The sequence below is a fragment of the Lytechinus variegatus genome, chromosome 5 (genome assembly GCF_018143015.1).
Source record: "Lytechinus variegatus isolate NC3 chromosome 5, Lvar_3.0, whole genome shotgun sequence".
Classification (NCBI taxonomy): domain Eukaryota; kingdom Metazoa; phylum Echinodermata; class Echinoidea; order Temnopleuroida; family Toxopneustidae; genus Lytechinus; species Lytechinus variegatus.
In genome coordinates this window covers 35,856,583-36,000,761 of record NC_054744.1, presented here as the reverse complement: position 1 = coordinate 36,000,761, position 144,179 = coordinate 35,856,583, and the positions used below count along the sequence as shown (strand labels likewise).

The 144,179-nt window shown below is 36.2% G+C and overlaps 3 protein-coding genes and 1 pseudogene across 4 annotated transcripts; 2 read left to right on the top strand and 2 right to left on the bottom strand.

Moving 5' to 3' along the window:
* Positions 1–1,863: 1,863 nt before the first annotated feature.
* LOC121416022 (glycine-rich cell wall structural protein 1-like) lies at positions 1,864–7,063 on the bottom strand. The gene is made up of 2 exons (XM_041609451.1): positions 6,854–7,063; positions 1,864–3,234 (listed from the first exon to the last, which is right to left on the bottom strand). Exons 1-2 carry the CDS (start codon positions 6,885–6,887, stop codon positions 2,624–2,626), a joined length of 645 nt encoding a protein of 214 aa, XP_041465385.1. The 5' UTR covers positions 6,888–7,063; the 3' UTR covers positions 1,864–2,623.
* A 41,394-nt stretch (positions 7,064–48,457) lies between these two features.
* On the bottom strand, positions 48,458–54,449 carry LOC121416020 (annotated as a pseudogene).
* A 91-nt stretch (positions 54,450–54,540) lies between these two features.
* Positions 54,541–74,398, top strand: LOC121416019 (DNA-directed RNA polymerase III subunit RPC3-like). 2 transcript variants are annotated; one of them, XR_005970088.1, is made up of 11 exons: positions 54,541–54,746; positions 56,723–56,978; positions 57,711–57,890; positions 59,776–59,861; positions 61,520–61,624; positions 62,223–62,390; positions 63,170–63,349; positions 71,034–71,269; positions 72,104–72,253; positions 73,086–74,036; positions 74,191–74,398. XR_005970088.1 is itself a non-coding variant. In XM_041609450.1 (10 exons), the coding sequence occupies exons 1-10, from the start codon at positions 54,600–54,602 to the stop codon at positions 73,168–73,170; spliced, it is 1,593 nt and encodes a 530-aa protein (XP_041465384.1). In that variant the 5' UTR covers positions 54,541–54,599; the 3' UTR covers positions 73,171–74,108. The 2 variants fall into 2 exon arrangements, 1 of the variants encoding a protein (XP_041465384.1); XM_041609450.1 differs by lacking the exon at positions 74,191–74,398 and having other exon boundaries at positions 73,086–74,108.
* A 3,979-nt stretch (positions 74,399–78,377) lies between these two features.
* On the top strand, positions 78,378–116,484 carry LOC121416018 (translation elongation factor 2-like). Its single transcript, XM_041609449.1, has 15 exons — positions 78,378–78,655; positions 91,424–91,638; positions 92,922–93,109; positions 94,206–94,414; positions 96,571–96,804; positions 97,873–97,986; positions 99,343–99,481; positions 100,200–100,395; positions 103,868–104,006; positions 104,718–104,945; positions 108,388–108,531; positions 108,788–109,000; positions 110,282–110,464; positions 113,873–114,005; positions 114,948–116,484. Exons 1-15 carry the CDS (start codon positions 78,653–78,655, stop codon positions 115,139–115,141), a joined length of 2,532 nt encoding a protein of 843 aa, XP_041465383.1. The 5' UTR covers positions 78,378–78,652; the 3' UTR covers positions 115,142–116,484.
* The last annotated feature ends 27,695 nt before the right edge of the window (positions 116,485–144,179 follow it).

Sequence of the window (144,179 nt, the reverse complement as noted above, 5' to 3'; positions counted from 1 at the left end):
TAGTAACGGTGAGTGTTGATGATGACTATGATAAGGAAGATTGTTAGGGTGGTAGTGTTGCTGTCGATATATTTGATGTTGACATTGACGTCGATGATGATGATGATGACGACGACGGCGATGACGATAATAACGACGACGATAATGATGATTTTGATGATGATGATGAGGATATTGATGATGATGATGATAATGATGTTGATGATGGTGGTGATGATGATGATTGTGATAAGCATGATAAAGATGGTGATAATGACCAGGCGTAGGAGGTATAAAAGTAGGAGGAGAAAAAGTGGGAGAAGGGATAAACTAGAAGATTATAATGAACATTTGAATATCTATCATTATTTCACTAAAATTTTACATTTACTTTTACGAGAATAATGTTGTGATGTTAAAGGAAGAACATCGCTGCTCAAACAAAATGGCGCATAGATTTGTTATCAGAATTCAGCATGCTCTTCTAAAGTTTGGAAGGGTGAAGTGGCGCGGGGGGGGGGGCACACCCGTATGTTTTTAATACACATTACGCCTCTTTCCAAAACAATACAAGGAATCCAAACGTTCCAAAACTTAATATCATCTCCAGCTAATGGAACGTGATGACACGAGGAGACTTTGTTTCATCATCACTGGTGTTTAAAGACGATCCACTGAGCGGCCGATCATCAGTGCCGTTTTGTTTACACTGATATTCATCTACTCAAGATAGCAGAAATGGCTATTATTGATAAAGGGGAAGTGATTTGAGTGAATGGGATGGTATAATACAATAGTTGAAAGAGAAATACAGGTGCGGTGAGAGGTTTCAAGTACTTTGGGGGTGAAAATCCACCAAGGAACTATGACGTATACACTCATCAATTATTGAAAAGTGTTCGTGGCTATTGCGATTCTATCAAACATTGTGTAATACTTTTTTTAATAGGTTTTTTAAACTCATCTTGGTTGATATTCTGACTTTTACTTGTAAGGGCTAATTAGCTGGGGCGTCGATCCATTTTTAAAATTGGGAGGGGGGGGGGGCAAAATCTTGAATCAACGTTCCAAAGGCACTCGATCACACAAAACAACAAACTCGCCCACACACACCCTCACATAGGCCTATATCATATTTTCAATCTTTCAAATTGAATCTGTTGTAATTAACATTTGTAATAGATATCAACTTGGATTGATTTTTAAGTGATTTTACCGCACTGTAAAGTGTTTTACCAAAATTTCTATTAAGTTTTCAGGTACCCAACAATTGGATAGGAAAATAAGGAGGAGAAATGAATTTGAAAGAAGTGGCGAATGACAGTTTTTATTTTGATTCCTTTCATTTTCCCCCATTCCCCCCTTTCTTTTGTTTTCCGATCCCTTTATTCCATTTAATTTTATTGTCTTGTTACTCTCCCCTTTCTTTATCTCTTCCCCTAATCTAACCCATTAATGTTCCGCTCTCATTTTGCTGCAAATGATGCTTTTTTAATTTTTATTCTAGTTGTCATCCACCTTTTTACGATTAAATTGAGCCAGTAGTAATAAGAGACATGATAATAGACATGATAAATGCACAAGGTTGTGAAATGCCGTCCGTCTTTCAAACTTCTGAAAATGTCCCAATCCAATCCTGGTACGATTTTGTACAGTGTGAAGTTTATGATTAACCCAAATGAACACCAAATTAATTTAGGAATGCATTTGTAAAAATTGAATGTAGATCGTATATTCTTCGTTATGTATCATTTACCAAATATTTCTAAGAGCGTTTGTTTTCTAATCAGGCAATGATCAAATCGAAAAAATCTGTAAAAATACAACAAGAAGTCGGAAATGACAAAATAAGTTCGCAGACACATATGTATTTTCTTAAGAAAGAATGATTGGGTTCATGGCGTCACTTGCTTACACAATAACAAAAATTCACCCAATATGGATTTATTCAAATCATACATCAGATTATATTTCAAAATATACAAAAAAGGTCATACCATTTGACCAATGAATACACATTTATAGATTGTGTCATCGTGATAACACACAATGATTGTTGAAAGGGAAATTAAAAAAAAAATAAGTGATTGTTGGATTGATGAAAGCTATATATCCTAAAAGTAATGCGCTGGTGACTTTTGATATTTGAGCGGTTAATGATTATAATGAGTTACTTAATTTCAGACGATAAATAGAAAGTAAGAAGAATGTCCATCGACTATCGTCTAAATTCCGGTCTCTCAAAGTTCGTAGCACGATCAGAGGCGTGTAGAAAGATGAGATGGGCTTTACTACTTTGTAATAATCGAGGAAGTCAAAGGACTAGAATGATAGCCGACCAGCAGACAGGGATGGTTAAATACTAATTTCCTTGGTATTTAGCAGATTAGAGTTCATTCCCTATACTTTCTTTTAAGTTGATACATTCACTTCTTCTCATTCATCAATTCCTCCTCTTGGAAAGAAGTTTTGCATATTTCGTAAAAATGAATATTTGATTGTTTGTAGCAGGTTTACAAGACAGTTGCGATGACGATATAACTTTCAGGCTATCTATAACATGTATAATAATATGTTCGTACAAAAATAAAGAGTCAGTATTGTCCGATGTGTGTAACACACACACACTGCAAGTCTATATCACTTATAAACTCTGCATGTTATTCTGCCTCTGTTTTCGGATGATGACGATGGCGATGGTGGCTGCCCCGACGACCAAGCCGATGGTGGCGATTGCAATTCCAACACCACGTCCCTTGGATGAGCGTCGAGCGTTGAGCATACCGGGGTCGTTCTCGAACATGTCGTTGTGGTCATAACCGTAGGCTGGGTTGCCGATGAAACCGCCCATGCCACCCATGCCGTTGTAGTTTGCGCCACCGCCGAGCCCGACACCGTTGCCGCCGCCGCCCATACCAGCACCCATGCCGCCGTAGTTTCCGTAGCCCAAACCGCCACCACCCATGCCGTTATATGCCGCCTCACCGCTGTCGTAATCGCCCGAGTCGCCACCGGCTGCTTGTTGACCGGCCGCCTGGCCAGCAGCGGCGGCAGCCATGGCAAAGATATCGAAGTCAGCTGCATCCGGGGTATCGACCATGTCGGGTGTGTCAGGGGTGTCTCCGAACTCGTTGATATCGCCTCCATATGCGTTGCCCATCGCATCGGGTGTGTCCATTTGGTCGTTCATGTCTCCGTAGGCACCAAAGTTACCAAAGTTATCGAAAGGGGATGCCTGGAAACAGGCAAGGCATGCTGTAGGATGAATAATAGAAAATAGGACAAAATCATGTGTTAGAAAGACAGAACTTATACATGAAAGTTCGGATCATTAATGTCATTATGATGCAGAATAGGAATTTCCTATATTATATAAAAGTATAATCTGACAGAACGAGAACTGATATTTATATCGTATTAAAGGGCACACGTCGAGGAAGAACATAATGAAAATCATCGAAAGAGTAAATGAAATAGATGAAATTGTGTAAATTCTGGAACACACTATTCAGGCCCTGCGAACGATTTTTTTTTAGTGGGGGATGCTGATGTAAATTTGACAAGAAAAAACAGTTTCCCAGAGACAAACTATTGTATAAAGGCAGTCGAAGTCTAGAAAATCGACAATAAGAACAAGAACGAGAAATAATGTTCGAGAAAAAATACTACTAAGTTTGGTAATATACAGGACTTCTTGTTTATTTTGCCTCAGGACATACATAATGTCAGCGAATAGAAACAAACGAGTGAGCGGAGCGACTGACATTAATTTTAGGACTTTTTGTCTATTTAGATTAATTTGAAATGATTTAGGTGTAATTTTGATTGCATAAGGAAAGAAGAATAAAAACTTGTTGATTTTTTTATTTTTATTTTTATTTTTATTTTATTTTTTTTTTTTTTTTTTTTGGGGGGATTACCCTTAACACTATCCACCCCTGCATTCAGACATGATAGTATACATTAAAATAAAACAGGACAGCACTAATCAATATCTTCAAACTGCGATGTGCCTCCTCTTTCAGTTTAGATGCAAGAACATGTCGCTAGCTGGCGTAAGTCTACATTTGCAAAGTTCGAAATTGATTATATCGTTCCATGAAGTTAGCCTTGGAAATACATCACTGGGAAGCCTTTTGGATTTTGGGATACAACTGTGAGCTCTGAGGAAATTTATGCAGCTGTATGGTGTAGTCAGCTTTAATTTGCACCCTTAAGGATGCAGAGATTTACCCTTTTGGGAAGGTGCAAATTTGCTATTTTTAACGAAAAAAAAATCACCACCCAAAAAGATGCAAAGTTGCACCTTTCATACACCACAAAAGTTAATGAGGAAAAATTACTTTTATTAATCGAAGAGATGAATATGAAGATTTATGAAACAGTCATATCTCGCAGAAGTGATGAATTGGTATTACAAATTGAATAAATCCGTTGGAATCGAAATCATATAAAATCCCTCTCTTTCAACTCGTGCGTCATAATTATGACGTTACCGGTCTTTTTCTGTCAGGAATACCCTTGAAATGAAACGCATCCGCACCTTGACATGGTGATGACATGTATATGAATATGAACTCTTTGGTTTTATTCAGGCATGGATTATCTGTGCTTCCATTTAGAATCTATCAGGTCACGTTCACTTAATAGAAAAAAATTACCACTTTCATATGGCAACTCTTACATAGATGACATTCAGAAAAAAGAAAAATTATGTCAATATAACCCACGCAACCTACAAGTCTTAACGATATCTAAATTCTGGGAAACATAAGCTAAATTAGACATGATGACGACAGGTGAATGTCTATACATTTACGTTATACAGCCTGCTTTTATACCAGTATTGTAGTTAATGATCATGGGGCTACAGCAATGTATACGATTTTATAAGTGAATAAGATAAAAAAGTCCTTATTTCCAAACTTCTTTTTCTTATTCTAAAAAATCCGAAGGTTAGAAATACTGAGAGAATCGTTAAGATGCAGGTAAAGAAAAATAACCTATTACTTCTTTCGCGATTTCAATTTCTTCCTTCCTCGCATGACAATATCTTTATCACATTAAAACAAAAATTATACACAATAAACAAAATTATCACTGTCGCGGAATTATAATCAGGGAGAAACTCTCTTTCACGACAATATTATATCATTTACAAAAAAAGGATTTTAACTTCCAAAATAAACCATAACGATGGTATATAACAACGCGATAACTTGTAATCCTTCCAATTATATCATATCTTTTCTTGCGTATTATCATAAATGGAAAAGACTAAGAAAATAAAGGATTTCTCGATCTGTAAAATATTTTTTGATAATCACAAAGTACCAGAATTAATTATATAGATTATGCGTTCTGAAAATGTTTTGTTTTTTAATTGTCTACTTTGTCCGCCTTCAAAGTCATATCATCCATTGGATTTTCCGGGCAGACTTCCCGTGGCTAATCAACTGCGAGACATAGGAATAAATTCACTTTCCTTCTTTAATCAAGCCTGCATTTAGTCTGCTCTGACAAATCGGTCACCCATGCATGCCTGACTTCCTAGGGATATCTTTATGAACGGCCTTCCTATAAGATTCAAGAATTCTGTTATCACCCACCCTCAGAAATTAACAGCTCGGTTAATTAACATGATACGTCCGTAACATTAATGTCGGTGAATTAGTTTCGGTTGGGCTTGGGAGATTCGAAGCAAGACTGTCTTTGAAGAGTTATCATCGGGTTGCCTTAATCTGAGACTTTAAGATTAACTTATATCACCACGCCCGAAGTTTCGATATGGCGAGCGAATTCATCCGAATAATTTCTGTGCTTCCATTACATTCTTCTATCGTTAAATTTCCTTGCTTCAGAAGATAATAGCATGACATTACCAATTTCTTCATGAAAGAGTACGTTTATTTAAGCTCGATTTATTTTTAAAATATTTAAAATCATGTAATAAAAATGGGAAAAATACGATAAGCATGATAAGAAAAGTAGGGGATTTCATCAGAGAGACCAATCAGAGTATCGATGATGGTTTAAATTCACCGTTCCTTTTTATTTTGCAATTTGTTCATTAATTAACACCATTACATGTCTAGTTAAGGAATCGAGACCAATATGAGAAATTACTTTTTTACTGAAACGCCATGAAAAATATATCACTAGCTATACGTTAATAACACAATTCAGTATATTTACGTGTGGGAAAAAGATTTCAAGTAGTATTAATACATTAATAATAGTCGTGTAAAATTTACTCTGGAGTTGCTTATATGCAACTTCAATCGTTCAATTTGAATGTCAAGCAACTATTAAACAACCTGTCCATTTCTTATCAGGTGTTACAAAATATTGGTAACTTGACTTTAAATAACAGAGGGTAACAAAAATCAAAAGATATATTTTTTTAATTTTTCCGACACTACTCATAATTATGTCAATATAACTAAAAGTTTTATTTGCAAAATTACGTCTCTACTACAGGCAGACATAGCTAACTGAGTCAAGTTGCCCTGCTTTACAAAGAAAACAAAAAACTTCCACAACAAACACGTCAAAATAAAAGACATTTCACAATCGAAAAGTGGAAAAGGGAAACATCTCATACAAAACGAATTTTCTAAAACTGAGCCCAAATCCAGCAATTATGTCTGCAGAAAAACCAACGAGCACCATCTTTCCCATGTACACGTATAGTCGAAACTTTTAAAGATGATTAGAAGTTGACAAGACACCCGATTCCGAGATTTCCTAGGACGTGAACACTTAGGATAATTCACATTTTAGTTAAAATCACATGATGTTAGAATGAAAAAAAAAGAAAAAAATGATGATAATTTAAAACAGTAATGAACAGGTTTAAAACAATTAAACTTACCCATAAAGACACACGAGAACAAGAATGTCTGCATTTTGTTCTGATTTGTAGTTTCCAAATTGGAAGAAAATATCAAGAAATGGTTTACACCTAAGTCCAGAAGGGATAGGACACAAAAAAAGTTTCCCAACTCTTGAAGAACAAGATATGAGAGGACGAGTTCGGGAATCAACCAAGGCACAAACTGATTCGTTTGACTGGGGATTAAGGTTTATATACCGCCTCAAAACTGTTCACCTCAACTCTATGACCAAGCCCCCATCTCCGAAATATTTGCCCCCTCCTTTCTACCCCCTCTCTCATTCACTCTTACTTTCTCCATCTATCCCTCTCCTACTTCTCTCTCTGTCTCTTGTGATTAGTCATCGTGTGTTGAAGGGAATCAGTGTCATATCCGTTGCTATAGGAGGCCTTCTGTGAGAGGGGTAAAACGGTTAGTTTTACTTATCAGTTTTACCCTTCCCCATTACAGTTGTTTTCAACAGAAGCTGGATCAAAGTGCGCCATCTGTTGGTGATTACATGCAACTTTGGAATTTGGGAGGAACGGAGAGGAAAAATCGAGCTGCAAAACCGCTTATGATAATGCAATTTATCTATTTTTTTAGAAGGGAACTACGGTGTGCATTCATAAGACTTTAAATTTTTATATTATGAATCGATTGCAATTTGCATCCACGATTCTTTTAATAGAAAGAAGAGTGAACTTTATAGCTTGCAGTTATACACATACTAGGATTCAAGAACGATCTCCCAAACTTGTGTATTGTCACTTTTACAATTTTTCTTAAAACACAATGAAAGTAGAAGGCCGATTTCGAACAAAGCTAAACTTCTCTTAAATTTCCATATTTATCCATAAACTTTTAAAACAATTTATATTCAATGTCTTTATCTTCAACACCTTTCGCATTTTCCCTTGTTAATTGTCTGATGGTTTACATCATGTTACACATAAAAAAAAATCATATCAGTTATTGACCATGGTTAAGGGGGGGGGGGGGATCAAACCATAAAAAGGGAAGACATTAGACATTTGGAAATGATTCCACATTCTATTCTAACGAATTTTCATGATTAACATTTTTAGAAAATCATTGCCATGTTTACTCAGAATCGTTCAGAAGAAAACCCATCCTTCGAATAAATTCATTTATACAAAAGTAATGTACATTGCCTTAATACCAGATTAATTTCCATTTCAATATTGACGTTTCAAATGTATGATTAATTACCTTGAAAAATTTTACCACTTAATTCATAAATCTTTACAATGAAGGTATAAAACATAGGAGGAATCTATACTCATATGCATCTGGTGTATACTGATATGGCTAATCTGTAATGCCAGTAGTTCTTTATTCTAATTCCTGAGATTATATATTCCGTTGTCCCCCTGACCTGAACATTACACATAGATAGATGAGGAATCCAAAACCGTCATCGGCGGATCAGCGAAATCATTCCAAGCCTTTATTTCCAGTGAATTTAAATCCAGACGAAATTCTGTCATCGTTCAGATCTCGGATCGTTGCCTTGGCGACATAGGAAGTTGTAGATAATACAGGTAGATTAGGGGATTTACTGAACACGATCCCTCTAATGCTTTTCAATATTATTTGAATAATACTTACTAGGATTAATAAGAAGCTATGCATCATCTAGAAACCCTTTATGGAGGCCGGTATTCGGGTACTTGGTATTAAGACTTTAACAGAGATCAAATTGACCTTCCGTGTATAGAGTCTTTTTTTATTTGGTGACAAAAAGATATAAACATATTAATAATTCCGAGAGATTTTATCTGTTTAGCCCTTTTAAGTTTCTGCACCTTTGACATAGGTGAAATTTATACCACTTGATATTTTTGTAGTCAAATGTAATTTTAATGTAGTCTATTTTTTTAAACGAATCCAGAAATAATTAATTTATCATATCACTTGGAGGCGTTTTTATGCCTTGTTCTTGGTGTTCTTAATTTTATTAAAAGGATAAATGTATGGAGGATCAAATGATATAAAATACATTGCCCATTTCTTAAAAAAAAATATGTCTTATATCATCCTTATTTCACATGAAAACGAATAAAGATGCTATTATATATTATGCGTGTTTTGTGGATGTAATTTTCATGCAAATTCCTTTAATAATCATGCATGATTGTAAGTTTTTAGTTATATTGATTCGCAGTAGTTTCACTCAAAATATGAAAACTAAATATCTTGGACTTTGACGTACAACAAAGTGCATTAGTTGAACATAATGATTGTTGATATTGGTTTGAATAATGCAATGATTTAGTTTCATTGTTTTGTATTAATGTATTGTATTACAGCATGTGTATAACATACCATGTTGTGAAACTGAACGTGTATATAATCGATAATCTTATTTTCTTTTTACTACAGGAGAGGGAGGGGGTGGATTGAATAATGAACTTTATAGAAGAGTGAAGTGCTCTAAATCACTGACTTTTATAAATGAATTTCCCACCTGCATTTATCAATAAATGTTTATGTTTATAAATGTTTATTGTTTATAAATGTTTTGTTGCTATAAGTTTTTTTTATTTGTATCATTATTGGTAAGCTAAGAAGCAGTTAACTTCCCATATAGATCAGAAAAAAAGAGAGATATGGTCGCATTAGTTGGCACACTTTTTACATCATGACATCTGCGGTCCTGAGTACGATCCATGATTAAATCAAGCCGAACTTTTATCGAAATGGAAATATAATTGAATTTCCTTTCGGAATGGGTCGATTCAATTCCATCCAAAGAAGGGCGAACTAAAATAACCCAGTTATTCATGGGATGGTTAATTCAGATGATATCAAAATATCACCACAGCATGTAGCTACATAAGGTTTGTTGGTGATAAACAGATAAAAACTTGAATTCGCAATTCTTTTCTAATTTTAGGGGCCTGTCGCAGTGACAAGTTTTTGAAGTGTATTGGGGAAGGCCTCGTAAAGTAGAGAATGTATGGCCCGATACATGTCCTTGGACGAGTAAGATACTCTGTCGGATGAAACGTTTTTATTTTTTTCTGTAGAGAGAGGCTTCACCCAATAATGACTAAAAGAATCTATAATGTCTTGTTCTTCCGTTAATGACAATCACTATATTAATCATTATGGGAATTGAACGTCAGATTGACTTGTCCTGAAGATTTTTGGCGCGACCGGCAGGTGCAATACACCGGGTGAACACCCTATTCTTTGACGAATAGTGTATTGGTTTTAACGTGCATAGGCTGTGACTCTCCTATACACGGGACCAACATTTGCGTCCTTTCCGATGGACGTAGTGTTTTCCAACTGCATTCACACCTGCACTGAATACAGTGGTGAGACACGCTTACACAAACGCTATTTAATAGCATCCGATTTTTGCTCGACGTGTTTTGGCGTGAGCGGGACTCGAACCCCTCACATTGATATCTATACGATCTTATCTCAAACAAGAGCTCTAACCATGGACCTACATTTACTACAAATGTTCTAACCGACTGAGCTACGCTGTCTGTCGCACAACGTGACACACTATCTTATAAAATATGCATTCCTACCCGAAAAAGGGATCGATCAAAATAATAAATAATAAATCTGTTATTGATATTGTGTCTCACCAAAATAATAGTCAAATTAATAAATGTGAGTAGATTCTAACGAATGAATAGTTTCACTGTGACATTCTTGATTGGACACATGCATGTTAACCAACAGATAAGTTATTTGTCCAATCCTTTTTGGGAGTGATTATTATGACCCAAAGTTCCCCTACAATCATATTTTTGGCATGCATGTTTAAAATAAATAGCTGAAAATGTTTCGTGACAGGGGCCTGGAGACGATTTTCTACAAGGATGTGATGGATTGTTAAGAAAAAAAAATGACAAGCCACCCCTTCCAAGTTTTTCTAAGAAGAAAATACATACTTGACAAACATTTCTTGACTAAAATCAATTTCACTCCAACGTGAAGGTGACGTTAGTCAAGAAATATTTGACAATTAAAACAAAACAAAAACAAACATAAGAAATCAATGCCTCTTGGAAAAAGCATCTAAATATCATAATTGTATACCAACCACATTTTAGGGGGCCATGTTCTGAGAGTGAAGAGGCGCGCGGGAGGGGGGGGGGCTTATAATCGGACTTTTGTAAAGAGGGAGAGTGGGAGATAGATTGGATGAAAGCGAGGGTGAAAGAATAACATTTTGAAAACTTTATAATAAAGAGAAAAAGTCAAAGGAAAATGTTTGACCTTTCTTGAGCCAAATCAGGCCCAGGAAAGCATCACCACCGTCCGGGTCTCTTTCTGCACTAATCACGGTGTATAGATTGATTTAGGAACGGTTCCTAGATCTATATCGGCTCCTATCAAATTTCCTCAGGGTAATTTCGTAGGGTGAGTCACATTGCTTCTATTGGCCCATACACCTGTTTGATGATGGCACTGGTCCAGTAAAGCACGGAGGACCACTGTGCTTCGAGGGCGGTGGAGATCGGCCCGTATCCATCCTCTGACAAGGGTCGACTTATTGAAAAGCAATTTTGGTAACAAAATCATGTGGCAATTTAATTCATTGTGATTTGTTTTCTCAATTTTGGTATAGATCTGTTGTAACAAAAACATTGTTGTCTAAGAATGTATTGTGTTGTTTAAAAATATACAAACTACATATAAGTACACTGACATATATAGGCCTAAGTAACTGTTTTGAGTGTTGTCATGGTTGTGAGCAATATCATTTTTGCCCATATTACTGAAAAGGGTAAATATGCGCCTTTCATAAGTTAGAAAATTTCGTTATTTTCTAATATTCTAGAATCTAAAACACATGGATGTCTCATACAAATAATGTGATGAGTGTAGTTTCCAAAAATGCACTTAGTACATTTTTTAATGAAAATTGGTCCATTCAAACTTTTACCTCTGATTTTCTTGTAGCTCATAAATATTCTTTTAACACGCCGTCTGTCTTAATTTTGAGCATATGTGCCGGCCTGTATTTTGAGAGAAAAAGTAATAACATGGACCCTTTGATATCACCTTTTGAATTAAAGACCGATAAAAAGGCTGCTACATGCACAAACGTATCTGAAATTATGAATATGGAATTACAAAAGACATTTAAAAAATAATAAAAAATACGCCCCCTTTTATAGAATAATGATAACTGCATTTATTTTCAGGACTCTATGTTGAGCTCTATCCGACACGCACCTGTCATTCAACTTCAGATTTGAAATCTCTTTCAATTAATTTGGGGATATTATTGACATTTTTATTTTTTTTAAAAGTACAATAATCGTCGGGGTAAAAATAGAACTTACATGAACAGCAAAACTGACTGTTGTTTGGTGTTCTTTGTAAATTTCCTCCAATCATCGATTATCTCGTGTTTGATTAATCTTTTTAGTCCATTCCATGTGGTATCAATGCAGTAGTTTAATATTTATTAATACAATGTCTGTGATAGCAACTAATACTGTTTTTCTTTTTATTCTAGGTTTGGTATAGAAGTAATAGAACTGAAATTAACAGCAAAAAGTGACTGTTATTTGGCATTCTTAATAAATCGTTTTCCATGATCGTTGATCCACTCGTTTTTCATATTTTTTATGTCCATATCGTGTAGTATATACAATCTAAAGAAGATTGACTAAAAAGTACTCAATATTGTGTAAAAAAGGTACTCTGCATGTTTGTTGGATAAGAATTTTTTCCCATAGTAGGCAAGATGCATGTTTTATGGGTAAATTTAAACAAAACATTGTGTAAAATTTACACAATATTTGGTATCATTTTGCCCAACAAACATGCTTGTTCCTTGTTTACCCAATTATGGGTAAACTCATTTTTAGAGTGTAATACAATATCATAACATATTGATGCAATCTTCTATAACATGTAATACTGCATTTTATCTTGAAATATTATAATACTTTCTTTAACAATGATAAATATTTTATGCAATTTGGGTGGCGGACCGGTCGTGCAGCGATCGATTTTCTAGGAACAGCTTGGTGAAACAAACAGTAAATAAATAAGAGAAACAAGTTGAAAGAATATTAATGGGACCCTTTTTCATTATCCCTTCTTGAAACTACAAATTAATACTGTTTTCAATTGTTACCTTGCCACAATAAAATTTTAAAATTCTCATTCCTCCTCCTCCCTCTATAGTGATTCTATTTTTTAATTTTGATATTATTTTGAAATAATCATCATGCTATGTAGATCGGAGTGTATATCAGTAATCTCCGCCAGAAAAAGTAGATCTTTATTATGATGGTAGTTATTGTACAACGCCTACTTAGCTTGTTGTACGCGATCAAATGGGAGGCTGAATGTCACACATTCGTACCGTTGCACACAAGACGTACCATCCAAAATGTACCGTCCAAAATGTACCATTGCACGGCTTTAGGAGGTGACGTCACAATGCGATTTCATTGAATAAGGTAACAATGCGCGTACAGCCCGCTGGCTAAATGCGCAATGTTGTCCAAGATCATGTGCGCTTGTGGGCCCGGCTTGTGGGATTTTGCTTTTTGCTTTCAATATTTTTGCTCCCTTTTCATGGATTACTGCAGGGAAAAACTCTTGTGTTTTTTCATATTTTCGCTAGATTCCGAGGCGTTGTACAACACAAATAGCGAATATTCTTATTCGTGCAATGGTGCGAGATTTCGCATTCGGTGAAAGAAAGAAACGCTCTATTCAACTCGGCTAACGCCTCGTTGAATAGAGCATCTTTCTTTCACCTCATGCGAAATCTCGCACCATCGCACTCATGCCTATTCGCTATTTGTATATTAATAGCTTATCATATAAATGCCTAGGTGAATGATATACCAAGGATCCGCCTTAAAGTGTATGCATGGGGTCATGAACGAATCAATTAATCTGCTGCAAACTTCTTATTACTTGCTGTCCATCTTCTTTTCCAATTTTAAAATCTTTTATTTGCCATAACCGTTTCATACAGTGTAAAATATTATTTAATAACATAATCAAGTCCAGCGCCATGTACAGTAGGGACAAACTACCTTTTCTGATCAAAGAACATTGGACAAAAAAGAGAATTAAAAAAAACCCCATAACGGCCACAGTTACAGAGCAGTACAAGTTATTGTGTTTTATTACCAAGATTGCAATAAATCTAATATATTCCATTTTGTGGCAAACCAATGCATAATCGTGTCTCTATATAAGAGATACATATTCCCTTTCAATTTATCGTGTCTATATTCATCAATACCATGGCCATGATGACCACACGTAATTCTCGATCTTGAAGGGCAAAGCATTGGTAAAGCTTTTGAAAACATTTATGAACGAGGGAGAGAAGCCATCGAATATGCTACAAATGTGTTTATTGTATTGTAAAGTTTAGGAAAAAGGTCTGGTGCAAAATTTACTGTTTCTTTTTAAATGAGAATTCGCAATAAAAAAGTTGGTTTAACGATAACTATGGAGGGGGAGAAGGAACTGCCTCTTACTCCTGCTTCTCATAATATCTTTTATATTTCTTTTCTATCAAATGGGAAGAGGAAACATGAACTTAACTATATACACACACATTAACATGCAGACAAAAGCGTGAAATGGAAGTTTCTTCTAGGTGAGAAGCGAAATGAGAGAGACACTTCTAGTGTGTCAATAGGCACGCCACATTGCGAAAGCTGGGTATTTTTTTTTGGTGAGATTATCTAACCATGTTCAAGTTTTTTTTTCCGGGCCGCCATTCTTGTCCGAGTTCTTGTCTGAGCTGGAATTACAGGATTAAAAGCAATTTTCATATGTGACCAATTACAATATGATTTAAAAAACATAAGTGTTGGGGCCTGTGTTACAGCAATCTATTTTACTTGTTTAACCTTATACTTTCCTGCGTGCATGACTTGATAATGATGAATCAGTGATTTCATATTTTGAGCACGCTATTGGCATGATGGGCGCAGCTGGCAAGACGTGATTCCATCTCTTGACTGTACATTGCATTAGAGGAGGCGGAATTACGTCATTGAAAGGCACATATCAAACCAATAAATCAACCTGTTCCGCCAGTTATATCCATTTTTATTTATTTTTTCTTTGTTTAATATCATATCTGATTTGGAAGGGGCGTTATAAGAAGAATGGAATAGAAGTTACATAGGCCTGCATAAAGGGTTTAAAGATTCAGAATGGTAAAAATGCATGCCTATAATGTCAGAATTGTATATAGAACGAAATATTTTTTGAGATATTAAAGGTATGATTAACACTCTGATTGATGTCGCTGATGATACCGTTGATGATAATGACATCGTTGAATTTGATGACGGAACTGATTCCGGTGACTTTGGATGGTTACCGGTGATAAATCCCGAAGACGTCGTTATACGTCCGTTGTTGCTTCTGCTGCTGCTGCTATTCTTTTAACTCGATGTTGATGATGGTGATGGCGATATTCTTGCGTCAGTTATTGCAGAACCGATATTAGTATTGATGATGGGTTGACGAAAATGATGACTGACAATGACGGCAATGACAGTGTCTAAGATTACAATGGTGATCTTGATGCTGACGTAGATGATGACGTTGTGATAGTAAAGGCTAAACGAAGCAGAGGATGTAAATGATACCGATGGCGTTGCTTGTTGACAAATGTTGTTGACAAAAGGTGTTGATATCCTGATGATAATGTGATGACCATGGTGACCAAGATGATCATGATGTTATTTGTGACGTTGCTGATGGAAACAAGTATGCAATAATGTTACAAAGGAAAATGTGCGACAGGCAGGAGGTAGTTTAGGAGTGATTTTGGTTTGGTTTTAATCACCGAACAAACAATATGCAAACCTGAAAACTACAATTGGAAATGATAACATTTTTAAAGGTCTAGTTTATCAAACATAAGTTGGTTTTAAGGAGAAAGGTTGTACCCAAATCACTGAAAAGTTTGTCAACAGCCAAAATAGTGTGTAAAATAAGAAATTTATGATATTTTCAAATCTCGCTTAATTTCATAAAACAGTTACGTTTATATACATATTAATCTGATGACAAAAAGAGAGCTTAGTGGTGATAATAATTTACAATATGATATATGTATAGTCAAAATAATGTTTGCATTAAAGGAAATTTTAAAACATTTTATGAATTAACGTGGGATGTCAATTCTCTTATTTGAAAACAACGACCTTTTTTTTTAACAAGCGAATTTAACATGCTATCATTTTACCATGTTTTGTAATGACATTCTGAGAAGGATACCACTTTGGATTTTTCCTTTTTATTCAAATCAAGTTGTCGGGGTAAACTTCACCTTTGAAAATGAACACTTTACAAAGTGATGCAATGAAAGGGTCCTGTTAACCAATTAATTATTATATATCATGATATGTCTTTGTTTGATTTTCTTTCTTTATTTAATCAATACTTTGATGGATTCCTAGTTATTCATTATATTCTGTATAACGTGAACACAAAAAGGAAGCTATTCTGATGTTCAGGTACTTTCCTGTCAGTCCCCTAGTCAATGTGCAAATCGAAAAGTCCTCCTACTGGTGTTGAACCGGATAATGAATTCCCATTGTGTCCTCTGCAACTTGTAGTCGTCATATTATAGTTCTACGGCTTTGAGTTCTACCACTTTGGGGAAATAAACCTGCACTCGGGATAATTTAATATTTTTGTACACATAATCCAGTATATTGTACAATAGATATTGTATGTATTACATTTATGTTATATTGTTATGTGTGAGAAAAAATAACAATTAAAATAAAAAAATATTCTGTCAATTACATGCTGCAGACAAAAGAGAAAAAAAAGATAGAAGGAGTGGACAACTTGTCACATTAAACCATCATCAGATCATGAACACTTGGCATTTCATCAGTCCGTGATTTAGTTAAGAAGCTAAATGAAATAGAGATAATGTCACGTCTTATAAGCTCATCTTTCATCTTCACATTAGTCAAAGGAAACTATTCCTGATCATCTTGTCTGATAACCATGGATATTTGGGAACGATCATTGCTGCTTTCGTGTGCCAGTAAATGTTTTCTCCCCATATTAATTAAAGTTTGTCATTGAATAAGGTAAAGATCAATAGGTTCAAGGCATCGGGGGTGTTAGACTTGTCCGTTTGAATTTCATTTTTGCTTCATGAAACACATGATACCCATTGTTTCATATAACAATGAAGTTCAAGTTGGCATGAATGTTGCTGTACTTGGCCGTCTTGGCTTAATGACGTTCCTAAAAAGGGACAAAGTCCTTGATGTATAAAATCCTTGAACTATCCGATAAGAATTCCCTAAACATATGGCTTAACCCTACCCCACGTCAGGATTGTATATGTATACCTTTTCGTGCTATATTGAAAAAAAGGTTTTACTCTTTGTTTGCTTGGAAGGATGTCGCTACCCAGTTATTGCAAATGTACTCCAGCTAGGAGGGGACATCATTCAGGTTCCACATTTTTGACACTTCTTCAACTGGAACATGGGCAGGAATGTAAAGTCATGTCTCGTATATATACTTTAGATATTTCAGTATGGGCTTGCAAACCCTTGGAACTGTACTTGACTTCTTTTTATAAACATGATACAGATTCTCGATCTCCACGGCTTTAATTTGGAACCCCCGGTCGTGCTATGGCTAGCCCTGAACGGCTGTGAAAGGGCCTCATCATACTAACATGGAAAGCGAAGAAAAGTCTTTATTACTCATCGAATTGGCCTCTTTTGATTCCCAGGGCATTTAAAAATGATTAGAGGACATGATTCCATGCGTCATACCTGTCAACATCATGATTGATCAAATGACGTCTCAATATTATGTAGTTCATTGTTCGAGACATGCACAGGTTGGTTACTTTGCATAGGGAGAAATATCGGTGTGAACTTAATCATGTTAATAACAGGTACTTCCAAGACCAAGGAGGTACACTTCAGAGTAGAGTTAGCAGGTTAGAGTCTGAATTCTTTTATGTGGCGAATCTCAAGTTGTAGAGGATTGGATCCCTTTGAGGCTACAGCTGAGATGATCTAATAATGAATACATATAATTTAGGACCACCCTAGCTGCCTTTTCAGAAAGTATTTTTGGCTCAACGACTTGCCTTTTCAAAATTTTAAGAACTAAATCTCCCAAACCATACGACCATAACTCTTTTTACATTCAGCTAATGCAGACTTGTATGCATTATGCAGCCTAACCGTATGTTCACGTTCAAAGTGGTTTTGCAATGCCATTATGAGGGTAATTTGGATCAAGGTGTATGCTGCCGATAATTGCCTTTTCCATGTCTCAGCTGTTTCTTTCAGCACAATCCCCGAATGAACACAGTGTCCCACTGTGGAACATGTGCCACAGTGTGTTCACAGAGTGGAACACAATGTGAAATCACCTTCACACTGTTAAATTTGAGCATTTTAACAGTGTGAATCACATCTTCACATAACTTGATCATGTGAACGCATTGTGGACACACTGTGAACAGTCATGCAGTCGAGGTGCCCACGGTGAAAATATTTTCACACTGTTCAATTTGAACATAAAGCCCAGCGCACACTATGTGATCCGATGCGAAGCGAATTTTTTTATAAATCGCACTTTACATATCAAATGTGCAAATTTCAAGAAGAACAAATTGTTTCATGTTAGGAATAATAAAATCATTATTTTGCTTTGAGGTAATCCCTTTGCTCGGAGTAAAGTAAAAATCGGCTTCAAGTCGCGGCCGATGATGACGTCATTACGATTTAGATTTGTTTTATTTCTACAGGGAGGATCGACCTGGACCGGATTTCGATTTAAGTAGCTCTACCACTAGCCACTGAACTCTAATCGCTAAGATTTTATTGATTGGAATGTTCATATAAAAATAATTTTATTACAATTTCTTTGAAAATGGGATCGCAACGAATTGCATGGTGTGCGCCGGTCTTAAACAGTATGAACAATACCTTCACATAGTCCATACATTGTGTGACACTGTTATTTACAGTTGGGAATGACTGTCTTCGAATCCTGTGAGAAGCTTTGCTGAACTATTCATAATTTTGACAATTCAAACTTCATCTCACCGCATAAACTATATACCCTACTTGGTCCCCAACTCTTGTCCGGAGGATTTAATCAAACGCTTCAGGGTGTCGTTTCCTCCAGCCTCTGAGGCTTTCCGCAGTTCCTGATGGCTACCCGGTCAAGGGACGTTCTATAGCAACTGTATATTCTGGACGCAATTACTCTGAAGAATGAGGGTTGTAGTCAAGATGACAAGACTTGGGAGGACTAATAGATATAGATGAATGGAAACAATTCTTATTTCTTTGATCGATAGAATATAGATCTTATAAATTAAGTTTGCCACTTTATTCGAGAAGACTCATGATGGCAGCTTAAATTTGACTTTGATGGAAATCAGTGTTTTAGTCATGGGTAACCTGATAAACTTCACCCTTCAGCATGTCCTCCATCGTATACCCTCGATCACCCCTCTCCGCTTTCCTGAGGGAGAAATTAAACACTTAGGATGTTGCCTCGAGCCAATGAAGCTACGTCTGTAGTTCCTGATAGCTGCCTCCTGTCAAGGGACGTCCGAGCGGAGAGAACCTTTTGACAATGCCTCAAGCATTCTTCAATACTAATAATAAACTACTACTTCTACTACTATTACTTCTACTACTACTACTACTACTACTACTACTACTACTACTACTACTACTACTACTACTACTACTACTACTACTACTACTACTACTACTACTACTACTTCTACTACTACTACTACTACTACTACTACTACTACTACTACTACTACTACTACTACTACTAATAATAATAATGATAATAACAACAACAATAATAATAATAATAATAACAATAATGATAAAAATAATAAAATAATAATAATAATAACTCTTATTTACAATGGGTAGTCACTCTCAGCTTTAAGCGGTTCTTCCAGCGGGCCCTGCATAATAATTCCAATCTCATACTTCGAGCACCTAACATAAAGGAAGAAGGTCCATTTGTGAAATCTTTGTTATTATGACTCGGCCGGGCATCGAACCCACGACCTCCCGTTCATGAAGCCTGCGCTCTACCACTGAGCCACGTATATCAAGTAGCAGATATAGAAGCTGTTTGGTCCCAGGATAAGGATTCATTGTCTCAGGGGTTGTGCATTCTGGATACGTGTAGTTTTGACAAGGAGATGTAGGGCAACGATGGTAGTCTCCATGTCTTATAAGGCTATACGGCACTCATGGGAGGGGGAGTAATGACCCGAAGAAGGTACAAATTAGATCATGAGGAACTCTTGCAATGCGTCTCCAGTGTAATGTAAAAAATGTGTGTGTGTGTGGGGGGGGGGGAGAGGGGGGGGGGCACAGTCAGTGCTAATACTCAAGTCGTGCTAGTATTTTGTTTGCTTCACCTCTTTTTAACGTTTTTAATCTCTTGAAAATTATGGTGGTGATGGTTGTGATCCTGAATCCACGTATTGTGGTAATCATGCGATAATGTTAATCACTCTACAGGTGTTATGACTCTCATAAGAAACCTTACGTGATGGAATTTCAGCGTCCCGCACGTAGTCAACGGTTACACATCAAGTATTGAGGACAGTGGCGTACCGTGGGTCATGGCATTGGTGGGGGGGGGGGGCACCAGCAAAAATTTTGAGTCACTTAGTGAGCGCGCGTAGTAATCACGGACAGGAAATGTTTTATATTAAGACTTTAACATGGGGCAATCATTTTAAAGAAGGAGCATATGTCACTACATAAAACAATGATAAATTTGGTGTATATTGACTTGAAACGGGAGTTTTTCGTACAACAAATTTATATATCTCTTTAAACAGACAATGCAAGCACCAAGAACAATGACAACATAGGCCCTGAGCAAATTATGTTTCATAAAATTATGATAAAAATGTTTCCTGTGTAATATAACATAACATGATTATAATGTAATATACCATTATAATGAATAATGTCTTACTCTTCCCCACTATGTTCCTCTTCCTTTCTCCCTCTTTTTCTCCTTTTACCCGTTTTTTCCCCAGCCGATTGGGGATGGGGGGCATGTGCCCCCCATGTCCCCGTAGTTACACCACTGATTGAGGATATTAAACATTAACAGCCGCAAAGAAAAAGAGTAGTCCAAACAGTTAGGGGCGCGTCGTAACCCACGTATGGTTTTTCAAATTGTAAATAAGAGTAAAAAAAAGGTGGAAATAACAAAAATAGAAGAAGGAGAGGAATGGGTCGTGAAATGCTGTTATACCCCTATCATTATAATAATGAAAAAATATCAAACGTTATCTTGAAGTTGTCTTGCCCCTCCCCCCACCCAATCAAAACACGGAGGGAGTAGTATAAGCATGGAGCTATGGTATAAGTGTGTAGTTGTGACAGAAATAAAATACGCAAAACGAAAGGAAATGAGATTTCAATTATCATCCCGATCCCGGGGGGGGGGGGCACTTAGATTGACGAGTGGATACCATGCGCGACCAAAAAAACACGTAAAAAGGATGTCTTTTTCACGACAGGGCACGTTACGTACGTAACGTGAAAAGGGTGTCAAAAACACAAAAATAATGAAAAAAGGGTATCTAATTCGCTAGGAAGATTACGTGTTTAGGGTCGAATTTGCGGGAATGATAAAACAAAATTAAAATGTTTTATAAAGGATGTCCTTTTTGCCCCAACCAGGGTGACCAGATTTCACAAAATGAAATACGGGACAATTGACAAACGAAGATCAACAAAGAAGCCCACACAAAGTGTTAGACTTGTGAAAAAATATAAAGAATTGGAAGGGAAGGTGAACGAAAGAATGAAGGAGAGAAAGAAAAGAGATGATTGAGAAGGAAAGAAAATAAAGGAAAACAGAAAAAATAACAGAAATTTAGAATAAAAGAAGGATGAAAGAAATAATAAAAGAGATAGAGAAAGGTTTCCGTCATTCTTTGAAATGAATATAGAAAGAAAGATAGAAAGGAAGAAAGGAAGAAAGAAAGAAAGAAAGAAAAGAAAAGAAAAGAAAAGAAAGAAAGAAAAGAAAGAAAGAAAGGAAGGGGAGATTAATAAATGTCTGAAAGACAAAATAAATGAGAGAATTAAAGGGGGAAAAGGGTAAGAAAAAGAAGGAGGAAAGAAATAATGAATGAAATGAATATAGAAAGAAAGATAGAAAGGAAGAAATGAAGAAAGAAAGAAAAGAAAAGAAAGAAAGAAAGAAAAGAAAGAAAGGAAGGGGAGATTAATAAATGTCTGAAAGACAAAATAAAGGAGAGAATTAAAAGGGGAACAGGGTAAGAAAAAGAAGGAGGAAAGAAATAATGAAGGAAATAAACATATTTCCTTCATTCTTTGAAAGAAAGGAAAAAGAAAACTGGAAGGAAGGGAAAGATAGAAACAAAAGAAAGAAAGAATAATGGAAAAGAATAAGAAGGGGAAAAAATAAAGAATGGAAGAAAGAGTGGAAGGGAAGAATGAAGGGAGGAGAGAACGAAAAAAGAGAGAAAATATTGGAAGGAGAGAGAAAGAACGAAAAGAAACAGGAGACGAAGAGAGAAGGAAGCCAAGATAAATATAAGGAAAGAAAGAATGAAGGAAATAAAAAAGGATATTTGACAAAGAAGGAAAGTAAGAGAAAGAAGGAAAGAAAGAAAAATGAACAGAGAGATAAGAAAATATCTAGGAAAGAAATATAGGAAATAGATAGATAAATGGTTTATTCATAAAAATCAAGACATCATCGGGGCTAAAGCCGAAGTGCGATGTATTCATAATTAATAAAGACACAAAAAATATTCAAACAATAACACAGATAATTACAAAATAAATAATACGGATAAAGTATGGTATTGGAAATAAAGATAGATGGAACAAAAAAGGGCAAGCAGAAAGGATAGGGTATATATAAAAGAAAGAAAAAGGGAAAAGTTCAAACTTCAAGTAAACAAGAAAATCCAATCATCTAATAAAAATCATAATTTCATTTGGTGTTTTTTAAATGTATTTTTAAAATTTAAAAAATAAAATGTTTTAGAAATGAATAAAATTTCAAAGTGAAACATATTGTTAAACTTAAAACTACATCGCGGCATCGTGCACACCAATTAGACTCAAAACGAAAGCTGAAACAACTAGATCTATAAAAAGTAAATAACTTGTTCCTCCGATTACATCTCCAAATCATTAATCTGAGAATCCATAGTATAATTATAAGAATTTTGTGATTATTTTGGTGGAAAACTGTTTATCATGTGAGATTGTTGAGAATTTGCTTCTATCCTAGATGCCTAGCTATAGTAGCCTGCCACACACAGGCAGGAGGCCAGTTCGTTTGCAATGTATGGGTTAGCAAGAAATCACCGCAGAAGGGCGCAGAACTTGCAAAAGTTTACAGTAAATATCGATTTAATTGTTGTTCCTGATTCGTCAGCTGTTGGTTATTTAATGAAAGTTCGTCACTTTTATGTATTAACTACATATTGTTCAATATTCTGAAAAAAGGGACAAATAGGCGTCCCGGGAAGGGTTTGTCGGGACGCCGGGACACAGGAGCAAATACGGGACAATCCCGGGAAATACGGGACGTCTGGTCACCCTGGCCCCAACACTTCGTGTTTAGAGTCCGATTTGCGCGAGGTGTAGAAGATGGGGTCGTACTAAACCAAATAAGGTAAGGCAGACGACCGAAGGACCCGTAACAATAAAACATTCCTGTACTTGTTTAGGGGTTCATTTCAGGGAATATTTGCCAAGAGTATCGTTTTGTTTCTAATACTTGTTAAGGGTAGGGTTTCACACGGCAATACTTGTTAAGGGGTGCATTTTTAGAATATGGAAATTACGTGTTTAGGGTGCTTTTCGAGACCCCATGGTCGCGCATGGTATCCACTCGTGAATGGAAGTGGCCCCCGCCGCCCCCGGGATCCCGATACGTATATGGAAAGCCTAATCCTTGTAAAAGGGTCTGAAATATGAACTAGTTATACTTCTATCATCATCCTTGTTTGCTTCAAAGCGTTATGAAAAATCCAAATGGTTTTGAAAATGTTCCTTTAAGAATGTTTCCCAAAAGTGAATTTTGCAGGTGATGAATAATGCCTAAAGCTCGGCGCACACTATGCGATTCGTTGCGATCCGAACATTCCAACCTATTAATATTGGCGATCACATTTTAGAATAGTGGTAGGACTACGGAAATAAAGATCCAATCTAGTTTCGAGCCTCTCTGTATGAAATAAAAGCAAATCCAAATCGTAATGACGTCATCATCGGCTGCGACTTGAAGCCGATTTGGACTTTACTCCAACTACCATGACCACAGGACTTGCCGCAAAGCAAAATTATGATTTTTTTAATTCATGACATTATGCCGAACTTCAAATGAAATCATTTTGATTCTTAAAACTTTCACATTAAATGCAAAGTGCGATTTATTTAAAAATCGCGTCGCATAGGATCGAATATACATGTAGTGCGCTGGGCTTTTAAAAGCCCCCTCACACCTGACCGAATGTAGGCGGACGAAGGGTGACGAATTGGAAAAATGCACGAAATTTACGCAATTTCAACGAATTCAAAGAAGATTTCCGTCAAATCATGCGATAAGCAAAAATACTATTGTCAAATTCTACCAATGAACGGTAAGCGAATGATAAATAAGACATGCGAAGGATATCGATTTCTCGGTTCACCTCTTTGAGTAAACTCAAAGGCGAGCGAAGGGTTGATATATACATGTATAAGGAAAACGAACAGTGAGCAATGGTTTGATATGGCGTGCGATTAGAAACGAAGACGAGGGAATAGATCGGGCGTTCTTGTGCGTTTGTGTCATTGTGTTGCTTCGGTATAAGGGTTCTTTTGAGATCGGTCCACTTTGGCAAAAGCGCGATGAGGGACTATGCGCGACAATAAAACACGAACAATAAACGAACGATTACCGCACACTAAATAAGAGATGCGAATTCAAACAGATGACCACGATTTTTCAATTCGTCGTGAAATTTTAAACATGTGCAAAATTTCCGCGCGAATTTGAATAATCGCAGCTGTTAGTTCAGAAGGTGTACGAACCCAAACACTAAGGTAAATATGATTTACTATAAGTTACCATTGAAAACGAAAAAAACATGCTTTTGGCCAGCCATCGCAAGCCATATTTCAGGCAATTCGGTTAGGTGAGAGGGGACCTTTAAGTGACGTGGGGCGGGCGCTACCCTCATATCAGCATGCACGATCCAGGTGTTCCACATTAATGCATCATTTGCTTATGAGATGCAGTCATCCTGTGGTCACTATGGGTACATTTAGGAAGCCCCCTGGGAAAAATGTAAAATGATTTAACTATATTTTAATGTAAAGGTAAAAGAAGTATACTCGGCAACCACAGTTGTGACACGACAGTTGATCCTACGACAATCGCTCTGCAGGCTTAATTTCGTCCAAGATGTAGGGGTAGGGTTGCAAAATGGTTTTATGTTAAGTCTAGAATAGGGTATCGTGTTAAAACCAGGGTTGAAGTTGGTCATTCGATCAGCGTGTGGAATTTAGAGCAGAGCAATTGCGCCCTCGATACCTATGCAACTCTATTGGCTTGAACGACGTGGCATAGTTCCTTTGGTAGCGGGCAACCACCCCGGAAATTCTATAGGCAACCATTTTGTAATCAATTCACTCTTCACCCCGGGAACCATGAGACCGTAGCATCTATCAATGTCCATCTCCATCCCAAGATGCTACCCACACTGACTTGGTGACAGAGCAAAACTTCGTTGATGCTGCTGCTTCTTGAAATCTGACGTAGTGTCCTGGAACACCCCACACCCCCACACACTCACACATCCCTGACACCTGGGATAACCGATGCAGAGGAAGTCCATCTACCTGCCTGGTGTGTCATATTCTGCTTGTCTGTCATGTCGATGGACACACGTCAAGACATAAACGCAAAAGTCACTTTGGGTGAGTGAAAGGAAGTATGATCATAGAAGCAAAATTGTCCAAGTCATGTTCACAGGGGAAGGGCAGCAATGAAGAACAAGACTTGTCTCAGGCTCGACCACGAAACATGAAATTTAAGGTGACAAAGCATTTATAGTGTATTTATGTCAATGACTTTCATATAAAATCTAAAGTAAAGGAGAATGAAAGTGAGATAATAAACGTAAATTGCAAAGATAGATTCCATTAAGCTGAAATATGGGAGCAGCAGTCAAGGAGTACTCTGTTTCCGAGTATGGGAAGCATCTTGAAGGTTCGGTCCAATGCCTTGCCAATGGATTGGATGATAGCTAGAGAGAGCCCATGCATTTTGAAATATGTGCGGAAGTATTTTCCTGCAAACCGGAAATCTGATTGGTCTCATGATATAGTCACACCAACGAGACCGACTCCAGACCGATCAATATAGGTACATTGTGTTATTTCGAATGGCATATCATCAAGTTGAGATTGAGCTGAGTTGAGTTTTATTTTTAATCTTGCTCAACGCCTTCATAAAGCAGGCCCCTGACGTAGGCCTGTCCTAACCGGCGTGATACATCTTAACCTTGTACAAGGTTTAATCTACGTATAGATACCTATAATTTTTTTCACGAGGATTGTATTTGTTTGATAATTACTATTAACCAGGAATGAAAAATCGACTTAATAGCTGCAATTTGTTTAATCTTTGATGGCTTGCTTTAATGATTATATAGACCATTCAAAAGTGGCCAACAAGGACGGAAGGATAAGTGATCGGCATTGAGAAGTTATGGGGATTGCGTAGGATATGCTGTCCTTAGGGATGCATCGAAGGGGCATTTTATTAGGGTATAATTCCATGTTGCAAAATATTATCTGAGGAGGTTTGATAGCAGAACACACTATAGTTTTTACATGTAGACAATGTTGTTACCAATACCGCTGCTACCAAAACTACTTCTTCTGCAGGTGGGTCGGAAGCAATTCTTAATGAAGGAGCTCGGGAGCAAACATTAACCTTTTGAGGGCTTGGCATGGGCGAATATATTATGCATTTTCGGCAGCATCTAGGCCTGTACCCAAGTACTCCCTGGTGTATGGTAGATATTTAACATTTTTCGAAGTAATGAGTCGATCGAGCTCATCACCGCGGACTTGGGCTGGGCGCATCTCCTTGGGTCATCATCAGACATTGCTATTTTTGTTTCGTTATTTTCAACAAACCTTTCTATTTTGCTCCGATATCACCTCATGCTGTCTATCTCTCCCATCGTACTCGCAGATAAACATCTTTTTGAAATTCTCAAGATCGAATGTTATTATACAGTGTTCAAAAATATTTTTTAGGTTAAGGTACTGTAAGAATGCAAAATTGGCGTACGAATTTCTCTCATAATGCCAACCTTTTTCACAGCTTCTCGCATGTCATCCCTTTGCCCTGCCAAGAAATGCCCGCCCAGATAACGTAATCATATCACTCACAATACCCCAATCTACCATGATAATAACACCGTCATCATGAGCCATTGTCATGACTGTAATCATGGTCGCGATCATGAACTTGATATTGGTATATAGGGGAATCCAAAGAGTTGGAAAGGGCAAAGATAATGAACCGCTGACACAATCCTTACACATTTTCTTCATCCTTCTCCTGTCTCTCTCGGCAGTCATCCCCTCATCGCATCGCCCAATATCTCATTCGGCGGTTTCCGGAAACCCCCGGAGATCCCCCGATGATTCATCGGATTTGAAGATGCTATTGTCTCTGTCCTGTCCCCCGAGAGGTCGACCTGCGTCAAAAATCTGCCACTTGATATCAATTTCCTTTCTTCTTTATTTGACATCAATCTTAGGGGTTGCCTTTTGCTTGTCAAAATGCAAGGAGATCAACGATTACTTGGCCGGGGGAGGGGTATTTACCATCATCATCATCATCGTCATCATCATAATTATCATCATCATTATCAATATCATCATAATCATCATCGTCACCATTGTTCAGTGAATGCATTTAAGAATAGACTTGATAAGCATTGGGAGAAGATTGCTCATGATTTCGAGTGATTTTCGATTTTCGAGTGTTTTCATGGACATTTTTGCTGTCCTCGATATCCCTGCCACTCCTCCCTGTCAGCACAAGTAGTGCATCTGTGTAATTTTGTCTGAAGGAGAGCAGCAATGGACATCTCCACATTGATTTATGAATAGGCTCAGTCCTACAGAATCTCTGGAGTAAATAAAGTATCATTATCATCATCAAGATCTCAATCATAATTGTCATAGATAATATCAACAACATTAACAAAACATCATTAGCAATAAGAACAGTAAATTATCATTAATTTAATTATTTTGCCTCTAAGATTGGAAAGCATAAATACTTGACCAATCACCGAAGAAATCACCGTGACCGAAGAAATTTGGTCCTCTCACTCCTCTCCTCCTAATCAAGCCACAAGCGAGTTCCTTCCTTGCCCGTATTCTGAAGATAGACCACGGTCTTTATGGGTACAGCCTGGGAGAAAATCTCGAAAAGGTGATTAAAATAGGGGGTCTTTCAGCATTTTCCAGCAATATTTTCAATCAGGAGGTAAATTACACATTTTCCGTGAACAATCCTGAAATTAAAGCGGTTAATATTGCTAACTTTCCTTTTAAGAACATGTGATAAGGGGTATGATTATTGAACTTTCCTTCCAAAAGCCCATGATAGGGGGTCAAAACCCTAACCCATTTCCATCCTAAAGAGGGTATCTCAAAGAATCTAGAACAAGCTTAATAGGTGAAGGATTGACCTTCTGAATAGCGCCGCAGTCATTTTTTTATTACATTGTTTCTTGGGCATAGCGACTGTTGGAAATGCACGAATACTTCGTATACATTTTTTCTTATATATTTTTATACCTGTGATGATAAAGTACTTTTTTGTGGTGGAGGGGGAATGCCCGTATATACCCCGATCCCGAAGAAAGATTATCCATTTTGAAAGAAATAATATATCATTTTCATAAGTCCTGCTTTTCAATTATTGTATAACATGATTCCCTAAATTTACCTTTCTCATAAAGCTCAATAAATATTAGTGATACTACAGAAGCTGTCACATGTTAATGAAATAATCATAATGCAATTTTATTGGCCGAGAGCTCTACTCTAAACTCGTAGGAAATTATTTAATAGGCCCTACGTCAAAACAGAGGACCCAGACTTGAGTCTGGGAGTGTGTATTTTGTTAGAAAGGTGTTTTAGAATTTTGAACATGTAAAGTCATCAACGATGATACATGATTGATCGAGACCTTGAGGAGACATCAGGCATGCCAGCTCGAGGATATAATGGTTTAAAATGCGGCCACAGGATCGAGAATGACAATCACATGGATTAAGAGATTTCCTTCCTTTTACAATTACCTATTGTCATGATTATACAAACAAAGAACATGGGAAACAGGGAATGCACCTCTACCCCCCCACACTCCCTCTTGGCTTATTCTCTGTATTATAAAAGAAGTGGATTCGCCGCAATAATGGGAGCATATTAAAATTGTCGTGTAGGTGTGTGTGAGTGTGGGGGGGGGGGGGCTGGGACACTTTCCCCCTTTTCAAAGTCTCAAGATCCTGAACAAAAGAAAAGGAAATGATAGAATATAAAATCATTTTGGGGATATTATGTTAGATTCTGTTACAATTTAAATGCTAACTTCTAAAGTAATTTAGAAGTAAGTTCTCCCATATTCTGTCCCTTAATTACACCACTGTGCACGATAATACCATAAAGTTATTAATTGACAGTGGCGTTATGAGCTTAGAAATTAAAGGGGACAAGACAGAGCATATGGGAAAAAGTCCTAAGAAAACCGCGAGTGAGCGGAGCGATCGAACAATTTTTTTTTGACCATAATACAACAATATAATTTTGTGACTTTGTTTCAAATGATAGTCAGAAGATAATATCATATTTATTTTTTCTCTCTCCCTTTTCTTTCTCATTCTCTTTTGTTTAGTGGTGAAAAAGGGGACTTCCAAGTCTCTGTATATAGTTGCCCATCTGTACGCCCGTGTTCACTGGCCCTCTTTACTTCTTTTGCTGTTGTTCATGATTCATGAGGAACCTGGAGATTGTGGTTTTGAGACTATTGAAAGTTGCTATACAAGTATATGGAGTGACATATACCATTAGTCTCTACTCATCCGTACATGTGTACACATGATTGTGGGTGCGTCATAATGACGTACATGACCTGTACAAGGGATGTACACATTTTCGCTTGTATTGCCCCCACTCCAAATCTTGCTACAATACAGTCAGGGCCGAAATTAAAAATAAATAAATATGCACCCAACCCCGAATCCACGCGAAATTGGACGGATTGTTTAAAGGATCCAAATTTGCTTTGGATGAAATTGTCAAGAAACATTTATTTGCAAGCTTTTACATCTGTGATTACAAAGAATGTAATAAATTAGACTTCAAAACAGTATCCCATCTTTAATATTGACACAATTACACCATATTAATGATATTGTGAATGCATCCCTAGAATGCATTTAATATACTCTTAGAAAACGCAAAACAGAGAAGTTTATGTTCTTTGCTATCAAAATGTTAATTGGTTTATTTGTATCGCTGTATTTCATGGAATTCGAGGGAAAACAAACAAAATATTTTCAGGAAGGATTATTTTCAAAATGGTAAATGCATTCAGTCAAATCAAATATCCATGATTTCTTTCATTGTGATCGTGCCCGTGCACTTTTCTTTGCAAACCGCCCGCTTGAGCATGACGTCATCATACTGTTAAATAGGGACAGAAGTCAGAAGTGAAAGTGATCTGATCAAGAACATTTTTTTAAACAGTCACGTGATGGATCTTGTGATTAACTCTTTTAGGTCAAATGAAATGTGAGAAAGGGAAGATTGTACATCATATGTATGCAGCTTGCGACCTCCAGCATCATCCTCCGTGACGCAAAGTGAACTTTGACGATAGATTACCCGCCTCTTGCCAATCTAGGTAAGATTTGAAAGTACAATGATTGCACTCGTGATTTTTGCCATAAATAAAAACGAGTGAGAAAAATCACTTCTGCGAATATTAAGGCATGGTGTTATATACTTTTGTCTTATTTTTGTTCTTTTTTAAAGTGGGGTGTAATGTTCTGTAATATGAATTCTTATTCATTTTGCTGATCAGAGGAGATATAGATAAAAGATCACGTTAATTAACAAACGTTAACTGATCATCTCCCATTAGGCCTACCTATATGATTTGTTAAGTTATACATTAATCTTGAATCCCCTTGAATTTTTCCAGATAAGTTCAAATTTTGAAGATTGATTCGTTGTGACAATAATGAAAAGAAAAAGACCCCCCAAAAAAGAATATGACAATATTAAAACATCTTTCGCAAGAAAAAAATTTAATGCATAAACAATAATGATAAATGGGGCTGGGGGAGGACATGTGAGGCATGCTAGGAAAAAAAGGGACGACGCAGACTAAGCTCTGCAAGTTAAATATTAGAAGAGGAAATGGAACAAAACTAAATTTGAAATGTAGAACAAACTTTATGGATTTCGAAACACCCCCGCCAGATTATTAACGGATCATGATGTCACTTCGCCACGTAATTCTACAAAACACAAGTAACATTTGAAAGATAAGGGCGGCTTTGAGGTCTCTAACTGCAGTTTCGCCCCTAGTTGAGAACACCATAGTTCCTTCCTCAACTCTCCTTTCGGCACGTGACTCATGATGCCTGATCACGTGGTTAAAGTTAGGATACAGTTCTGGGAAGATAAAGACATCTCAGGACTAATGCTGCTGAAAGTTTACCCCAAAATGAGGGCAGTGATTTACGAAGGGGCTCATGAACCATGGTAATGTAGTGCACTGGCGTACAGATCCCAAAACTTTTCACGATTAAGAATTAAAAAAAGGGGAAAAAAGAAAACAGAAAGGGAAAGGAAAAGGTGCAAAATAGGGGGCCTACGATCTAGGTCTCTGAAAATTATGTCAAAATCTATCAAAAATTGAATTTTTGTATTTCAAAAGTCATATTCATTTTTGCTGGCATGCTTCGCTCTCTTGCAGATTTAAAAGTAAGTTTTGCCCCATAAGCTATGTTTGGCCCGCTCAAATTTTTTGTCTCATTACTTTACTGATGAAGTGATTTAGAAGAATTGGGGGTAAAAATTGTAAAATATATGAAAATAGCAGCAGATTAATGAACTAAAATTCTTAGCAGTGTTCTTTCTTGCTGCTTTTCATGGCAAGCTATTATTCAGCACTAGCTCAAGCAAACTTGAGATTTGAGGTTTGCTCGCTCCCCATATATTTCCCCATCATTTTCCATTATTTCATAATCATGTAGTTTATCTAACTCCTTTCGATTATTTTCGGAGTCTGCACTGATTCTGATCATACTCATGCACACGCTTAATAAAACGTTGATGATATCGAAATCCCATATCACACATGCATAGTTCATTCTCCTTAACCATTGTTACAGTCACATCAACGATACCGACTCAAAACCGACCGATAATACGCCATTTTGAAATAACACAATGCATTTCGATCGGTCTGTAGTGGATTCGTTGGTGTGAAAGTAGCACTATATACGTCAATCAAAGGGAAATTGAATATTTTATCCCCATAAACATTTCCATTTTCGGTATCACATATCCGTTCAATCTCATAAGATGAGCCTCTCCCCGTTTTTCCGGAATCTATTTTAAACTGTCTCAGAAAATGCAGCTCATTCTTTTGGTTTGCATATCAACTCTATGTTTCAATTCTCATACTCAAATGTATTATGCAAGGGATGATATTTTGAAAACGTTCCCCATCATTTACCATTTTTCAAGGCAATGTCATGCGATAAAAAAAGTTACTATTGTTTACAATGCCAAATAGAGAAAAAGATATAGTTAGCTTTCATGAGTTTTCAAATCTAAATTGAAAAAATACTGGATTACATTAATATCTCCTTAAATTTCATTTAATTCTGAGCAGTATCTATGAGAAGAAATGAACAGAACCCCTTAACGTTTGCACTATAACGTTTGATATAGATCCCAAAATTCATTAGTTCGTTTATCGGTATATAGGGCCCGTTAACATAAAGTTTAAGAATTGATCGTGGGGCTAATATACAATAACCTTAATTATTATGTGAAATCAATCGTAAATATTCGTCCCAAGAAGGGACCCTGGGTCCCAAAGTCGACTCTGATTCAGACTTAAATTAGTTCATGCTAATGCCAAGAAACATAAGCTGTCAATATCGGCCATATGGTGTTGTCAAAGAGATAACTCATCAGCAAAAAGTAAGAGAATCAGATGAAACAAAAAGCTGTCTATTTCTGTAGTCCGCTCTGCATCGTCTATTAACTTTCATTTATATCAAATTGAGTTAATGGAACAGTCAGTGGTACGGAAACAGTCAATTTAGACTGTAAGTTCGGCAGACCAACTCTCCAATTGATCGAAAGCATTGAGAATAGGTAAACAGTCATGAGACGTTTCTTTGCTGATGAATAAATGCAATCAGACAATTTTGTTATCTGGTCATTATCTAACAAGTGACATGACAATGCGACGAGGTCAATATGGAAAATGTTGGATATTTCACCACTGATATATGAATGGTAGGGAGAGTGTGGGATAGGATAGGTCCAGATTTTATTGAAATCTTTTAATAGTTTTCAACGTTATGTCATATTTTGTTGTTCCCGTAAAGATGGAAATTAATTTGATTTCAGGTGAAACTCGCTTAGATCCTGATTAACATGCATTAAAAATATTTTGCAAAAAATAATATGAGAGGAACGTTTTTAACATTAAATTAATTTCGGGCTAATTTCTAAATGAACTTAGAATATGTATTTAAACTAAGAATGATAAATATGGCGAAACAAGTAATGAGAGATGTTTACATGGCAAGTGGAGCAGGTAATTTTTTTTTGAAAAGTATCTTGTGATTCGTTGTGGAAATCATTATGTTTTAACGGTGTTTTGTTTCAATAAGCCAAATTGATGCAGATTTTGAAATTACCCATGATCTATTTTTGAATGGAACCTAGATCACGTGGTGGATATTTCCCGTAATCTGTTAAAAATCAGAATCACTGATATCCCTAAATTCCTTAAATCAAATTTATCCTGTTCACGCTCGGTAAATGTCAAACTAGAGCTTTTCTAATCAATTTCGACATTACTTTCATGGGCTGCGGGACGATTTTGATCGTGGGGGGGGGGGCATGGAAAATTGGTTAATGGCGATTTCCACTTTTTTCATTACTTTTATTACTGCTGAAAAAGTCAGGGGGCTACAATGGGTATTGTTATTCAACACAGGTACATTTACAAATTGGAACAACATCTATTTTGTGTAGAATATGATATGTTGTATAAAGTATTGAGCCAAACATTTTTTTTTTTGGGGGGGGACATGGCGTATTTGGCAAAAATTTTTAAGAGCTCCGAGCGAAAATTTTGGTGGATCCATGACCCCCCATCTGTTCGCCAGTAGTTGTGTAAATGATTACTAACATTGTCCACAACACCATCAATAACACCTCCAACGTTAACAGGGGGGGGGGGAGACAGAGCGTATGGGACGAACTAAAAATCAAAATAGTGAACGAGCGAAGCAAGCAAAACTTTTGAACTTTTCATTACCAGATCTTATTTAGTAATAGATTTTGACATATAAATATTCAGAAAAACATCATATTTCACCCTTTTCCTTTTCCTTTTTTCCCTTTCTCTTGTTTTTTCTGGGTCGTGAAATGTTTTTGGGGGTCCATGGCCCCAAACAACCCATCTGTACGTTAGAGCATGTAATTTATTTTTTTACTGGAAATTTGTAAACTGTCTTCCATGAAAATAGTATTGTTAAGTTACCCCCTGAAAAATCTCAAACTTTACATATAATGGAAAACTGTCATGCGGCCCTTGAAGGGATAGCGATCCTCTCAGAGCGGAAGGTTTATAATGAAATTGGGAAGGCGTTTGAAGGGTCTTTCGCGAGCAGACTTCCGAAGTACCGGGAGGGTTAAGGATATTGTGGGTTATTTTAAGGTTTAGCTGACGTTATGATGTACACCGCAGTAGACAGTACACTGAAGAAACTTCAAAACTATAACTTCTTAAAGATGTTATCATTCCACCCAACCCAAATTCCTTTTTGTTACTTGTTTAGTATACATGACGGATTATGTACGAATTTGATTGTATCATTCAACGTTAAACCTAAATTTAACTGTTTTCTATTTCCACGACTGTACGCTTATTAATTGAACATCTGCAGGCGTCATCTGGTTTATTACGTTTGCCTTTAGTTTGGTCACTTTAAAAACATTCTCTTACACAACAGTATCACTTCTTATTGCAAAGATGATGTGTGTTTAACAAGTTTCTTTTATTCACTTTCATTTTTTACAGACCTCCCACTTCCCCACTTTATGATGTCCTCACAGTGTGGTATTTTGCTGACAAAGAATTTGTGGTGGCTGTTTATGTCGCATTTAATTTCTTTGGAAAGAGGGAAATAAATCTGTATTTTCTTGAATCTTGAATAAGCTAATTTGATAACCTACAAACAAATTCAAGAAATGATAAGTATGTGACGTCATTGGTACCTTATCTAGTGTTTTACTGTAAAATGCAATTTTTTAATATTTTACATCCAATTTCGTTGAAATTTTCAGTTTGTAGGCTTATTTGATTTTTCTCTGTTTATTCAAGTCAACTTGTTGTTGGGATGGACCTGGCCTTGAATTTCTCCCCTCTTACCTTCCCCGAGAGCACATATAGTTTAGCAATTTAGTTTGCCTGAATCTAGATGATAAATGACGGATATGCAAGTCGACATATGCAGGGGTGTGTCTTATCAATCTATATAGGAACAATCTGATATCGTATACCCCGCGATAGTTTTCTATTTTATTACACCCATGTGCTTTAATAATCAGGTTATCGTTAATGGTTATCTTCAAGGAACTTATATTCCACCGTTTCATCTTTTCATGTTGGACGTTGATGATCCACAATACATACAGTGTGTAAATTTGAAGTTTGAAATGTAAATCCAAACATTGATAAAAGTTTAAATTCCTTGAATATTCATAATCATAATTAAATCGATAGATTTTGTTGTCATGTGTTGTTAATTGGAAAACTGTTTGTAGACAAGTTCTGTATTGCATATTTTACATTATAACATTTATATTCAGGGTTACTAGCTGGATGTTAAAAACAATTTAATTTGTTACATGTTGGATGTTAGAAACAATAACACTTGTTACTCGTTTGATGTTAAAAATAGTATTAACCAGGGGCCGCGGAACGGTTTTCAAAGAGGGGGGTGAGCCAAAAGTGGGGGGGGGGGGGCTGACCATGCAAAAAATCACAATCCTATGGTAATTTTTACATTTTTGTACACGGTTTTGGAAAAAAGTTGGGGGGGGGGGGGCTTTAGCCCCCCAGCTCCCCCCTTCCGCGGCCCCTGTTAACTGTTACCATGGACAGTACACCTATCTATTTTCATTGTGTAAGTAACGTGTAAGTAACATGCAGTTACTTACTATGGCATGATTGATTCTATTCGTCAAGAATATCACAAGTTATATATATCATGTATATAAGATACAACAAATGGGAAAAATACATTGACAATAACTCATGAAAGTCTTAAGGTTTACTTCCAATGGGGTCCTACATTGTAAAAAATATTGGGTAATTTTAACCAGCACGAGTGTAATTATGTTGTGTCCAACCTATTTGGGGCAGTATTTTACCCAATGCGGGAAGCATAGTCCAGTTTAAAAAATAAGCAGCATATACTTTTGAATGGGCAAAATTTTCATCTCAATGGATAAATGAAAATGCCCAAAAGAAAAGACCAATTTTGATTGGACACATAATTACCCTCATGGAGCATTTTACCAATTTATTAGAGTGTATTATTGTAATATATATTTACTACGAAAAGTACAAGAACATGGAAAAAATGACAAATCCATCGATCAAATAATTTTCGAAAACCAGAAGCAAACAATAATTACCTACATTATGTCAAACAAGATTATATTCTAACTTACCCCATGTTAATTAGAATAAAGAAATCAACTGTACAAAATGTGTGCATTTTACGAGTATACAATGCTGATCTCTATAGTAGATTTCAGTTAGCGTGAGGACAATTTTAACAGCTTGATTAGGAAGAGAGTTCCAATATTGGATGTCATTAAAATTAAAAAGGGTTCCCTATATGATCTTCACGTTTTGGTAATACAAAAATTGAAATTACTATGAGCAAACAAAAAAGCTCACAATGTCAAACAGACATATTCATGTTGTGCCAAAGTGAGCTCTGAATAGTGATGCAAAAAGTGACGAAATGACACCTTTTAATTTATTTCAAATTTAACCTTGATTTAAATCAGATAGAAGACCAAGTAATTTATTCTCACAAAGTAAAAAAAAATAACAAAATTCATATGCATTTCTTTTTGCAGTGTCAAACAAGTGGGGGGGGGGGGGGGTCAGACATATTCTGGTATATAGGAGTAAATGTGTAATTGTTAAATTACTCATTGAGTTAATCCACAGATTACACAACAGTTTATAGGATAAATTTGCATTTGTTAGAGGCCAATGAAATTTATCCAGGCATAATTTTCTCACGCGCACCCGTCTAATAATGTCTTCTTTTGACCCATTCACTGCATGCAAGGTTAATTGCCGAAATTTGATTAGGATATTAATAATCAGGCTACCCTGTATCAAAGTTTTAGAGTTGATGATAATGGAAATTCTATTTTCAGTCACTTCATAAGGTTTGAAAAGGTGTTAAAGGTATTCCAACCTGCCAACGTAATGTTTTTCTTTAATGGTTCCATATGCACTGGGAAGTTAGGCCTAATTTATAACACATATTCTATGACCATGATAACATGTATACACATATATATTTGTTTTGAATGAAATCATTTCCTAAAGTGACGTTTCCCCCAAAATATTATACTTTTGGTTAATTTTCAGTAAAAAAAATTAAGTCTAAAATGTCTAACCACTGCCCCCCCCCCCCGCTAGATACGGCCATGTTTGAATTTGACTTAAAAAAACAAGTATACAAAGAACTAAAAAAAATACGAACAAACTCGTGAAGTTATTTTCTTCACGGTATATAGCAGGCACTAGACAGACCCTGATTAAACATTACATAATATCAATTTCCCAGGGTATGAGCTGAGTTGAATATAACTGTCAATAATTATGACATAACTGTGAAGTGAAAGATGAAGGGGATTAAGACAATAGCTCTTAAACAATATACCAACGGGAAGATATTAATTATTTGCACAAACAATTGCACGAATACTGGAGAGTACAGTGACATATAGGCTGTCGACAAGTGAAAACACATCCAGTCTCGGATTATGGCGCAAAAGTGCGTGTCGAACTATGTTGTATCTGGACATATTTTCTTTTAATTATTTTGAGATCGAGAAGTAGATTTTATCTCCTATCAGTATACACCCTTTTATCGACCAACGTAACTTTTTTAAAACCAAATTTGGTTTACAAATATTTGAATATGGATCAGACATGTCAAAGGGGGCAGGATAAGACTTTATTTTAGTGGAAGAGTAAGACCCTAGTCATTTAAAATAGAATTTTTAAAAAAGACATTCGACTTAAAAATAGTCATAAACATAAAATGCACAAAAAGCCCCTTTATGTAGGGTTCTTTTCAAACATGTCAAATGCAACTAGATTATTTCTGAACTCGGAGTGCAATATTGCATCTGCCATCAGAGGTTAAAAATATACAAAATTGCACTCTTGTATACCTTTTGAGCCAGGAAAAGATTCTCATTTAAAAGAGGATTAGGTGCCGATGTTCAGGCATTTAAAGGTTGCAGGTTTAAAGTTATTGTTATAATAACATCGTCATTAATATTATTTATATCGAAGGGCAGACAAAATGACGCATTATCTGCAGTTTCATGAAATAGTTTGATGTTAACAGGGTGCGATGTATATAATTTTACGAATGATTAATGCCAAAGAGCAGTGTCCCATAATGGCCTACTTGAATAACAATTCGAGTTATGTTTTCCCCGAGACGATTGGGATAAAGTTGAAGTTGATTTAAATAGATATTAATAATTACCAAAAATAATGGACCATTAATAGAATTACATAAAATATGCTCTTGTTAAAATATTTATCCATGATCAATAAGTCAAACTAATGGTAAAACGTAATATTTGACACGAATTTATCACATGACATTTTCATTGAGAGACTTTAATCTCACTGGTATCCAGCTTTGGGGAAGGATATCTCATTCTTTCATAGGAAATGTAATTTAAAAGTTGCTATTTTTATCCAACCCCCACTGACAAAAAAAAAATCCATGAATGACATGTGGGCAGTAGCATATTTCATGACACAATGCACACACAATCATAAACAAATGTGATTAAAAATTTACATCTTAAGCTGTGTTCCTGTATGGGAAAACTTATCCTAACTTGTTATATAAAAACGCTACATGTCTAAATCATTATATTCTAGCATTGTCTAGTAATATCTTTATTAAATTTCATTTTAGACTATGGTTTATAATCTGTCAAATGTTTATACGTTTCTCTCGTTGAAATGGCGATATAAGATCGTGATTTGTTCTGTTTCCGATTCTGTTCTCCTGCTTTATTCTGAAACTAGGTTTAGGTCAGTCCAGATAGAGGCCTATAGCATTTTCTAATCGTGTTGAAAGAATCGAGGAAATTGGTCGATAGAAGTACATCAACAAGTCTACTGCTTGCACGTTTCAATTCATTATTATGCAATGGTCTACCGGCCTTCAATATTATATCATAGTCTGATTGAAAATGAATCATTATTAGTTTTACGGAGTCGTTGTTATATTCTGGAAAGCGCGGATAGTGTGGACTGATAATGGTCCATTATCCAAAAGGTTAATAAAAAGATTCAGGATTCGAGCCCTTACCTGAGTGAAATTAATTGTTACATTTAATGTGTAGATAATTTTTTTTACCACAACCAAATTGAGCATACTTAAACATATGTTTAAGTTCATTATATCATTTCAATGAAACATTTAGGATTTAAGACGTAATTATAACAAGTCACTGGGGTAAAGAACTAAACATTTTGAAGAGGACAAACAATTTTGGCACTCTTAAGATAAGAAACGCTAATTTGTGGTATATTTTGGATAACAATAATATGACATTCATTCCCTTTTCTTTCCTTCTCATTTTTATTTTGGTGATGGAATTTATTTGGGCAATCTCCCCAACCCCCATCTATATGGCAGTTTAGCAAGTTCATTATCTGTGCAAGAGAGGTCCGCATACACGGCGCTCAATATCCGAAGTTAAAAATCCCATGTTTATGAAAAATAAGTGTATGCCGTTTCTATGTGGGCTGAAGGATGAAGGTATCATATTCCTCCTACTCACTCACCTATATCGGATGTATACACCTGGTTTACAAGGGATGACACACAGTATGTTAGATAACGAGTTAATTATCTCCTAAAGCCACATTACCAGTATATTCTATTTCAGGGCCATTCTCTTTCTTTCAATTCATTAAGGTCAGGTCCATCCCAGCAAGAAGCCCGAATGAAAAGAGAAAGTTAGACAAGAATATCTCTGATTTTCTTTTTAAATTGGATGTCAAATAGGAAAGTGGTGTCAATTAAAATTTTACACAAAACTGTTGCAATTCATGCAAATCCCAAGTAATATTAGAATTCATATTTTTACTATATTATTAGAAATATGGAAAATCAATTTTCCTCTTACCATGCTTACAACATAAAAGATTGTTTAACGGTTTCTTGAATGTGTAAAATAAATTATCAAGGTCCAAATATCTCTTCCGATAAATATGTATGTCTCTCAATACACTTTTACACCCAGTGGCGGATCGAGGGGAGGAGGGGGGGGGGGGGGTGTTAGAGGTTTTAAAACCCCCAACCCGGACTCTATATGAATTGTGGGTATTTATTAAAGGAAACCTTCATTAACAAGATTTGATTTTCATCAGGTTTCTATTTCTTATCATTACGTTATATTATAATTCGCTTTATTTTGTAACTTAGCTGAAATTTTGAAAGGAAATAAATTCGTAATAAATCGATCAATCAATGAAATTTGATATCAATCAATAAATCAATCAGATTTGTTATCAATCAATCAATCAATCAATCAATCAATCAATCAATCAATCAATCAATCAATCAATCAATCAATCAATCAATCAATCAATCAATCAATCAATCAATCAATCAATCAATCAATCAATCAATCAATCAATCAATCAATCAATCAATCAATCAACCAATCAACCAACCAACCAACCAACCATTAGGCTATATTATAATTATACGCTTTACTTTGTAACTTTGTTGAAATTTTGAAACGAAATAAAAAGTTATAAATCAATCAATCAATTAAATTCGTTATCAATCAATTAAATCAATTAAATTTGCTTGCGTGGTGGTGGGGAGGCAGTCATGTTGAGCCTTTGTGTTATGTGAAGCAAATGGGAGAGAGCTACTTACCCCTACAGCCGCACCAAGAAAGTTTATATGCATTCTTAAGTTTCTCTTAATTTCACCAATTATGCACATCCTGGTCGGTATGCAAATATTCACTATTTCTTTTATATTTTATTTTTTGAACTAGAAATTAAAAGAAATGTGAACATGAAAAATTGCCATTGGTGAAAAGGCGACGAGTCCCTTTTTTGTCAAGTTCTTAAAAATTGTAATAAATTCAAGTAATTAAAAACAAATTAAATAATTGGTGAGTGACATTCTCACTGTGGTGAGCTTATAACTGTTTTGTGAATGATAGGTGAAGTTTTAAGCTTTCTAATTTCTGATTTCGATATAAGTTTGAAGAGTTATGCTTGTTTTCCCCCTTTTTATTCAAATGAACCTTCTGTTGGGGGTATAGACTTGCCCCTTTAAAGGACAAGTCCACCCCAACAAAAACTTGATTTGAATAAAAAGAGAAAAATTCAACAAGCATAACACTGAAAATTTCATCAAAATCGGATGTAAAATAAGAAAGTTATGGCATTTTAAAGTTTCGCTTATTTTCAACAAAATAGTTATATGAACGAGCCAGTTACATCCAAATGAAAGAGTTGATGACATCCACTGATCAGTGATGACATCACTCACTCACTATTTCTTTTGTATTTTATTATATGAAATATGAAATATTCTAATTTTCTCATCATTGTCCTGTGAAACAAAGTTTTATTTTGCCCTGAACACGTGGAGTTCCATTAGTTTAGCATTTTGTGCTTCAGGCAAGGAGGTCCTAATCGTCAAATTCGTAAAAATTGAAATATTGTATAATTCAAACAATAAAAAACAAAAGAAATAGTGAGTGAGTGACATCATCGACTCTCTCATTTGGCTCGTTCATATAACTATTTTGTTGAAAATAAGCGAAACTTTGAAATGTCATAACTTTCTTATTTTACATCCGATTTTGATGAAATTTTCAGCATTGTGCTTGTCTGATTTTTCTCTATTGATTCAAATCAACATTTTTCTGAGGTGGACTTGACCTTTAAATGTGACTCCCATCTATTGCACATGTACATGTTATGAAATCAGTATCTTATTATAAAATCAGACTTTCTCGAAATGACTTTTCAGAGCTGGGTCCCATCTTACAAAGAGTTGTGATTGATCCGACCAATCTTAAGTATATGGAAATCCATCAACGTCATAAATTTTTCTTCAGGAAATCGCACAATGTCTTTTCAAAACTATGAGAAGTAGTGAGCACACTGAATTTTCAAGAAAACTATGAATGTATGAATATGCATCATATCTAGAAAATGTTTTGAACAAACATGTTTTTTTCGATGTTGACGTTGCTGGCTTTCCATATTGCGATTGATCGGAGCAATCTTCGTAAGACGGGACCCTGTACTTCTACGCATCAAGATTTTTTTTTGTATAGGGGTTTCTTTCCCGCTGTTTATCTTTTGGGTTCTCATTTCATCACGTGACTCATAAAACCACGTGATGACTGCTGGAACTCCACAAAGAAAAAGTAAAGCGAGTCATCTCTTTTCAGCATAATGACTTCATGGTCATCTCAAGGAAATTTTAGGATCAAAATAAAAATACCATAACGTCATTTTCCTTAATTTTGGTGGTGGTGGTGGGAGGGGGAAGGGGGGACGGGTGGGGGTAATTCTGGCCGATATATTCATGTCTAGCTTATCCCTGGTACAGACATGATTTTCAAAGTCATCCATGGCCATCTCGCGACACAGGTATTCAATTATCAAAATGAGAGGGGGGAGTGGGCTAATGTGTACTTTCTAATTTACAGGCCTACCACGGAAAAAATGTGTTTGATATAATAATCATATCAAACATATTTTTCTCCTGGCGAAGAATCAACTCAAAATCTTTAAATTAGATTTCACTACGGTAAAGCTACGAATATTTTGCCTCATTGTGCTTTCTTAAATGAATGGTGAAAAAAGTAGAAGATGTAGGCTCGCCTTTTCATCACGAGCATCTGGAAAGGAAATGCTTCGTTTGGCTTACCAACGAACGATCTTTATCATGGGACGTTATAAAGCAATATCTTATAAAATACCTTGTCTGACTTCTAGCATTGCCTTTTTTGTGTGTTTCTTTTTATAGGGGGAGCGAGGGTAGCACTGAAACTTGATGATCATCGGGTGGAAAAAAGTAATAATCTGAAGAATAGATGTGGGCCTAATTTTCAGTTAACGAACTCTTTTTATAATCACAGTCGCATACTCGCATTAACTGTTTTTCTTTCTTTTTAATGAGAAAATGACCATGAATCTTTACACTTACACACTTTAAAAGGATTTCGAGAAAATTACATTGAAATTATAAAAATTGAGGTGAGGTTGAGAATATTACTGATGATGATAACAACTACGACAACACTATAAATAACAAAAACAACAACGACGAAGACGAATATTTGTATGCGTCTCTATTAATATATACTTACACTTTATGTCAAACCGAATATGAATTCCCAAATCTTTTTTATCCGGTATTAGACAAGTATGCAGTTCAACATATCTTTTTTTCCTCATATTTTTATTCCCGGAAAGATGAGATGGACATTTTTTTGTCCATAATTGACCGCTTATGCGGATAATTCGATCCAAATTGGGAGGAGGCAGATAGATAATAGTTTTGGCTCGAATTCAGAAAACAGTTATAGAACTTCCCTGAAAATGTTTAAATTTAGCTCAGGCCAATGGTCCTCCGCTGTGCATGGGCAAAGCAAGTTTCTCCAAGCTGTTGCTCGGATAAATGCCAAAACAACGGTATCTATTCATAGTCAGAAAGTTGTGTCATTAAAACAAAAATTTCTAGCGCTGAAAGATGGGTTTAGTGAATTGATACGAAAACGGATGTGCATATACAGTGCGTATCAAAAAAAAGTTTACACTAAGAAAAAATCCTGTAAAATTATATGTTTGTAATATCGTGAAGATTTTTTCCACATTTTAACATTGGTACCGATCCATTTAAGCAAATGACGACATAACTGTCGAAAAATATTTCCGCTTGAGTGAGCACCACTTACTTTTAAAAAGTTAGTGAAAAATGATTTGCGCAGAACTTTAAAATAGTTATGTGAAGAAAAGTAGACCTAAATCACGAAAAGCACATGGAATTTAGCTAGTAAATTGATTTCAAGATATCTTTTATCTTTTTTAACCCGTTTCCTTGCCCAAAACACTTCGAAGAGTGCATTGAGCCCCACCCCACTCCCCGACACACCGAGGCCATCGTGACGATATTTGCTTTACACTGAGCTGTGATTTACATGAAATGGTTTAGGCTTGATTTTTATTTTGTTAATCATTGTCAAGCTTGGGAAAAGTGTGGAGAAACAGGTATTAAATGAAAAATGAAATATAAAACCGCTTTAAATGATAAAAAATTAGTGAAAAAATGATGGAGATGTCTGATATAAATTTTTGTTCAGATTCGATTACGTCCTCAGATCATGCAGCTGGCACAAAATGGTAAAGGTTGTGCTTACTAAGTGTTGAAATTTCAATTTGGATGGAAAAAAATATTACAAAATGCTTGAATGTATCCGTTTTATTTCAATTGAGTGCAAGAAAAATGCATGAGAAATGTTTCGCAGGGTATGATTTTGCCCTTTCACCTTGACACAGCGCAAACAGTTTTCTGCGAGCTTTACAAAAATGGACAGTGCTCACTCAAATGTGACATTCTGTCAAAACTTTTACTTTCATTGGATAGATGAGACCCAAACCCAAGATTATATGTGAAAAAATTACCCACATGTTGTATATTTTTTAATTCCCAGGGCTTTTTCAAAGTGTAAACTTTTTTTTGATACGCACTGTATAATGGGGTCTATTGGTGCACGTTAGAGAGATATATAGGGGGAGGGGATAAATAGGTAGATATATAAATAGATAGAAAGATAGATAGATAGAGAAAGAGAGAGAGAGAGAGAGAGAGAGGGGGGGGGCAGGACAAGAAGGGTGGTGAAAATCCCTTTCACATCAGCCTGAGACAGGTTCACACCGGATTGTCTCCGTTCAGCAAATAAATTAACCTAAAACGTGGGATAGCGGGGTTTCAATTTCAAGATAAAATATGTTTTGATTATCAGGGGGCCCGCTACATAAAAGTTATACCATCCAATGGTAACTACCATGGTAACGATTCTCATCAGCCAATCAAAATCAAGGATTCAATAAAAGTAACCACTGGATTGCAAAGTTACCATAAGAGTAACTTTTATGCAACGGGGCCGAGCAGATTATCGATGAGAAAATTGTATAGAAGGGTGCGTTTTGGACAGTGTTTTAAGACGGTCTGAAAAGAAAGACACGTTTCCCGACTGAGAAAGAAACTAAATAGAGGCTCTGGTCACCCAAACAGTTATGTCTATAAACATTATAGTAGGAAACATCATAATGGAATATGAAACGCAGATCAGTTAAAATATATAGGCCTGATGGTGATAATTGATATCTAATAAGGTACTGGGTCCTGACTTTTATACTTTAAATTTTCTTTTTAATTTTGTCATACATGAGCACTGCGTATAGAGTCGGAACGGGTCCATGGACTCCTACATGTTTCACGACCCCCCAAAAAAAGAAAAGAAAAAAGGGAATGACAAAAGGAAATAAAGATAAAAGAAAAAAAGATCCTGAGTATTATGTAAATTCAATTACAAAATTAGATTATCGTTTTTAAAATGGTCATTTTGTTTTCTCAGGCTTGTGACATTTTAGATAACGTGTTGCGGCCCTCAATATTGGGCTCATCACGCCATTTTAGAGCAAAATTTGCAATCTATCTATCTATCTATCTTTCTATTTATTGACCTAGGTCCACGATCTGGACCAACCTTACAATTTCTCACGTATCAGTCAACGGCTATTTTATCACAAATAGGGGTTGCCTTTTTTGAGTAATCGGTGGCCCCGCCCAAATAGAAATTCATACCCATCAGTAATCTTTATCACTCTTATCTATCCAGGCTCTTGATCAGAGCTACTTGGTGACAGAGGGCGTTCATTTCCTACCGTTGATGTATGGGGGATGGTCTAACTTAAAGGCCAACTTCACGAATCAAGCTGACTTTAAGGACTAGAGTAAAATCAAACAAGCATAAGATATGACATTTCATCGAAATCTGAGGTAGAATTAAATACTTTACTACATTTCTATGCTCCCTCGAGTTTTGCATTATTTCGTAGAACTCCTGATGGCAACAGTTTTTTTCTTTCCAATCTAAGAAGTTAAAGGGGAATCCAGCCTTGGCCATAAAATGTTGTGTTGGGAAGGAGAAAAATGAATTAAACAGAATGGTGAAAGTTTGAAAGAAATCGGACAAGCAATAAGAAAGCTATAGCTGCTTTAAAATTGAGATCACTAATAGTATGTAGATTTCAAATTGGCAACTGGGTAAGTCAATTATGACAAGGGGCAAGGACAACTTTCCCATAGGCCATGTACTTTATTATCAGGGATTTGTGGTTTTCTCCTAAATACCCATTCCCCTGGGGCAGTAATCTAAATATAACCCAGGTAGTATATTGTTTTATGTCCTCATGAAAGAAAAATATAATTTGAAATAAAACTTTTGGGGAAAATGACATTATAGTCATAATATGTATTGGAGTACATGGAACAGTAGTCCTTGCCTTACATCACTATGACATCCCATATGCGGCCAATTTGAAGTCTCCATGGGTATAGTGATTACCAATATTTACAACTTTTAAAAATTCATAACTTTCTTGTTGTTTATCCAATATTGTTCAAACTTTCTACTATCAACTTGTCTGATTTTTCTTTTTCTTATAAAAACAAGTTTTTATTTGGGTTGGATTCCCCTTTAAGTAGGTGGGACAACTTTATATGAGTGGGCGCGGCAAGATGAGTTTCGCGCGGATCATAGGCTGGTGCACGACATCGATGGCCTAATAATAAGGAATGTGCCATTATGGACTTATTCATATTACTATACCATCCTTCATTACATGTGAAAGGTGACGGATCGGGGGTGAGATGTGATTAGGGGGTTTACCCCCTTCCTAATAAAAACATACAAAGCGAGTGGGAAAATATGGAAGGGATTTCGACTGAGTAGTCAAAGATGAGTAAAAGAGAAAGATCCAAAAATGCCTTAACCTATTTTTATTTCTTATCAAACATATCAATCAACCGCCCCACTTCCCTTCTTGGCAGAAAGCTTGATCCGCTACTGGTATACATATTAAAAATTGAGAGAGAAATGTTGACACTTTATTCGTTTTCACCATAGAAATAAACGTGTCTCTAAGTTATCAACCCACTACACTAGACTAGTTCCATTGAATATTCAAATCAGTGGGGCGAGGTAACTATTTGTTCGAGATACAGGTGTCATCGCTGAAATGCATGATGTGGTGGCGCTATTCAATCCATATCATTGGAATATCTAGACTCATGAGTGTTGTATCATCCATGGTTGTATGTCCATTGATTGATTTATTCACCCACTCATTCAATCACTCCCCCATTCATTCCTTTCATTCATTCATTCACTCACTCACTCACTCATTAATTAATTAATTAATTAATTCATTCATTCATTCATTTACTCACTCACTCATCCATCTATCCATCCATTCTTAATTTCTTTCTTCATTCATTATTCATTTTTTTGCATGATCATTTGATCATTTTTGGATGAGGGGTTATTATTTTAGCAAGATAGATCCCACTGGCTCTGTCTAATGATTTGCCCCATTTGTTTTATACTCCTTTTATTTCAAAGATTTAGGTGCTATCAGGGGATAAAATCCTTTGGTTAAATGAAATGAAAATAATGAACCAAGCAAGTGGAATAAATACTACATCCCCAACTACAACTACCAATAATAATAAAATAACAACCAAATAACATAGTGACAAGCAAAACATAAAGCTTATGAGCCCCCTAAATTACTGAACTGAAAATAATTAATGAACAGCTCACATGCATGATATAGCAAATTATGTCAAACAATTTATTGGAATTTCAGAAATGCATAAAACTATCTTCATATACATATAAAATGACATTAAAAATGCAAAATTTCATCAACAATTAATTGCACTTGATAATCACATTTGACAAACATGAATAATTGAGTAGACATGGCATATCGCCATATCATTATGGCAGAATATCTTTAAAACATGTTCATCAAAAAAATAATAGAAAAAAACAATGTGTTTTAAAGAAATCTTGTTTATCATGGATATGACATTTTTTAACATTTACTTATTAAAAAGCTCCATGGTACCATTTTATAGTAAGGCGGTCATATTGTGAAAAAAATTGTTTGGAATGTTATCATGTGTTATTTAACAGAAACTGAACCTGTCCTTTTGTAGGGAACCATGAAATCTCTCTCACAATTGCTTAATGGATGTATAGGCAGATATACAATTTCAACACAATCGAGGTAGAAATGCATATTTGACAATGACTTAGAAAGCCTAAATAATAACAAATGGATTCGTCCTGAAAGACACCCCCTCCCCCTCCAAAAAAAAAAACAAGCAGTAGCTTGACATCAAGAGAAAGACTGCCCTCTATAGTTCAAAACTATATTGACATAGGCTATCTGTTCTGAAAATATTATGTAAAATCTGGAAGGGGGGGGGGGGGCCTTCCAGGCCTGTCCCAGTCTAGTAAGGATTATTTATGGACAAATTTATGAAACAACCCCCATAGCCCCTGTAACATTGATCATGATACTAGTACTTTTGATTCTATCATCAATTTAATTGATAAAAAAAAGATTTGGTGTATATATAAACATCAGAATTATTCAAATGTGCAAAAACAAAGTATTGACAGATTATGAAAATCATAATTTTCATCAGTTTTTCTAAAATACCCTGGTAATTTTAACTGTAGAACCCATTTGATAGAATCTCAATCTGTCACAATGCACTGATTAATGCCCATAGCAATTTCATTATCTCCATGACCTGAATATCTCTAGTTTTCATCCCATGAACTTGATTTTGCCTGATTACTGGTCAGGGATGTACTTGAGGCCAATCTTAAGGCCAAGTCACATGTACAAAGTCTACGGGAGAAGGATTACTCAATCTACCTTGTGACTTGGAAGAACCGGCCTGGACTACATCCCTGTTACTGGTATGGAAGAGAAGAGTCTATCAGAGGTTTGGAGACATCTTTGCCCAGTGTTTAATCAACTGATGAGCTATAGCTGACCCCGGTGGAATAAACATCCCTCCTTTGGTTGAACCCAAGTCTCCTGATGATCCAAGCATCTCGATCACCTCATGCCTGGTAAACCAACGAGCATCCACCAGCTCATCTTCATCTACCGTGATCTTGGAAGTGGTTGCCTTGGCGATACATCCTATCATCAGCTGGGAAGGCATCGGCCATGGTTGGGAGGAGTGATACTGTACCTTACCAACGATTATCCCACTCTCTTCTTTGGTCTCACGTCTGACAGCATCCTCGATGGTCTCGCCTAAGTACAGGAAAATTATGGAATATCAGCAACTTACCCCTTGATTAGTGGTTTCCGCGCCCCATCCAATGGATTAAATTGCCATCGTACATCCATAATGCCAACTCCCTCGAATAATTTAAGACCTTGCTATAGACCCACCTTTTTAATATCTAGATATTTCCACTCTGTATCAGTTGTGGGCTCATCTATATGGAGGTGCACATCTTTGTTTCATTTTGTTTTTGGTTCTTTTTAATCTGAGATTTGGTAATTCACTTATTAATTGGTTTTGATTACAATATTTGTCTTATGATCCCAGTAACTAATTAGTAATCAGAAAATTGAGCGCTCAGCACTCTATAATTGTTAGAATCATTAATACATGTATCATTGATTATTTTGTTTTTGGTTCTTTTTAATCTGAGATTTGGTAATTCACTTATTAATTGGTTTTGATTACAATATTTGTCTTATGATCCCAGTAACTAATTAGTAATCAGAAAATTGAACGCTCAGCACTCCATAATTGTTAGAATTATTAATACATGTATCATTGATTATTAAACTCTCTAATTTCCATATGATAAACATAAAGGTCCAACAGGTCCCTGACTCCCTGGTTCACTCTACTGATGGAAAATTATTGTACCTTAACATTTTAATATCAATCCCAATCAGAAGGGACAAGCCATTGTGTGTTCAGTCTGGCTTGACCCCCAAATCTTTATTCGAGCGCCACAGCTCTGGATCCTAATTTATGGCTTACCCTTGTAGAAAATTTTAAAGAGGTAAAAAAAAAGAATATCTATAATAACTAGGATGCATGTAGAGTGTACATAGAAACTAAGTCAGAGTTGGCAATGATACCAGCTCTATTCCGAAGCAAGTATGAACTTGTAAAGCAAGTGACAATTTACTAATTATTCATATCAATATCAACTGGGAATTTATTGAAGCTATTCATCAAAGTAACATACCTGGTGGGTGTTTCATAAAGCTGTTCGTAAGTTAAGAGCGACTTTAAGAATGACTGGTGAACCTTTCTTATGCGCTAAGTAATCACCAATCAACATATCATTTATCACAAGAAAGGATCACCAGTCGTTCTTAAAATCGCTCTTAACTTACCACCTGCTTTATGAAACACCCAGCTGGTGGGGGTTTCATAAAGCTGTTTGTAAAGTTACGAACGACTTTAAGAACGACTGGAACATCTTAGGTCATAACTTTAATTACATAAAGATATCACATAGCATAAGACAGGATCACCAGTCGCGTGTAAATTCATTCGTATCTTACAAACAGCTTTATGAAACACCCACCAGATCTGAAAGGGGTATTCCTCGCTGAAAATGTATGATTTGAACAGAATGACATTTAAATTATATGCATGTCTTTATAATATGCCATGAGCAAGCTGATGATGTCATATCCCCAATTATGCTTTTGTATTTTATTTTATGAATTTATTCAATTTGTGTCCTAGAAAAAAAAATGACAAGTGATTTAATGTGTATTGCAATATTCATTGCTGCAACTTATTTTATTACAAGGGCAGGGCTGCCAACATTTGATAATTGATGAAAGTGAGATTGTACGAGAAGCAAAATGCAGGGGGGGGGGTGAAGCGACCAAGCCCGACCGAGCGAAACGAGGGAGGGTGTGGGAGGGGGGCTTTCCCCCTCCCACGGTGTGGAGTTTTATTTTTCAAGGTGAAATTGTGTGATCTGGTGCATACTTAATAGAATATTTGAACATATTCAGCCTGGAGTACTCCTTTAATAACATTTTTATTTATCACATACATTCATAGATTAGTTTTGCCTTGGCACTTCCATTTTGCATGTGATATATTTTGTAGGTGGGGCCTTTGGTTTTGGAGCAGACTAGGTGGCTTCTGAGTGGAAACGAGTATCAAGAACACTGAAATCAAGTTGTTGAAAATGGGGCCGCTGAGGCAGCATATCCCTATTCCACATTATACAAGAGTACCCCCCCACGTCCTTACCCTAAATAACAAGAATGTCACCACCACTGCAGCCAATTTGAATTTGAATTTCCAGTAGAGATGGTGATTAATGATTACAACTCTTTATTACACCTTTAAAACTTCAAAAATTTCCCACTGTTTGTCCAATATATTGTTCAAACATTCACCTCTCTGCTTGTCTGATTTTTATTTTGCCTCTTACAAAAAGGTCCCACCTACCTGGTTCCATGAAGCCTGCCAAGCAAGAATACATCTTTCCTGGGAAGCCCTTCTTCCTCCCTAATAAAATGCTCTTCCCATCCTCAGAAACTACAAGCATAATAACCACTGGGTCTAAGCGTGGGTAGCAAGTGTTATGAACTCATTTCAGACTTCTACATCCTAGAACATTAAAACAAAACAAATAAATCCTCATTCTCATGTTTGACACTTGTAGGATAAGTGGTGTTACAGACATCTTGACTATAAAGCTATATTTAATAACCTGTAATATGCAGATAGAGAAGAATTGGACATTGAGAATATGAGTATTCATGAAACAAGGGTAGGCCTATTATTGGCCAATGATTATGCTTTAACATATGAAAGAAAGAAAAAAAAAGAGAGAGACAAGTAAGTCATGGGATGACGTGATCTAATCCTAAAAAAAATGCTTCTCTAGAGTCAATTACAAATCATCAATGATATTGACAAAAAGGTTATAAAATGTGAAGTTTACAACATGTTTATCTAACCCATTTAGCCAACATGTAGATCAATGTTAACCAACATGAAAGTAGAATGTTACCTTCTTTTGTGCAGACTCGTTTATATCCTGCCTCTGCCATGGTAGTAGATGCACCGCATGTAGGGCAGAACTTGTATCTGTCATGCCATGCCAACATGGACCTCCCCTGACTGATGATACCAGCATCCACTGGACTCAGGAGCATCAAAGCCATGCGATTCCTCTTGGGTAACATCTCTGCTTCAGGTTTGATCTTCTGCAGATCTTCTGAAGGAATACTGGTAACATCCACAGCAAACCAGGCACCTTCTGAGCTATTCTCTTGCATGTCTCCATCCTTGTTCATTGAAGGGTGCAGTGGACCTACCCCTAGGAATATAATGGAAGCTTCCTCTTTCAAGGCAAAGGAGATTTCTTTAAAGGAGTACGCAGCAAGATTGTACTGGAATGTTCCATTACTGTCCTCAGAAGGGATGATATATGGATTCAAGTCTCTGTACAGGATATAGGTAGTTGTGGGTGCTTGCATGGCATCCTTTATCCACTGTTTGTTGGTTCTTTGATGACTCTGGCGATCAAGTGGGTTGAGGCCAAAGAAGTTGACCAGGTCCTTGTTGGCAACTTCTTTGATCTGAGGATCATTCCTCAGTAGATTGATGACTTCAGTATGGTCCCAGAACTCGGCAATATCCAAAGAGTTCTGACCTGATCTGTTGGGTAGAAATGGATCACACCTGTGCAATAAGGGAACAGAAAAATGTAGGCCTGCCCTACATGAATCATAAGAGCTACAATAACCACAAAGATCTTCAATCTAATCAGCATGACAATTTTTTTTAATACTAGAATCAAAGAGAAAGAAGAACTTACAAAATATATTCCTACATGTATTCTAGTTCATCATCATTAGACATTAGTTGTCATTACAATGAATTTTCTAAACTGCTTTATTTTCTAAGAACATGTAAAATACAATAATTCTCATTCTTTTTTATATTGGATGTACCATTTTAAATGAAATCTTATGTAGCCTAAATAACTATGCTGCTTATGCACATGTGACACCACCATCATCAAGGAATTAAATTATGCAAACTTCTCTCCTTGTTTAAAACTTAATTTTGATTTTTTATATAGCTGTCTGCTCGTTACTGTAAACTTTGACATCATAAGCATAATAAGGCATACAATTATCATCATTATCGTCATCGTCGTCATCATCATCATCATCATCGACATCATCCACCATAATCATCAATATGTTCATCATCATCATTATCATCATCATCATCATTTATATGACCACCATCCTCCTCATGATGATGATCATCGCCATTCATCCATGCCCCCCCATAATCCTCCTTGATCATCACTACCATCATCAAAATCAATCATCTCCTCTATACTGGCGTAGCCTAGGCCTGGGCTATCTTACCCATTTTGTAACAGGATCTTGGCGACATCTACATGCCCGTTCCTGGCAGCCAACATCAGCGCTGTCCACCCTTGTTCATTGCGACTATCCAGCCCAAGTTTCCTCATTCCTTGCACCATTCGCGAAACATGGGCCGTTTCTCCTTGACTTGCACAGCGATGGAGCTCTGTCAATAGCTGGTCCCGAGGGGCTGTACTGATGGAGTCCATCTTCTAAATCTGATGAATCTCAAGGTTCGTGACGAGTAAAAAAATAACACTTAGGCCCTATTAATATTAAACTTAAACTCAAGAAGCTCGAGCTGCGAGCTGTGCGAGCCTGACTGAATCAGCTGACACATTAATTAGACTTTCATGCAGTCGTTTAAAAATGCGGTACAGTGTGTTGTGCGAGTCAACGGTCGAGTGTCTTTGCTTGAAAGCGGTAAACGACTGTTACGAACATCTGTTTCCACCGATTTTTTTTTCATGCATTCCCGAAATGTCTTCTTTGCAACTAAAGTTGGTTTCTCTTCTTGTTCAGGACCATTTTGGAGATGCTGTAGAGAAAGTTTGTTCGCAGATTCTGAAACATGGATCGAATAATTTTCGGAGTATAGTCTGTGCGACAAACGAAAAACCAGAACAGGTACATGGATGATGGTTTCTTCGACTTCGGTCCCACGTATCAACATTTTTGTTGGTAACAATTTTTATTCTGGACTCGGGGGCACTCGAACTGGAAGAAGGTGGGGGGGGGGGGGGGGGTGCGGGGGGGGGGCGTGTTTGCTCACCTCTCACCTAAAACTTGAAATTAACATTAAATTATGAACTTGAAATGTTAAAAAAAAATATTTTCAGTTGAAACTGTCCCAAATAAAAATATTCTTTACTTTGCATTTACTTCACCAGGCATGCCAGGCCAATAAAACAATAAAAAAGGGCGAAAAACAAAGAAATACATACTTTTTTTTGGAAGTACATTTGATTGGGATCCTATAAAGAATCAGTGAATAAAAAATAGCAGTTTAGGGGCCGTATGATTAGGGCAAATGTTTTATTTCATTATAAATTAGCATAGGCCTAATTAATTCATTAAATCAAAAATCTTATATATTACGGTACATGTACTTCAAAAAAATCAATGCTACCTCTGCAAATTTCCTCGGTGCTCGTGCTATCGAAGGCTGAGATCTCAGGGGGGGGGGTGTAATTAGCCCCCCTTCCCCCCCCCCCCCCCCGGCTGTGAGATGGGTCCAAATAACCAGGCTCTTTTAGGGTTAAGGGCTAGATATGTTTAATTTCATGTTATTGGGCATGTTATTGGGTCATGGTAAATTTCATTGAAATTTCGCTTATTTTTGTACAAAACAGTTTAATGTCCAACTCAGCGATATGCAAATGAGAGAGTCGATAATGTCCTTTACTCACTATTTCTTTTGTTTTTTTATTGTTTGAATTATATGATATAACAATTTTTACAGATTTGAAAATAAGGATTAACTTGACTTGACCATAAACTGTTAAAATTACGGTAATTCCACCTGTTCAAGGAGTAATAAATTTTGTTTCACATGACAATAGGGAAAAAATTAGAAATGTTCATGTTTCATATAATAATATACAAAAGAAATAGCGAGTGGGTGACATTATCAGTCTGCCAATTTGCCTATACCGACCAGGATGTGTAGATAACCGTTTTGTGAAATTGAGCGATACTTTAAAATGTCATAACTTTATTATTTTACATCTGATTTTGATGAAATTTTCAGGTTTGCTTGTTGGATTTTTCTCCTTTTATTCAAATCAACTTTTTGGTGGGGTGGACTTGTCCTATATTAAATGGCATTATGCAAATAAAACTGTAAAAAGGATTTCACTTGTTTGCTTGAATTTAAAACATTTCTGGAGATAGTAGGCTTCCATGATTTTCCTTTTGCTATGACAAGTTATGGTAAGGTCCCCTAAGTCTGCGCAGTCCCCCTTGTCTGCGCATATGCATATCTGTGTGATTTTAGTAAGATAATACACAACAAACACAAACTTTACACATGCAATACATGAAAAAGGTATTTTTTAAAAAGCTGACTCAAAATGGTAAAACAACAACAATGAATTCTGGCATTTCATGTGAAGGTATCGAAATGCAACCTTTTTTCATCAAAATCTCAGAATCGCGTGTAGAGTGAATGGGTGCACAGACATGGGGCACCATTGTTCAATGTGAAAATGACTGGCCAAGGTTATTTCTAAGAAAATCATATATTTCTCTCTATTTTTAAATGAGATTTTTGGCACACTTACTTATTAGAATATAGGGAACATTATCAACTGAAAGATTTTGTGAAATAAAAAGAAATTGTTAAATCTTAACTAAAATTGTTGGGTGAACAGACCCTTCATAATTCTAATAATTTTTCTTGTTAATTTTTTTCGTGTTTCAGCAGCTACCTATTAATATAATGCACTGGTTTTTTTTTTAGAAATTGGGTAGGCCTAATATGATTTCACTACTTATGAGTTATTTTATTTCAACAGCATCTATGCTAAAACAAGTGTATCTGAATTTAAATTGTGACACAAAAAGTCTCAAAAATTTAAAATTACGTTTCTACTCAAATCCAGGTCAAAAAGGCATTATGTGTGTTAATTCAGCATAATATTGTGAAGTTTGGCTTGAGCAAGCGTGGAATTGTTGAGTATACTGCGGATGTTGAGAACGCTCTACTGATAATCCGTTACCCACGATACATCTACTGTGCTAAGAATCTGTATGGTGACATTGGAGAGCTGATTGTGGAGGAGGTTTTGCATCATGGACAGATACTTATGAGCAATGTCATTGAAAAGGTCAAGGTCAGATTGAAAGAGGCTCTGGAAGGTGGGTATATAATTTTAGAGTCATTTGCCCGTATTCTGAAGTCAGGTTTATCTTAGACCATGGTCTATCTCTGTGCTAAAATTATGGGAAGACAAAAGTGTCAAATTTTTTATCAAGTTGTATGTTTCTTATATTTACTGTGCTCTTTCCTGATTCTTCGATGGTGAAGACAATCATCTCCTTATACTTCCTAGACAATTATGAATGATTTGAGAGTCAAATGACGTGAAATATGATATCTCTACTGTTAGTGATTTATGTAACAATTGGCTATCCATACTTAAACCACAACTTTAAACCCGACTTCAGGATACGGCCATTGGTTTTAGATGCTTTATAGAGTGAAATACTTTTGATTGGTCATGAATGCCATTTCAATTCCTTTGGCACATTCTTCATGCAAAACATATTCACATTAAAGAAGAAATACAGGTATACACACCTGCTTGAAAAATGTTCTCTTAGGTTGCACTGTAGTGAGCAGTTTAGCGAAAAAATTACTCTCTGTATAGGAAATTATGAATTCTTAATGCCTGCAATATTTTTCCTAATTACAAATAAAGCAGATTAAAACTAATAGCAGATCTTTGAATCTCGTTGAATGAAACATTGGTTAATTATAACAGCAAAATTATATTACAATAAATATAAATTCATTTTATTGGTAATTAATAACAAATTACTTGATGCTGTATTTCAACATGATTATTTGACATTTTCATATCTTTTCAGGAAATCAACTAGAACCTACAGCAATTAGAGATAAGTTTATTGACCTTGTCAATACCCACTTCTTGCAGAGGTTGCCATCTTTGGAAGCTGAAGATGATGAAGAAAGTAAAGTAGTGCCCCCTGTTCCATGTCTATCTATCTTTGATTCTGACTTGTATAGGGTACCAGAGACTACAGGAGGTAAGAATTTTAAACCTTAGAATATCAGAAAAACCTACTGCTTTATGGGTAGTGCCTTGTGTAATGTCAATTGACATCTTGAGTAGTATGCTGAAATTATAACAAAAACGTTTTTGATATAGATTTTAGGAGTCAGTTGGATGTATTTTATATATGTACGTGTGTTTGGTGTTGTTCTTGTCTAAATAAGTTCTGACAAGATTTTGAAATTGCCACTCTCCATCCAGGTGAATGAGTTACTACCCAGTAGTAGTTCCTGGAATTCTTTTGGCTGAGCTATACACTGGGTAATGATATTAGATACAATGTAATGAAGTATCTTTTGCTGTGATTTGTTTATGGACTGATATCACTGAGTATTATTAAGACGGGTTTTCATGGAAGGGAATTTTCTATTGTGGGGAAATATGAAGACATCCAAGTGCTCAAGTTCTTTTCACATTGACTCCATTTACATGTGTAATAAAATGATCAGCTGAAATGGATTGCTCTCCAGCTGCAGCAGCATTCAAAATATGACATAGAACAGTTGAAATGATTGGGCCAAACATTTGTTGTATTTTATTTTAAGCTAACCTTACATTGGACGTAATATTTAATCCAATTTGGTGATTCCATTTATCATAAACTATACATGTGAATTGTACTTCCCTAAATAACTTTACAACTGTTTTTTCAGTCTCACAACCAGGAACCTGTTTCGTAAAAGCTTAAACTATTGTAACTTTGCCATTATTGTAACTTTAAAAGGATCCTAGATTTTGAATGGCTACTGCTGCTCATATTGCAGTTACTATAAATTGCAATGTGAACATAGTTTAAAGGACAAGTCCACCCCAACAAAAACTTGATTTGAATAAAAAGAGAAAAATTCAACAAGCATAACACTGAAAATTTCATAAAAATCGGATGTAAAAGAAGAAAGTTATGGCATTTTAAACTTTCGCCTATTTTCAACAAAATAGTTATATAAACGAGCCAGTTACATCCAAATGAGAGAGTTGATGACATCACTCACTCACTATTTCTTTTGTATTTTATTATATGAAATATGAAATATTTTGATTTTCTCGTCATTGTCATGTGAAATGAAGTTTCATTCCTCCCTGAACACGTGGAATTCCATATTTTTAACATTTTGTGCTTTGGGCAAGGAGGTCCTAATCATCAATTCGTAAAAATTGAAATATTGTATAATTCAAACAATAAAAAACAAAAGAAATATTGAGTGAGTGACATCGTCGACTCTCCCATTTGGGTGTAACTGGCTCGTTCATATAACTTTTTTGTTGAAAAGAAGCGAAACTTTGAAATGTCATAACTTTCTTATTTTACATCCGATTTTGATGAAATTTTCATTATTGTGCTTGTCTGATTTTTCTCTATTGATTCAAATGAACATTTTTCTGAGGTGGACTTGACCTTGAAGCTCTATGAAATATGTCCCTGAACTTATGTGTTAAGATCTTTATGCATTGCGATATAATTTGTATAGGGGCAGATAGTTATAGGAGCCTCCATGATAGACACGAGTCAAATACCAGGAAAATACTATGCTTGGATCAGGGATAGATTCTCCACCTCATACCAAAGAAACTATCAGCATTCATCATATTCAGCAGTGGGTTATGTGCTCAATAGAATTACTTAAATTGATCATGGGGATGAATATATACCAATTTGTTTTTTTTTTTCATTTTGAAACTGGAGGAGGATATGCATGCATAGGCCTATATCTATATGCCCATTTTTTACTTTATACCAAGAAAATAATGGGCATTTCGGGAACCTGGGAGATGTAAAAAGTTACTCCCAGGGTTTGAACCAAGATTTGTTTTCTCTGATTGACAAAGAGGAGTATTTTTCTGATTTACTTTGATGATAGGTAAGAGAAAGAGGTCTCTGGATGATGATAAAGGAAGCAGCAAGAAAGTAAGGAGATCATCTGGAGGAAGAGAACAAGATACAGAGGTGAGTCACATTTATGTGCACACTGTAAATCGCCTTGAAGAATCATTGTGGCAAACGGTTCAAGATAGGAATTGAATGAAGTCAGCCTGTCTTCTTAAAATTGGCAACACCACTATTGTCATGGCTGTAATATTTGTTCCAGTTTTAAGTTCCAGCTTTATGTCATTGCCAATTTAATGATATCAAAGGTTATTTTTGTTGGAAATAAACCCCTCAAAAAAAGTTTTGCAACTCAGTTTTGGGGGATGATATCTTTTTAGTTAATGAAGTATAAAAGATGAAACTGGTATCATTGGAAAGCTGAATTATTCTTCTTTACAATGACATGCCATTTGCTGTGATTATGTAATCATGGAATATGCAATCACCCTGAACATCGAGAAAAGTCAGAAGTGAAATGTTGCAAAATGCATTGATTTCTAACAAGAGTCTCCATTTATAGAATTTCTACCATGCAGGCGACAGTGAATGCACTCGGACCATCCTCGAAAAAATTGGAAATTTGCTATTGCAAACAACAAATTTTGCAACATTTCATGTCTAACATTGCTGTGAATTATCATGTTTGTGTATTTCATGATAACACTAGCATTACAAATGACACATGATTGTAAAGAAGAATAATCATGCTTTCTAAAGATATCACTTTTACACATGATGATGGCACATTAAGAAATTTATTAGCACTCAAACTTGCAGTTTGAGTTGCAGAACTCAAACATGACATGGCAACGAATTTTGCAACATTTCATTTTTTACATTGCTGCATATTTATCATGTCTGTGTATTTCATGATAACACTAGCATTACAAATGACACATGATCGTAAAGAGGAATAATCATACTTTCCAATGATACCACTTTTACATATGATGATGGCACACTAAGAAATTTATTAGCACTCAAACTTGAGTTGCAGAACTTTCTTTGAGGGGTTTAGTATCCATCAAAATTTCTGTTGACAAACAAATGTACAAAACATACAGTTGATCAGATTTCAATAATTTCTTTTGGTAAGACCATTTTGCTGTGGGGCTTTTAATTGCTGTATGAATGGGGAAGACTAAAGAGGGCGCCAAAACTTTCCAAGAAATATAAGAGGGATATTGAGACCCGTCAACAGGACATCCCCAGCACTGTCCCTTCATGGCTTATATTCAAAGGGGTAAAGAAAAAGAGAAAGTTTTTGATATTGTTTAAAGTCAAACCTATATTGAATTGCATAATGCATATAAGTCTGCCACAGGTGTTCTGATTGAAGGATTATACTTGTACCAACACACATTTACCAATGATATTACACAATAGACTCTCATTCTGTGCATACTCCAGGAATTATGACCACATTCATTGCGACTCTTTAGATCAAAAGCTGTGTGATTGAGAGATCAGTGAGAAAGTTAAACTCTATCATGTGTTTGATAGTAAACCCAGATGACCTGAATTTGACATTGTGTTTTTTCTCAATTGGATTAATAGCGTAATGTAGGGACACATGACCCAGGCCTGTCTCTGCTGTCTTGGTTTCTTTTCACTTTTTTCTTATTCTCTTTCAATCTTGCTCTTTTTCAAATAAAAAAAAATCACGGGAGGCGGTGGTTGCCTAGCTTCTCTTCCCCAGTATTTTGTAAATTACTGTATTTTTTTGTTTTGTCTAGGTGCCTCTTGATGATGGAATCTACTGGAAGGTGAATTTTGAACGTTTTCACCGTTATTTCAGAGATCAAGATATCATCTTGGCTATGACACAGAGAATAGACAAGGTACATTGGAGTTTGGTGCTGGGTTAACAAGACTGTTTTTCCCTCCAAGTGTTCAGCACAGTAAAATATGGCGATCATCGCATTTGTCCTATCGGATACTACAGAATTTTATGTAGCAAAGATTTCATTTTTTATTCAGAGATAAAGAGTTCAGATTTCAACAGAGCATTGCTTGATAGCTAATCTAGCTATTAAATAAAGAACAATATTTCTTCCTAGAGGTGACATGCATATTGTAAAGTCCACAATGCACAGCTATCTGTGAACCTCCATTTCCATCAGATGGCTTGCTTTTTGTATTTACTGAAATATTTAAGTCAACCATGCCCATAAGCAAATGCCCAATGAATAATTTGCCAGATGCATTGATTTTATTGAAAATTTAAGAAATTGCAGTTTCAATGCTACTCTTAGAACTACCTGTACATTATTCTTGATCATATACTGCTGCCACTTCAACCTGCTGAATTGTATATCTCCAGTATTTGCTTTGGTATCTCAGCTTAACACAATATGTTAATAGGTTTTGAAGTATTACTGTCAAATTAGATTTGTATGTTTTATCCCGATTGAAAATAATGTTTGTTTGTGTTGATAGACTGCTGGAGAAGTGGTTGGTACAATGCTCAGGATGAGTGAACTCACGACAGACTTCATGGCCAGGGAAACCAAACCTCTGTCATTCCATGATATCTTACGACAAATGCCCAAGAAGCTAGACAACAGGCAGCTGGAACAATACATGAAACTATTACTTGATGACCAGGTATGCTGTATTGCAATATCTTCTTTTGAAATTCCATAAACATGCCGGCAATGGCGGCGATCCGGTGGAATGAGGGGTGTGCCCCCCACCTCTTTGTACAGGAGCTCATGGGGTTGTCTCGTTCTTCCCTAGATGGGACCAAAGATCTCATGAAATCGCTGCAATATCGCTTGCGCATATTGGCTATTCTAACAATTGTCATCAAAATTATTGCAAAATAGGATCTTTAATCCTGTACTGTGTCTGGAGAATTTTTTATATTCCGATTTACATACCATCCTGTCCATGATAGACATACTTAATTGGTAGAAGGAACTACATGTAACTTCTTCATTGAGGTCAGTCCTATGAAAATAATTTATGTTTTTAGATTTATTTTGCGGTTTATTTATTGCCACTGGACTACTTTTCAATAGTTGAAAGCTGTTCTTACAATGCTTGGTCCAAATTAAACATGCACAGTATTTCTTAAAAAGGGCGTTAAGATGTAATTCATAAATAATGTAGGAGTAATGGGGATGATAATGATAAAAGGGGATCTTTATGATATTGATAATGAAGAATAAGCAGATTATATACTAAAGAGTGGAGAGATGACAAATAACATCAATGGCAGCAGTAAAACAATTCACCAAATATCAATTAGTAATCTACATGTACATGTAAATAAAGTAATGTTTATATTCTAGAAAAAAAAGAACATGTTTGTTTCTTTATTGATTTTAAGTTCTCAAACTGTTAATTTGAATACTCTGGGTTTTTCTCTCTTATTTCAACAGACGATGATAGTAAGGAAGTATGGGGATGCTGGAGGAGGAATGTATGAGATAGACTTGGAGCAGGCTTCAAGGATCATATGTACGGCAAACATTGAGTCAGTGGTTCAGGAGAGATTCGGGTCCAAGAGCTTCCGTATTTTCAAGACACTTCTCAAGAAAAAGTACCTGGAACAAAAACAGGTATAGCGGAGGAATACATAAAGTATTGAATTGATCGAATTGTGACATTTTGATATGAAACATACAGTACATTCAAGTGGGAGTATTGAATCCAGAAATCGATGGTATTCATCTTCTTTGATAAAGTCCTTGATGCGCAAGTCATGCACTTGTGCATATGATCAGTGGATTTCTGTAGGGAATTTTAGAAAAACCCTTTGTCATGCTTATTCATCATTCCTTTTATCACACCTGTTCACAGATGATATCTTTTAGCTAAGCTTAAGTGTACAGCCCTTTGTAACTGCAAGGAAAATACATTTTATCAAATACTTACAGGTTAGGTCCACCAGAACAAAAAAAAGGGATTTTGATAAAAAGAGAAAAGTTAAACACTTTGAGCGTAATAATGAAAATTTCATTGGAATCAGACTATGTGAAATAAAAAGTTATAGCATTTTAAAGTTTCACTTGTTTACAATACATTTTCTGCACAACTCAGTGATGCACAAATGAGAGAATTTATGTTTTCACTAGTCTTAAGAAATTTCTTTTGGATTTAATTGTATGAAGTATGGAAAAATTTTCAGATTTAACCCGTTCGCGACGGCATTGTAGAATAGGTTCTAACACCCCAAACGAGATTAATCAGCCGACCATGTCAAGTTCGAACAGCTCCATTGTTCCGTGCGTGCGAGCTGGATCGTTGATTACAAAAGCGTGTGTGCGATCCACGATGAGTGAATTGATCGATCGATAGTTTTCGCGCATGCGTAGTTCATTTCCTGTTTTGGCTGCACGGAGTTCAGAGCTCACCTGTCGCTCCAGTGCTATAATTATGTCCGTACAGAGTGACTTCTTTAAGAATGTATTGTTTGTGATGTGGGTTTTGAAGTTTTTCTTGGACTTCTTCTTTTTCGATATTACTATTATCATAATATTCTCCCTTCCTTTCTTCTTCCTTTTTCTTCTTTTTCGATCTTCTTCTTGGACTTCTTCTTCTTGGACTTCTTCTTTTTCGATATTACTATTATCATAATATTCTCCCTTCCTTTCTTCTTCCTTTTTCTTCTTTTTCGATCTTCTTATTATTATCAAAATTATTATTATCATTTCTTTTCTTCTCATATTCTTCTTCTTTTTCGATATTCTTCTTATCTTATCATCCTCATTCCTTTCTTCTTCTGTTCGATCTCTGTCTCATCTTTTTGTTCTTATACTTCCTATTTATAGACCCCCCCCTTCTCCCTTGATATAGTCTTGCTTTGTTTCCTCTTGCAAATGAAATCCTCCTTGTTTTTTCCCCCTTTTTTTATAATGCTCCTTTTTCCTTTTCTCCTCCTCCTTCTTCACTGATAATTGTGTAATCCTACACCTCCTCCATCTCCTAAGTTTTCTCTTTCCATTTCCCTTCTATTTATTCTTGTTATGAATTTGCTTGTGCTTCTTCTTTTTCGTTTTTTTCTTCGTCGTCTTATCTTCTCTTACCTATTCTCATTATTCTTTTACTCCCGTCATCCTATTTTGCTTTATTTTGTTCTCTCTGTTTTTCTCTTCTTGCAAAATGAAAAAAATGAAGAATATGATATTTCCTTTTAAAAGTATGCCCGCCAAAACATGAATCTTCAAAATATCTTTATATGCATACAAGTAATACTTTCTGAACAAGAAATCATAATCTTCTCGATTAAAATTTGCAAGGTGGTATACGACAATTATTATGAAGATTATTTATCATCTATCATCCAATTATTTAAGTTAGCCCACCTCATCCCCCATGATCACCATTATCTTCTCCCTTTATCTTTTTTCTGTTTCGTCTGCTTTTTTTATTTCATCTTTTTCTTTGTCTTATCATTATTACATTCATAATTTTAACCACTGTTGTTATTATTATCAGTATTATTAATATCAGTTATTTTTATTATCCGATTGTTAGTGTTGATAGTAATGTTTATAATTGTTATCATTGTTATTATGTAAACATTTGAATATTTTACATGTAAAGAATAAAAAAAAATTAGTTTAATTCGATTGAAAAATATTATTGTTATTATCATGTTTGTTTGGCGCAACCCGAAAGAAGAATCAGTTTCGCTGAATGCCACCCCCTCTACTCTCTCTAATCCCCTTACCTCTAGTCAACCTCTACTTACATTCTCTCTCTCCTCTATTTTCCCTTTACTTTTTTCCCTTCTATTCAATCAGTAGCTTACGCAGGGGGGGGGGGTTCAATTTCATACGAGGCGCTTTTAATCGAAAAAATGTACTACAACACTGCGCAGACAAGTGGGTTATGCTCTCCCTCTCTTCTTCATCTCAGGTTCCGTGCCCCCCGGCCCTCTCTCTATTTTTTCCCTTCTGAGTATTATCTCGTCATCACAGAAATATGTCCAGACCCGGCCCTCCAAGCCCAACCCATATACTAAAAATAGAACCTACATTAGGATAGGTGCCTGGCATATTCGGCCCGTAATCAATTTCAAATGATGTCTAGATTTTACGTCGTCGAGAAATGTTCAACAAAAACCTCCAAATTATTTCCTTAATTCAAAATCCAACGGTGACGTTGCCATGTATTTGTGTAAAAAAAATGAATATTATGTATCAAATGATTCGAGCAATTAAAATTGTATTATAAACAAGACATTCTGCCTTTCTTTCATTATCCAAGAATATACAATAAGTCCCTGCAATCCGTTTTATTTATTGTGAACTTACTCAATTCTCAGTTTATTTCACTAGTTTAGAACGTGTGTGGTTATTTTCTTGACATTTATGTGCAAAGGATTTAATGATCAACAAATGATTAGTAATGCATGGAAAAATGTAAGAAAAAATAACTTAAGTATATGTTGGACAATTTAAAATGGAAAAAAAAATGAGTGTGACCAGAAAGACATTTTCGGTTTTGCTGGTAATCTATTTGTCAGAGATCGGCGGTGAACCTAGGAATTCTCGGTGGAAGGGACTATAAATGCGATACTTTTTCTTTACTTTTTTTCTGACAAGCAAAGGGGGAGGAGATAGAGGTCAGCAATGAAATCGCAACCCAAGTGACACCATTACTATTTTATACCCTTTTTTCTAATTCTAGTGCATATGAATTATATTCCATCATTTAACCCCCCCCCCCTCTATTTGATTCGCCACACTCACTGTCAAATTTTCGGACAATATGATTTTATTAACATTTTAGGAACTTTCCGTTCGGAAATTATTCTTTCCTGCGTTCAGTTTGTTTTAATATACAATTTCGTCAAGATGAAAAAGGACTCTGAAAATAATAACCTGCATTGCCAAAGTAAAATTCTAAAATGTCGTAAGTGTATATAATTTCTCACCCGGTACCATAGGCGGCGGAAGCGGGGGGGGACAGGGGGGACGTGTCCCCCCTAAATTTGGGGAGGGGGGACGGTCCCCCCCCTAAATTTGTAGTTGATGACCTTTTTTTTTTTTTTTTTTTTTTTTTTTTGCTTGTCAATTTATTTTCCTACGCCCTCCCTAAAATTTTTGATTTGAGAACCTTTTTTTTATTTTTATTTTTTTTTGACTTGTCAAAAAATTTTTGGTTGTCCCCTCCTAAAATGTTTTGCTTCCGCCGCCAATGCCCGGTACATTCACCTTTACAGAATTTCGATGTATTAAAATAATTCTTATGTTTGATTTCTCCACTTCCTTTATCCTTGTAGCCAACAATCCATAAGAGCTCCGATGAAAATACAAATATAACGAGTTAATTAGAGAACTGTAAGAGGAAGAGCGTGCTTCAAAAAAGATACATAGAAAGGCCATTCTCGCCTGCCTAAATATCATATTCCAGCTCATATTGAGTGATATATATTATCTCTAATTAATTAATTAATTGTCTTTATTAATTAATTCATGTACTGATTGCTTTATCTCATATTTATCTTTATTAAACTTGAGCGTCTGTTATATTATATGGAGTACGGCCAAAAATGAAAGAAATAACCGAATGGACGTATAAGGAATCACAATATGCTTTTATCTCGCACCCTTCTAACAAGCAATACAAAAAAATTAAACGAGCCGCATGATGATAATGATTAATGATTCATATAATATCCACTAAACATTGTGATCAAGGCCCTCTACTTATTCATTACCCGGCTTACATCATTTGTTCCGTGAAAAGCATTATAGGCCTGTTTGCAGACATAAACATAAATATTTTATTTTGATATATTCTGCTTTTCATTCCCTCTATCTTCTCGAATAATATATCCATGGAATGCATATTTACTCCATGCTCTGGATTCCTATCGCATCACATTTTTTATATGCAGGTCAAACCAAACCACGATAACATGCTCAATCAGAATAAAATCAATTGGGGGAAACCTTAGATTTTTCGAAAATTCATATAATGAGATTATATGGATAAAACATGCTTCATATTCTTTGTACATCGTAAATAACACATATTAGTCTTCATTAGCACGATTATTATGTCACGGCGTTTATCACTCTTTGGTGTTAAACCAAACTGACAAAGGGTGAACTCATCCGTACATCCTTCCCTTTCAAGTCATTCCTTTACATTGTTAGTAAGTGGCAACTTTACTGACCTTCGCTGGATGCCCTTTTGTGATTTTCAAAGGAAAGGGGGCCATGCCTCCATCAATTACCACATCCGTATCGTTAGAACAAAATAGAGTGTACGTACGATCCGAGGTATTCTCAATAGCCAGCTGTATACACTTTTTGTTTAGGATTATAGAAATCGATATCAACTTAAAGTCGTGAACTCTCTTCTAGTTTGATCTAGCTTGATCAGTTCATGAACTTGAATATTATGACAGCCATTTTCAAGAGGCAAAATAATGCACCTAAATGAAAGAAGAAAACAAAAATCGATGTTATAAACTGAAACCATGATTTTTCTTCCTCTATTTTATCAATGGCGCCATTATGAAACCTCACAAGCATTTTTTTTGTATTGAGTAGTTTTTATTGACAGCTTCAATTCATATACAAAATGAAATATATATAACAAATAGAACTTTGAAACATAATATTTTCATGAATGTTACAATAAAACACAATGTGAGACATCTTCCAATACATAATTATAAATAACATTGATGATAATTATATGCATCAAGAAGAAACTTCTACAGAAAATTCCAACATATTGATTTTTTTTCCAGTGTCAAATAAAAAACATAAAAGAAATTTTCCACATACAAAAATAAATACATAAATCATTAATAAAACCTAAACGAATTGAAGCCATCAGCATATATATTTTTGACCCATCACCTCGGCCTCTTCACCCAAATAAATTCAAACACAAACTCAGCCCTTGTCATTACCCCCCCCCCCAACCCTCCCAATCTAATATAGTATCGATCGTTTCCGATCTATCGTTGATCATATCAGCGCACGCACGGAGCTCTGCGTGCGTTTTGGGTTGCATTTCGCTGCTCCCATTATTTTCCCTCACTTTTATTGATAACGGTATATACGTGGTTCTGCGAAACTGAAAATCATTGAAATCAAGCTCCCATCGCGGCAGTGCCCACTGTACGCCAATATTGGACTCTCTTCGAAGCATAACTCGTTTTATAATGCTTTATAAACTATAGAAACAAAAGGTAAAAACGTATGACTTTCTGGAATGTGTAGTTTAATTAATGGACATTGTAATTATAACACAGAAAAGGCAGAAACATAGTATGAAATTGTATTTTTAAAGCCTGCAAATGGATGCGAGTAATAGCCTTTGGGGAACCGACTATATACGGCTCCCGTACATGAATGAGTTTTAGGGAACCGTATATAGCCGGCTCCCGTTGGCAACGGGTTAACTATAAAGGAGCTTAATAGGTTGTTCAGGGAGGATTTTAACCATGTTTCACTTTATGATGATGAAAACTTAAGATATGTCATATTTTGTGTACTAAAATACAAAAGAAATAGTGGATGTTGTTATTATTTTTCTCATTTGCATACTGATCAGGATATGTTATGTGAAATAAAGTGAAACTTTAGAATACCATAACTTTCTTATTTTACATCTAATTTTCATGATATTTTCATTTATATGCCAGTTTGGATTGTCTCTTTGCATTAATATAAACTTTTGCTGGGTTGGTTGTGCCAGTTAATGGATTAAGTTATCTTTTAGCAAGATGGAATTTTCTTAAAGTACACACACGAAGAAAATCCACGAAAGTGATGATTATAGACAAATTATATATGGATGGAAAGGTATTGTTTTTTATACACAAATATGTCACTAAAAAGTCTTATAGATGTCGTGGAAATGCAAGAAATAAAATTATTAGACACCCTTCTCAGTCCCCAGACCGACAATCACGTAGCCGAAAACGGTCGAGAATAATGACATCACACAATCGACGAGCTCATCATCTCTCTGTGCATCATGCACTGAATCACCTTACTGACCTGTTCAGTATCTTCCGAATTTACCGTTTTCTTCATGTAATGTGATATTCAATTTCTGTTTTTGACAACTTCAGACCAAAGGTGAATCAGAACTGTGTTCCTTTGCCCGTTTTTATTGAATTGTGGACTGTAAAGACCGATTTTGTCCACTGCAGTCGTCGTTGTGTTGCTCCACTCTGACCAGTCAGTGAGTGAGTGAGTCCCTGCCCAAATAAGTATAGAATCTAATCAAGAACTTGAAAATCAAAAGCAGCAATTAAGAAGTAAGATTTAATAAATACAGGACTGAATAGAATCTCACATGAAAATAAAAGAAAAAAAAAAGAGCTGGTAGGAACGGGGAAGGAATACAATTAAAAAAAAATCCCGAACGGAACCAAAAAAAAAAATAAAGTTTCGAACCAGGATCCCAGCACTCATTAAAACAACAACGTGCTTACAGATTTGTCCATAGACCATGTCTCTACCTTTTCCGGGTTCATAATAAAGTGCGTTCGCTGCTGTTGCCTTGCAATGCTTCGGCAATCCAACTGCAATTCCAATCATTTCGCGATGGATATTGCCGTGTTTTTTTGTGGTTCCTGAACTTGCTACGTAATTAAATTTCATAATTTTTGTTCAGTCGTGAAGAAGAATGTCTATGCTTTATATTGATAATAATATCAATGTGGTGAAAACAAATAAATTTTCTAAGCTAAATATCGGTTACCAAAATATGTTAAATGTGCATTTCATTTTACTGTTCAGAATATTCAAACTTTTATCTATGTAATAAGACCAATCTTGAGAGGATTAAACAATTTTAAGAGCAAAAATCCTGATTGGAAAGATTGTCTTCAATAGGCTGCTGTCAGCTCAGCTGCTCACTGCTCTTGGTGTGACGTCACTCAGCTGGAGCTCGCCAGAGGACGGACGAAGGCAGAAATATGCCATGAAAATAAGTCATTTTTGAGAGCTGATTTCTGCAAACTCTAATCACTATTTAAAAAAGTGAAGTTATATATCTTATTAGTAATACTTCCCCTTTACAATGATGACAACAAAAAGTCATTATAAAATACTTTTGATTCTTCGGGTGTGTACTTTAAATACAATGATTGTGTATGTAAAATATCATAATATATTTAATTGTCTAAAGATAGAATGAATTGTTATTGAACACATGTTTATGAATTAATACAATTTGATGTTTTTGATTATTTTTGAACGGCATACATGTAAATAAGACAAATTTCCATTTATGGACAAATATAATTTTTTTTGGGTTCAGATTGAGAACTTTGCTTTGATTCCTGCAAAGGAAGCCAAGGAGCTTGTTTATCAGATGTTTACAGAGAACTTTATCACCGTCCAAGAGATCCCTCGTACTCCAGACCACGCTCCCTCAAGGACCTTCTACCTCTTCACGGTTGACCTGTGTCAGGTCACCTTTATGTTGGCAGAGAGGTGTTATAAGTCACTGATCAACCTCATGACCAGGCGCCATTTTGAATCGGCCGAAAACAAGTGAGTTCGTTCAAATCTAATATACAGGCAAGGTGGGAGACATCCTGAGGAGGATGGAGTGTAACAAAACAAGCTGAGATCTTGTAGAAGTAAATTAGCAGAGAGATTCATAAACAAATATGAAGTGGGTTAATACAATATTATATGCTGTGATATTCAGAGACCAACCAAGCCTAGCATTTTGACCTAATCTCAAACTTGACACAATATGATAATGATCATAATATATGCAATATTTAGTACTTCATACAATGTTTCTTAGTGCTGTAATTTTCCTTGGGTTTAGCATGGTTACCTTGAACCAATGCCCAAACATTAAAAGAATGATTTTGTTTGACCCCTCTTTTCGTAAAGGTTATCTCCCTGTAAATGAAAGAATTGTCTTTAAAGTACTTCTTTTTTTGTTTCAAATCCCTAGAACCACATGCCAACATATAGTCTTACTTTTCAGAGAGCAATCTCACCCTAATCCTCTCTTATCCAAAGGTTCCATTTGAATACCATCCAAAGACTTGTGCAAAATCTTGTTGTCATCCATTTAATGTCACTGCATCTAAGGAATGGGAAAGCAGCACACTCTATAGATCAATTTAAGAAATCCCTTAACCCTAATTGTTCCGGGGTATTTTGATTCTTGTCTTGTCTTTTAGTCTTTTTTATTTACTGCAAATCTTCTATACTTGTATTCTGATTATGTAGAAGGTTGCTTATTTTAAAATATAGTTATAGTGCACTATCAAGAGTGTAGTAAAGGCTGGCTATTATTATTATTACTACCACCATTAAGGTAAATTGAAAACAAGTTGCATTGGACGATTCATTCTTTTTATCCAGGAGATTGATTGAGAAGGAGCAGAAGGTGGAGGCCATAACAGCATCCATGCAAGGATCAGGGGCAGATCCTGCTCAACTTGAAGAGATAGAGAAGACATTGACACAATTAGAGAAAGAACAACTACAGAAATACAAAGGAAGGATAGCTAAGTGAGTTTGATTCTATCAAATAAGTATTGTGAGGAATTGGTATTTGCCAAAGGGTGGGGGGGACATCATTTTTCTTTTTTTTTGGGGGGGAGGGTACATGCACATCATTTTTAAATTCAAATTTTGAAGAAAAAATACCATGATTGTCATATCCTAGATGTGACGTTTTGTAAAGAAACTGAAAAATTTGAATTCAAAGAATTATGTATGATCAGTAGTGAGGGAAGGGTGCTTGCGGGGAGCATGTACAGAACATTGTTGAATTTAACTTTGGACGAAAAAAAAGTCCTAAATGAGGAACAATATAGTGATATCCAAAATGAGAACTTTTGTAACAAACAAAAGAAACAAAATTGAATTATGCAAAGAATACTATAATTTTTAATCATCATTTGATAGAATTAATTTGGAAGAAAACGAGATAAAGAGAAAATTATCAGGATACCTCAGTGTGAAATTTTGTAAACAAACACAAGGAACGAATTTGAATCATTCAATGAATATTGTAAATCAGTTTGTAGATTGCATCATGTCAATTCCTGTAATTTCACACTTTTTACTTTTAGACCTTAACTAAACAGAATACTTGTCACTTATCAAATTTTCAATTTAGTAAATCCATTGACAGGAAATTATCATATTCTATTCATGCCCAGAACAGATACTGCACAAGTCTTTATTTCATGTTAATATTTCCCAAATAGTGTGTTGCGTCTGAGCCAAATGGAACACTTGGTGACAACTCTTACCCAATACAAGCACCTTGCATTACCTTTGATTTTGATTATTTCAATAATTTGATTTTTATTCTTTCCTTTTATTTCAACAATAGGTTAGAACAGAGTGAGCTACAGACAGACCAAACCATATTTATACTCAACTCTTTTTTACTTCAAGAAGCAGTGGGAAGATTATAACACCTCTTTTCTTTGTGAACTGTATGAACTTTTGTACCTTGACAAACCCGCACATACACACGTACATACACGGAAGATGAAGATGAAGGAAAATATTTGAAGGACATTACTAATATCAACTCAGAAGACCTTTCCTACATGTACTTCATGAAGTTCTTTTTGAAGTTTGATGACATCCTGTGGAAAAACATGTATGTGTAAAGAGAAGAAGAGAAGAAAAGTAGTTAGAGGTCATCTCATTTGAAGTCAAAGTACTTTTTTAAATACCTCACAGAAGACATGGTAGAAGGTGAATAGAAGGTATTTCTATGTGTGGGATCCTGGCTGAAACATTTCATTTAAAGAAGATATGAACCATCAACTATCTCAAGCCCTCTTTATCACTAAAATCTGGCTAGGTTCCCTCCCATAATGCAACATTATGAGCACATGTAGTCTCATAATATAGGCCCACTCTAATGACAGCATGCTTGTTCACTTATACATTTATTCATACTGCGGTAATTGTGTCACCAAGTAGCAAAATGAGTACTTAGATGTACCTTTCAAAAACATTTAGCATCTCTAGATGAGTAATAGTTATCTCAAAGGATATATTTTAACCCATTGCCTACTGGAACCAGGTAATCCCTACACAAAACCGGTAGGAATTATAGAATTCAATAGCCAAGAGGTTAAGACTAGCTATCTGTAACACACAATCAGTGAGAGATCATCGACAGTGTAACATGTTGGCCAGTTCGCTCTTTCTTTAATAAAGGACATGTAAGTAATAGGAAGATTAGAACAGCATTTTGATATCTCTGTATAATGGAGGCAGCGAGAGGAATGCATTTTGGTACATCAGATACCAAGTTGAACAACAGGTAGGTGTTTCATAAAGCTGTTCGTAAGTTAAGAGCGACTTTAAGAACGACTGGTGATCCTTTCTTGTGGTAAATGATATATTCACTGGCGATGGTTAAGCACATAAGAAAGGATCAGCAGTCGTTCTTAAAGTCACTCTTAACTTACGAACAGCTTTATGAAACGGCCCCCAGGTCCTTTTACATAAAGCTTAGCAATCAATCTTGGGGCTGAATTTTACCATTGATCATACACAATAAATATAGCCTTTTACCATTTTGTAGCACATATCATATAATGTTGCATGACTAACAAGACCTTGTATGTGAGTAAGTTGACATTTTTGTTTGTGAAATAACTTTAAAAATAAATTTCAGCAAACTGATGTATGAGCATGGCAGTAGAGACTAGTGTATTCTGAAATCCAGTTCATTTTGGGCCATGGTCTAAATATGGGAAACCATATGTTGAATTTATTTTCACATTGCTTGTTTCTTCTATTTATTATGTTATTTCCTCATTCAGATTAGTTTAACCTGTACTGTAGATTTATGTCACAATTGGCTGTCCTTGGATAAACCACAACATTAATCAGTATTGAAATTCAACCAGAGTTCAGTATATTGCCCAAATGTTTGCAGGGTACACGTGAACGCTCCTCCCCCGTAGAATAGTAGATTAAAAAAAGTATACAGATCCTGCCTGAGTTCAAGGTCACATGAACAAGGTCAAAGGTCACTCAGGGATTTAGGGTCAACAAACTTTGGCCATGTTGGGTAAGGGCCATAGGGGTTATTACGGAATTGTCTCCATAACTGAAAGTTCATGGATCTTGTTCATGAAACTTGGACATAAGAGCAAACAGATATATATCTGAATATCATGTGCGAGTTTCATGTCACATAACCAAGGTCAAAGGTGACTTAGTTTCAACAAATATGGCCATGTTGGATTTATTTGAGCAATTATCATCATAACTTTGATAGTTCATGGATCAAGTTCATGAAACTTAGACATAAGAGCAATCAAGTATCCTTGAACATCCTGTGCGAGTTGCAGGTCACATGACTAAGGTCAAAGGTCATTTAGAGTTAACAAACTTTTGTAATGTTGGGGGTATTTGTAGAATTGTCTTCATAACTTTGAAAGTTTATGGATCTAGTTCATGAAACATCAACATAAGGGTAATCAAGTATGAATGATAGTTTTGCACATATTTTAGGTCACATGGTCAAAGGTCATTTTAGGTCAATATACTCCCCGATTGAGGCTAAACTAATAAAACATACTTTAGAGTCGGGAAAGTCTCTCCAATTTTTGGTTGGCGATAGGGGATAAAGACAATACCCCGAATTTTGGGCGCTCTGCGCACAAAATCATAATGCAGAATATTGCACTTGAATCACAAAAAAAATAGATATACAATTTTATATCTTTGATGGTATTTTTATGTCAAGTTTGATGTCTTTCAAACAAAGTTAATAAAGTGTGCCACAGTACATCCAACGTTTCACTTCAAACATTTACTTCCTGGTCAACACATTCCCTCGTAATATTTTAAGGGGTGTCATTGGCATGAAAACCCCAACTCTTGCCATGTTCTACTATACTTTTCATGTTCAAAGTCTCTAAATTTTGAGAATAATCTCCCGGAGAGAAAAACAACACAAACCCATTTCCTGATAACCATGCATTCCTACCCCACCCTTGTCCTCGTCTACATACACCCATCAGGCCCCGAATCATTTTATATATTAAACATTCTCAAGCATGTAAAAATATGATTTTTTTTCGCTTGGTCGCTACGCCATCTCGCATGATATTAAAATATTTTAAAAGGGAAGGGGGGGGGGGGGGTAGCTGCTTGATTGGTATAAAGGCTCCCCAAAATAAGCCATTTTAATTGTAATAGAATAAACCAATGTCGAAAATTTCTCAAGCCACCAGAAGCCCCCCCCCAAAAAAAAAACACCTTATAGCCTAGAACCGCGCTTGTTCCACTTAAGTCTCCAAGTGCTGTAATCAAAGCTATTACTTTACAAATTCGAAAATGTTCTCGCTCGGTCGCTACACGCTCCGTGGCAAAATAAGGTACAGAATGCATTAATACTTTCTTGGTGAGTTAATAAGTAAGTCCATGATCCCCTGTTATACGATAGAATGCTTAGCATGTATTTAAATTGAACTCCTTTACCAAACACGAATGATGTAAAATTCAAGTTTTAACTCGAGATTTGTGTATTTTTTTGTCAAACGCGATTTTTTTGCATTTTTGTATGATATTCTTGGGGGTTTGAAACAATGGTCCCGTCGCTATATTATCCCTGACCGAGGCTAAAGTTATTTAAAATATTTAGTTTAGAGGTGTTAGGGTTGTCGATGCATATTTCGGATTGGGGTTGGGGTGCACCGAAAATATCCAAAATTTTCGGCCCGCTCAATCTGTGCGCCAAATTACAAGAGCTCCGAAAACTTGACATAGTCTATTATGCATAATGGTATTTTAATGTCAAGTATGAGAGTTCAAAAAGTGCTTTCCGATGCTTTTTAAAACATATTTTTGCATTGAATACTATTGTCAAGATTATTGCGGGAGCAAATTGATATGTTCGCCCCTGCCCCCCCCCCCACAGAACGAGGCCTCAGGTACAGAGAAAGTGACTATATTCTCTGCAATAGTTTATTGTGTATACTAATGTGTTATGGCAGAGATCCTGCATGGGTCACGTTCTTTTGCAGCCGATCTGCATCCTATTCAGGAATTTAAATAATTTATTAGGAAGTTCATAATAAAAATGATTAAAATGATAGGTTCACTTTTCCCCAGTCACCACATTCCTTCAAAACACATTAAAGGGGGTTAATTGGTATCAATGTCATCAAAATCCCAATTATCTGCTATATTCTATTAAACCTTATATTTATTACGTTTGAGGTCTTATCTCTGAAAATGGAAAATTTCGCTTTTGAAAGTAGGAATGTTTTGCTGTTTCATAATTTATCACCCCCCCACTGATGAAAGTTTTCTGTATTTTATAGCTGTTACATTTTGCTCACTCCCGTATAATATGAAAAGCCTGAAAGAGTATACATTGCAAGTCCCTTTTAAGGCCTGGTCACACAGCCCGAGCGTTGTTGGAGCGGTCGTGGAGCGGAGAGAAAAAATCATCACCGCTCGCTACCGTTCACCATTTTCGATTTCGATTGTTTTTATTTTGTTTTCCCCAATTTTGTGAGCGAAATTCGACCCTCTCTCACTTCCGCTCCAACAACGCTCGGGCGGTGTGACCGGGCCTAAAGGCCCGGTCACACCGCCCGAGGCCTGGCCTAATTAATGTATTTTTTTTTGGAAATTCAATTATTTGTTTTCCTATTTTGATAAAATTTTCCACTTCTTGCTCGGTGAATTCTCTATACATTAATTTTAATTTTCTTTTAAAGCATGGAAACGTATGATGGTCGACTACAGGGGCGGAAAATCTCTCCCAAAAGGTAGGGGGGGGGGGGGGGACAAGCACGACAAGGGGCTGGAAAATTTGACAAGCAAAAGTCATTTCGTCCTAAAAAATACACATTTTACTTTCGATTGAATGATGGAGTTTTTTGCCATCTGACCATCATTAAAAGACCACAAATATAGTTTACTCCAACGATGTTGTAGGCCCTAAGCCTGATCCGATCATCGATCAAGGTCAGAATGTCTAGATGCTTTCCTTCAGACAAAATTAGATGCGCTATAGGGGGGACACTATTGTGCCCCTACTAGTATGGGGGACACGTACGCCCCCCTGTCCCCCGGGATTTCCGCCCATTCATGACTAACAAGTATTTTAGTAGTCTTATACCCCCTTATACCACTCTATACATTATTTTCGCTTCTTTTCTTCCCTTTTTTTTGCGAGCCGATATAGGGGACACAACACACTGCAGCTCGCCGAAAATTCGTACCCTTTAATGGGGCGGGGATACGGTGCGCCTCAGGAACAATTAATGACTTTTTTACAATTAAAGAAAGTCAATATAGTCTAGACCAATATTATATGTGGCATTTTGGAGCGTACTGAAATCTTAAATCATGACCCTTTAAAAGTCATTAAAAAAAGAAAAAGTGTCAGTCGAACACCTCCATGGGACCCCTCCAAGGGACCTATATAACCAAGAACACCTATCGACATCCATGCCTACATTAATACTGAACAAATGTGGGTCTGACTCTGAAGCCCCTTCCCCTGGTTCCGCAGCCCCTAATAAAAGAATGGGCTAGGCTCAAATAGAAAACAACAATTTTTCCCCTGGCTATTGCGACATCACTTGACACGCATGTGTCACGGATGTTGCGCAATGTCACAATTTGACTGTGTGCACTACACATTCCACACATCGCTCGCGCTCGCAAGCGAAACACACATCGTACATGTATATCAACCGCGCGACTTCGTCAAACAAGCTAGAACGTCGATCGCCCGACGACCAAGATTGAACACACGGACCGTATACGCAAGCTAAATCGCACGCATCGTACATCACTGTACTGCAGCTGTGCACTAGCTGCATACGTTGCATCCTTTTCAGTTACCGGCGTAAACCGAGTAACATTTTATTGACATCTGGTGGGAGAAACAAGCAAATATCCAAAATGGTAAGTCCCATCATTGAAAAATCATCCGATATCTATTATATTTAAGTAATTTTCAATGTTTATATAGTGTTGATTTTGCGTTTTTGATTGGGGAAATCTGTAAATATTCGTAATTCAATAACTAAATCGACCGGCAAGTGAATGAATGAGTTGCAGAGGTACATGTAATCGTGTATGAGCGTGACGCACTGGCACTGCGCTATTTTCAATGTCTTGATAAAAAGTACGGGAGTTCTTGTTATACATGTAGGCCTGCCTAGTGCTTACATTTATTATAACATCGGGACCTAACTAAATGATAGAAGTGTGATGTCTTACCTTGCTGTTTCTCATGACATAAGTCATGTTTCTTGGCCTTGGGATTTGTCAGCCAGGCCCTGCGCCCAGGCGGCTTCAACTTTTCTAGAGAGTATTCATTTACTTACGTAAGGTTACTCTAGGCCAGCCATTCTCAATTAGCCTACTTTTTTTGAAGCGCCACATTTCTTGTTTAGAATCTATAATGCTCCAGTGGTCGCATTTCATAAGTTGGGTATGCAAAAAGGGTGGCGTATGAACAATTTTCCACACAGTGCCATGGATAAATTGTTGCTACATCACAGCATCTTGACCAAATTTATTGACTAATATCTCATTTTGAAGCTAGAACTATAGTAGCGATGCCACATCATTTTTAAATATCTACTGTATACATATGTTGTGACCATTCATTTTGAAGCTTGTGACCTGCTCTTCACAATAAGACTACGGTTTTTTCTTAATATATGCAAATTAGGCAAATATCTAATTAAATATGCACGCATATCATTAAAAATGTCTGCCGCTCATGCGGAATGTGTATTTGCCTTTGTAGTTTCACCCATGCTAGTGATTTTGAGATAATTAACCACCAAAATATGTCAATTGGCCCATTCTTTGATTAAACCAATATATAATATTAAAAAAAGAGTGTTTCATATAATTAAATATGCAAATTTAAAATACCATATATCTTTATGTAAATGAGGTTATGATGCAAAGCCAATGATACGCATATTGTAAACATGTATGTTAAAAATATTTCTTTTCAAACTACATGTATGAGGAAATTAACCACCAATATGTCAAGTGGCCTATTCCTTGATTAAACTATTATAATATATTAAAATTCAAACAGAATACATGTATTTAAATATGCATATGCAAATGAGATTATGATGCAATATAGTACAATATATGTTACAATGATGTTTGTTCTTGTGTATGGCCTTTCATTACAAATAAATTGGATAATAGTATCATCATCAGTGATATGATGTTCAATTGCAAAAGAACAAATTCATAGAATATTATCTTCTACATGTACAAAAAGTGGTAAATATGCAAATGAGACGATTATGTAATGAACAATTCAAGTGCAGAAGTACTTGTCCAGCTGCATTCATTACCAAATTTATGCTTCTTCATGCTTTGTATACTGTATATTTGTATAATACAACTTGATATTATTTTTTATTAAGTACTAAAATGCAGTTTACATTTTCTTTTGTTTACATGTAAAAGCTCTGTACAATTCAGTTTATGCTTCTAACATTCTTGAAATGAAATACCATTATATATTGATTATTATCATTATGCAAGAAACTTGCCTGATCCCTGATCAATGAATTGGTCAGTGGTAAAGTATTCCACACACGTATCATCTGCATTTCAAAGATGATCGAATGTTCACTTGTGAAAAGATGCATTCTGTTATACTATTTTTCCCCAAAACAAATATATTCAACATCGAGAATATTACAAGATCGCCTTTCTGGCCTTCCAAAGTGATTTGGTAAGGTTGGACAAGTAGAGAAGGCTAAAAAAAAAAAAAAATTGGGTCGGGGGCCACGGGCCGGAATGAGGGGAGGGGGGCCAGGGGCCGGTAAGGTTGGACAAGTTAAAGAAAGCTCTCCAAAAAAAAATTGGGTCAGGGGCCATGGACCGGTATGGGGGCCAGGGACCAGTAAGGTTGGACAAGTTAAAGAAAGCTAAAAAAAAAAATTAGGTCGGGCCGCTGGCCGGGATGGGGGAGGGGGGCCAGGGACCAGTAAGGTTGGACAAGTTAAAGAAAAATAAATAAAAAAAAAAAAAAATTGGGTCAGGGGCCACGGGCCGTGATGGGGGGAGGGGGACCAGGGGCCAGTAAGATTGGACAAGTTAAAGAAAGCTAAAAAAAAAAAAAAAAAAAAAAAAAAATGGGTCAGGGGCCATGGGCCGGGATGGGGCCAGGGACCAGTAAGGTTGGACAAGTTCAAGAAAACTAAAAAAAAAAAAAAAAAAAAATATTTGGTCAGGGGCCACGGGCCGTGATGGGGGAGGGGGGCCAGGGGCCGGTAAGGTCGGACATATTAAAGAAAGCTAAAAATAAAAAAATAAAAAATTGGGTCGGGGCCAAGGGGCCGGGATGGGGTGCCAGGGGCCGGTAAGGTTGGACAAGTTAAAGAAAGCTAAAAAAAAATTGGGCTGGTGGGGGGGGGCAGGGGCCGGGATGGGGGGAGGGGCGGGGGCCAGTAACATTTGACGGCTTAAAGGTAGCTAAAAAAATGGGTCGGGATAGGTAGGGGCCGCCGGGCCGGTGACGTTGGACAAGTACCGATAATGGGTAGCCCTCCCCCCCAAAAAATGGGGTCAGGGGGCAAGGGCCAATAAAGTTTGGGGTCCGTGTTACAGGCCCCCCCCCCAAAAAAAAGAAATAGGGTTGGGACGAGTAATAATGGCAATTATGGGTGAGGGGCGGGTTGCATACATATAGGCCACGCAGGGGCCTGGGGCAAATTATGGAAGGGGTAAACATGGTCGCATGTCATAAGGTGGTCCAATTTCGCGAACATGGTAAAAATTGTCAAAAATTTTATTTTTTGATATGTTATAGCTATTACCAATCTCTAAATAATGAAAAAGTTTTAAGTCTCGAATACCTTTATTTTTCCTTAAAATGACTAATTAACAGCTAATTATTACATAGACGTCAATGTAAATGTGAATTTTGAAATGTGTTTTTCTCAAATTGGACCTGCTGCACATAAAATGGTGTCAAAAGTTAATGCAACGTTGGATCACCCTAGTATTTTGCAGTTATAATCTTTAAACATCAATAATTAAATCTGTACCAAAAATTAAATAATTATCTATTATTGTATGCATATTAATTATACTAATTAATTAACAGTATTTACTTTCACATTTTTGCCCCAAAAATACCTGTCACTGTATTTATATGCTTGGCAAAATGACAATATCATGGGTAGAAATGTTTGTTGCAATGATACACAACATTTGTACTAAAAACTAAGATTACAAATTAGATAATTAACCAAATCTCTCTGGTTTACTAATTGATTAGGTTGCAGATCAGAGCTGACATACACATGTATTCCATTGCTGCATATTTTCAAAATTGTCAAATTTTTATGACATTTAGTTGTTCCCTGCTTTAAAACACCCAGAAATATGAGGATAACAGTCATATTACATATTATAGTAAGTTGTTAATTAGGTTTAATTAATATTTTATCATTTACCACATCCACCGGCTCCGCATCCACCGGCTCCGCCACCCCTGTTACTTCAAACTTAATGTGCTATAGTTTTTGTTCCTGATATTGTATTGATTTAATTCATAGTAATATATTTAGCCTATAGTTCTAGCTTCAAAATGAGATATTACTCAATAAATTTGGTCAAGATGCTGTGATGTAGCAACAATTTATCCATGGCACTGTGTGGAAAATTGTTCATACGCCACCCTTTTTGCATACCCAACTTATGAAATGCGACCACATAGATCTAGACATAATAAATCAGGCAAAAAAAAAAAATGGGGCCTTGGACCATAATCAGGGTTTAAAAGGGCAAGAAAGGTACATCACCATCTGTTACATAATCACCAAAAACCAAACAACCCTACTCAACAGACTATACAGTCTCTGTATTGACCCTGAATTTTCCAGATTGGGGACAGTGCAAGCCCTTATCTTTCCCGCTGGCGGTAATTCGCGGTTTGCTAATTGGTAACAAGTTTGGTATAATTACAAAGCTTAGAATTCAAAGAATCTCATGATGCTGGGAGTTTTTTGGTTTTTTTATGTGTAGGGGTACGATAAAGGGGTCAAATCATTCATGTCATCATCAAATCACCATATCAACAAAATCTCAACAAATCATGATATCAAAATGCAAAAAAAATCGGATATTTTAGACATAATTTCAGAGCAAAAGTACTAAACTAACGATTCAAATTGCCACAAACACTGGTGGAAGTCAAAATCTTGTGTGTCACATGATTATGACATGAGCAGTACTTTCCACTTTTGGCTTCTGAGATTCAAAATGGCCGCGCGCATCGTACGATCAGGCAGGTTTCAAGACACATTTCAAGTGCAAAATATCTGGCGATTCTAACCTCAAATCAGAATGTAAAGTGAAAATTTCCTATTTTAATTTAATAATCTTCGGATTTTTGTGGGTCAGAGTGTTACTGAATTAATATTTAAAGACTGGAAAAGAGTTTTCTGAGACCATGTTTTACACAGGGGCAGAGCATACCGATGCGAACGCGCGGCTGGTTTGGCATCGCTAACTATAGGCTAAATATATTACTATGAATTAGATCAATACAATATCAGGAACAAAATCTATAGGACATTAAGTTTGAAGTAACACTAACAGGGGTGGCGGAGCCGGTGTATGCGGAGCCGGTGGATGCGGTAAATGATAAAATATTAATTAAACCTAATTAACAACTTTCTATAATGTGTAATATGACTGTTATCATCATATTTCTGGGTGTTTTAAAGCAGGGAAGAACTAAATGTCATAAAAATTTGACAATTTTGAAAATATGCAGCAATGGAATGCATGTTTATGTCAGCTCTGATCTGCAAGTACAACTTAATCAATTAGTAAACCAGAGAGATTTGGTTAATTATCTAACTTGTAATCTTAATTTTTAGTACAAATGTTGTGTATCATTGCAACAAACATTTCTACCCATGATATTGTCATTTTGCCAAGCATATAAATACAGTGACAGGTATTTTGGGGGCAAAAATGTGAAATTAAATACTGGTAATTAATTAGTATAATTAATATTCATACAATAATAAATAATTATTCGATTTTGGGTACAGATTTAATTATTGAAGTTTCAAGATTATAACTGCAAAATACTAGGGTGATCCAATGTTGCATTAACTTTTGACACCATTTTATGTGCAGCAGGTCCAATTTGAGAAAAACGCATTTCAAAATTCACATTTACATTGACGTCTATGTAATAATTAGCTGTTAATTAGTCATTTTAAGGAAAAATAAAGGTATTCGAGACTTAAAACTTTTTCGTTATTTAGAGAATGGTAATAGCTATAACATATCAAAAAATAAAATTTTTGACCATTTTTACCCTGTTCGCGAAATTGGACCACCTTATGACATGCGACCCACTATCCATTACGCAAACCAGCAATGTATCAGCGGAGTGGGTCCAGGGGCCCTGGTGGGGGTCGAGGGGGCAGAGCCCCCAGAACTTTTGGAATATTAACAAAATTCTGTATTGAAAAGTTCAATATCTTTGCTTCAGCTGCCATATCTAGCCCCCTCATTTTTTTTTTACTCATTACGCCACTTGCTTTAGCCAATATATCTGGTGCTGAACAGTCTGAACTAGCATTACTAGTGGTATCATTGGTATATGATGTGAAAAAGTCACTGGTCATTTTTCTTTTAATATTATTGTGTAGATTGTTGGCATTTGTATTCTTCTGTTGATATTAATTAGAATCCCTCTGGGCGATTTAAAAGGCTTCGTATTCCAAAACGGGCTCTGCCCCCTCAACCCCCACCAGGGGCCCCTGGACCCACTCCGCCTAATTTTCAGCCCTTGCAAAAAAAGAGTGGAACATTTAAGAAAATGATACAATGTTCCACTCTTTCCCTTCCCTTTTTTTTCTTGGCCGTGAAACTCTTTGGGCCCCCAATCCCCACCCCATCTGTACGCCAGTGGCTGAAGTTATGTCCCCCAATTTTGCAAGGGCTGAAAATTAGGCGTTGCACTACACTAACGCCCCCAAACTGCCCCTCTCCCTCTACAACTCACTTGCGGTATCATTCATTCAGTTCGTGTTAAGCAAGAGTGCATGCAGGCATGCACTCACGGCAGCCAATACATCTGAACATACATGTATTTCACTTTTACAACATTGGATTTTAATCGGCCCCGGAAACAAAGTTTCTGCTTGTTATGTCCCAAATTCATATTCTTTTATGATCAGGATGTTCTTTGAATATCATTATTTGATGTTTAAAGGTAAATGCTAGTTTTGGTAACGATATCAAAATGAGTTCGTACAGAATCCAATTAAATGACCACCAAAGTGTCTGTTTGTATAAATAAAACGCATGTGCCAAAGAATTCTGGAAGAAATTGTGTAATTGCTGAGAAATCAGCAAATAAGCACAGGAATCGGGTAGGGCGTCGGGCCCGACGCCCTAAGCAATAATTATACATTGTCCCACGTGCGCTTATCTGTGTTGGGGATCTTCGGTGTGAACATTTTTCAGCGTAGATTTCAAGATTTCACAAAGTTCAGTTAATGTAACTGTACCAGATCTAGATCCTCGATGATATACTGACAATTAAGCCTTGTTTTACAGACTTTCTCATGAAATCAGTGTTTACTGCAACTACTGGAATTTCTCTTTAACTCTTAACCAAAACGTATACTCTGGAAATACAAAATTTCTCACCGTTGAAATAGAAATCCTAAAAACGGGGTTTTCAAATCACTTGTGTGGTACATAAACTTTGTACATAGAATAAATAAAAAGGAGAACACCATCGATCCTCCATAATAAGGGGTTATCGCGGTGCTAAATTTGACAAAATTTGAAGAAATCAATTAACAATTAAGTATCAAATAAAGAGTTTTTGTTTTCTCTTTGTATTAAAATGATCACCAAATCCTTACCAGGTTACCGGTAGAAACATTTTTTTCTCCCCAATTTTCCCTTATTTTTTCTTTTTTTTATACCGGCTCCCAAGTGCCACTCCGCAAGGCTCGGTGCGCCACAAGTGGCGCACGCGCCACCATTTGAGAATCCCTGCTCTAGGCCCTACTTCTAGTCTCATATAGCTAGTCATACGAAGTAGCCTGGAGGCGTCTGGGCAGTGAAAGTCATATACTATACGTATGGTCACTCCTCACTCACGCCTGGGATCCCTAGGCCCTATATTTCCCCACGTACGGGTAGCCTGGAGGCGTTCGGGAGTAAAAATCATAGTACTATCGTACCTTTACCCCCTAACGCCTGGCGCGGGTACGTATAGGGTCCCACATAGGAAGGGAAAATGCAACTATACAAATGCACCAAACTGCCCCTTATATTTAGAATCTGACGTTAACACTTCTGTACATGGGTAAAAATATCGGTTAGCAACGTTTGGCCAAAAAAAATTTACTGAAAGGAAAAAAAATCGCAGAAATGGGATGAAGAAATAAAAGTAGAAGAGAGTTTACTCACATTTGTTGTCTTCGCCATCTTGGATCCATTGTTAATGCAACCTAGTTACGTGACGCTTATAGAGGGCGGCAAAATCAAGTGCTAAAATGTCCCGCTTCAACCACTGAACCAGGGGGGTGTTTCATCAATATTGTCGCGCGACAACTGTCAGCGCTGACAGTTGTCGCGAGACAATATTGATGATATTGATTTATAATTAAGTTTCAATTGAGTGGAAAAAAAAATGTTAAAAGGTGATATGTCAGGGTGGCTTGCATAAACACATTTTCTCTATATGCCAACGGTGGCAGGCAGTGTGCAAAGAAGATCATGTTTTTCCAAGGACCATTCTTTATTTCGCCCACTTCGCCTTTGTGAAACAGTTGAGCGATATCTCGTTCTCTGTAGAGCGGTCCAACCAATGTCCTTTTAATGCAACAGGCCCATGATCTAAATATCAGAAAAGAACTCATAAAAAGAAAAAAATAGATCTAGACTACCCTTTTTTTAACTACTCCACAAATTGTACACTGAAAAATCCGCTGTTTCAGTGGAGTTTTAAACATTTCTGATTTTTATCAGTGAAAAAAACACCCGGAACTCGCACACTCTTACAGATTCCAGTTATCAACCATGGCGACCCAAGCCTAACTAAAATGGTATTTTCGTAAATAACTAAATATGATTGTTCCTGTTTAATGATTGTATTAATCCAACTGAATTATTTTTACTTTAAATACTGTAGCGACATAGTTTTAAGAAGGCAGCTTGGTGGGGCAAATAAGGCCACCCGACTCTAGATCTAGTAATAGACATATTTTTCATGTTTCTACTGCTTTACATGAAAGAGGTACGTGTATGATTGGAATTATCAGAAAGGTGGCCTTATATCCTCTCTCCCCTATAAAAAAAACAAGACAAGTACTAGAATTTTAATTCGTGAAGTACGGACGAATTAGGTGATCTGTCTGTGAATCTCATGATTATGATCTATTTTTTTATAATGATCACCATGTCAATGCAGATCAATATGAGCATCATGATATTAAGAGCAGTTTTATTAATGAAAGGACATGTTTAATACTTTTGAAAGACATTATTTGAAAGAAAAGGTTGTAAAAAAAACTTCTTTTCTAAAGAATGACAATTCAAATTTAGCAAGTGATAACACGAAATAGTGAGCAGTGGTGATGAAAGCAAGAATCTAGAATCCAGTTTTGAAAAATTTAAATCAGTATCCATAGACTAGATTTTTGGTTACCTCATGAACAATCATGACCAAATGACCTTTCATTTCTTACATTACGATAGGTAGATTTCATTGCAAGATATTATGCAAGCATGTCTTACATAGCAGGATGGAGAAATTGCATAGACCAAGTGAATAGAAAGCAAAGCAATGGACACTGATGGAGGTATTTGGAATGCGTTCAGCATGTTCTTATAACAATACTTGGCCAACTCTGAAATACCAGTTGCTAGTACACGCATTGTTGTTTTTATGCGTGTATTGAAACGCACAATTCAAAAGAAAAATCAAGACATCAAGGTTGTTGCTAATATCTCATTAAATATAAAACAATCATGTCACTTTAGTACGAATGAACTTCTTATCATGCGCAGAATGGAACCCCAAACTGGCTTATGGGGGTTACACGCACAATAAGACAAAACTTAATAAATAAAAAAAATAGATCCTGATGGGTTTCGATCCAGGGACCCTCGCATTACAAGGCAGATGCACTAACCATTCGACCACAGTAACTGCCATACACTTTCAAGGCAACGATGAAATATAACCTCAAATTGAATTTTTCAAGTGCAAGTTTTATCATAATGATATACTTTTATACATTGTTAATATTTATGATGATCTCTTGCTTAAAATGATAAGATTGTAAAATAATTTGGAAGAATATAAAACCAGCTACAATATGTAGAAAACTGGGCTAAAAACGACCAATGATTACGGAGTTATAGTCATATTTCCAAAATTAATAAAACGTCATAAAACAAAAATGGAAAATTTTAGTTCTGACGCAAATTTGATGACGTTATGATCAAATTTATTGTCAAATGTGACATGAAATCACATCTACAAGTCCTACTCTATCCGAATATAAAAGAAAATTTGGGGGTCAACGGACTATCTGAAGAGTTATATGGTCATGCGTCATGAGGTCGCCCCCTTTTGCGTTACATGGTGATTTTTGCTTTCGCGACGCACTTTCAACTTTAAAAACATTTATCTGACAAAGTATACACCCTATGATAGCAAAAGTATACATTTTCTGAAAGGAAATTGCACAAGGAATCCAAATCTGCACTCAAAAATAGCATTAGGTGTAAGGCAACAGTTTTAAATGGACTTGAATAGGGAAATTCTGATATTTTTTTTAATCTCATGGTTTTTGTCATAAAATTTTGTGTAGTACCCCTATGACAAAAATAATGCTATATTATGACAGAACACATTCAGACCTTTCTAACAATATATAATTGTGTAGGGTTCATGTTCAATTAATGATCTGAAAATTGACCCCGACTTTAGCCCAAAAAAATCATGCGTTTCAGGAATCATATACTATATATCAGGTGTTATAATGCTTGCAATACCAACATTTGTTGGGTTTTCTTTGACTTGTACATGTATGATGTATCAGAATTTATAAGTTATTAACATTTTAAAATGAATTGAAGGTACATGTAGGTACATAAACAATTCAAAGAAAAAGTAACAATTGAAATGTAAGTTACACAATTTGCTTAATACCGAGGCTCTTATTACAATGATCTGCCAAGTGATGATGACATGCAAGAGACAATGTCTATAGGTTCAGGAGTAAAGACTGAAACAAGTTTGCAGATGCTGTATGTACAAACATACATCAATTTATATGACTACTGCAGCTTCATGAAAGAAGTTTCTAAAGTGCAATTGCACGCATTATATCCACATAGTCTGTGTTTGATAGTTTAAAGCCATGGCGGGTTTTGATGAGTTCAAAGCCAAAATATAGTATGCAGTCCTTTGGTATGATAGCATTTGAGGTAGGTTATGTCCATTTCACACAGACACTTATTGTTAAATGTCAGTGTGTGTATTTAGTGAAATATGTATACATGAATGTGTAGTATTAAGACATCAGTGAAGATGTACAAACTTGGTGCTTTTAAGAAAATAATGCTAAACTTTCTAAGATTCATAACACATTTTCTGGATGTTTGAAGGTCATTGACCTTTGTCAGTTAATAATTTGGATGATTTGCCTTAATACTGAGCAGTATTTTCATCCCCTCAGAATTGTAGGAAGTGTTTTTTTTTTGTAATTGATGCAAGTTTAGTGCTAACAATAACTGTCATTCAAATATGTGTCAATCTGGAAAAAATGTCAAAATTAAGACATTGCAAATTTATCAGATTTTTATGTTTCAACCTAATCACACAGGTCTATGACATGGAAAAACATACTTTTCAATCATTAGACAGTAAAGTAGAGTATGTTAGCTTCAATTTGATACCAAGTTTGTAGGTTTAGGCCAAGTTTTGACAAAAATATTGATGCTTTCCCAAAAATTACACCAAAAATTGCGTTTTCCCATTGACTTTGTACAGGCGGCGCCGCTTCCGGGAGCGCCGCTTCCGGCACCACCCCTCATCACCTCTGGTGTCCTGACTTTTGAGAGCTATAACTCAAGTTCTAAAAAGTCTACAGCAATGAAACTTTCCAGACTATAGCATTAATAATTCAGCTTTAAAATGATACTAAATTTGTTGAAATAGCCTCTATGGTTTTGAAAATAATTAAGAATTACTATAGCACGAAGCGAAAATGTGTAACAGCACCACCCTTTTTGGGGGGCGAGCTCATGACCCTATAGAATTTTGTAAAAGCATGTTTTTGCACATTTTTGGCCTATTGTGAACGCGCGCTTGCGCGCGTAATTCAAACTTTGACGGAGGCGCATTCCTTTATTACTGGTCGTAGAAGGTCGGTTAAGGTATCAAATTATTGGGAATTTCATAAAGAATGCATTGATGTAAAATAAAGTGCAGTTGTGCGTTGCGTAAGGACGTTACGCGCGTAAACGCGCGCGAAAACCTGTGAGCGCGCAAATTCCTGAAATGCTTAGAATGACCTGAAACGTACTCTACTTTGATCAAAAAGTAGAGCATTTTAAAATTTCGACGCGCGCGTACATGCGCGTCGTGACCTGTACATGACGTTTGATGACATGGACAGTTGACCCTTGATCTGAAGTTAATTTGATGTTAATATTGTTAATTTTTGATGATTGATAATGGAGATATTGTTGATAATGTGATTTTACAAAATGGCGCGTAGATGACGTCACGATGACCATTTGACGTTGAACTTGTTTCGTACACATTGTATGATAACTGTCCATAATTGATAATATTTTGATGAAAATTGATTGAATAGTTTTGATGATTTTGGTGGAACAAGAAAAGGGTGGAAAAAGAAAAATAAATAAAAAGAATAAATAAATAAAGAAATAAATAAAAAAGAAAATTCGTAGAAACACAAGAGGTGATCTGTCAATTGACAGATCACCTAATTATGAGAATAATCTTGGTTTAAATGGCCATCTTGTTCTCTTTGTTAGTAGTTAGGCTACGATACGCATACATGTACCATATCATAAAAAGTCCCCAGATCAATAAAATCTCATTCAACCCTAAATTAATGCTAATTATGTGAAAGGTGAGTGCATGTAGGTGTATTCACTTTAAATCTGTTTTTTGAAATACCAGTAAAGTTTGCCCAGCGCAAGTATTGTGACAATGCTACTCAAGGCATAATATTTGTATTGATTTCTATGTGAACGGAATTATCACTTTTTCATTTACACAGAGTCTATGGGGAAATGGAATTTCTGTTTTCAGACATGCTGAAATGGACTTTCAGATTTTCTGAAATGGAAAATAAAATTTTTGTAAACGGAAAATCACTGTCCCTTTAAATCTTAATGGTAAATACATGCCCATCCATGTAAACATGAAATATATTTGTAGAGGGATTAGAGTAGTAAAATTGAAAGGCGAAAATAATACTCCTTTTTTCTCTACAAGTAGGGATTACTAACTGAGGATAAGGTTAACATTTCCTTGCCTAATGGATATAAGTGTATTCTTCTGTACTTCCTTTTGGTGTTAAATTTATTTGGCTATTTTTTAAATGTTATGTCAAAATATTTATGCAAGCCTTTCTTGTCAACATTTTTTAGGTGAACTTCACAATAGATCAGATCCGTTCCATCATGGACAAAAAACAGAACATTAGGAACATGTCTGTTATTGCTCATGTCGATCATGGCAAGTCTACTCTGACTGACTCTTTGGTGAGCAAGGCCGGAATCATTGCCACTGCAAAGGCTGGTGAGATGCGATTCACCGACACCAGGAAGGATGAGCAGGAGCGATGTATTACCATCAAGTCTACGTTAGTATTGATTGTAGTTTAATTTTAGTAATGTTTGCTTTTATCTATGTACATTTTTCTCCAAATCTGTCCGATTTCCCTATGAAGGTACATGTACTCACACAACCCCAGCTTTCTTACCATCCTTGCCCTCTTGAAATATGAATGTCTTGGCACTGATCAATACGATGGACAAGAGGTGTTTTCATTGAAGCACATACATCTGTATTACAGTTGAACTTGGGTACCACCTTATAAGCCTGGTATTTTACTTCAAATTTTTTTCCATCAGGCCACATGTGCTCGATATACAAATAGCAAATAGGCATGAGTGCGAGGTTTCGCCTAAGGCAAATTTGAAAAGAAAGATGCCCTATTCAATGAGGCATAGGCTGATTTGCACCATTGCACGAATAAGAATATTTGCTATATGTGTTATACGCCTCGAAAGGTTAGCGAAAATACGAACATTCGTTTTTTCCTACGTAAATCTATGAAAATAAGAATTATTTATTTGTAGAATAAAGAAAAAAAGACCATGAAATGGCAGTAATGAATATCAAACTTTTAGTATAGAAAGGAAAAAGTGAAAAAAACATGTTTAGAAAAATATTTAGAAAAAATAAGGAAAATGAAGAGTAAAGGACGTAATTTATTGCCTTTTTTTTATAACTGATTACGCTAAATCATGATTGATTACAATTACATGTATATTGTAGCGCATTTTCCATGCATTTATTTGCTGTAAAAAAATTTTTCAATCCAAAACAACCATTTAAAAAAAACATTTAAGAATAATAGTAATTAAATAATGTAAAAAAACCTTTATAATGAAGATTTTCAAGCAAAACTTTGCAGAATGTACTGTCTTTAGCAACCAACAAATGATTGTATTAAGTATTCTTTATGTTTCTTTGTAAGTTCACTTTCAACCATGAAGAAACTTAGCTTACTGATGACCATTTATTGTTTCTTTGGATTAGCTGCACTTGACTTTTCAAGATTAAAAGGCAGGGAAAAAAGATGCTTTTTTTTACCAGAAAATACCTTAGGCAATGCTACGTTGCAGCCACTGAGCAGTCTTCCACATCGTACCTGCAAAGGCAAAGACAAAAGCTCCAGCCTCCTTGATAATGATTATAAGCTTTGTCAAGTTGACATCGTCGACCCATATCAAGGTATTTTTTATGATGAATAATTCTTATTGGGCCAGAAAAGGTTATCCATACCTTTCAAGAGAAGTCCAGTCTATTTAATAATACCAGGCCTACTTCATGTTTGTTTGTTGTATTTTTGTTTCATAGAGCCATCTCCATGTACTATGAGCTGTCAGAAAAAGACATGACATTCATCACGCAAGAAAAAGACCTGAATGAGCGTGGTTTCTTGATCAATCTCATCGATTCCCCAGGCCACGTTGACTTTTCTTCTGAGGTGACAGCTGCCCTGCGTGTTACAGATGGAGCTTTGGTTGTTGTCGACTGTGTCAGTGGTAAGGAGGTTTTAGCTTTAATAAGACTCAAAGTTTAGTGGATGACAAAATGGCCCCACCCCAGGATTCCGCTAGTTGATTGAACGATCACAATAAAAATTGACACACACTTTACCATGATTGTATTTGTGCAAATGTTGCATCTTGATCTAAAGTCTTTAAAGTTTATTTTTATTGAATTTTAATTTATGCATGAAAGAAGAATATAATTGTAAATTACGAATATTATCCCTGAATTTTCTTGCGATCAAATGCACATAAAAAAAGGTCAAAATATTTTCTTGTATATTTTACTGTTTCTGAAATTCCCTATGTATCTTTTATTTGTGGAAATGGTTAACGGTACACCATTTTATAAGTCCTGGAGTAACTGAGATAAAAGTGGATAGAAATGGAGGTGAAATGGAAAGGTTAGAAAGTGGAGGTTTGAAAGCCAGCCATCTCTCACCTACTCAAGCCTGCCTACTAATCAGCTTTTTGTTTACAGTCCTTTAAAGGACTACACTCTTTTTAAAGAGAATAATCTCTCAAACTTCCACTTTCTCTTTTCCATTTCTATTTTCTCTGTCCCTCCAGGATGTTATACACGGTGTACCATCAACTATTTCCGCAATTTTTCAATACCACCTTGCAAACCTTTAAAATCTGTATCTTTTATAGATTTTTCTATTGGAATTGCCGAGAACACTTAAGATCATACAAAAGAACACTTATTACCGGGATGTAATTTTTTTATTATGAAGTGATGAAATCAATTCATTTTAATTAGTACAAGTAAAAGTAATGATATATTTACATGTATCAATTCTGGCTAGAAACAGATATTGCTTTGATTTTTACAGGAAATCACATTTTTTTAGTAATATTTGGTATGACATGCATTTTTACAGTGAACAGGTTATTTTCAGAACCACATCGCCTGGTGTGCAAATGTGTCAAAAAAGTTGGCAGGACTTTGAGAGAAATGGTTGTTAAATGACATTGCACTAACTTGCACTAACCGGTTACAACCTCTGCTCCTGAGTCGTGTTTAATTTTCACTTGATGAATTTTTGACCTAATGATAAATGTGTCTGATGCCTTATTGTCCTTGTAGGTGTTTGTGTGCAGACAGAGACTGTTCTTAGGCAAGCCATCGCTGAGAGAATTAAGCCTGTTTTGTTCATGAACAAGATGGACCGTGCTCTTCTGGAGCTTCAGCTTGATATGGAAGATCTCTACCAAACCTTCCAGAGAATTGTTGAGAGTGTCAACGTAATTGTTGCCACATACGCTGATGATGATGGACCTATGGGTAACATTCAGGTTGGTATTGTTGGGGATTAGACTTCAAAATCATCAAAATTTGTTGTTGTAAAGAGTCAGCTTGAGTTGGTCACACCAGAATCTGACAGAGTCAATTAGGAAATCGCAATGTATTTCCCTTCCTGGTGTTCCTAGAAAATAAGTGACATTGGTATAGTTCATGGCAAAAAATTCCATCTGAGAGTAAATATTTTAGAAATAATTGCTTTCTAAATGTAAATCAATTTCTGATATACATGTAATTGTATTCAGGCCTCTACAAAAATTTTTTTCGTCACTTGCCCTGTTGGGCAAGTGATGAAAAAATTTGCTTGCCCAATAGAAAAAACTGCTTGCCCAATTTTTCAAATAATTTTTTCATTATGACGGCACTACTCTTATTTTTATTAAGGTATACAAAATAACAATTGAGAATCATGTCCAGTATAAAAGAACACACATTGAAAAGGATATTTTCAGCAACGTAGGCCTGAGTCAGTTGCTAAAGTTTCATATTTTGCGTCTTTAAATCCATGAAATGGCTACCTGCGTAACATATTTCCTTAGAATTGCTTTCATTTACCGTAGTTGTAGTGAAAAATGTTCAGCTCTTTATTGACTCAGAAAAAATTATTTTATCATCAAAAGTGGAGTGGCTAAAATTTCACATTTTGCATCTTTAAATCCATGAAATGGTCATTTATTTTCCATATTTCCTTGATTAAAAAAAAAAATTAGTTGGAAACCATCAAGTCTTTTCTTCATCATTTTATGATGTTCCATTCGGTCAATAATTTTATCTACATGTTTCACATGCTACTTTTTTTTCTATTTTGAGGAATACCTGTTCACTTATTAATGAATTATTAGTAACATTGTTTAATATTGTATGATTTTTAAGTAATTTTTTTCACTATGCTTAGAATCTTGGGTGTGTGTGTGTGTGTGTGTGTGTGTTTGTGTGGGTGTGAGTTGAACTTTGATATAAATGAATTCAATATCTAATTTCTACTTCGCCTATTCCAGTACAATAACCTGTACTCGGCCATGTAATAAAGGCCCACATACCCTAACTTTTCCTGAAGTTCTTTGAAAACGCAGACTTCTACGAAAATTGCATTTCTCTATGGGGGAGTCTAAATTTGGTGAGAATGTATTCATTAATAACTTAAATATACATGACAATGAAGAAATCATCAAACTTTATTGGAAGTTTTGAATAATATACCCGAAATGTAAACTCTGTCTGAAACAGAAAATCACCATCATTGAGGCCTTTACTGAGCGAATTGTCCCCCAGAGCTCTGGCAGAGAGACAGAGCTCAGACTGGCTAGCTAGTATGTGCACGTGTGTGAGCCTCCCGCCGGCCTTGTGAAATAGATGGAGCTTTGTTTGATGATTTATTGTCTGATATTTACCTCATCCCCTCAAAAAGGGAAACAAATGAATTTTAAGTCATAATTAACAAATACGGCAAGTTATTTTGGATGTTAATAGGCCGTTTTGAAAAGCAAAGCCGAATGACATGACAACTCACCAATGCGAGACTCTGTGATTTATTTCCTGTGTAATTCTAATTATTTTATCACAGAATTGTGATATCGGAAGGGGGAAAATGTGCATTAGAAATTGCACATGGTGGTAGTCATAATGGACCCCTATACTACATTCAACTGTTTCCCGGCCATTGCGTTGATTTTTTTCATACCTGGTACCATGTATGGAAATACGTGGTACAGAAAAAATAACGCAATTTCGGAATTTGAAACTGCGCTACTCGCTATTTTTTAAGGCTTATTAATGATTTTGAGTGTGGATTTTGGATGATTTATGGAAAAACGAGGTACGGTACAGAAAAAAAGACGCAACAACCACTTGCCCGATCGGGCAATTGACTTTGAGAGGTGCTTGCCCGCACATCATTTTCACTTGCCCCGGGCAAGCGGGCAAGCGGGTTTGTCGCGCCCTGATTGTATGTACAATGCTATCCCTATTCTTTCTTTGGTTTGTCCAAGGCTCTTGAAGAAGTATGACTGCTTAAGCTTTGTCCTTAATCCGGTTCCCTTACAGCAAGACAGTATTTCTAAGCACTTAACAGATGTTTAAGATGGTGACAATGGTTCCTGAAATACCACTTTTCCTGTACTGACATTTAACAATGTATTTTGTAAAATAGGTTGACCCATCGGCAGGAACTGTAGGCTTTGGATCTGGCCTCCATGGATGGGCTTTCACTCTGAAGCAGTTTGCCGAGATCTATTCCTCTAAGTTCAAGATTGAACCAGCCAAGCTTATGAAGAGACTCTGGGGTGACCAGTACTTCAACCCCAAAGAGAAGAAATGGAACAAGGTTGGAGGTGAAGGCTATGTACGAGGATTCTGTCAGTTTATCCTGGATCCTATCTACAAGGTATACCCCAACTTGACTACCTGATTGTGGATTTAACCCTAATTTTACTGGGCTATTTCAGGATATATGGGTGGAGGTAAATTTGACCCCCCTCCAGATCTAAGCTGCTGATTGCTTGACCGCCGCCAAAATTTGCACATGCATAGAGCCAGATGGAAAATACAAGACTCTATTGTAAAATGTCTAAATATTGATTTTTTTTATTTTCAATATATTTCTTAATCAATTATGCAAATTATTTTGCCCTAAATTTTTTTTGTGTATGTTTTGCCTTTATCTCATTTATGTAGCTAGTAGAATGCTAATGCAAACTACATTCCGCTGTTCCTTTGTTAACTCACTATTAACAATCAGCTGAAGATTTACTAATGATGTCACTTTTTGAGGGTGTAGCAAAGGAAGTTGGGAGAATATTCTGAAAGAATTATTTACAAATCATCAATATATATTTGGGTTCTTAAAATGTTAACATATGAGTTGTTATTAGCACTATGCATCAATAGTAGACTTGGATTTGGATGATGCGGTAGGTTCTGCCATACATGTACATGTAGTAGAGTACACATAGTAGTTTGATGACTTTGTTCACTTGTGTGTGTTGATCAAAGAAAATAGCACAAGCAAATTGGCCAGTAATTTGAGCTGCGGGTAGTTGGAAAAATATCTGTAAAACTTAAAAAACAAGTACATTTACACCTTGCATTGGTCCCTGCATTTTGGTTATGAAAATGCTCCGAAGTACATTTTGAGAATGGCTAAGATGAACTACTTTTATGATAGCTTCACACCTAATGATAAAAGGAGCACTGAAAATATCTGCATAACATGCATGAAAGGATGCAAAGAGATAGTTGTTATGCTTATTCAGAGTATTTTTGTAACATATTAGACTTGTTATCTTAACAAGAACTGTGAAGTATTATAGTTATTTATTGGCTCAGATTTTCAATTTGTATGAATTCATACTTGATATTCCAACTAGGAGGTGATTACATGCATTTAAGAAACAATCTTGCTTGGGAATCTCGTAAACATTGTAATTTTCACTGATTTGTTTTGTATTTGTAGATGTTTGATGCGGTCATGAACTTCAAGAAAGAGCAGACAAAAAAACTTCTCGAGAAGCTGGACATCAAACTCGCTGGTGACGACAAAGATTTGGAGGGGAAGCCTCTTATCAAGGTCAGTAAACCATTTACCACTGTCTTTGGCAGTTTGCTACTACAATGAGCATTACTGCTGATGATTCTCATCAGCATCAGCTGGAGAGAAGATGATAGTTTGCTGATTCAGAATTGTGAAAAGAACTAGAAAAAGGTCCAATACACGGGAGAAATTAGGGTAGTGTTCTCTAATCCGGGATTAGACTATCAGACGATTCCATGGTAGTTCCGGGATCAGTACATTGTGACAGTGCCCCAGCAAGAAAAAAAAATCTAAATCCTCATCATATATTCAATATTTTTTCTGTCCAAATTCTCTTATTGCATTTGCAAAATTCTTGGGAAGGGGTGTGTGTATTGAGTTTTGCAGGAATCATCTATAGAGTACAGAAGCCTTCATTCGCGGTTCAACTCAACCTCTTCCACAATGCTGTATGTTTGAGTGGCGAACATAATCAATTTATACATAAAAATATACACACACTTGTTTTGTTGATTTATAATTATTGCATGGTTGAAGCACTATTCTATAGAGCACATCGTCACACTGTAAATTGGTAGCAAAGTCGCAGTGATGAATGTTTATTGGCTAGGTTTAGAAGTAGTGAAAAATGGATTGGAGATGGATGGAGATGGTATCGGAATCAAGAATAGAGATACAAGACTGAATTTCTATGTAGCAAAATCATTCATGTTTAAAAGGAATTTGAACAGAATGAATTTAAATTCTGCATTCTGGATGAATTATTTTGATATTTGAAAGTGTAGAGCTAAATCTAGTAGATGTGGTACAACCTTACCATTGTGAGTAGATGTAAACATCTCTTGTTTATTGCCTAATAAAATGACATTAACGAGTGAGCGAGTTACTTGCCATCCAAGCAATAGACATTGTTTACTTCATCCTTGAGCACTCTACTGCTACAGAGAGTGAGATGATGATTTTATCATACGAGGCAATGAGTGGAATATACATGTGCATATAACATTTGGTGGCTGTTTACAGAAATGGTATCATATTTTTCATGAACCCTGTTTACAATAAGACTTGAAAGGGGAATCCAGTCAAAATGGAGAGTTTTGAAAGGAGAAAGAATTAGTAAAGAATAACAAAAAATGAATATCAAAGATACAACTTTAATGCTTGCGTCCAGTAAAGTGCACGATTCGAGCAAGACTGATAGTGGTAATCCACTTTGTGTATGTGGTAGAGCTATGCAGTTGGTATGTGTGCTGCAGAGAAAGAGAGAGATGCTGAATGTATACTATATTAATGCTTGAATTACAGCTCCTGTGATGGTCATGACTATTTGTTCAGATTCATTGAATGTATACAAGAGTAGAAATTACAGATTACTGCATGTACTTGATACAGGCCATCATGCGCAAATGGATACCTGCCGGTGAGACTATGCTTCAGATGATCACTATCCACCTTCCATCACCACAAACTGCTCAGAAATACCGTATGGAAATGCTGTATGAAGGACCTCATGACGATGTATTAGCTCTTGGTATGTGATATATATATTTTTTTAATTAAGACAATTCATTTTTTTTTAGATAATGACCATGTTACTTCATTTGCACAACTATATGGAATTTTGAAAATATTACCAGGTACCATTTAGAAAAATCTCGCAACTTGTGCCTGGAGGGCGACGAGTTGAAAATGGCCGTTAACATTTTTGTACCAGCCACATTGAATAAAATGGCTGATTTCAACAGCAGCAGCGGCAGCAGGGGAAATGTAACTGCAGCATTATTCTATCGGTATTGCATCCTCAGTCTTGTCAATTTAACTTTAAATTCAGTTTAAAAGGTTTATACATATCACATAGTCCTGAATGCTTTAGGAACTTGTCTTCCTGAGATTTAATTGGAACCTTGTGGCCCAGTGGATTAGTCTCCAGACTTTGAAACAGGGTCGTGGGTTCAAATCCAAGCCATGGCGTAGTGTACTTCATTAAGATCATGATCCGCAATGTGCTGCACTCGACATAAGTGAGGTAAATAGGAACCTGGCAGGAATTTTCCCCTTGATATGCAGCGCAGGTAACAGCTGCTCTGCTTTAACCAGGTTAATATGCTGCATTTATTATGTATATGTACTATATAAGCAAATATAATTATTATTCCAATCTTGTTATTGTTAATCAAATCCTACATCAGGTTGTTATTATTATTATTTGACATTGTTGGATGAACCATTCTGTTCTTATTTACTTCAAGGAATCAAGAACTGTGACCCCAAGGCTCCTCTGTGCATGTACATCTCTAAGATGGTGCCAACCTCTGACAAAGGTCGCTTCTTTGCTTTTGGTCGTGTCTTCTCTGGCGTTATCAGCACAGGTCTGAAATGTCGCATCATGGGGCCAAACTTCATCCCAGGCAAGAAGGAAGACTTGTTCCAAAAGAGCATTCAGAGGTATGTTGGAAAATAATTGCTGTGCTGTTAAAAGCTGAACAGTCACGGGGTATTTTGATTCTTGTTGCGCCTGGATTGCACGATTGCAACGTTTGATGACTTATTTCCTCCAAGTCTTGCTAACTACTACGACCAAATTTGCGATGCGGGGGGGGGGGGGGGGGGGGGGGTGTATGTGGTTATGAAGAAACGTAACATTTTGTAAGTTCATGTCAGACCCAAAATTGCTCAAAGACGTGATTTCTTGTACAAATCCAATGCAAATTCTGCATGCAACCAAAACTCATAAAAGTTACAGATTTACAGCCAAATAATGATTTTATGCATTTGGGTGATTCCAAACCAAAGCAGATATTTCCCAAAATTAAAAAATGCAGAAAATTCCCAATCTCATAGATTTCGTGATGAATTAATTTTTCTTTCATGAGCAGTTGTGAAATAATCTGTCGATATACTAAAGGTACAATAAAAACATTTTTCATTTTTTTGAAAAAATGACATTTAATTGATTTTCTTAATTCATGATACGTGACGTCACATATTGAAACATTAAAATTCTAATAACAAAAAAAAACTGGACAGAAACAGTCCCTTCCCTCAACATTTATCACAATAAATCTGTAATACAAAAAGTTTGTATTTCGACGTTATATTACATTTTTCCTCCTTGTCCCGCACAACTTTCAAGACCAAATTCTTGACACTGGGGTAAGCAGCTCTGAAGTTACATAACATTAGACAAGTGTATGTCGGACCCATAATTAAAGGTATTGTTTAACTTTGTGAGCAGCTGATTTAAAAAATTCTCAAAACAAGATAAAACATGTGTACAAATGCATGTATTAGAACTAATAAACCCTGAAAACTATTATTGAGAATGAAAAGCTAAAACTACAAGGAAAAACCCTGATTTTGTAAATAGGCGTCTTATAGACACCTAAATAGTACACATAAGCGTATGGGATGAAATTAAGATGGTGTTTCCGGTCACTTTATATTTCAATTTTTGAAGCACTAAATAATGATTTTCGAACGCAATTTTTTCTGGGCTTCATTTTTGTAACATATCACAGACACAGGTGACAAGTGTGACCTTCTAGCTCAGATTTTTTAAAAGTCAAACCAATGTTAACCAATCACTTTAACTAAAAAACGTGATTTTATGTACAAGTCAAATGCAAATTCTCTATATAGCCAAAATCATAAATATATCATTAGTTATATTTTTACTGATTGAAAAAAATGGATTTTGCACTACCAGTCACAATTCTTTCAATCACTATTTAAGACCTGTTAAAACCAGAGAACAATAGAGTCAGTGGACCGCATCCATTTTCTGGTATAAATGGGTAAAGGGAGTCAAGGAATTTTGACTGGTACTGTATGTTCTTTACGACTGACATTGTGTTAAAACAATTACAAACTTAATGTTTAAAAAAAAAAAAATAGCCAGGGCTATACAGTGCGTCCCACAAAAACGAAACCGAGATTTATCGATTATTTATTATAACTTAATCACAAATACAATAGACCTACCATTTTAAAGCTAAGAATCTCCTCTTTCATCTGAAATTACCTAAATTATTTCTCATTCACGCATGAGTGAGCAAAAACGATTTGAAAAGGGGATTCCAAAAAGTCACTTGGCGGGCCGTATTTGGGCTTAAAAACAACACATTTTTAAAAAGTTCAATATCTGCTCTTTAATTTGATACCTCAATTACAGAAAATGGTCAAGGAATAACAAAATTCTGGTTATTTGAAATAAGGCTTGAATTTCAATTTCAGAAAATGAATAGGTTTTACAGGCTAGCGTTCAAACTCACATGACGCTCCATTTTGTAAACGATCAGCCATACATTAACTCTTTTGAATACCGTGCGATAGCTTCTGTGGGAAACTGGTGAAAACACGTTTATTTAATAAAATTATGGAAATACAAGCATTGTTTCGAGGGATCATAACTTTTTTACTTCTTGACCATTTTTGTCTCACCTGCATAGCAGAGTGAGACTATAGGTGCCGCTTTTCCGGCGGCGGCGGCGGCGTCAACATCAAATCTTAACCTAAGGTTAAGTTTTTGAAATGACATCATAACTTAGAAAGTATATGGACTGAGTTCATGAAACTTGGCCATAAGGTTAATCAAGTATTACTGAACATCCTATTAGAGTTTCATGTCACATGACCAAAGTCAAAGGTCATTTAGGGTCAATGAACTAAGACCATGTTGGGGAATCAACATCAAAATCTGAACCTGAGGTTAAGTTTTGAAAAGTCATAACTTAGAAAATATATAGACCTAGTTCATTAAACTTGGACATAGGGTTAATCAAGTATCACCAAACATCCTGCATGAGTTTCATGTCACATGACCAAGGTCAAAGGTCATTTAGGGTCAATGAACTTTGGCCGATTTGGGGGTATCTGTTGAATTATAACTTTAAAAGTTTTTGGATCTGATTCATGAAACTTAGACATAATAGTAATCAGGTATCACTGAACATCCTTTGCAAGTTTCAGGTCACATGATCAAGGTCAAAGGTCATTTAGGGTCAATGAACTTTGGCCGAATTGGGGGTATTTGTTGAATTACCATCATAACTTTGAAAGTATGTTGGTCTAGTTCATAAAACTTGGACATAAGAGTAATCAAGTATTACTGAACATTCTGTGTGCATTTTAGGTCACATGACCAAGGTCAAAAGTTAATGAACTTTGGCCATAATGGGGGTATCTGTTGAATTACCATCATAACTTTGCAAGTTTATTGATCTGACTATTGAAACTTGGACATAAGAGTAATCAAGTATCACTGAATATCCTGTGTGAGTTTTAGGTCACATGATCAAGGTCAAAGGTCATGTGAGGTCAATGAACTTTGGCCACATTGGGGGTATTTGTTGAATTCCCATCCTATTTCTGTAAGTTTATTGGTCTAGTTCATAAAACTTGGAAATAAGAGTAACCAAGTATCACTGTACATCTTGTGCGAGTTCTAGTAGTTTTCAAAGTCAGCACTGCTGCTATGTTGAATCGCGTGATGCAGGTGAGACGGCCAGAGGCATTCCACTTTTTTGTGATTAAGGTATCAAATAAAAGAGCAGATATTAAACTTTTTAGTCATGTGACTTTTTTTGAAATTTAGATATCCCCCGCCAAATGAGTTTTTGGCATCCTTTCTTTGAATTGTTTTTGCTCACTCATGTGTGAATGAGGAATAATCTAATAAGTATCAGATGAAAGAGGAGATTCTAAGCTTTACGTTGGTAGGTCATTTGTCTATTGTATTTATGATTAAGTTATGATAATTCATCACTAAATCTCGGTTTCGTTTTTCAGTCATACCTTCACCAATATTTTTTTTTTCTGCTGTCAGGGTGAACTTCCCCTGTAAATGGTTATGTTTGTATATACTTATGTGGATTATGATTGTGTATAAATCGGTTACTTTATCTTTTTGATTAAACAGGACCATTCTTATGATGGGTCGATACACCGAACCCATCGAGGAAGTCCCATGTGGCAACATTTGTGGTCTGGTTGGCGTTGATCAGTATCTTGTGAAGACTGGCACAATCACCACCTTTGAAAATGCCCATAACATCAAAGTAAGATTAATTACTCTTGAACTTTAAACACAAGCAGAAAGTCTGTATAGGGGGAAACCTACTCCGTTAAAGTTTGGTCCAACAAAGAAAGCCTCTGACTTACTGACTTGAGTGCATACAATGGTGTGATCCTTGAACCTTGATCTTTTTCCTTGAACCTTTTCCTTGATCCTTTTCCATTCAGTTCTAACCCTGGGATTGATCCCACATCACATCTGACTTGGTCTCTTGATCTTGAAGGAGACATCCTGGTGGTGTGCTCTTTTCAAAGTTATGTCTGTAGGCCTACAAGTAGACTTGGATAGTGGGTTGGGGTATATGGCGTGCTCGACGGAACCACTTCATGCATTTTGGGGGGCTTCCTCTCTTATTTTGTTTGGGATAACATAATCTTATATCCTTATTCTTGATTTTGTCTAGTAAATGGATCCCCAATATGTTGCAAATACATCTCATGTCATTTATTTTATTTTACATTGTTTAACTCTTTTTTAATGAAGAGAAAATGTAGCAGATATGAATTTCTCCATCAAACAGTTCTAATCAGCAGATGCAAAGAAAGAAATGTATGGGCATTTGTTTACTTCATCAATCTGTTAAGTTCTCATGTGGTAATAACTGAATTATAAGGGAAACGATCACCAGGTTGGAATGAAGGCTATCAAATAATTCATAGATTTAATTTGTGATGAAATATGATTGTGCCAACAGACCATGAAGTTCTCTGTGAGTCCTGTGGTACGTGTGGCCGTTGAAGCCAAGGACCCTTCCCAACTTCCCAAGCTTGTAGAGGGATTGAAGCGTCTAGCCAAGTCTGATCCTATGGTTCAATGTGTAATTGAAGAGTCTGGAGAACACATTGTAGCTGGAGCTGGAGAGCTTCATCTAGAGATCTGTCTCAAGGATCTGGAAGAAGACCACGCTGGTATTCCTCTAAAGGTAAGTGTCTTTTATGAACTTAATCCCAGATAGTGTAAGTTATTTTGAGATTACATAGCTCCTTGGCAACCCCCCTCAGATCTTTGTTGTTGATGGCGCTATTGCAATAAAAATTGGCACGCATGCCACTCTTGACAAAATTTGATAGTAAACTGTACCAAAATTATTCAAATTTAGTTAAACCTTATCTTAACTGGGCTATTTCAGACCAGTATATATACTGGGGGAGGAGGTCAATTTGACCCCCCCCCCTCAGATCTCAGCCGCTGATCGCACGATAGCTGCAAAAATTTGCACGCGCGTAGAGCCGGATGTAAACTACTAGACTGTATGGTAAAATTTTTAAAAAATTAATTCTTTATATTTTTGATTAATTCTGCAAATAAGGGTATGAAATTTGCCCAAAATTTTGTTTTTTTGTGTATGTTTTCGCCTTTAACTCAATTTATATAGCTAGTAGAATGCAAATTTTCGGTTGGAGTATCAATTATTACATTTCTAACAAATATCTACAAAAAATTGCAAAAATATTAATTTCTTATGTATTTTATTGTTTTTTAAATTCTTATGTTTTTATTTATTTTTTCAAACCATTGTTTTTTATTGTTTTTTTCCAATGAACTTTGTCGGGGACCCTTCTACGATCATTAATAGCATAAAATAAATCCATTTTAAAAAAAAAAAAATAAACATGTATGATTTTTGGTTGAAAAACACAATTTACATTGACTTTGTACACGGAATCACGTTTTTGAGCAATTCTGGGTCTGACATGCACTTACTATAAAATGTTGCATAATTTCAGAACCGCGTCCCTGGGCATTGCAGTTTTGGTCTCATAAGATGCGCAAGACTTGAAAGTAAATAGTGGCGCAATCAAACTTTGCGCGACGGCGTAGTTATGAAATTTGAGGGGGGGTCAAATTGACCAGTTTAATAAGGGTTTGATTAAAGGACAAGTCCACCTCAACAAAAAGTTTGATTTGAATAAAAAGAGAAAAATCAAACAAGCATAGCACTGAAAGTTTCATAAAAATCGGATGTAAACTAAAAAGTACCAACATTTTAAAATTTTGCTTAATTTTAGGAAATAAATACACATCTTGGTCGGTATGCAAATGAGAATGATGCCATCATCTACCCACTATGTCTTTTATATTACATGGAATATGCAATATTACATGGAATATGCAATATTCTAATTTTCTCATTGTTTGTGAAATGAAGTGTTATCCCTCCCTGAACGTATGTAATTATTATTTTAACTTTTTGTGGTTCGAACAAGTTTCCTTATTGCCAAAATTGTAAAAAAGATTAAAATATTGTACAATTAAAACAATAAAAGAAAGAAACCAACCGTGATTGAGGTACATAAAAATAAATAAGGAAAAAGAAAGAGAAGGAAAAAGAGAAGGAAAAGAAAAGAGTGAAATAAGATATTCTTTCATGATGTCTACTCTAAAACTATCATATATTTAGAGAAAAGGTCAACATTTTTCTGTTTTTAAATTTTGATCCTCTTTTGATATGGTGTGGACCATCCCGGAAGAAAAAATAGGTATTGCACGGTCAGAGTATTATTTTTAATTTCTAATTGTCAGGTATGGCACATGTCAAAATGTTGCATAAGTTGGTAATCCCTGCATCGTGAATTTGGTCTAAACCCTAATAAAACTGGGGGAGGGGGTCTGATTCAGCCCCCTAGACATTTTTCGCGATAAATCTGCTAGGTAAATATTTTTGATCGCATCACTTGCTGACATTTTACTTTCAAGTCTCGTGTAACTTATTGAGACCAAAATTGTGACCCCAGGTACACAGTTCCGTCATTTTGTAAACTTGACTTTGTATAACAATCCAATGCAAATAGTGTTTTAGTCAAAATTAATGTTTCATTATTTTTCTTTTTACTAATTAAAATCAACTTATTTCCTCTAGTTTATAGTCAAATTAAATTCCCCAACAATTTCCATTGAACGAGTAAAAAACAAAGAAATACATAACAACTTGACAAAACAATAAAAAACAAGAAAATGTAATGTTGAAATTTACACTTGATCAGATTCGTGTGAAGAGTCTGTGAACAAATAATTTTTATTTTAGTGGCATTATTCAGTTAATCAGAGCAAACCTGATTTTAATAATAATACATGAGATTTGTATAGCGCACTTTCCATCTTGATTAGATGCTCAAGGCGCTTCAGAGCAGAACAACAAAAACTATTTACATATAATACATATCTGAACAATAGGTCAATGTCTATAAAAAAACACTCTTATACAGCTATGAAGTCTGGGTTTTCAAGCTTTGTGGGAGATAATTCCATAGGCTGGGCCCTACATGAGCAAAGGTCCTTTCCCCGCATGATTTCTTAGCAACTAGAATGAGAGATTAGATGAGGGTCGTAAATATCTTTTACATCTAATTTTAGCATAATTAAAGGGGAATGAAACCCTTGTGTGGAAACAGAAAAATCAAAGAATAAGAACAAAGAAAGTTTGACAAAGATCTGACAAATAATACGAAAGTTATGAGCATTTGAATATTGCAATCACTAATTCTATGGAGATCCTCTCATTGGCAATGTGACAGGGATGTGTGATGTCACATGTGAACAACTTTCACTTTGATGGACTATGAAATACCCTCAAAATGGCTCTTTTTGCTTTTTCTTATAATACAAACACTCTTATCTATGATGTATTCTTTAAATTTCTGTATCACATGCCCTCCTTTAGAAAGAACACATGATCTACTAATAGATGTGTTAAAAGAGGCAATTTAAGTGAAATATATACTAAAGTAATGGGGAGAGTTGTTCACAAGTGACATCACACATCTTTGTTACATTGCCAATTTGAGGATCTCCATAGCATTAGTGATCACAATATTCGATTGCTCATAACTTTCTCATTATTTGTCAGTTTTTTCTCCAATATTCGTTGATCTGTTTCTTTGATTTTTCTGTTTTCACACAAGCTATCTTGTTCCAAAGGTTTCATTCTCCTTTAATGAGCAATGAGATTTTTCGCAGTCTTAGATCTTGTAGTTTGTAAATTATGTCATGGGTAATGCTCATTCCAGTTTTCATTGCGATTGACGGCCGAGATCAAAGGAGGGGGGGGGGGGGCTTAATCAGCCCCCCCTCCAGTTTTCTTAGGCGTCAAAATAGCCCAGTCGGTTAAGAGTAGAGTTGCATGAGACTAGATTGAGAAATAAAAGACACTGCAGCAGGATCTTCTTGCATTACAGATTTATCTCATGTTGTGAGGGGGCAAAAGGAGATGTAAATTCTACATGGAATCACCAATACAAGTTAAAAAGGTTATAGTTTCCCAAAGTGCATGCTCCTAGTCAATGTGATATTGATTTATAATGACATTGGAAGTTAAGGAATTATTGTATGCCTTCTTAATTGGTAATCATCTTTTTTTTTGCCAGAAATCTGATCCTGTAGTGTCTTATCGTGAGACTGTTAGTGAAGAATCAAGTCTGACTTGTCTGGCCAAGTCACCCAACAAGCACAATCGTCTCTTCATGAGAGCTGCACCTTTGCCAGATGGCCTTCCTGAACAAATTGATGAAGTAAGTTAGAGGCACAAGTTGTGTCTACATGACTTTTCTAGTACTTGCCAATTTACAAAGTATTTGTGTATGAGTTCAATTTGAGAAAATACAGTTCTTGGACGAAAAATAGAGGAATGGATGACGAAATACACTTTCTCATTCCCAGAGGTTGGCAGGTCTGGTTTTGATGTTGTGTTTCCAAATTCATGTTTTTGGTTGGAAATAACTTTCTTTATGATAATGAATGATGCATTCTTTTGATTGTGATTGACAGGGTAAGGATATCACAAGCAGGCAGGACCCCAAAATTCGAGGTCGCTTTTTGGTTGACACTCACAACTTTGATGTAAATGAAGCACGTAAGATCTGGTGCTTTGGTCCAGACGGAACCGGTCCCAACCTGTTGATCGACTGTGCCAAGGGAGTGCAGTACCTGAACGAGATCAAAGACAGTGTAGTTGCTGGATTCCAGTGGTACACAAAGGAGGTCAGTAAAAGCAACTGTTCAGAGCTTGTTCAGATTAGGCCCGAGTCAAAATCTTAAAATGATGCTCAATTGACTGTTAACACTAAAAATGTTTGAATAGTTTTACAAAACTTTAACATTGTGATGTCGGGTGGAGCTGTTTTGGAGTAGATGGTCACAGTGGGGTCAAAATAATAGATTTGCTGGTTTATCAAAGTAACTTAGAAAGTAAATTGGTTTAAACTTGATAAACATTGTGTTATGTTCTGTGGCCAAATGAAACGGATATCACTGAAGTTTCAGTTTGATTTTAATTTCACAATATTTGTATATATCTAAGGATCCATGCTGACTCTTTTGGCGATGGCCTAAAACATAGAAAAACATTTAAGAATGAACTTTTAATTGTCCCTCCATGAACATTAAAGTGATTGGTTATCATTGGTTTGACTTTTAAAAATCTGAGCTAGAAGGTCACACTTGTCACCTGTGTCTGTGATATGTTACAAAAATGAAGCCCAGAAAAAATTGCGTTCGAAGATAATTATTTAGTGCTTCAAAAATTGAAATATAAAGTGACCGGAAACACCATCTTAATTTCATCCCATACACTTATGTGTAGTATTTAGGCGTCTATAAGACACCTATTTACAAAATCCGGGTTTGCTTTGTAGTTTTAGCTTTTCATTCTCAGTAATGGTTGTTTTCAGGGTTTATTAGTTCTAATACATGCACTTGTACACATGTTTCATCTTGGTTTGAGAATTTTTTAAATAGGCTGTTCACAAAGTTAAAACAATACCTTTAAGTTGGGTTTCAGTTTGTACATATATCTTGTGTAAATCAAACACAAAAGTATGTTATTCTAAGTTTGATATTGTATAGTTCTAAATTTGAGATTTTTATATTCCAATGAATACTGCTAGACTGGTTACACACAATATTGGTATAGCCTAAAGGGATGTTGCAAGAAACTTGCAATCGATTCAGGCCCCCCATTCCATTGACAGCCATGCACTTTCTTACAGATTTGCAATTGATTGATGGTCTGCTTCTTGCATCAAGAAGTATAACTTGGTTTGCTTAAGTAAAAGTTGATATATGACTTGTAAATTTTCATCTGAATACTGCAATTGATTGCAAATATTTTCTTTCAACGAGCGCCTAAGTAGGGAAACGACAAAATAGGTTAATGAAATGAGTGGGATTAGACCTTGTAGGATGAAAACAAATAGACATCTCCCTGACAGTCACTACCTGTGTCAAAGATTTCAAGGCATTTGTTGAATGTTATTTTCATAGGGTGTCCTTGCTGAAGAAAATGTACGTGGTGCAAGGTTCAACATACTCGATGTGACCCTTCATACAGATGCTATACACCGTGGTGGTGGTCAGATCATTCCAACTACACGTCGTTGTCTAATGGCCTGCCAACTTACTGCAGCTCCCAGGATTCTAGAACCCGTCTATCTGGTTGAGATCCAGGTAAGTTTTTCATTTTTGGGGGGTCTGTCTGACACAATTGTTATATTAAAGATAAATTCCAGTTTTGGTAACGATCTCAAAATGACTTTTTACAGAATCTAATATAGTGACCACCCAAGTGTCTGTTTGTATGAATAAAAAATATGTGCCAAAGGACTGTGGAAGAAATTGTGTAATTGCTGAGAAATAAGCAAAATAAGCGCGGATTCGGTCACTTCCGTCGGGTCTTTATTCCAGCAATATTAATACACTGTCCCACGTGTGCCTATCTGTGTTGGTGATCTTCAGTGTGAACATTTTTCAGCGTAGATTTCAAGATTTCACAAAGTTCAGTTTATGTAACAGTACCGGATCTAGATCCTCGATGATATTCTGACAATTAAGCCTGGTTTTACAGACTTTCTCATAAAATCAGTACTGCAACTACTGGCATTTCTCTTTAACGTTCTTGATGTTAGCCATGATATTGTTTACAAGGAGTGGCCAATGCCAGAAATTAAGGACACATCTTGCATGAAACAAAGCTAAGATCTTAACTCTTTGTGTGTTTCGTTCGCATCAATACTCACTCGTATAGGTGCTTTGTGCGCATTTTTGCATGACCACAAATGTCCCCAAAATCCCTCTGTCCCCCTTTGTCCTGTATTTTTGGATTTTTCATGGTTTTGTTTTGCTTTGGGTACATTTTTTCAAAACTATTAAAGTTGGAAGAGTTTTTGTACCTTTACAAATTAATGAAAAAATCAATAAATCTTCCTGCAGACCAAGGAAGTGTGTTTGATGAAAGCCTCCTCACAAACAAACCAAGGTCAGGTTCATTGTTCGGAGTTTGATTCCTGGCATTTATGTGAAAGAGGTGCTTTGTCAGTGATACTTTGACCAGGCAAAGATTTTCAGTAAATGCTGTTATTTTCATGCGATTATTATTTTTTTTCGCACTAGACCGCTTCAAAACATATTTGCAGGTTCTTGAATTCGTGCTGCACACTCCACAACCACCAAGTCACTTCCTCCTTTCCAATTTGTGGCTGGTCTTAATTATTATTTCAGGCAACAAAATTATATTTTCTGCTAGTATTCTAGCTCTTCAGTGGCGTTATTCAGTATTGTTTTGTTCCGTTCATTAGCTGTTGTGACATTTAGTGCGACCTTTCTTTGTGGGGCGGACAAGAGGGGAGGCAAAATGGAAGCAATGCTGGCCTGATATGGGGTTGAGCGCAGGGTAGAGACCGGGGCACTACAGCAATTCAGAGTACTAGTACATGGGATCAATTAACTCACCTTGGCGATTGACGAGACGTTTTCTTGAAAACTAAGGCAAACAGACTATCAAACAGACCTAAACACCAATAAAATGGCAAAAGCAGTTATTTCAAGCAACATAATTCGAATACCGATCTGCGACTGTAAAAAATTATCGCATTAGAAAAAAGAAATTATCGTGATGCTTATCCTGCATGGCTGTATGCGATGAGAAGCAAGAAGCTTGCTTGCGAAAGGCCTGGTCACACACCGCCCAAGCGTTGTTGGAGCGGTCGTGGAGCGGTAGGGAGAGAGGGTCGAATTTCGTTCATAAAATTGGGGAAAAAATTGAAAACAAAAACAATTGAAATCGAAAATGGTGAACGGTAGCAAGTGGTGATGATTTTTTCTCTCCGCTCCACTTCCGCTCCAACAACGCTCGGGCGGTGTGACCAGGGGCGGTATTCTGAACATTGTCTTTTCTCCATATTTTATCTTATCTCAGAGATATGACAAAATCGGTATTCTGGTGGATGTCATAACTTTTGTCACAAAAATTGTCATAAATTTTGTCTCTTCTCTTTAGCGCGCAGCAAAAATACGCGGCTTTAAATGCGCGTAATCCTTTTATACAAGCAAAAGATATGACAAAAGTTATGACAGGGGGGAGCAGTCATAAATTTTGTCATATCTTTTAGTACCAAATATCCCGATACCCTGCCGACTGAATGTCAAGCAAACAATTATATTATTTAGATTAGATTGTGGTATAAGTTTCACTCATCTTCCATGACAATTTTCAAAATTATTTTTTCATGCTACAATTAGTTAGGCCCTACATATTTATTCCTCCTTTTTTTCTCTGTTTTCTTTACTTTTCTACTTTTCCTCTAAAATTCTTCACAGCTCCCTGTCTCTCTTTGTAATTAAGCGCATCAATATACGCGTAGTTGCGCGATGCCAGCAACTGTTTTGGGGATACGCCCTACTTGCCACGGGGCTTTCCTATTGGCTAGAAGGGCTCCAACTGGGAACTAATGATGATTTTGATTGGTTTGCTTCCGAAAAGATGGGTGGGAACTTTGAGAGATATGACAGGGAAAAGACAATGTTCAGAATACCGATTTGTGATAATCATAGCGGTGTCACATCTCGGAGAGAAATGACAAAATTTATGACAAAAGTTATGACAGAGTTACAGAATACCACCCCAGGCCTCTAAATGTCACCCTCTATAGGTCAAATTATACAGTCTTCAAGCCAAAAGCCTACACACAATTTTTACCTGGGTTCAAAACATTGATTTAAGATTAGGGTTCATAAATTCACGCTCGCTGATCTTGCCATGCAATCTGTGAAAATTAATGTTCTGGGAATATTTCTGAATTTACATTACTCCCTTCTACTTTTAACTACTGTATGGGCAATTTATATCAGATTTATTGTTTTGGTATATATACATAAGAATCATGACAAAAGAAGCAAAATAAAAATGCTGAAGTTTTGTTGGAAATGTGAGACAGATAATTTTAGCTAAAATGATTTACTATGCTTTCCTTCATTGGTAATCCAATACATTTAAACATCACAAGGATGCCAGAAAACACTACAAGATTACTGCACAATACTTCATTTCAAAATGTACATATAATAGTCCTAACCCTCTAGAAGTGCTCTTTACGAGCTGCAAAATTTATGCATCACACAGGGGTTAACGAGTTACCCCCAAAAGGACAGCAGGGGGCATGATTACCTTCCCCCTCAACGCTTTGCGCGGTAATTCCAGAATGCAAAAAGATAGCTCTGAAAAATTTTGTTATTCAATCTTTGAAGTCTCGTGCAACTTTTGACACAAAATTTGTTGCGTTAGGTGTTAGCATCGTGATGCCACATGACTTTTTATGGGGCAATGCAATTTGCCTATCTGCTTTGAATGGAGGGGGGGGCACTTTCCTTAGTATTGCAGTATAGATAGTGACAGTGTACTCAATTTACCAATTGGCAAGACATTGGAAAGTAGGAGTGGAAGACCATGCATACATATTTTCATAGAATTTGGGAGTCAAGATGATATTTATGAGATTACATCTAATCATTTCAAGCTGATTTTCCCTTTTTAATTATTGTGGAACAACGTTAAAGAGCTGGTTTCTGTGTCTTCTTTAGTGTCCTGAGGCTGCTGTTGGCGGAATCTATGGGGTTTTGAATAGACGTCGTGGACACGTGTTCGAGGAGGCTGCTGTTGCAGGTACCCCAATGTTCGCTGTCAAGGCATACCTGCCTGTCAATGAGTCTTTTGGTAAGTATACAGCTCTCCATTTACTATACAGATTTAATGCCCCCGTCACACTTATTCGGAATCAGCAGGAATCAAGCAGAAGCTGGAACGAAACAAATATTTAAAAAAATCTAGAAATTTTTGAGAGGAACTTATTTATTCAACAAACTGGAGTTGAAATTCAGTAAATTGACCAGGTGAATCATCGTACACTAGTCAAAATGAACCGCAATGGAGTCAGATTGATAATTCGTGCTACATTCTTGGACATTCTCGGCGCATTCTAAATATTCTGACTGCATTTTGAGTGCATTCGAAATATTTTTGTCATTTTTTTTGGCCGTCCTGAAGATTTTGGTCATGTTCAAAACATGAGGGGTAATTTCGAACGGTGTTCGAGTAGATTTAAATGACCAACTGGTGGTCAAACAATAGTCCTTTCGTTCAGGCCAATTCTGCTTGATTCGGAATAAGTGTGATTGGGGTATAAAGAAGTTTGTGGTAGTGAGAACATTTATAGGGTGGGTCAGTGAACCAACGGGAATACAATACAGATATTGCCAGTCAAACCACTGAGCATTAGGCTTGAAAAATGTTTCTGGCAAAAAACACAATTCCTCAGAGACCCAATCAGAGTGAAATGTTTCAAGAAAATGAAGATTGCTATGGAATTGGAAAGTACATTTTCTTTATGTAGTTTATCCTTATCCATTAAAGTATCATGAAGGAAGCTTGGCTACTTGCAATATTAGGAGGGGGGTGGGGGAGAACTTAAATCTTACACTGTCTCCTTACGAACTCGGATTCAGTTTCCCTTATTTGCAAAGAAATAAAACATCAAATTTTCATGTATAAATATGATATGATGAAAACCTTGTTAGTAATTTTGTGTTCTTGAAACTTCAGATATTATTTGTATTGATTCTGATGTATGTGTGTTTGATTGTGATCTTATTTTATTAGGATTCACCGCCGATCTTCGTTCCAACACTGGTGGCCAAGCTTTCCCGCAGTGTGTGTTCGACCATTGGGAAAGGATGAATGATGACCCCTTGGACCCTACTAGCAAGTCTGGCGGAATTGTTGTTGGTATCAGAAAACGCAAGGGTTCCCAAGAAAATGTACCATCTCTTGATAAGTACCTCGACAAATTGTAAAAAAAACAACATTGCAGAAAATTTCATGGCATTTTGAGGATTAAATTCCTCATTTCAGATCCATACATCTTACATGACGAGCCCCCCCCCCCCCGGCACCATATCGTCCCTGTCAAGCAGAGCATTTGATTAATAATGAATATGCTAAGGAGCATCAGACAAAATAACTCTTTGGGATGTTTAATTTGAAATGTATCACTAGGAAAGTTTCTGTATCAAGCCGGTCATATTGTAGCTCTTCAAATTTTTATGTCACTTTTCTTTTCTTGGAAAAATCTTTGTGTGATTTGTTTATTCCCTTTTTGTGAAGCCCTATCCCTTATGTTGTAGGAAGGGCAGTGGGCAATTTGATAGATATATTCATGTATAATAATGAAAAATCATACATGTATGTGATGCAATATTCTCCATCATGAAAATTAAGATACAAGATTGACGAAAGAAGGGTTGAAATGTAATTAATAATTTATTTCCTTACTGCAGTATTTTCTATTGGAAAACAACACAGAAAGACTATAAATGCATATGAATTCTTGCTCTCACCAATTGATGGTAAATGCTGGATGATTTGTTTTATGTGGGTATCCAAAAATTCATGCAAATATTATGAATGAAGAAATAATTGGACATCTCTCATTTTATTATTAATTGGTATTTTTAAATTAAGCATCTGATTTCATTCAAATGATCAAGATGTTTCCCATCTCACTAAAATCTGATCAGTAATTAATCTTATTTGTTTATAATTGAATATTTCTTATATGAAATTCATTTCAGCTTTGACAAGATTAAATAAAAGGAACTTGGAAATAACCATGTATCTAATTCATGCATGTCTATATCTGAGGTACTCAATTTAGTCAGCTTTTCATTAAAGCGTGTAAGGTTAATGATTCACCCAAACGTTTCTACACTCAGACTTGTCCAGCATTGTGGATGTCTTTGTTGGTGATAGCAAGGAATTCAGCATTTCTACATGATAAACATTATCCCTGCTATATTTGTTTGCACTTTAAAGCTTGCATATAAATGGTTCATGTAGGTTAAGGTTATCATGTATGTTTTATTCAACGTGTAACTTGAATATTCAATGTTATCTAAATATTTACTGGAATCTCACATCCATTTCATAGCTTGTTTTGCCATGTGTAACTTGAAGATCAACCAGGCATGGGCCTGTGTGAGAGCCTAACCTGTCAATGTCGAGCTGAGCATAAAGAGGCAATGGTTTCATTGTATTGGTATGAAGTCATATTGTGAAAGTGTATATTCCCTTGCATATTATCTTGGGGAAAGAGGATGACTGCTACAGAAATAAACACCAGATATTTACCAACCATAAACTTGAAATTGCAATAATTGATGGTTGTTTCATTACACCAGCTAGTGGGTTATTGAAGTGATGATTTGGATGTTGGACGGGAGTGAATGAGGAAATGGTGAGTCAATTGAGTGGAATGAGTAGATTAATGTGTGGTTCTGTGAATGAATGAGTAAATGAATGGATGAATTGTGGATGGGTGAAACAAATAGTAAAGGCATTAATTTGCCGATATCCCTGGCGAGTGGATGAATTGAGTATGTGGGTATGAAACGTGATGGTATGTGATTGATCATTAGGGGGCCTGAACACAAAGCTTAGCAATGATCGAACATTTTTCCACGATTGATTTGACCACAATGTACAATCAAATGTAAAAATCAAGCGTGCGATTAATCGCTAACCTTTGTGCTACAGGACCCTGGTCTGTGAATAGAGTGAATCAGGGGCCGCGGAACGGTTTTCAAAGTGGGGGGGGGGGGGCTGACCATGCTAAAAATCACAATCATATGGTCATTTTTACATTTTGTACACAGTTTTGGAAAAAAAGTGGGCAGGTGAAGCCCCCCCCCCCCCCCGGTTCCCGGCCCCTGTGAATAATGGATTAATAAGAAGATAAAGCGGTTAAGCTTAATGTGTTGATGAATGGATGAGTATAAAGATGATTTAAGCTGGGAATTGGACAATTGAGTGGGTCAATAAATCCGGGGTCATAGCCAGTTGATCTGAATGGACGGCTTGAGTTGAGCCAGTGGGTCGGTGAGCAGAAAACTATGTAGACGAGTGAGTTAATCAAGAGGTTAACAAAAAGTGTTGATCGACCTTGTGTGTGGGTCAGTGGATGGTTGAGCTAGTGGCTCAGTAAAAGAACGTGTGAGGGTGTGTGTGTGTGTGTGTGTGTGTGTGTAGATGAATGAGTCGATACCGGAGTGATCTCTCCCCTAACTGGATATGCGGGGAGGGTCCTTTGTTTGAAGCCAGCGAGTTCTATTGTCCGCCATACCAGTTCCCCCAAAAAGAACGCGATCGCTCCATTAGCATATGCATTGTGAGCGATACGCTAGCTGTACGTCTGCACACTGAAGCTCTTGCTATTTAAACAAAACTTCATCTATTTAAGGTGCCAGAATTCGCAATTTTCTTGAAACCATGGTACTTTCCCAGTACATTTCGGAAACATAATTTTGAAGGGGTTGGTGTTTTTCTCACTTAAGGAAGAATGGATGAAATCTTTGAATTGTCTAGGGGTATTTTGGAGGTTTGCCAAATAACCTCTTAGGATCGATAGGGCGACGATTTTCTAGGTTATGCAGGCTTATAACACTGGACTTGAAACCCCCTTTAATTTAAGTCCACCCCCCAAAAAAATCAAACAAGTGTAACACCGAAAATATCATAAGTAAAACTTTAAAAATATAACTGTCATATTTTACTTCTGATTTTGATTAAATTTTGAGCATTATTGTGTGGTTTTTCTCTCTATTCAAATAATCGTTTCTGTGAGGTGGACTCGCCCTTTAAAGGACAAGTCCACCCCAACAAAAACTTGATTTGAATAAAAAGAGAAAAATTCAACAAGCATAACACTGAAAATTTCTTCAAAATCGGATGTAATATGAAATTTATGGCATTTTAAAGTTTCGCTTCATTTCACTTAACAGTTATATGCACATCTCGGTTGGTATTTCATTATTTTAACATTTTGTGCTTCAGGCAAAGAGGTCCTATAATCGTCAAATTCGTAAAATTGAAATATTGTATAGTTCAAACTATAAAAAACAAAAGAAATAGTGAGCAATATCATCGACTCTCTCATATGAATGTAACTGGCTTGTTCATATCACAATTTTTTTTAAATAAGCGAAACTTTGAAATGTCATAACTTTCTTATTTTACATCCGATTTTAATGAATTTTTCAGCATTGTGCTTGTCTGATTTTTCTCTATTGATTCAAATCAATATTTTCTGAGTTGGACTTGACCTTCTCTCTCTCTCTCCTTCTGTCACATCGATCGACCCTCTTTAAAGGGGAATCCAGCCTTGGCCATAAAATGTTGTGTTGGGAAGGAGAAAAATAAATTAAACAGAATGGTGAAAGTTTGAAAGAAATCGGACAAGCAATAAGAAAGTTATAGCTGCTTTAAAATTGAGATCACTAATACTATGTAGATTTCAAATTGGCAACTGGGTAAGTAAATTATGATAAGGGCAAGGACAACTTTCCCATAGGCCATGCACTTTATTATCAGGGATTTGTGGTTTACTCCTAAGTACTCATTCCCCTGGGGCAGTAATCTAAATATAACCCAGGTAGTATATTGTTTTATGTCCTCATGAAAGAAAAATATAATTTGAAATAAAACTTTTGGGAAAAATGACATTTTAGCCGTAATATGTATTGGAGTACATGGAAGAGTAGTCCTTGCCTTACATCACTATGACATCCCATATGCATGCACTTAATTATCAGGGATTTGTGGTTTACTCCTAAGTACTCATTCCCCTGGGGCAGTAATCTAAATATAACCCAGGTAGTATATTGTTTTATGTCCTCATGAGAGAAAAATATAATTTGAAATAAAACTTTTGGGAAAAATGACATTTTAGCCATAATATGTATTGGAGTACATGGAAGAGTAGTCCTTGCCTTACATCACTATGACATCCCATATGCGGCCAATTTGAAGTCTCCATGGGTATAGTGATTACCAATATTTACAACTTTTAAAAATTCATAACTTTCTTGTTGTTTGTCCAATATTGTTCAAACTTTCACCTATCAACTTGTCTGATTTTTCCTTCCTTATAAAAGCAAGTTTTTATTTGGGTTGGATTCCCCTTTAATTATCCTCGACCCAGTTTGTTCATAAAGGCAGCGGAAGCGGGGGGGGGGGGGGGGGTCCTGTCCCCCTATATTTTAGGTGGAGGATAGACCCCCATATTTTATGTTGACAACTTTTTTTTGTTCTTTTTGCTTGTCAATTTTTTTCCTGCAGGTGGACCCCCTAAAATCATTGTGGTCCGCACTAAAATTCTGGTTGATATCCTTTTTTCGATGCTTGTCAGATTATTTCTTTTGTTTTGCATCCTAAATTTTGGGTTGATAACATTTTTTTGTGCTTGTCAGGTTATTTTCCTTGCATCACCCCCTAAATTTGTGGTTGATAACCCCCCTTTTTTTGCTCCACCGAGACATTTTTTTCTTTGAAGACATTCGGCATCTCAAAATAAGTTCTGTAAAATTTCTGAAGTCTGTAAATCCGTCTCTGTAGCTTAATGTCTTTTTTTACATACTTCTGTTTAAAAAATGATTTCTTGGAAAAAATAATTCGATCTATTGTTGACAGAGAAATATCACAAATCCACATGCCACAAGTTACATAACCACCTAAAGTCCTAGTCCTACCGTACATGTACCTCTAGCTTGTAAATTTTATTGTCCTTTCACAAATAAAAGATAAAATAATTTTCAGAATACCTTGTAGATCCAGTCCTTGTCCATTTCGGTCAGGATCTATGCTTCGCAAATTTTTTTTAACTCCTCCGAAACGGCAGATTTCAGTTTTAACTTAAATCAAATTTCAGAATACAGGCTACACGGTCAGTATTTTCGTGTCTCGTGATATTCTTCTGTCCAAACATGACTGATAAACTCATAAAACTTGGTGACATTTGTGAATATTAATAAACTGAATATTTATTAGAATCATGGTTTAAATTTATCACGCTTCCAGATAAATCACAACAATCGATTACCCCCCCCCCCCTGAAGTTTTAAAGTTTTGGAAACTTGCTCTGGTAATTTAGAATTACCACACATGTATTTGAGCACATGGGACTACATAAAGTCTACAACTATGCAGTTCACCAGCTTGTCTTATCTGTGAAAAGTAATCCCCTTTTCTCTGTTTCCACGGTCGTCACGATAAGTGCAATTATACGTGGCACAGGACGACATCTTAAACTTTGAATTAGGTATAAATTCATATTGAAAAGTGTTGTTATAAGAGTTGATCTGGTAAGTATAATTAAGATTGATACTATTGTCGTGAACCAGACTCTACTTCGATTTTGGCTCTTTTGGGGGAACTCGGCGTGCGGAGGTACCAACTTCCGGTGCTTCAACACGGAATAGGCCAATCAGCGTTATTGTTCCCATCCAGATAAGGGAGAGATCAGTGGTCGATACTGGAGTTAAATCATCTTAAGGAGTGATGGACTAATACCGGTAATGCAAATCGAATCATTTATAGTATATGGATGAGTCCGTTGTGAATTGATAGGAATGAGTGCTGGATCAATGGATAAATGGATACATATAATTTTTAGGTGGATAAAACATACTTTTAAGAAAAATGATTTCGTGATAAATTCTTTGAAGTCTACCTTTCAAAATAATGCAGTTTTATGATTGGATAACGGGGGCTCCGCACCATTTCTTTTAGTTAACTTGAACAAAAACTGACCTAGCTTAATTCATACGCATGGCCTCAATTAGAAAGGTTCATCATTGTTATTATTTATATTGGTTACTATTTATCATTTTGATAGTGTAGTTCGACCATAAGACAGACTTGTGTATATCATAAATTAAATTGAATATCAATTGAATGACGAACTTCTTCGTCCAGGCTAGAGGAGGCATGACCTTGTTTTTCATATATACAATACTTATTTGTGTTTTTTTTTCAATTCAAGGGTGCTGATTACGGATCTGAACGATGCCACTCGTGCAACCTTGAGCATTTTCCGCCAATTGGCAAAATCCAACATGGCCGCCAAAATGTGCAAAACACACATGATAATCATAGAATTGCCTGCACATTGGCCTTGAAATACATTGTGTTGCAGGTGTGAAATATTCTGACAAAATGATTTTTGAAAAATATTTATTTTCTTGATATTCAAAATGGCCGCCATGGACCCATGCTAACGAAATATGATTTGTTATGTCATGTATGTGATAAATGATGCATTTTCATATTCAAAATGGCCTCTAAACGCCCTAACACTATTATGTACTTTGTAAATAGTGACATATAAAAAAAATCTCAAGAGTGAGCATTAAAATGCATTTCATTGAGAAAAACGAGTGGAATACTGACTGAAAACAATGTTCATGAAATTTATTATTTGATATGCCATGCATGTGATAAATCATTTTGATATCTAAAATGGCCGCCAAAGGGCCTAACTGTAGGCCTATTATTCACAATGTGAGAGAGGACGAAAACAATCATAAGAGTGAGCACTAAATGAGTGGAATCGCAATGACGTCATCATCGCCGGGCTGCGGCTTGAAGCCGATTTGAACTTGCCGCAAAGCAAATGACAGGAATAACCGTCGTTTCTGGGGATTTTAAACAATTTCTGACAATATACTGAGTGAAGCCAACGTAGTTCAGCAGAACAACACATTTACAGAGAATGAAGCTTTCATGGTCTAGCAAAATTTCTTTAAATTATGCTGAACTTCATATAAAGTAAACTTTTTCTTCTTGGAACTTTCATATTAATTTTGATACAAAATGCGATTTATTAACAAATCCTGTCGTATCGGATCGCGCAGTGTGCGCTGGTGATGGGCTTAAAGGTCAAGTCCACCCAAGAAAAATGTTGATTTGAATAAATAAAGAAAAATCAAACCAGCATAACGCTGAAAATTTCATCAAAATCGCCGGATGTAAAATAAGAGAGTTGAGACAATTTAAAGGGGAAGTTCACCCTGAAAAAAACTTTGTTGTAAAAATAGCAGAAAAATTAGTAAAAAAATATTGGTGAAGGTTTGAGGAAAATCCGTTGGAAAGTAAGACAGTTATTAGAGTTCAAAGTTTTGGATTTGTGACGTCATAAACGAGCAGCTGCCCCATGTGTTATGTAATATAAAATGCATGAATTTCAATTTTTTTATGGTTCCTGATGACTTAATTTTGTTTTCTATTCATGATCGGGTGTGAAATGATTTGTCTATTGATATATAAAAGGTACAGTGAAAACCATTTTCAATTTTCTGAGAAAATGACATTTCTTTGATTTTATACCATTCGCTATGTATGAATGCTGCTCGCATATGACGTCACAAATCAAATAATTGAAATTCTAATAACTTTTTAATTATTTGATGAATTTTTCTCAAACCTTCGGCAATATTTTTTATTAGTTTTTCTGCTATTTTTACAATAAACTTTTTGTCAGGGTGAACTTCCCCTTTAAAGTTCTGCTTATTTTTCACAAAACAGTGATATGCATAGTCTCAGTGACATGCAAATAAGTCAGTCGATGATGTCCATCACTAACTATTTCTTTAGTTTTTTTATTGTTTGAATTATAAAATATTTCATTTTTTTTACAGATTTGACAATAAGGACCAACTTTACTTAACCATATAGCATCAAACAATGCTAATTCCACATGTTTAGAGAGGAATTAATCGTTGTTTCACTGGACAATGAGGAGAAAATTAGAATTCATATTTCATATCATAAAATACAAAAGAAATAGCGAGCGGATGACGTCATCAGTATCCTCATTTCCGACCAGGATATGCATATAACTTTTCTGTAAATTTAAGCGAAACTTTATAATGCCATAACTTTCTTATTTTACATCCGATTTTGATGAAATTTTCAGTGTTATGCTGGTGTTATGCTTGTTTGATTTTTCTGTTTTTATTCAAATCAACTCTTTGTTTGGGTGGACTTGTCCTTTAACAGCATCAAGGCACCGTCGGTTAAAGCAAGGGTTCATTGTCACGCCTTAATTGCTTGGATTATAACGAATTAGATGAAACCGTAAGTCATTAATAGCATCAATAGTTACTCCTTGATTGCAATTTCCTGTCACCTTATAGGGTCCTGCCTTATAACGACTAGAATCATTAGAATAGTCGAATTGCTCGTTAATGTTAAAAGTATTAACTTTATCGGGTGAGGAAAATGATTATATGAACTGATGTAGGCTACTTCTTTTAAAAGTTGATTATTTTCACTGTAAAAAGTATTGTAAATGTATCTTAATCTGCAGAAATCGATCTGAAATGTTACTTTGGTGGTTCCAGAACTTGCAGTCGAACTTCTTGACTTAGAACTGCGAAAACAACCACATAGCTAGCATGGCTACTTCAGCATGTTCAGGGAGGAGCGTTATCTGATGCTGAAAATATCAGCTTTAACCCAAATCCCCTACGAACATGACTAAGACAGTGTCCGTTTCTTTTGCTCTTTGTCCCCCAACGAGGATTCCTCCCGCCGCCCCTGATCCCACATTCTATAATTTTTCATGAAATTTGAATACTTATTTGTTCTGGCATTTAGAGCGGGGCGGATATGGTATTTGATATTTTCTTGGTATTACTAGTAAGAGGATGTATAACCCTTGTTACAACCGATAATGTCGCACCAACGCATAATGTCGCAGCAACGCATAATGTCGCATTTGCGACATTATGCCAAGAGCGTCCGACGCATAATGTCGCAGTCAACGCATAATGTCGTAGTTTTCTAACGCATAATGTCACATGTCGCAACGCATAATGTCGCAGCAAATTGTCAACGCATAATGTCACATGTCGCAACGCATAATGTCACAGCGGTATTTTCTTTAGGACTCGAGCTACAGATAAGATATAAAATATGCTTTCACTTAGTATTTTGAGACACGAGAAAGAGAAAGGAATTATTTGGAAATCAGGATTACTCTTTAAATGGATATTTATCGGTTGGTTTATTGCCATTTCGTCTACTGCCCTTTCCCCCATTATCGCATGGTCTGATATAATTTCGACTACTATTAGTTAGTGAACTCTCAACATAGTCCAATAACCATTTCGTCTAATTACCATCTCGTCTAATAGCCAGTTGGTCTAATAGCCGTTTTGTTTATTATCATTTAGTCTGATTGTAGTTTTTCAATTGGTCCGATATCCACTTTGTCCATTATCATTACGTCTATTACCTTTTGGTCTAATAACCACTTGGTGTACTCTCATTTCGTCCATGTTCCATTTGGTCTAACTTCAGTTGGTTCGCTATCACTTCGTCTAAATCCATTTTGCTAACAGTCATTTGGCATCGTTGCCATGGGTCCAATCACCAATAGGTCCGATCACCTGTTCTAGGACAATTACCCCCCCCCAGACAATCACCTTCCGGACAACTACCCCCTGACAATTAGCCCCGAGGACAATTACCCCCTGGAAAACTATTCGCCATCAGACAATTAGCCCCGAACAATTACCCCCCCAGTAATTGCTCCCGAGGACAATGATTCCCCAGACAGTTACCCCCGGACAATTACCCCCCCAAAAAAAACAATTCCCTTAATGTGGGGACAATTTCCCGGGGGGGGGGGCACTCGACAAAAAAAGTGGTAGGGGTGTGCCGCGGGATCCTTGGAACGGATCGCCAGCGTGTGAGTGCGTATGCATCCCTATGGAACGGGCATGCGTGCATGATGCAGCTAGCCCGGCGGCACGGCAAAAGGGTGCGCTCGCGCAGAGGCGATGGTCGGACAGCGCTCTGCGGCCGCATTTCACCAAAATTGCAGCTCATTGTAGCAGATCAATGCGACCGGAACGGCGTAACGAAAAATATGTCAAGTTTTGGAGCGCATTTCTTTCTTCTTTTTTCTCGATAAGAAGAAAATGCTTTGCTATGGAGCGGCTTTCTTGGTTCTTTTTCTCAACCAGATAAAGATGCTATGCCTTGGAACTGAAATTTGAGTGTAAAAATGGGGGTCCCCTCCGCGGCACATACCCGGCCACTATGCATTATATACTGAGTGCCCCCCGGGCGTGAACCATTCGTGAGTCTTAGTCGGTGGCACAGGTTTCAATTTATTTAGAATAGTTGTCCAGGAGGTAATTAATTGTCCGGCGGGTAGTTGTCCGGGGGGTAATTGTTCTAGGGGGTAGATGTCCGGGGGAAAATTGTTCTCGATGATAATATTTCGGGGGTAACTGTCTGGGGGGTAATTGTCCTTAGAGGGTAATTTTCCGGGGTTAATTGTCCTTGGGGGGTCCGGGGGGGGAATTGTCCTCAGGGGGTAAAATTGTCAGGGGGTAGTTGTCCGGAAGGGTGATCGTCCGGGGGGGGGGTAATTGTCCTAGAACGGGTAATTGGACCTATTGGTGATTGGACCCATGGCAATGATACCAAATGCTTGTTAGCCGAAATGGGTTTAGACAAAGTGATAGCGAACCAACTGAAGTTAGAACAAATGGAACATAGACGAAAATGAGAGTACACCAAGTGGTTATTAGACCAATTGGCTATTAGACCAAAAGGTAATAGACGTAATGATATTGGATGTGGATATTGGACCAACTGAAAAAATACAATTAGACGAAATAATAATTTTAAAAACGGCTATTAGACCAACTGGCTATTAGACGAGATGGTAATTAGACGAAATGGTTATTGGACTATGTTGATAGTTGACTAATGGTAGACGAAATGATATCAGACCATGCGATAGTGGGGAAAAAGGCAGAAGACGAAATGGCAATAAACCGATGAATATCCATACAAAGAGTGATCCTGATTTCCAAATAATTCCTTTCTCTTTCTCGTGTCTCAAAATACTAAGTGAAAGCATATTTTATATCTTATCTGTAGCTCGAGTCCTAAAGAAAATACCGCTGTGACATTATGCGTTGCGACATGTGACATTATGCGTTGACAATTTGCTGCGACATTATGCGTTGCGACATGTGACATTTGGGACCTTTCGCAATCATCACGGACGCTAGTATTAGGGTCCCCTAACACAAAAGTTAACGCTTAATCATACACTTGATTTTTAAGATTGATTGTGCATTACAGTCAATAGAATCAAACGTAGAAAACTGCTCTACGATCAATGCTAAGCTTTGTGTAACAGGGGGGTTACAGGCCCTACAAATCTGCTTTTCGTGTGCAAAATCCCTTTCCGCGACACCCGTACCGCATACATGCATGTATATTACGACTGATGGCTGGAGATATTCAAAATGCAGGACCTAAAATAGATTTATGACATGGATAAGAAAGTGGTTTTTCAAACAAATCGAGAACATATTGAGTGAGGAAAAACTTACTGAATGAAGGCTTAAATATAGATCATTACAGTCCATCGAATCGATATTACATTTAATGTGGATTATTGGTGGATCACTGGCAATTGATTTCATGGACAAGATCAACCTCTCCAGCCGAACATTTCGCATGCGTTGATATGTACACATCATATGCGATACCTTTGAACTCGTTTCCTTTTGTTTCTTTGTTTCTTTTGTTTACTCCTTATACACAAACGATATGCCTCTCGCACACGATGTGAGGGGCATTATGTTTCACATTCCCCAGAAATGGGAGTAGATTCAAATCCGGGGGGACCACTTCCATTGATGAGTGGATACCAGGCACGACCATGGGGTTTCGAAAAGTACCCTAAACATGCTAAACAAGGGAAGCAATTCTTTTCCAGATTATGAAAATGCATCTCTTAACAAGTATTTGGCTTGTGAAACCCTACAAGTATTGGATATATATCCCTTTTTTCAGCATTTTAAACATCGTTTTGACACCCTTATAACGTTACATAGGCCTATATACGTAACGTACCTGCCCACTCTGTCCCCTTTTACGGGTGGTCGATCCACTAATCAATGGAAGTGGGCACCCCGGGCGGCCTCTCGAGCTCTAGGAGGAGTCAAATGTGGCTTTGGAAAGTCGTCCTCAATCGGATAAATCGCTGTTACCATAGTAGCAACCAGAATTTTGCACACGAAACGCATATTGAATGTTTCCGTCGCAGATGCGAAACAAAAAAACAATTTCATGTCACACAATTTGCATTGCAGGACTGAGTTTTACGACCATGATGACGGGCCCAAAAAGTCCCTTCCAAAGTCAACTACCGTTGTAAATAAGCGTCCGCGTCCTCAAACGAAAGGTCGGGAATATGCGTTGACTGCGACATTATGCGTCGGACGCTCTTGGCATAATGTCGCAGACTGCGACATTATGCGTTGGTGCGACATTCCCGACCTTTCGTTTGAGGACGCGGACGCTTATTTACAACGGTCGTTGACTTTGGAAGGGACTTTTTGGGCCCGTCATCATGGTCGTAAAACTCAGTCCTGCAATGCAAATTGTGTGACATGAGATTTTTTTTTCGTTTCGCATCTGCGACGGAAACATTCAATATGCGTTTCGTGTGCAAAATTCTGGTTGCTACTATGGTAACAGCGATTTATCCGATTGAGGACGACTTTCCAAAGCCACATTTGACTCCTCCTAGAGCTCGAGAGGCCGCCCGGGGGGCCCACTTCCATTGATTAGTGGATACAGTAGCGACCACCCGTAAAAGGGGACAGAGTGGGCAGGTACGTTACGTATATAGGCCTATGTAACGTTATAAGGGTGTCAAAACGATGTTTGAAATGCTGAAATAAGGGATATATATTCAATACTTGTAGGGTTTCACAAGCCAAATACTTGTTAAGAGATGCATTTTCATAATCTGGAAAAGAATTGCTTCCCTTGTTTAGCATGTTTAGGGTACTTTTCGAAACCCCATGGTCGTGCCTGGTATCCACTCATCAATGGAAGTGGTCCCCCGGAATTTGAATCTAATCCCCATTTCTGGGGAATGTAAAACATAATGCCCCTCACATCGTGTGCGAGAGGCATATCGTTTGTGTATAAGGAGTAAACAAAAGAAACAAAGAAACAAAAGAAACAAAAGGAAACGAGTTCAAAGGTATCGCATATGATGTGTACATATCAACGCATGCGAAATGTTCGGCTGGAGAGGATGATCTTATCCATGAAATCAATTGCCAGTGATCCACCAATAATCCACATTAAATGTAATATCGATTCGATGGACTGTAATGATCTATATTTAAGCCTTCATTCAGTAAGTTTTTCCTCACTCAATATGTTCTCGATTTGTTTGAAAAACCACTTTCTTCTCCATGTCATAAATCTATTTTAGGTCCTGCATTTTGAATATCTCCAGCCATCAGTAGTAATATACATGCACGGGTGTCGCGGAAAGGGATTTTGCACACGAAAAGCAGATTTGTAGGGCCTGTAACCCCCCTGTTACACAAAGCTTAGCATTGATCGTAGAGCAGTTTTCTACGTTTGATTCTATTGACTGTAATGCACAATCAATCTTAAAAATCAAGTGTATGATTAAGCGTTAACTTTTGTGTTAGGGGACCCTAATACTAGCGTCCGTGATGATTGCGAAAGGTCCCAATTATCGGTTGTAACAACCCTTCTCCCCCTTGCCACTCCCACTTTGAACTTTGCTCCGCCCTGTACCCTGGTACAAAGGCACATGCAGCTACCCCCATTACTATACGTCTACATCCATGACTCATTAGTGACGCAGTTAGGACTGCTTCAGCTTATATAGTCTGAAGGATCTCGATCCCGATCCGCTCTTTGGGAAGACACTTTTTTCTTGTTTCTTGGACCATGGATACACTGAAACAGCTGGGACGTTGAACACTAGACTACCATGACTACGGAAGCCTTTAGAACACTAATAGGACCGGGGGAGGGGGCGTACAAAGACAGCTAGCGCCGCCAAATTGTATGACTTTATTCTTTGAAGTCATATACCCAACTTTTGAGACCAAATTCGAGATGTTCGGGTATATATAGCATCGAGACGCCACGTGACTGTTTACGAGACAATGTCCTGTAGAAGATGGCTTGTAAAAATATTCAGCTCGCGCTTCGCGCTCACATCATATAGCTCATTAATTTACTGGATTTATGACATACTCCTCTCGTTTGTAAGAATAAAGTTAAGATGTACTGAAAACCACAGTCTTTAGTTTGGACTACCCCTCATAAACCAACAAACAACAGCTTGAAGTGGCCGATATTTTTTCCCGCCCCAATTGGTGAAAGCTGGATCCGCCCCTGCAGTCCAAGATATTCAAGGAGGAATTAAACTTTGCATGATATTACAATGAGGACAACTTTAGATTATTAAAAAAACAAAATGCAAAAGAAATTATGAATTGGTGACATCGTCGGTTCCCTTATTTGCATACCGGATATGGACAACTTTTTTAAAACATGTTTTAAATTCAGAAAAAAAAACTTTATCTTACATCTCATTTCAATGAATTTTTCAGCGCTAGACCAGTTTTGAAAATGCAATTTTATTGAACGTGATTTCATAATTTGTTTACAATGAATTAAACAAAAATGAAATGATAATTGTTATATTCACAGTAGTCTGAATTCATCAAGAGCAATCTAAGATGTAAAATATAGTAATAAAATTTTAACTATACATGTACATCTGACAGTGCGTATATTAGTCTGCGACAAAATCCTGGCAGTTAACAAATTTACAACATGGGGATTATATTTTTACATAATACATTCCTGCTGGACTTCGGTCTCTTCTATCAGACGGCAGTGTGACTATAAATTGGCAAAATTTTATGTTATATTGAGTACTGGTCACTTTTTAAAGCTTGCAGAAATGCCCTTTGTCAAGCTTTTAAGAAGTAGGCAATAAAACGCACTCACCGTTCTCTATACAATTATTTCTTTGCATTTTCTAGCTCACCAAAATGAAACAGTTTGATTGTAACTTGTTAGAACAACTTTGCTACCAAAATGAACATGAGACAACACTCTAAAAACTGAAAAGTTAAATAAAAAATTTAACGAATGGAGGAGTGACTATCTTTTCTAAATGTTACATTTACCAGTGTAAATAATTCGACCCCAAAATTGGATTGCTTCAAGCAAGGTTGGATATGACATTTGGAAAAGGTGTCACTCCCCCAATTGTTGATTTAATATTCTCAGTTTTTAGAGTGAACTAAAAAAATATCAAGTCCATTTCAGACATCCCTAATATTAATTTGTAACGTTTTGTCCTTGAATTTGAATTCCTTTCATACTCTCTCAACACTCACTCAAGTATGAATTCAATCAATAACACACATAAAATCGGGCATATTTTATGTGGTCCATAGCTACACGTAAAGAAGACAAGGTGTTTAGGTGTGCAATTGGGTGGGGTGCTCTAGGCTAGATTTATTTAAATCTAATAAATAGAGTAATATTCACAAAGAAAATCGCTGAAAATTTCATCAAAATCTTATAACAAATAGCGCAGTCATGGAATTTTGAAGTTTATAAACATATTGTGAAAACGGTCATATTCACGTCATGAATAAAAAAAAAGTGAGTGTGTGCACTGTGGTTGCCCCTCCATTTAGCTCTGAAGTATATTGCAGCCTGCTTGATTATATGTCACTTATTATAACTTCTGAAACTGATATGTGATTCATTATAGTTTGTGGATACTTCTGGACAATTTTTGTGGAGTTTCTTGTAGTTTTCTTCAAATACACTCTGCCCCAAGTATTTTGCAGACTTGCCTACCGAGAATGCATCATAGAAGCCATGATATGGGACTAACTTGCTGAACCCAGTCAGGCCTGGACTCTCTATTTAGCTCTTGGACCTATTGTTAGGTAAGCTGCTCATTGACATTCACAATGGATTTGCCCAGGGTAGTCTCCTTTGTGCTGATTTGTCTTCTTTTGTGCTGTGATTCCAATAGATGTAGCTCAAACTTTCATGCAACTACCCCCTTTGAAAAGGGAAAAGTGAATGCAACATGGTCACGAAATAAATTCTTTGGAACACATATACCTTACTATGGAAATACATCGGCAACCTTTCAGGTATCATTGACAGTCTGTGGTGATGTCAGCTCAAATCCTGGTCCGGAATCCCATACTTGTGACAAACAAAATGGAACTGGTCAGAACCCAGCAGGAGAACGCAAAAAATATGATGAGTCTTCTCTACTTTCTTTGAACCCATTCAAATCCAAGCAATTTCAGTTCAATAAACTCAATCCTGATGTATGGAATAGGATACATGAGCTTGGAATTTCTCGAAAAAGGAAGACTCATCGTGGAAGAAAACCTCCAAATCGTTACTTCCCAATTCCTACCATTGTATCAGTTCGAAAGGAGGTTTTTAGAAATCCAAATTCATGTCCCAATCGAAGAAACCTCATTCCTGTAGTGGCTAGAATTAAAAGTACACATCATGATTTGACTTTACCGAAAGTACTTTTGTGTAATCCCAGGTCACTAAACAATAAAATTGAGGAATTGAGTGCTGTACTTGACAATGGTTCTATTGATGTCGCGGCAATCACCGAGACATGGTTTTCGCCAGATGCACCCATGGATCTATTTGGTATAGCAGGCTACAACTGTTTCTCCCGTCCACGATCTCATCGGCGTGGGGGAGGGGTAGCTCTTTATACAAAGGAACATCTAAATGCTAAATTCATCAATGATGTTCAAATCCCCAATGATGTCGAAGGATTATGGGTCAATCTACGTCCTCAGAGACTTCCGAGACATATCTGCAGAGTTGCCGTTGGTGTTTTTTATTATCCCCCAAACAGTCCAATAGCAGAAACTCTAGTTGACCACGTCAGTTCAACTATTGACTATCTACTCACTGAACAACCGAACTCTGGCATTATTGTTCTTGGAGATTTTAATAGATTAGATATCAGTGGTATTGTTTCTAATAGGATGGTGCAAGTTGTAAACAAATGATGCAATTTTGGACAAAATTATTACCAATTTGTCCCATGAGTATAAGAACCCTGAGACAAGTGCACCATTGGGACTAAGTGACCACCGTATTGTTCTCTACACACCTCATGCGCACGTACCTAGCGGAAATAAAACACGTAAGCATATAGTTCGCCCAATGCCTGATAGTAAAGTACGAGAATTTGGGACTTGGATACTTAATCATGATTGGTCAGAAGTTTTTTCCCCTGATGAAGTAGCTGACAAGTGCACTGCATTCTACGAAACACTCCGCCAATCGATTGAGATTTATTTCCCTACGCGTACTATCAAAATGCACTCGACTGATAGAGTATGGATCACCCCCTACATTAAAGGTCTTATCAAGAAACGCCAAAAGGCCTTTCATGACAATAAACAATGTTTATGGAGACAATTGCGGAACAAAATCAAACGAGAAATAAAGAATGCCAAAGAATCGTATTATATTGATCGTATTCAACACCTCAAGTCTACCAATCCGAGCGAATGGTTCCGCCAAATTCGTGTGATGTCAGGTAAAGACACATCTGTCTCAATCTGCGTCCCGAATTTAGATCCCTCAGACCACAAAGAGATTGCAAACACAATTTGTGAGAAGTTTTCCTCTGTGGCAGATGATCTCGATCCAATTGATAGAGAACGCTTGCCAGCTTACCTTCCATCTCAACCTATTCGACATGTCACTCTGTGGGAAGTCTTCACGGAGCTGTGCAAAGTCAAGGTTAGGAAATCTTGCGGTCCAGACGGGATCTCATCAAGGTTTATCAGGTTATTTGCATATGAACTTACTAAACCTCTGACCCATATCATCAATGCATCCTATACCCAACTGTCTATTCCGCCAATGTGGAAGCGAGCGCACATTACGCCTCTTCCAAAGACTACACCTGCTTACGTAGACAGTCTGCGACCAGTTGCACTAACAGACACCTTTGCCAAGGTAGCAGAGCACTTTGTTGCTAGGGATGTTCTTCAGTCAATGATGCCAAGGATGGATCCTGCTCAGTTTGGTAACCTAAAGGGTGTTTCCACTAGTCACTGTTTGATTGACATTCTGCATATCCTCCACAGTCATGCTGATAAGGGTGGTTCAGCCTCTACAGTCCTCGTCACCGATTTTTCTAAAGCTTTCGATCGAGTGGATCATACAGTAGCGATCAACAAACTGCTAGACATGGGCGTGCAGGGCAGTCATGTGGCGTGGATCGAGAACTTTCTTTCAGAGCGCCATCAAAGGGTGAAATACAAAGGAGCTCTATCGAATTGGTGCATCACTTCAGCGGGCGTGCCCCAGGGCACGAAATTAGGCCCGGTTGTGTTTCTGGCATTGGTCAACGACGCTGCAACCAATGAACTCAGTTTATCAAGGACCAATGACATATGTGTGGATCATTTCAAATATGTGGATGACCTTACCTTTGTTGAGACCCGTCCTGTGAGAGCATCGTCAACACTCTTGTCTGCACTTACTGAATTACATGAATGGTCAACCGCAAATGGAATGCGTTTGAATTTACAAAAGTGTTTCACAATGGACATAAGTTTTTGTAGAAATGTACCAAACCCGACGGTGCTCTCACTCCATGATGTGTCTCTTCATCGTAGCAATACTTTGAAATTACTTGGTGTCTATATCCAGTCGGATTTGAAATGGTCTACACATGTTGAATATATGGTCAAGCGTGCAAATAGTCGTTTGTATGTTCTTCGCACTTTGAAATATCATAGTCTGTCATTTCAGGACCTTATAGTTGTATATACTAGTTTCGTGAGACCAGTTGTTGAATATGCTGTACCTGTATGGTCAGGAGCACTAACAAAACAACAAGTACAAGTCATCGAACGTATTCAGAAACGTGCCCTTAGAATCATTTTTGGAGCAGCATATTCTTCATATGAGCATGCTTTACTCCAGTCAAAACTGATGTCTCTTGAAGATAGACGGATCAAACTCTGTCTTGCGTTTGCGAAGTCTATGCAAATCCCCACGTCTAAACTGCATCATCTTCTACCTCAAAATAAGACTTGTCAATATCAGACCAGAAGCTCGACTGAAATAGTAGAGATGCGATGTCGAACTTCACGATATAGAAATAGCCCCTTGCCCTCTTTGATTCGTCACCTAAACTCTAAAAGAATTGATTACAAGGAGTAGTTTTGTTTATATATCTTCTCCTATCGTTACATGTATAATGATATCAAGCTATTCAACATTCATTGGACTCTTTAAATAGGATATTAAAAGATTGTTGCTTTTTGTAAAATGCAGATTATATGTACATAATAATTCTAATGTTGAGCTCTCTTTATGTTGGAGAACTCAAGTTTTATTTTATTTCATCTCATTTTACTTTGTTAATCAAAATATTTTTCTTCCATATGAGCAATTATTCACTGATATCTAGTCGTGAACTTAATATTTTAATTGAAATCACAAAAATTTGCCAAAATATGTATCATTGCAAGTATGTATGAAAACATGTGACCTAATTGCTTTTTCGCCCTTTTCTCTCAGCTTCCCTTTCACTATCAATTTCTTCTCTTCTCTCTCCCCCTCTCTGCTTCTCTTCTCTCTTCAACTATTTCTCTTCATTTCTGCTTTCCATTTCATTTCCTGTATCCACTCATATTTACATGTATTTTGAATATTTTCCATTTTTGTTTCATTTATCAGTGAGTATTGATTTGAATTTCTTTATAAAATACTTTGTTACACATATGTCTATATTGAAATTTGTCCGTAGTACTATAAGTTATTTTTACCTTGTTATTGATGATTTTGTTTGAAATGTAAACTTTCGCAATTCGGCTTTGGCTGCAAAGAAAGGATTTTTAATAAACCATTTTGAATTGAATTGAATTGAATATTCGTTGGGAGGGCTGATGACGTCACACCCCCTTTCCATTTTCTTATGATATTACATGAATTAATTGTTTCATTTTTCATACAGGTGTGAATGATATGTCTCCTTTTTGATAAAATAAGTTGCAGCGATGAATATCTAATGCTATTAATCTGCTGTCAATCCAATTTGTTTGGTTCTTGGAGGAAAAATGAATAGACCTAATTTCATGTAATAAAATACAAAAGAACTAGTGGGGACATGACATCATCAGTTTGCTTATTGAATAGTCATTTAATATTCATGAAGACATGATGAAATCTGTTTCACCAAAATAATGTAAATCTTTAAAATGCTATACCTTTGATATTCTTTGTCAGATTTTGATCTAATCTAATTTTCAGTGTTTTGTTTGTACGATTTATCTTTTATCGCCTTTTAACACGGTAAAACATAATTTGAATGATGATTCCAGTGAAAAATAAGCCTAATGATGAATTTTTAGCCCGTATATGCACCCCCTAGAACATGATTAGAATCACGAACGCTAATCACAATCACAAATTCAAATTCTACTCCGGAGGTGAATTCCGGTTAAGTTTTACTCAAACGGTACGAATTTTGCATGTGTGAGGCTTGAACTCCAAAAGGTTTTTTTTTTTTTTTTTTTGGGGGGGGGGGGGGGGCGGAGCTTACGTGACCTTTAAAGCGCTACCGTAGAAGATACAATTGTCATGCACTCATCTTAGTTTGTATTTGCGATGCAGTGCTTTGAATGTCAAGTCACCTAGGACTCATACCATGCATACCATTTCATCCTTTGCGTAAATTATTTTTTTCGCGATTAAAAAAATCCATACGCTCTATTTCGCACTCTTGCTTTAAATGCAAATCCACCAATTTGTTTCTAATTTTTATTACTTTGAATGAAAATGAAATAAAGATTTGAAATCAATTAAAATAGTGATGCCCACCTAAACGGAAACTTTTGTCATTATATATAATGACAAAAGTTTATATAGATTTTTAGGAATTACTTTCAGTATATTACAGATATTTCATCAAAGTATATTTTTCTATATAAAAAAACATATACTGGTGGGTGATTTATAAAGCTGTTCGTAAGATACGAATGACTTTACAAATGACTAGTGATCCTTTCTTGTATGTGATATCCCTATGTAATTGATTTATGACCTAGAACATGTTCCAGTCGTGCGTAAAGTTGTGCGTAACTTTACGAACAGCTTTATGAAACAGCCACCAGGACTCGCAGACAATGGATATTACTCATAGGCATTCAATGACAAACACAGACCAAATTAAACTCACTCTATTTTTACAGAATCAGTATTCCTTGAAACCGTTTGTCCTCGCGCTTACAAGGCAACAAAGGTGTGTAAAATTGAGAACTATATGAGGTCAAGTTCGTTTAAGAATGGAAATAGGGATCTTCCTATACTTGGTCGGTACCGAGTCCCTGAAGACTATGGCATCCTCACCAAGGTTAAGAACAAGATTTAAAGGTCTAGACGCTGACAAATCAAGGCTATTTCTGAAACGAACTTGGTATAAACCAAATATTGTGTGGCCATTTTACATTTAGGACAAGGTCAGATTGTTAAAATGCGTTACAATGCGTCTTTCAAGAGACAGCCGTGTCTATATCAACAATCATAATCCTCTGAACCATTTCTTGGCTGTATGAACCTCACATAAAGTGCGCCAGCTAGTGTCCCGTTTGTAGCCGAACATTGAACAGGTGCTATTTCTATGAGGGATGGTCAAAACTGCATAATTACCTGACAACCTGCTGCGGACAATGTCAATGTCAATGTTTACACTTATATAATATTGACTGGCCTTGAGGGGAACATCAAATATATTGCCAGCAAATGAATCATATTGGCCCGAGTCTTTAGACGAGGGCAATATGGGTCATTTAAGGGCAATATATTTGATGTTCCCCGAAAGAAGAGCCAGTCAATATTTTTATTATCATCCAAATCAGATATCTAGAGCAAAAATCATGATAATGGGGATATTTCTTTTAAAAATAGAGTTCTATTGTGTCATGTTAATATCGGTCTAGGCTCTGCACTTAACCATTATGACGTACTTGCAAGCGCTCGGATTCAGCGTTGTCTTTATTATGACGTATATTGTTGGTGGGCGGATCCTTATGAAGCGTATCTCTTTATGCCCGGATGTGAGACCAGGGAAAATACAAAGGTATATTTTGCTTCGTCTCTGCATGCAAAGTAAATACGCGCATTGAGACCGAGGAAAATACAAACAATATACCTACCCTTCCCGATATTCAGAAAATGTAGGGCAATACGGTTTTGTAAATGACCAGCTCAGATGTCTGATACGGGTGATAATATTCATTATTAAACTATTTGTATAACCCCCTATTTACCCTATTCCACATTCATAACACTCTGTTAATGATAACCCTTCCTATTTTTGTCCTCGATCTCAATGGCTCATAGTAAAAAAAATGATAAAAGAATGAAATAAAAATAAATAAATGATAAAAAGAAAATGAACCCAATTCATTATTCTCAATAATAACAAGAAAGTGAATGTATTAATAATTACCCCCTATATTACAGTTTCTCAATAAGGATCCTTATTACACATTGGCCTTGCTGCTGGCAGTTACAAGGGGGAAATAATGGGAGAAAAACAACTCAATATAATCATAAAGGGAAGCAAACTGACTAATACAATGTGTATTCTCTTATCGATTGTGTATTATAAATAACTTGTCATATACCCTGGTGAATGGATGGGCTTACAACAAATTTTTCGTTGTAAGTCCACGGTAATACAGAGAGTTAATTAAGCCATAATCTTATTTGTAGGACTATAAGAACTAAAAAAATGAAAGATATTTGTTTCCCGACTGGAGTGACGTAATTATTGTGCTGTGTACACTGTAAAAAATAAAGTGATAATTTAGCACTTACGGTGCTTGTATAGTGACTGCACTACGAGTGCTGATTTTGTAGTTTAAATTTGAACTAGAAAATCAACACTCGTAGTGCAGTCACTATACAAGCACCGTAAGTGCTAAATTAGCACTTCATTTTTTACAGTGTAGTGAATTGGTGTGTTTCAATTCAATATGGGGGGGGCTGGATCGATGTGATACTATTCAAGTATGTTGGTTCGTAAAGAATTGCTTTTCAATGCATACACATCTTTAATTATTGTCACCTTGTTCGGTAAATGGACAGATATCTATTTTCTGATACCTTATTAGCTAAAAGCTTTACTTAGGAAACTTTAACGAGAAATTGTGTCAATGATATTGAAATTATTACAACGGTCATCATTTTCAAAAATGAATACACAAGCTATAAACGAAATACACATTATTATTAAATACGTGGTTCGTGAAATTAGTGAACCTAAGCGAGAACGGAACGACATCCGTCTAATAGCCAAGGGAATCAATTTCAATCATCTCCCTCTATAGTATCGCTAACCTTCGATCATCACGTGATTACCCATGACCCATTGCGCGGACATCCCATCAGTCACTTTACATCCGGTCCGCTGAAGACGTAACATTGCTATATTCTGTCCTGCTCGTGAAATGGTTTATGCAATATGAATTAAAGTGAGGATTAGGGAATCGGAATATTTACAACGAGCTGTAACGAGATAGTGATACCTAATTAGAACACCCTTAGGGGAGGTATTTAGGATCAACTAGATGCATTATGAATTGTACTGTGAACTACCGGATAGACCTTATTTGTGTCCGTGAAAGTGGCTATTTCCGCGTACTAATTAAAGTTCGTCGACATGGAGAATTTTTCTTTCAATTTTGAGCAGGATTTGTTTATGACAGAAATCTGGAAATTTTACACGGTGTGGAAACTCGCAGTGAAATAAAGGAGAAATGATCTTAGAAGTTGAAAAGGAAGAAAGAAGTGATAGATTGAAAAAAAAACACGATAGATGAACCATTAATCGAAATTAATTTCCCCCAAATCATAAAAATAATGACAATGTACTTGAAATGGAACAGTTGATGTTATCAGAAATTACGTTGTAAAAATTATTTTCTCTCTATTTCAATACCCTACACTTATAACTGTTGGTTACACTGTGAAAAAAAGAAAATTGACAATGATTTTACCGAAATTGTTTATGACTTTTAGCAATATAGATTATTTCGTTGTCGTATTGAATAGCGTCTACTTAAGCCCCGGTATAGCATCACAGAAACGATAAAAAAATCTCCAAACAATAGAGTTTCAGATACAGGTTAAACAGTCCTAGTATACTTTTCACAAAACTTTAAAATTTGAAGAAAAAAAAATGCAGGCATATCTGTTTGATAAAGGTTTCAAGGGGACTGTTCACCCCTGTCAGTAAAAATAGTAGAAAAATAGTATTGGCAAAGGTTGTTGGAAAATCCATCAAAGAATGAAAAAAAAGACATATTTATTATGTGTTTCGCGCTATAAAAAAACTGACTGATATTATTATTACATATCGCATCGTCACGGGGAGTATAGTCCCCATTTTCTACCATGACCCGATTTTATTAGCATTGGGAGGGGGAATGTTCATGTTTGTCTAAGGTGTTCGTGATGATTTAATCAAGGTCTTGGCCAAGAACATCTTGAGGCTTCGTCCTATCACTAGGGCCTCAGCTAGCAGACACTATGCTGCATCATGCTCAATCGGAACTCAACAAATTCCAATGTGATGATAACTTTTATGCGTAAGGCATATCCATATCTTAAAATCGGTTTGCGGTTACATAGAATCCACTCATTGTTTCCCATTGCTATTTCATTGAAATGATCATTTTACATACTGTGTCTTCCCATAGGCACACACGAAGAAACTCTGAATGAGGGGGGGGGGGGCTTTAAAGGGGCCTTCTTTTTAAGGGGGTACATGTCAACACTTTTCAGAGACATCTTGGGGTGCGAAAGGACCGATCATGCTACGATCACCTTTCCCTTTACCTGCCAACGTTGGCTATTTACAATGATTTAGGACCAAGGTTATCATTATCACAATCATGATCATCATCATTACCAGCAGCAGTAGCATCATCATTATAATCATCATCACCATCATCATTATCATCATCATCATCACCATCATCATCATCATCATCATCATCAACACCATTACCATCACCATCACCACCATCATCACCTTCATCACTATCATCATCATCATCATCATCATCATCATCATCATCATCACCATCACCACCATCATCACCTTCAACATTATCATCATCATCATCACCATCATCAACAAAGAATGGTTTCAGCTCGTATACTCAGAAGGACCATAATTTCCAAGGTTATCCATGGGTATTCATATTGGTTAACCCCAAGTAGAGATAAGATATATTGTCATTTGGAAGTTTATTATAGTCCGAAAATTATACATACTTCATTACTTATTTTCGTTCTAACGAACCTAATCTCATTTTCGGACCATCAAACCTTCAGAACAGCTAATAGTCTTTTTTTTTTTTTTTTGGGGGGGGGGGGTTATCGAAATTTTCTGAATAACGAACCTAAGGAATAATGCGTTTATCGAAATACCGTGCAGTCGGAATTTCGTACCGTCGTCCCGACCGTCGTACCCACTACCACCAGAACCACAACCATCACCACCACCACCACTAGTTCTATTATTTACATACACTTATCATCAGCATCAATAATGTCAGCGATTATATTTTCATTCATATTTTTTACCCAACTGACATTCGCTTCTGTGTAAAATTCAATAACAGACATCAAATGCGTTCAAAATCATTTAGGCAATCGAATTCAGCCTTTAATTTCTTGACAATGGAAATGTACAATTCACATAACAAATAACACAACAAAACATTTCAATAAGTGTACAATCATAAAGAATAGAATTTGAATAAGTAAACGCGTATGTAGAAATTTAATTTTCATTTCAGTTTTTTTTAACAATCAAAGTAATATGGTTGATCACTGTGTTTCCTATACAAGGGCAGTCCCAACACTGTAAAAACGCTGTTTAAAATTTTAAGCACGTTGTTCAAGCCCGTCACTCAAGAACTTTTGTTTACATTTTCAAACAACTGCATATAAATTTTTGAAACAACTGTTTAAACTTTTCAACAACTTGTTTAAAAAGTTTAAACAACTAGTTGTTAGAGTGACGGGCTTAAACCGCGTGCTATTTTTTTTTTTTTTTACTGTGAATGTTTTTTCTTCTTCAAAAATGGAACCGACATTGTAACCTGACTATATGTTTAAAAATTGGATTGTTATCATTTATCGACATAAATCATGAGAAAATATTGTACATTAACCATTGTCACTACTGGTAAAAAAAAAGCATATCCGCGCTACAACCATTTGATTAGCTGAAAATCGAGTTTTATTTATTTTGATTTTATTTCGATCAAATTAATTGCATTCAACGTGTTTGCAGGATAATGTCATGTAACACTTGGTCTGCATAAGGCATGGAAATTTCGAACATGAATTTTCGAAACAAAATAAGCCACATTGTGACCAGTTATGGAAGCAACTTCGGTATTTATAGACCAACATATACATATAAATTATAAACATATGTTGCCATTTGGATATAATATAAAACAATGCCGTATGGAAAATAGGTATGAAAAACAGAACTTAAGTTGGGAGAATAGACACTAACCACAGTGGACTTTTCAGTTAGTTCCATGTTTATGTTAATTTGTGGTAAAGAATGATTTAATATAGTCCACTGCAAAGAAGTATTCTCCAGATTCCTTATCATAAAAATACCTCCCCTGCCCCCCAAAAAGAAGAAGGAAGGTTGGAGTATTGTGACTCAATCACTGACACTCATAATGGCTGTGCAGTGCATTCAGAGAAAAGAAGGCTTTAATTCAACATTTTCAATCATTTTGAAACACAGTTTATTGCACGATCCAATCCCTTGACCGGCGGTAATTATCGCACATACAGTACATGTATGTAGATGTCATTACTTACATTACATAATTCTTATCCTCATTTCGTGAATTAATAGGTAGGATTAATTAGCAGGACATAGGCACTCAAGTCACCGATAAAAACAATATATAAATAGGTCAGACAAGTTGACATAAGCCCTGGCTCCTGCGACACTCTTAATTGCTATAAACTGAAGCTTTCAAACAACGATTATGATTGGTTGAAAGTGGTTATGTTGAATAATAAATTGCTTGCAACAATGATCTAAACTGGCCATCGTTGAACAGCATCTCCGATAACACTAGCATAGCAGGGTATCCACACTTTCGCAAAAGCGATATACAATGAGCAATTGCAACGAATATGAGCCTTTCCGCAAGGGAGTTTAGTGAGCGACCGCGGAATTTTGCCATTTTACAATGCAAACTTTCTATTATGAATTAACTCACAAAGGAAAGGACAATAAATTGAAAACCTTTTATATGTTTTTTTGCACCTGTGAAACTTACTAAATGACCCTAACCTGGGATATGAAAATAATTCCAGTGAAGTGGAGAGGTCTGTACAAGGGAGCATAGCGACCGAATAAAAATAATGCTATTTCAATAAGTGAGGCTGTTAATCCACAGACAAGATAATTTAGTATAATTTACATTAAAGATTATCAGCTCTGATATTAGATATTATCAGCTCAAATATCAGAGTCAATTATGTGTTTACCGTGCAGTATACAAAATATGTATGTATGTATATATGTGTGTATGTATGTATGGGTGTATGTATGTAAGTATCGAGGGTTTCAAGAGGTTCATAATTTGTATGTTCAGGGTGGGGTGTAGAAGTGGGAGGGGTAATACTATAATCCTTCTTTTTATTGTAAATATTGATAATTTCTCCATGCACTACAGACATGACAGACGTTTATCGAAACCAGATTTAGTGGACGACCATAATAAAATACATTAAAGTTTATGTAAAAATGTACATTAAAATATATATCTAACATCCCCCTTTTCATCTATGAAAAAAATGACAAATAAACAAAAGGTCATTAAAGTCAAGGTTTAAGGGAGCAGACTGGAAATAACTGTGAATATTAATAACCGTGGAAATCCGTTGATCTATAAGAGATGTAAGAGTGATTAAATCGAGCGGATAGATTAAGATGAAAGCTGAGATTTCCTCTACTAATTAGACTTAACCATTAGACTGGTCACTCACAAGAGATCAGTGATGACTTTGTCTTTACCCTCAGACCCAATACTTCTTAATTGACCAGTTAATGAATCCAATAATGTTTCAGTGTACTCAGGCAATTCTAAAACAATCTACAAAAGAATTTAGATCGAATATCTGAAACTCTGTGTATATTTTCCAATCTACAAAGATGATTTGTCGTACGCGTTGTCGATGAACACTTAATTTATTTATTCATTTTATTCACACATATTTAAGCAGGTTCACGAGATCAGAGATAAAATTACTGTAGCGTTAATTACCTTACCCAGTATACTAACCAGGCACACTTGGATTGAAATGTGATTGCATATTTTGGATAAACATGAATAGAAATACAAGTTTTTCTCAGATTTACGTTTCAAATTATCACGCGAAGAGTCTTACATGTAGGAATTTAAGGGATATTATTACGACCCTCCCAGTTAGGAAAATGCCCATACTCTAAACCCTATAGCCTTATTAAGAAAGCAAATGTCAAAATAACATGTTTTGACGGACGGATTATGAAGTACACTTAGTTTTAAAAGAAGGCCTTTACCTTTTCAAGGATTGTTAATCGCATACATCTCTCTATGTTTTTTTTCTCTTCTTTGCTCTTAAGAAAATTATAAATTTGACCCATTACTTGTTCGCCTGCATCGTTTGAAAAGCACGTAACTTTCCTTCCTTAGAAAAAACAATATATTTCAATGAGCATGATGAGCTCTCTGAAAAACAAATTTTATTAGACGTTTGGAAGCTTAATTTTAACAATTAACACTGTTTTGCCGTTAATTTTTTTTGGGGCCCATGGACCCTTAGATTTTCACGACCAATTAAAAAAAGATGAAAAAGATAAAAAAAATGAAAGGAATTTTGAATATTATGCCAAAATATATCACGAAATTATAACTTCTGAAGGTTTCCATGGCGAAGAAGAATAGTGTAGTAGGACGATTGCCCAAGAAAGATACATGGTGTACCGTGAAATCTACTACACTATATCACGAAATTATTATTTTTTATTAGAAGTTCGAAATTTTG

Excerpts from the sequence above, each read along its gene's own strand:
- LOC121416018 (XM_041609449.1), top strand. Across the intron at positions 94,415-96,570 it reads GACCTATGGGTAACATTCAG|GTTGACCCATCGGCAGGAAC; the intron begins GTTGGTATTGTT and ends TTTGTAAAATAG. Across the intron at positions 96,805-97,872 it reads TCCTGGATCCTATCTACAAG|ATGTTTGATGCGGTCATGAA; the intron begins GTATACCCCAAC and ends TTGTATTTGTAG.
- LOC121416022 (XM_041609451.1), bottom strand. The coding sequence starts at position 6,887 with ATGCAGACATTCTTGTTCTCGTGTGTCTTTATGG. Across the intron at positions 3,235-6,853 it reads GTTCTCGTGTGTCTTTATGG|CATGCCTTGCCTGTTTCCAG; the intron begins GTAAGTTTAATT and ends TTCATCCTACAG.
- LOC121416019 (XM_041609450.1), top strand. The coding sequence starts at position 54,600 with ATGTCTTCTTTGCAACTAAAGTTGGTTTCTCTTCTTGTTCAGGACCAT. Across the intron at positions 71,270-72,103 it reads TTTGAATCGGCCGAAAACAA|GAGATTGATTGAGAAGGAGC; the intron begins GTGAGTTCGTTC and ends CTTTTTATCCAG. Across the intron at positions 72,254-73,085 it reads TACAAAGGAAGGATAGCTAA|GTTAGAACAGAGTGAGCTAC; the intron begins GTGAGTTTGATT and ends TTTCAACAATAG.